The sequence below is a fragment of the Motacilla alba genome, chromosome Z (assembly GCF_015832195.1).
Source record: "Motacilla alba alba isolate MOTALB_02 chromosome Z, Motacilla_alba_V1.0_pri, whole genome shotgun sequence".
NCBI classification, from domain to species: domain Eukaryota; kingdom Metazoa; phylum Chordata; class Aves; order Passeriformes; family Motacillidae; genus Motacilla; species Motacilla alba.
In genome coordinates this window covers 60,944,565-61,071,111 of record NC_052046.1, presented here as the reverse complement: position 1 = coordinate 61,071,111, position 126,547 = coordinate 60,944,565, and the positions used below count along the sequence as shown (strand labels likewise).

Here is a 126,547-nt window from a genome sequence, read left to right as displayed (position 1 = left end):
ACTATGAAGGTTAATTAATCAGTATTTGAGAAGTGCTCTTGGGCTTAAGTACTGTGTGGATTTTAAGCTGGCCTCACTCACTGTGTTTCCAGACATTTTGTAGTATGTGTGTCAGTAATCTGTGGACCCAAATGGATACTTGGGCTATCCTGTATGAAAGGAAGCAGATGTCCCCACCCTGAATGCATTCAAAGGATTGTGTGGTTGTACAAAGTGACGATCTCCTGCTACATAGAGAATGGTTCATCAGAGAATTGTTCGTCCTGAGCTTCTTTAGCCACAAAATGTACAGATGTGGTACATGTTGCTGAATCTCTGTTTGCACTAATGACCGAGAGGGTTCATCTGTAAAAATAACCTCTTGATTGTTCTGTGAGGGAATTTGATGTTACCCCTGTATGAAGGAGGAACAAGGCTGCCTGCATGTGCCATCAGGTGCATAGCGCACTTCTCACAGTCAGTGCTTCAGCACTCAGCAGGATTACTTACACCCAAAGCCAATTCCACAGCCTCTTAATTAACATCTAGTTCAAATAACAGAGATTTCTGGGCTGTCAAATTCATTCTTGCAGTGAAAGGTTGAATAAATACAGGTAAGGCAACACTGCATTTGTTTAGCACAGAAGAAGGTATCTACAGGTAGCTGATATACAGGAAAAACCCCAGCTAAGACTTGTAGAAATCTAGTGGATAAGCAGGAAAGTGACATGCAGATAGATTTTACCTCTCCTGGATGTGAGAACCTGATGACACACCAGTAATAAAATGGAGCAACAGGCAAGATGTTGCTCACAATGCTCTGAAAAAGACGGTGGGAAGGCTAGTTTGGAGGGGTAAGCTTTTTCACATGTACAAGGAGACAGAAGAGTATCTTTTTTTTACCAGGATCTTTATTGGATGACTACCTCACCTCAGTAGAAATGTGACACTGACCACCTAGTCCTTGGCAGCTTCTCATGAGCATGAGACAAAAACAGTGTCCCACAGAAGAGGCCAACTTCAGGCAATGGCTGTTGCTGCTTTTACTGCCTCAGCTTCAAATGGTGGCCTTGGTTCCAACTCCAGGCCCCACCACTAAACCACTAAACACTATATGCCTGTGGCTCCAGTGCACTAGTTTTTAGCTGCAAGTATGAGTATAAGGTAGCAAGCTTGCTTCTTGAACCAAATATACATGGTTTTGAGGAAGGAAGTGGGGATCGGGGACATACACTGGGCAAATTTGTTTTCTGAAGGCATAAACTGGTTTTAATTATCAAACCAAATAAGAGGACAATGTGTCTGATCCCCCCCCACCCCCACCCCCCCCGTATTCCTAAAAGTTTGAACAACAACATCTAGCATGAACTTGAAATACCAAAGACAGGAACTTTTGATCCTTCCTTTTAGCCTTTAATGCACATGTTGAATTGTTAGGTGAATCAGAAAAAAAAAAAACAACCACCAAAAAAACCCCACAAAACAAACAAACAAACAAACAAAACTCAAAAAGAGTAAACTCCAAGCAATGATCAATTTATATTCTGCCTTTGTGATGATTTTCCTATCCAGATTTCCATCAGTCTCTTTAAACTATGGTGCTATTCAAGAATGTGAGGAAATAACTACAAGGGTTATTGCTCAAATAAGTCACTGCCATATCCCTCATGCAGTGAATTCCATCAAAATTTGACTGTAAACACCCTGCAAGATGTTGCTCACCTGAAACTGCTACCATGTTGTGAATGCTTTCTTGCATGCGCACCATTTTGGTTTCAGAACTGATCTGTGGAAGTAATAGGAAAACAGTTTTTAATTCAGTTTTGTCGTTCATTGGCATGAACAAAGTCAGCAGTATCTGTAGTGTCAATGTTACCAATGAGCTCCTCACTAATTCTATAAACACTAGATTTTCAGCATCTCTTGCTAAATCAAATATTGTATACTTAAAACCAAATTCAAGTCTAGAGGTTCAACAATATGTTCTATTAAACATTATTGTTGAGCTGCTGCTTTGACATTGAAGGCTAAAACAGATCAACCAACACTTGTTCCACAGGCATACCTGTGGCCGCAGCTCTCTTCACAGAGAGCAGCAGGCACAACATTCCCAGGATTTTTCCTGGAGAAGGCAGTGAGAAAGCTCAGAGAGAGAAGAGAAAACAATTTTTATCTCTATTCGCTGTTCCTGTTTGGCACATGTGGAATGTGTTTTGGAGATTGTTTACTGAAGAGAGAGTTCTTAACTGGACACTAGTGATGGGTGTTTGGATTGATGGGCCAGTTAGGTCACAGCTGTGTTGTGACTGTCTGTAAGGGGTCATGGGTTTTTCTTTAGTTTAGTATAAACTAGTACAGTATAGTTTTAGGATAGTATAATATAATACAGTATAGCTCAATAAAGGAATTGTTCAGCCTTCTGAATCATGGATTTCCCTTTCTGGGGTTCGCCTGCTACTTTACAATACCCTGTGCTGTAACACAGATTTGGGTTTGAATGTTAGTCTTTCCCAGCTGGACTGTTGTCTCTGCAGAGCTCCACTGCTTTTAAAGTTGATAGCAACAGCAGGTACAATCCTGCTTGGTGGGGTTAAAGGTATCAGATCTGGTGGTGTTAAATGAGGCCAGTTCTTTCCCCATCAGGCATCACAACAGGATTTGTCTATAATGGATTTCCTATTTCACCACTTTTTTATCTTTAACAAAAAGTCCACCCACACTTTAAGGAAATTTAAATCAATTAAATTCTCTTTAATAGGAAAAGGACAAAAAAGCTTGATTGGGGTGCATTATTCAACATAGATATTGTTAGTTATTCTGGTCAGTTTGTCAGCAGAAAAATCCAAGGGTTTTTTTGTCTACTTGTTGGTGTAGTAGAGCATGGAACTGAATTTGCCCTAATAAGTGGATGGACGTAGAAGAATTATGCTTTGCAAAGACACACAAAATAGTCCACCAAGAAGTTCACAGGAAGGTAATGTGATCATTTATGTGGTGATGATTAGGGCTGTCCCATTTTCTTGCAATTTTAATTATTGCAACTTTTGATTTTGGCTGTTAGACTTTCTTGGGTGAAACCTGAAGGAAGAAGGGACATCTAAATTTTTCTTGGACATTGGAAACCATTGAAGACCAGGGAAATAAATTGATGAAGTGATTGCTACTGTTCTGAGTAACAGTCACCTTGTCACTCATATGGAACAGTAAATTCAATGCCTGTGTTGCAATGACAAAATCTGTGATCTTCACTTCAACATGTTGCTATTGCAGCTTTTTCAGCTGTTTCTGACTCACTCAGCTAGGACACCACTTACTGTGGGGAATGGTAACATCCAGCTGCAGAGCATTAAGACAGCCACAGGGTGTTACCAACTTTTAATCTCTCTTCCTTCTAGAGTTCTGAAAATATGTCTGTTTGACTAACAAGTAGGTTACTAGACAAGTACTGACCAGCTACAGCTGCCATGAACTCTGATCATAAAAGCAGCAGCAGATCTTGTGCACAGTGTGCCTATGGCAAATGCCTATACACAGAGTTACTCTCTACTAGAACCGTTCTGCTTATAAAACATTTAGAATAAAATGTCAGCAGTAGCATATTTCAGTCAAGAAGGCGTTGTTTTGGTTTCTGAACAGCAAAGTCTGACATGTTAGGTTAGTTAAGCTACTGGGGAAGTACATGTACAATGGAATTCAGCAACATTTTGAATGAGACCAGCAGAGCCAAGTCAGAATAAAAACTCTCTCTAGCATACTGTTAACAGTGCCAAAAATAGATCATGATTTCTTCTTCTTACTTCCCTTGGTCAGATGCTTTTGTGGAGAAATAACTGGCTTGTATTTCATGTGGTTTTGGCATAGACCTTGATACACAATTCAACTGATACACACTGGATTGCTGCAGGCTCTATGTGATTTTACATAATTAAAGTGAATGCTTAGGTAAGTCAAATAAATACACTTAAAATAACTCGATGTAGAATGTATTTTACTTATTTGACAATAACATTGTGCAGAACACTACCTTATAGAAGTAATAGAAATAATTTATTACCTTTCTTACACTTCTTTTTTCTTACAATACCCAGTATTTTCAAGTTTCTCCTACATTTTACCTGTACTTCACGCTTAGAGGTCTGGATCTGTAGATCTGTGTTACTATGAATGAACTTTCATAATAAAATCAGTTCAATTAATATGAACAGCAACAGAGGTTGAATTTTGCAGGGTCTTCCTGGTAGCACTGTCAGTAGAAAAGAGCTAAGCAATGTAGGCTGTTGGCTGTTTCAAGAGTTGGTTAATGTGTGATCCCTCTAGGGACAATGTCCCTCTACACATTTTTTTCCCATGTATGTGTCAGAGAAACCCTATTTAGTCTCAGAAGGCGCATGCTAGAACATGAAACCTCGACTCAATTAGCAAACCAATTAGGAGTATTCTGTAAACATAAAATAGCACTCTTGGGAGTGATTTGATTGTATTGAAATTGATGGCTATGATGAAGATGACAAGGTTGAGTGCCTATGGTAAGATGGGGAAGACCAGCAGGCATATGTCATGGTGGGAGAGTGTTACAGACCACCCAACCAGGATTAACAGTCCTTCCAGTGGCTGCCAGAAGTCTCGTGGTTGCCCTTTTATGTGTGTATGACTTCAGCTTGCCAAATGTCTGCTAGAAATAGAACACAGCAGAGACAAAGCAGACCAGGGGGTTCTTGGACTGTGGGGAAGGGAACTTCTTGACACAACTGGTGAAGGAGCCTACCAGAGGAGATGATCTGGTTTTGTTTTTTTTTTGGTGTATGCGCTCATTTTGACAGGGGTAGAGTTAACTTTCTTCACAGTGGCTGGCATGGGGCTGTGTTTTGAATTTGTGCTCAACACAGGGTTGATAACGCAGAGATAATTTTGTTATTGCTGAGCACGGCTTGCACAGAGCCAAAGCCTTTTCTGCTTTTGGCACTGCCACACTGGGGAGGAGACTGGAGGTGCTCAGGAGGTCAGGAGGAGACACAGCCAAAACACGTGACCCAAAGTGACCAAAGGGATATTCCAGACTCCGTGCCATCATGTTTAGAATGTAAATGGTTCTGCTTGGATTGTGTGCATGGCTTTTGCTTTCCCCATTAAACTGTCTTTATCTCAGCCCACAACTTTCCTGGCATTCATCCTTCTGATCCTCCCTCTGATCCCACTGGTGCGGGAATGAGCAAGTGGCTGCCTGGGGCTTGGCAGCTGGTGGGGCTTAAACCATGGCAATGAGCAAAGAAGGACTAGTGGGTGATGCGGTGGTTGGTGGCTGTCTTGGGCAGAGAGAACATGAAATATTAGAGTTTTTAGTATGGGGTGGAGTAAGAAGGGACAACAGCAGAACTTCCACCTTGGACTTCCATCTAGCAGACTTTGGCCTGTTTAGGACATTGACAGAGTCTCTTTGGAGTCAGTCCTGAAGGATGAAGGAGTCCAGGAAGGCTGGATGTGTTTTAAAAAGGAATTATTAAATATTCAGGATCAGGCTGTCCCCTTGTCTAGAAAGAGAAGTCATCAGGAAAAAAGACTGGTTAAAGAGAACCTGGGGGAAAAAAAGAGAATTTATCATCTCTGGAAGGAGGGTTAAATAACTTGGGAGGACTGTAAGGATGTTGCTAGATCACATAGGGAGAAGATTAGAGGGGCCAAAGTCCTACTAGAACTTGATTTGGCCACAGCCGCAGTTAAAGACAGCAAAAAAGGCTTGTATAAATACAGTGATAGCAAACAGTCAGTTTGCAGTGATAGCAGAAGGAGGGTCACGGAGTGTTTTCATCATTTGTGGAATGCAGAGGGCAGTGTAATGAGTGAGAAGGCATGAGGAAAAGGCAGAGGTATTAATTGCCTTCTTTGCCTTGGTCTTAATATCATTCCCACTTGTCCTTGGGATACCCAGCTTGAGAAATTACCAGAGCCGGAAATTGGTGATGGGCAGATGAGTGAAGCCCCCATAATGCAGGAGGAAATGGTTAATTACCTGCTGTGCCAATGAGACATTCACAAGTCTATAGGCGCTGGTGAGATCCCCCAAGAGTAATGAGAGAACTGGTAAAACAACTTGCCAAACCACTCTCAATCATCTACCAACAGTCCTGGTTACTGTAAAAGTTCCAGAAGAATGGAAATCAGCAATGTACTGCCCATCTGCAAGAACAGTTGGAAGGATGATCCTGGGAACTACAGGGCTGTAGTTGCCTCAGTTCTGGGCAAGGCTATGGAAGAGATGCATGAAGCCCGTTACACGGCACATGCAGGACAACCAGGGGATCAAGCCCAGCAAACATGGATTTACAAAGGGCCCGTCCTGTTTGACCAACCTGATCTCCTTCTATGACACAGCAACCTGCTTAGTAGATGAGGGGAAGGCTGTGGGTGTTGTCTACCTGTACTTGAGTAAATGCATGATCCCATCTCCCACAGGATGCCTCCTAGAAAAACCGCTTGTGGCTTGGATGAGTAGACTCTTTGATGGCTAAAACTCTACCAGGATGGCTGGGCCCAGAGAGTGGAGGCAAATGAAACTAAATCAAGTTGGTGGCCAGTCACCAATGGTGTTCCCCAGGGCTCTTTTTGTCAGGTTTAACATCTTTATCAATTATCTGGGTGTTGCAATTGAGTGCACCCTCAGTCAGTTTGCAGGTGACACCAAGCTGGGTGCGAGTGTTGATCTGCTGGAGGGCAGGAAGGCTCTGCAGAGGGATCTGGACAGGCTGGATCATGGGCTGAGGCCAGTGGTGCGAGGTTCAACAAGGCCCAGTGCTGGGTCCTGCCCTTGGGTCCCAACAAGCCCAGGCAGTGCCACAGGCTGGGGCAGAGTGGCTGCAAAGCTGCCCACAGGAGAAGGACGTGGGGGTGCTGCTGACAGCAGCTGAACATGAGCCAGGGTGTGCCCAGGTGGCCAAGAAGGCCAATGGCATCCTGGCCTGTGCCAGCAATAGTGTGGCCAGCGCTGGTGAGGCCGCACCTCACCTCACTGGCCCCCTCACTTTAAAACAGACACTGAATTCCTTGGACGTGTCACAGAGGAACACTTGTGAGAGCTGGGTTTATTTGGTCTTGAGGAGGCTCAGGGTGGACCTTATTGCTTTCTACAACTGCCTGAAGGGAGGTTACAGTGAGGTAAGGGTTGATCTCTTCTGCTGTGCTTGCAGTGAGAGGACAAGAGGAAATGACCTTAGGCTGAGACAGGGGAGATTCAGGTATTAGAAATTTTTTTTCACTGTTAGGGTGGTCAGAGATTGGAACAGTTTGCCCACAGGGGTGGTAGAGTGACTATTCCTGGAGGTGCTCAAGAGGCATCTGGGTCTGGTGATGTGGTTTGGTGGTTTATGGGTGACAAGGGTAGTGCTGAGCAGATGGTTGGACTGGGTGATCTTGAAGGTCTTTTCCAACCTTGACAATTTCCCGACTCTCTAGTTGCAGCTGGTCACTGGTGCAGTTGTAGTCTTGTAAGGTACAATGTAATGCAGGCACCAACACTGTACTATACTAAGCTTTTGGACTTCATTTGAAATTAAAGAATAGGCAATGAGTGGACCATCATTTACGGCCGAACATCCTGAGAAAAGTAAGCTTTAGGGTGCAACTCTTCTACCTTTACCACAGTTCTGTGTGAAATACCTGTTTTAATCCTGGTATCCGATAGTTACTTGATATATTCTAGCACCTATTACTTGGTGGGTCCTCCCCACTAAAATAAAATTCAGCATTTCTTTATATGAAATATAATATGAAATATATATGGTGCCTGCAACACGTACTTGAGACTGTAGACCCACAGACTGTATGAACAGTAAGATTAGGCTTTCAACTATGTTTTGTGAAATTGTCAAAACATCTAACACATTACCACACTGCAGAATATTTACAGCAAAAATTGCAGAAGTAGGTTCTGTTGGTACCAAACTGACACCACTGATTCCTGGAGGCCAGAGTCTGCATGCCTCTCACTGTTAGCTGTTAACTACACAAATCTGTAATGGGGCATTACTGTTAACATTGAAATGATTAAGTACATTACAGTCTCTATTTACTGGGAATATGACAGCAACTCAGTTGAACCGACACTACCTAGGTGATCCTGCCTTGCCAGGGTGGGCTGGATTAGATGATCTTCAGAGGCTCCTTCCAACCCCAGCAGTTCTGTGTTTCTGTGATTCAAATTACTTGGGTTTTTTGCGATGTGAGACACACTTGTTACTTAGTTCTGTTGTTGTTAAATAAGAAAAAAAGTGGTCTTATTTCAAAAGTGTAAGTGTGCAGTAATTTTTCTCTCAAAATCAACAGTACAACAGTCCAACACAGCTATACAAGAACTGAAGCCATTCAGATATGTTTGTAACAAGAAAACAAATTTATTGATTTTAAAAGACAAGACACAATTTTGTTTTGAAAAACACAAGAAAGCTAGCCTGAGTTCAAGTCTGAAATATTCAGAAAAATCCTACTGTCTTTAGTATGTTCCAGTCATTTTTTTATACAACACACTAAAAGTTAATATATATTTTTATAATTATAAAAGGTCCCCAGTTATTGTACAGTACACAATACAAATTGCCAACAAACTATTATTTAGCTCCTGCCAGTTTTGAGAGGACATTATATACTAAAAGATTTAGCATTTGTCACAAAAATCACATCAGGAAATACGTATTTACAAAATCAAATACATTATACAAAAAAAACCATCACGTTATTCTGTAAAGATGTCTTCTTTAAATAATTAAAAAGTATATTCAACTGTAGCCCAAAAACTGGAAAAGAACATTACATTATCTCACACATACAATCTACAAAAAGTTGCTTACCTCATTTACATAATATATTCAGTCAACTGGAAAATAAGAATTTGAATATGTCCTAGTGTTATGATGTTTCTGTGCTGTGGGACTGGATAATGTAATCTGCCACTTACTAAGTGAAATTTAAATGATGGCACTTAAAAAAAATACAGTATAAAATAAATGCAATAAGGGAAGTTTCCTAGAAGGTAAGAAAGCCCTGAGTGATGATAAAATTATTGATTGGTAGCTCTAGAATTAACCTAATTAAAGTTTACCACCTCAGGCACAATTTTCCAAGTTTTTGAAAGGCACTCGAAGTTTCTTTAACAGCCTCATTGGTTATTAACTGTAAATCCAAATTTTCAGTGGGTATGAGCGGAAATGGGCAACTTGCTTTGGTACAAAAGTAATATTTTCCCAACATATTTTGAGTTCCTTAACTGGGTTACTTTAAGATGGGTATTTAATGTTTAAATACAAGGCAGTCACTTTAATATTGTATGGAAGGAAACTTTACTTGGGGAACCCATTAAATATTCTTTGTGTAAAAAGCTTTTGCTGGTATTAGTGAGTCAAAAGTAATTGAACTGAGTTCCTGTTAAAACCCAATCCATTCAAGGTTGCTCCTCTGAAGTCTAAATTCCTCCTAAAAAGACATTTATTATTTCAGAGTAAAATTAATCTAGAACTGAAAATTCCTGTAAGATGTTTGCACCATAACCAAGAAAGTGCTTAAGAACATACAAAGAACATCTTCCTGAATTAGTGTTAAGCGAGGCTCATTTGATGCCCATAGGCTTTTTCTGGGCCTTGTTTTCTACAGTGAATTTCAGCCTTAATGAGCAATCTCCAAGAACAATTCTTACCAAATATTTAACTACTCAGGGCTTCCAATCCCAAAATGCCAATTTTTTTTTCAACAGGAAAAGGAGAAGAAACTCAGAATAAAACAAGAGTTAAAATGATAGTTTTCAAACTAAGGCATATTTTACTTCAAACAAACACTAGGCAGTCACTTTGTAAGTGGCTTTTACTATTTCTTAGTTAAACTGGTAAATTAAACTCAGGTCTACTGGCACATAAAATCACTAGCAGCAATGATCAAGGCATGCAAACTCAGAAGCATTTACAGTAAATTATGAATAAAAAAAGTTGTTAAATTAAAACCCTTTGAGTATTGCATTTATTTTAATTAATTATGCATTAATTTGCATTAACTGACTAAAAATGTTTACAACTTACTTGCACTACACTACTGACGTAATTCCCTTAAATAACTTTAAATGATACCCCTTTTCTTTGCCCTCAGCTAGACTTAAATAAGTACAGCTGCTTTAGTGTTTGCTGACTGATATTGCAAGGAACCAGTAGAAAACGTACTATATTCTCACTTAGTAAGGTGGCATCAGTATCTCTAAGTTTACAGGATCTTTACGTGCTGCTACACTCGTTCCCTTGTTCCTGTAAGCAGTAATTTTAAGAACAAAGGGGCTTTTAAAATTATTTGCTCGTGCAATTTCTAGGTTGCTTTTAAAGTTCTGACATTCAATAAGGGCCATCCAAACTGTACCCTTGTTATGTGAAATTTAATAAAATACCTTCATCTTCTAGCTAGTCATTATTGCAGTGACTGAGTTTTAAAAGGAATATTAACATAATTGTGCACTTTTTGTTCCTGTTTCTCACAAACACTGCCAAAAATTTCAATGCAAACACATCAATATTCTGCAAAATTTATTATTACTAAACCTTCTTTTAATCCTAAAGATTTCTCTTTTACAGTACCAGAGTATTCCAATACTAATCTATCTCAGGAAATTTTCAAAATAGCTGAATATATTTTCTAAACCTTTATCTTCTAAAGGAATCTTAAAGTAGACAACTTCCTATCTTAGAATCATGTTTGATTTTCTTTGTATATATATATGCAGTTATGAAAACCAGGGAGCTGAAGTACTGTTTTATATTACACAGTACATATAAATGGCAATGAATATTTTGCCTACATCTACTGAGGCCCCTATTAATAAAAAAACATCCCCATATTGTATGCAAGTATTTACTTTAGACATAAGTAAAAAAAGATTTACAACACTCTAAGCTATTTCAAAGTATATACTCAGTGAACTAGTTAAATTATCTAAAAATCTTTGTTGCCATCATGTTACTTACAATGCTCAAAGGGTTAATGCAAGGCATTATATCAAATTAATTTCCTAGTACTAGAACTAAGCACTGTGTGTTTATGCTTCTATTCCAGTTTTTATTGTCAGTGTTAAATCACCAAACAAATTAGCAGAGATACTAGAATTCCATGTACCAATTTGCTTTAAACTGTATACAAAGAGCATGTCCTGTTAGTGTGACAAGGGCCCAATTTTCAGAAATTCATCTTGCTCTCTCAGATTTGTATTTTAAACTCTGAAATTATTGTTGTATAATTATATTACTAATAAATCTGGGGGTTTTGTCAGCACATTTATGGCTCTCAGTGGTTGTTTTTGTTTTGTAAAAGCATTCTGGATTAAATTGGATTGCAGTGCATCTCTAACATGGATTTTTTTCTAAACAGTGCAGATGTCAATTGGTGAGAATGATAAAGATATCAGATCCCTTTCTCCTAGGGAAACCAAGATAAAAGAAAGAGTGTTTCAGATACATAAAAATACCTTGCTCTAAATGAAATTTATATATAGACCTATGCATTCCTGAATGACAGAACTTCATTTTCCTATTTTTTTGAACTAAAGGCAGTAATGCCTTTAAAATCATAATTTTATAGGCAAATAATGTAACATCTATTTTTCAAATTTTTATGGAAATTTAAAAAATGAAGGTGCTTTGAACATACTACAATACAAGCAAAAAAAAAAAAAAAAAAAAAACCACCTGAAAAAAATGTTTTAAAACTGATTTACCACAAGGAAGATGAAAATGTAACAAAACACTTAAACATATATAAAACTTTTGAAAATTGGGCCCTGTGCTTTGAAAAGGTAGTTCAACAAGACCTCTTCCCCCACACTGTTCACGGTGCTATTTTGTGCCAATGGGGGAAATGCCTCTAAAATAATTATTCTGGATTCCATTTCAAGATTAGATAAAACACATAAATCATGTCAACTCTCATAATGTCTACCCTGTGGACACATGCTACACCTCTCCATAGCATTGACAACAGACTTCAGAGCTGGTGTGGCAATGCAGCCGCACGCTACACATTACAGAATACACACTGAGGTATTCGTATCTCTCTACTTCAACAAGTACTAAAACCCAGCTATTAAACAGCAAGAGTGTGCAAAATGTTTTATCTAAGCGTTTGATTGAAATTTCAGTAAGAGCAAAGCAAAAGACTCCCAAATTTGTAAGTTTACAACGCAGAAAGATAGTTGCTCTAAAAAAACCTGGTAAAATCTTTAGAATTTAAGAGTAAGAACACAGACTCCAGTCAGTTTTCTGAACCTGTGAAAGTTCTAATTTGTCTTGATAATTCATTGTTTTTAGAAGCTATGAAATACATTCCATTTTTTGTATTCAGATTTTTGTTCAGTTTTGTTTTTCACTTTATGACATTTAACAACTGAGTGGAGTGGAAAGCTAAACAATAAAAAATACTCAACTCCCACAATATTTAGCAATCTAGATTTACCTTTTACAATTGTACTCTTTTCTCAGCAACAACAAATTCAACATTAAACCAAGAAAGAATAAGAAAACACAAATGAACACAAAAATTAAAACAACTACTACAGTATTAAAAAAAAGCTGAAAATGAAAAAAAAAGTTGAATTATTTCACTTTATTTTACTTGTAAACATCTTATAATGCACAATGAAGGGGAGTAAATATTTATCACAGCTTAGTTTTAGCATTTTTGGTGAAGGGTACAGATGTGCTGATTTCTAAGGAAAAATCAGGACACACTGAGCGATATATGTGACAACAAAATCTATAATGAGATTCAGTGCATTTATGAGTTTAGAAAAAATGAATATAAATGTCACTTTTACTTTTTACTGAGGCAAAAGCCATCTACTGATATTAGTAGGAATTATGCCTACACAGAATGAGCTGGATGGGTTCACAATTCTGCAAAGGAATTAAAACTGTTTTGTGCACCAATAATGTTAGGACATTTTAGTTTATGTGCAGCTGTATTTGGAGCATATGTAAACTCTAGCAACAAACTTGTTTGCTATAAATACACTTCCATTTTACATGCTCTTCTCCCATTTGGTATATATGACTTTAAAGTCATTTCCAGACACACTAGATAAACCGGAATAAAAGAATCCTATTTTTTTTCACAGTCTTTCCTGTAAAGTTGATCTTTTTGTGTTCTCATTCACTTTTTGGACTTTTTTTTCTTATTTAAATTCCACTACTTTAGTGTAGCAAATTCATGTGTCTGCATAATGAAATGTTTGTGAAGAAAAACTTGTGTTCTTTAATGTCAATTAATATGGTCTCTATAAACTGATATTATTTAACCATTAAAATGTAATATCTGGCTGATACACCACAAAATATAGAAATTGAAAACATGCACTGCATTATGTACCTGCTCATTTATTTCTTTTTAGTTTTTAAAATTAAATGTAGGCAAGGGTTTAGAAAATATATGCTTGGGACTATGGTCAATCTATTTTGACATTTGAAGTTGGTATTAAAGCTAGTTTTGCTTTCCAAATTCCCAAGCAAATTTTATTTCTATTAAAGTGAAATCCAGCTAGAAACGAGAAAAAATAGGTCTATTGTCATTCTAAGAGGGATATTAAAATTATTTAATAATAAAAAAATCCTTTTATTCTTTTGAAGGCTGTGTAACCTGTCCTTACTTCTTAGGGAATTTGAAAATGACAGGCACACCTTGTTGAATTAATTTAAGAGTTAAGAATAACAAAAAGTACTAAGTCTTAGCTTCAGTTCTGTTTAAGGCACCATGTAATAGCCGAGGTACAATGATCCCTGATGTACATTCTTAAATGGCAATGGTCCATCTAGCCACCTATTCAAATTCTACACAATTGGGAATAGGTACAAGTGAGGTGTGCCAGTTACACTGCCTTGTCTAATTTTTGTAAAAATTTAAATCCACTTTAACAACAAGGAAATGTTTTGAAAGGAAAATTATGCAGGTTGCTACATTCCTTGCATTCTATAAATCATCTTTTCTAAGAGCAGCAGATTGAACCACTAGTAGGAAAAGACCTGGAATAGAAGAAAGTCATCCAAATGGAATGTTTTCCTGTATGTCCAGTTCAGCATAAGTAGCACATACACTTAAAATTAACAATAATCAAGTCACTTCTTTTTTAGCTTCAGTTTCTAACAACTACAGTGCCACTGAACAATCAAAAGCATCTGTTCAGTGGCCTCACATATAGAATCAGTAGTCTTCAAAACAGAGGAACTGGTATGCAAATAATATCTGAAACTATTGATTTTAAATGAAGCTTGCATTGTTTACATCATGTTCAGATAATTAGGTACATTTATGCCATACAGATTACCACATTCTGATACAATTCTGTCTTTTAAACAGCTTCTTCCTCACAGGAAGAAATGAGGAGATCTTCTCAACCCTCCAGCATTATTACAAAAAATCCCCCTGAATACTCACAATTTTATCAAAATAGTGTCTTCTCGTAGTACGATGAAAAGCACCTTTTATAACAAATTTGATACATCTGCTGTCGAATAAGTATGCCTCCAGTGTAAATCAAAGGAAACAGTTCTTTTGATATTTCACAGAAGTGCATCTAATTAAAAACCTATCTATATGAAATCAGCATAATAACTAATAATTAACATTAAAATATTTTTTAAACTATGAAAAAATTTAAATTATTATAAGAGGACAAAACATTAACATTAAACTTTGCAAAAATTTTCCTTGCATTTGATACAAAGAAACCTCTTCATATTGAGTGGCCAAAGTAAAATGATTTTGTTTACAAAAATTTGTTTCTAAACAGACCTGGCAAAATACGTACACCCATTCCATTTAACAACTCCAACAAAATAATGATCAGAACAGTTACATTTGACAACAGTCAACCTTCGGACTTACTCTCTTTTTTTTTCTTTTTCATATTAAACCTACTAATGCAATGGGGCGAGAGTCGGAGGCCAGGGGAAGTTTCACATTAGACTGCAGTATATGTATTTCCAGTAGCACTGCATTGTCTGATAGTCTGAGTAGTTGCAACAATGTGCTCATTATGAATTGGGTTCAGGAGGTTCTGCTGTACTCCACTCTCAAGCACTGGCTGCATGCAGCCCACCTGGAATGCCTGGTTTAGCTCAGTTTTCTCCCTCTTAGCTTGTGGCTCTCCACTTTCATCCACCTCTTCATCTATTTCACTTTCAACTTCGCTGCCCTCATCTGCACAAACAAACCAGCATGTAACTACCACAGAGCGAGGAGTTTCTAATACAAGGCTCTTTATTTTGTAAATAATAGTTGAAATACAGGGGAGCAATCTGATAAAGCATAAACTTAAAATTAAAATTTTAATGGAAAATAAGTCAACTGTTATCTCAAACAGATAAACAGGTTCAGGTTTCATCACTTGAGCTACACGCTTTTGATGTGGAAAAAAAGCCTGCAATCTCAAAAGGTCTAACGAACAATGTTAACTTCATATTAGAAAATTTCCCATTTCCTAAACATGATGAACAAGAGCTGTTACTTTAGGCAGAGATAGGGAAACTGAGGCAAGGAGAGTTGTGGTCTCTTGACCCCAAATTTTGACAAACATTCTTATAATTTCTAGTTTGAGTTCTGAGGTCAAATCACCCCAAATCACTCGAGTAGTCAGTATAAGAATGCATGTCAAAATAGGGCAGGAAGAGAATTTAAGGAACTAATTTCTCCCTGACTACGTGCATACAATTCTGCTTCTTGACGTAGCAAAATGTTCACTACAGTTAAATATCCATAAGCATACTCTTGTCTTTGTTTCCACAGCTGTTACCCTCCTCCATCCTATTAGATATAACAAAATTTGCATAAAAATTGGAGTATTTCTTTGTGACAATAATAAACATCTTCAAAATATTCTTACTGTAAAACAAACCTACAATATTCCAGTCATTATTACATGTAGCACATTACATACATAGCTATTGTATTATATCAATGTATCCATACAGCATATACATGCACTTTATAGGATAATACCGCTCTAAATTCTGTTTGACTGTGTTTTTAAAACATAAGGATTTATTTTGCTCACAGACACATTAGCTCTAAAGAGAATTATACCTTGGATATACTAAAATGCTTACCTTTATCCATATTTCCAGGGGACACAGCATTTAAATCACCAAACTGCAAAATAAACAATTAAAAATGGACACAGTCTTAAGCAAATGTGGACTTAGAATATCTATGATGTAGGAAATCTGTGCTCCACTGGTTTGATGCATTCATTCAAATGCATGATCTTAGCTGCAGCCATATCCACAACAGAACAATTTCCCATTCCATTTCAGTCTTGTGCTTATTAAGACAATTATCACTAAGTAAACCCTCAAAAATTAGAAAGGAGATGTACAACCTGTTTTAAAGATTGCCTTCTCAGGGCCTTTGTTGTTTGAAGTGAGCTATTTCTGTGTCTTATAAAGCCATAAATTATAATGGATATTCATTCTGAAGTGCCAATATTAAAACAAACAACTGTCTAATTTAAAATTTCCCAGGCACCATTTTAATTGTGCTGGAGCAAAATGAAGTATGTCACAGTGTTGTTAATCTACCTGGAAGGCAGATGAAAGGCACTGCTGAGAACGGGTTTATAACCTGTTAACTGATTTATAGCAAAATCCAGAGCTTTTAAAAGAAGCTGCATGTAAGTTGGAAACCTTCTTCCCTTTCTTTCCTCCGTTTCTCTTGTGTGAAATTTGGAAGAGTAAAATGCCACCAGTGGATATCAAATGAAAAGCACATTGTTTAGACAGATACATTTCATAAATTATGATACCAGTCTTTTCCAGAAGAATTTTGCCAATACCTGTGTCCACGGGTGGAAGAAGAGGAAGGGAGAAGTATGAGAATGCTTTTCTCAGCTGCAAGCAGTTAATACTATTTTACAGTGCTTGTTGGACTGTAATTTTCCTCATTTTATTTCAGACATTGAATACATAGAAACAGAAGAAGACATGCATTTCATGTATTTCTTCTATTCTGCCCCTCACCTCCAAAAAATTTTCAATACTTCAATACTTCAAATTTTCAATACTCCCTCACAGTATTTCCATATTCAGTCTTGTAAACTTTTTAGACTTCCCTATGCTACATTTATGTCTTTTATCATATAAAGTCTGCTGAGACAACAAGAATGTAGTAACTGTGTAGTACTTTCTGCATACTTTTCTACACATACTTGTGTACTTTCTGCAAGTATAAGGCAAGAAATGTAAGAGCATTCATAGTGATGGTGGGTCTTTCTACTAAGCAGAAAAATTATTTAATTTTTCTAAAACATGTCATGACACAGGATTTAAAACAATTTGACAAAGCATGCTGAGACACTTTCCAACATCTCTTGAAAGTATATTATCTCTTTATAATATTTAATAAGCCTATCAATATATCTCGTAGGAAGAATGACAACTCAACAAGCAAAATTACCTGCAATTTATAGGTAACATAGAACATGATAGAGTGACTCGCAAGTGTAAAAATGTAACAAATCGGTCCTATTAATGATTTAGCATATTTTCAAATATATTCATTTTTCAGCACCTTTGAAGCGTTATTCTTTGGGGACAGTTCATGCTTTCCTTACTGTCTCACTCAAAATAAAAAGTCAGATGAACTACTGAAAAGAAGAGAGATAACAGAAACTTTGCCTTGCAGATGCCATAGCTGAGTATAAAAAAATAGCTGTGCTTTGAGACTCTAGATCTTCTTTTATAACCCAATAGTCTTTGAAACAACTGTATGAAAATCAAATGTGTTGCAAACATCTATGTATGCCTGCACTAGTATGTGAACAGGTCTGTACAAGCCAAAATTCTGCGTATAAACCAGCCTTCTTATGTCAAAGAGGATATACATTTTGTGTGGGAATTATGTGTTCAAATGCATGTAAACAGATCCACAGAAGTAACATTTTCCTATTACTATGCTCTTTTTTATTTTCACATAAAATATTCAGGTCTCAAAAAGTGGGAAATGGTTGCAGGTTGACCAACATTTTCCAAACTATGGATATGAATCTCTGTGCAGATTTGTAAAAGAGTAAGTTCATTTAGAAATAACTGATTTTAAGAATTCAATGTTATTTTAATGCTCTTACAATGAACCAGTGAAACAAGTTTGAAACCACTGTATATATTTGTAACTCAGTCTATTGTAATACTGCAGAACATCCGACCATTCTACATACATGCTTAGAAATGTGCAAAAAAACTTTCTCCAATTCATCACTAAATCTATCAGTCTAGTCTCTTACATATTATCTTACCTCTCCCATAACTGCAATAGGTGTCTCTCCTGTTGCCTGAGCAACACGGTGCTCTACTAAGTAAAACATGTATTCATCATAAAGCAAGCGGATCAGATGAAAAGAGCCAAAGCTAGCAGCACTGCGCAAGGTTAAATCCCGAATCACCATTGAGCTATTCGAAAATAAAAAATATATATATGTTTATGTATTGTATGTCACAGCCATTTTAACATTTATCCATGTAGACAGACATTTCACCTCAAAACCAATATTCTCAAAAGTAACATTATCCTCAAATGTCTAATTTAAAGGGATGACCAGGAAAGGGCAATCATTTGCTTCTCTCCTTTCTCAGAATGTACTGTTGAACACCACACAGGAAATAACCAGACTAGTTTGGTTTTGGTATTGACTTATGCATAACTACCACTGTTTGAACAAGTGTAAAACTTAACTTGAAAGAAACTTTGTTGAAAACATAAACAACTAAATGGCAAGAAAACTATTTGTTTTTAAAGAAACTATTGCTAAATAGTGTCTGTTGTGTTAATCTTTCTATGGCAACGCTTTTAATTGCCAGAATTGAAAAAGTTTTGAAACTTAAAATTCAAAAACAATAGTCTTATTGTGTGTTATATTATGTCTTCATATCTTCAGCAAGCAGTCACTACAGTCAGGTTCAAAGAACAAGGTTTACTCTGATAACTGTTTCAATAAGCAGCTAACATGAAATGCTTGTCTTGATGTTCTTTTCATACAGCTTTTGTCTTTCTTATCTAATAAAAATTGATGCCACAATGTTTTAGTAAGTAATACTAAAAACAGTGACTTAATAACTGCATAGTTTTTTAACCAAAACAATTCATTATATGTTTCTAACTCTCAACAAAATTACACCTGCATTCACTTTCAGATGGCCTTTAAAACAATAAACTAGGGCCATTTAGGTCTCTGTTCAATTGCTGATAGCCCTGAGTTCAAGGTTAATAACAGAAGTCCTCTGAAAAAACCCCCATGCTTTTCATGATGTACTAAGCCACTGTTTGATATTAGATTTGACAACTTCATTACAATGCACAATTCAGCAATTAATAGAATAGTTAGAATGTTTTAAAATCTACTAAATACTACCTGTAGAAAGACCATTTTAACAGAAATTGCCGTGCAGCTTTAGGAAAGCTGGGTCTTCCTTCATACGGTTTCAATGCTTGCATCATTACATTATCAAGCCAGGCAGCCCACTGCTCCAGAGTGCTCTGCTGTTGAAGAGTCATCTTGAAATCTGTTTCAAGTCTCTGAACCATGTTGTCATCACACTGGCACACCCAGGAAGCCTGCTCCTGTTATAGCACATGGCAGCTCTTGAATTGACAATACATAAGCCAAAGCACACAACGTAATTTTATCTCAAAGGTTAAGCTGTTCAGTGGATGAAAGAGACCGGACCTACTTACTAGACAGACTAAGAAGTGTTTTTTATTTTATATCTATTGTAATTTTTTTGAAAGCAAGTAGGCGGGCAAAGCATAACATGAAAGGACAGACATCAAACAAAGAAATTAGAACAAACAACGTAAACAAAAAAGTTTCCTGTTTCTCACGTTCATTTGTGAAAAAAAGACTTCTACTTTTGCAATTTTTCTATTGAAATACTTATATCTTGTAATTTTTTTTCCTGGGATTTCAGGCAGGACAAGCAGGAAGAAGAGTAAAATGCAAGGGACTAAAGTAATAAAAGAAATAGTGAGAAATCAAGTGCAACATTCCTTTTGTTCTGAAGAAGTTAAGCTTAAAGAAAAATCCTGTTACATTGTCTTATCAAAGAAACTTTGTATGCAAACAAGGACTGTTTGCTGACTCTACACATAGATTACATAGATCACTTAAAGACAACATAAGCTGCACACCAGCAGAGAAACACACTATGCAGCAATCAGCAATTTAGTCAGAGTTACCAAGTTTAAATAAAGTCAGCTGTTAAATTCAGAAAATGGGGAAAAAATGACAGCTCACTAACTGCAAGCCTCTTCCATTTAAACTCTAGTTGTCATGTGCCAAGTTAACATCTCATTCACAGACTCTGTATCCATGTCAACATATTACTGTACTTAATGTATTGTACCTTTGGTCAAGAACTCTTGACGACAAGATTTCTGTTAAGTGTGTTAACAAGTACATTAAAACACTCTTTTACAACTAAGAGAAACAGAGAACTACCAGGAATCCAAAACCTTTCACTTTGCTGGTCGAAAGGACAAAAGTATTTTTCCTCAGACAAGCAGAAACATGCAGAGAAATTAAGCTTAGTAAAACCATGAATTTATACTTTATAGGTTCTAACCATACTAATCTAATCCATTATTCAGGAGATCTTGTAAACTTAGGCAGAGGCACGTAGAAAAAAATACTAATGTATGGAGTTTTAATACTATTGTATGGAGACATTTCTCTACTGAAAATGCTATGCCTTTAATGACTTCAAGAGACATTCAGAAGATATGCCATCGAGTTCTAATCCTAAAATATCATTTTTGCTATTAGTAAGACATGATTCATGGTACCCATTCTAAGAAGGTATTTGCTCTACATTTGCATAGAAGTTGGAAGAATATGTGCATTTCAAGAGAGTAAACAGAAACAGGTAATGGTTCTGAGCTCTTACTTTCCTAAAGCATAAGCTGTCACATTTGGACTGAGTTACAATGTATATGAATAAGCAAAATATTAGCACTTGTCTTTCTTGATAGAATGATGCCTGACAATAATGTTCAAAATCATAGAAGAAATAAAACTTTAAAAACTCCTGCTATTCAAAACTAAATTTTACCTGAACATTGGCAAAATCAACACGGTTGAGATCATTGAGCATCTGGTTGATTTGAGAAGTATTTTGAAGCACAGCACGAGCTGCTTGAGCCAGGTGATTAAGAGATGTGTATCTTCGCAGAGTCTGGGCAAAGGCACTTACAGCGGCAACCTATGAAGAAATTTATTACTTTTAAATATTGTGCTCCATAGATTTATTCTACAGATTGAGTCTTGACTTTCATTTTAGTGATGTATATTAATGAGTCCTCATATTTGAATTATACCATGTAGCAGATCAAATAATATTATTTCCTCTGCCATTATTTTATGCTTGATGCTAAACATGAAATTTAGCATTAATGTTAAAATGCTTCTCCTTTTAGATGCTACTGCCCACTTGGTTTGCCACTACAAGAATAGTACTTCAAGTTTCATCTACCTTGGTTTGTATCATCCTCTGTGGAATATTGTTCATGGCATTTGAAAGCCAACCTTCAAGGCTTTTTGCAAAATTGCGAATGGCTTGGGTCAAGGCACCTGCGCATTGGAGAATAAAGACAGAATGAAAAGAAAGCAGTGCACCTGTCTTGAAATGTTTTGCATCCTTAGAACTCTTGTACCCAACTTTCAGGTCTGCTGCATTTACTTACTAGACGAATCTAGTCTAGGTTCAAAGTGCCTCACTGAGATAAAGATTACACAATAATGTGTTAATAATATAATGTAATAATTATTTTTACTTTTGGTTTAATAAGCAGTCCTTACTTCTTCCCCAGACAATCTTCCAAAGAAGTTTGTGACTTAGCAGTATTGTTTGGAGCACTCCTATACAAGAACAACACTAATTGCAGCAGTTGTGGTGGAATTTTCCATCACAAATTTTCAGCTTTTGATTTTACCTAGACACCTCTTTCAAAAAGCAGAAGTCTGGGGGAAAATCCACTTACAGGAGTACTGCTTAATTTGGACTCAAATAAGTCCAAATTAATCTTAAACTATGTCATAGTGCTGCTTAATTCAGTTTTAAAGAATTGATTCCGTTCACATGCAGTCCTTAAGGATATCATCAATAAGCAAGATATAAGAGTGTGTTTCACTGACAGAAAGTGAAATTATTCAAATGACTGTGAAATCTGTGTGCATTTTGTTTCTTTTCTACAGCATCCACAGAAATGCTGAATGGCTGACAGATTTGGAGAGACAGTGAAGAAGCCCCTATAGTACTCTGCATTACTAAAACCACAAATTTTAATTTTTCAAAAGAGGAGGACAGGAAGTATTGTCCCAAGGAACAGTATCTGGAAAAAAAAATTGTATCTTCTGAGTGATAGAAACCCAGCTTTCCCATGCCAAAACTTTGCACATTGACATAATAGCACTACACTCAAACTACTGCAAAAAGTGGGTGAAAGAAAGAAAAAACTAAAGGTTTCTGAAGACTACTAGAGAATGAATGCAACTACAAAAGTGAAGAGGAAAAAACCTAAGAAAGTAATACTCTTTTTTAATAATACCTTTTAAAAGAGTTTATTTTTATTTACCAGAAATGTAAATTTACTAAAATTTTGAAACTGTATTTTTGTGATATCTTTTTCAAATCATGCAGTCATAAGCAGTAGAATCCATATTGGCAATTCTTACAACTCACCACTTTGGATGCTTAGTTGACCACAATTTGATCTTACAAAGTATCTGTGTTAGCTGAGCACTCTTAGGGTATAAGTTTTTTTTCTCCTTTAAGGTTTACATGTGAAGAACAAGCTTTTTTCTTCAGCCCTGTCAATCCCCTAGTTCACTTGTGTTGCTTTGTAAATTATTTCTGTGCACTTACTAAGTGACTATGTATTCACTCACATTTTCTTACCTACCAGACAAGATGGAAGTAACAATGTAAATACTGTATGAATAGTACTTAGACATTTAAGAAAAATATTACCACTTTTTCACTTTGAGTGTTCTCATGACTCTTTTTTACCCAAGTATACATATATATTTGTTACAAAATTATTTCCATAACTGTAATACTGATCTACATTAAAAATAAATATGGAAAAGCAGCTCAGGCCTTAAGAAAGGCCTTTAACTAGAACGAAAAAGGAACCAAGAAACGGAATTCTAAGTTCTCAAGAAATAAAATATAAAATAGCTAAAGTGGCTAATCAGGCATCAGTACTATGTAGAACCATCATGAATTTCTAATGACTGTTGGAGATACATTACATACAGAATTTTTCTCATATCCCTAAGTACACATGTAACCATTACCAAAACCGTAAGTACCTACATCCTTGAACTTTTAAGTTTATCTGAACCCTTTCAAAGAATCTTTGTATGGTAAGCCTGGTGCAAAGTAAATGGTCTAAATCACTAAGTGTTCCTAGTCACACACTAAAGGATGTGGCAATGGCAGTTATGGAAAGTTTGATTTGCATAAGCACATAAAAAGCTAGACTTCTAAACCAAAACCCCTCTGACTTGTACAAAACTGAGCTTTATAGTCTTTCCAGTACTTCAATTTTTTGTCTGCCTGGAATTGTGTAATATGGCGTGGAAGTGTATTTTGCATAAATTCTCCACCTATCATGGAAACTAACTCACAAGCAAATTTGTTACTGTCCATTCTGCCATGTGTGAAGATGCAAGATGTCCACTCTAAAACATAACAGGATACCAGATAATTATGGTCTTTATTCCTTACGCCAATGGACAGCATTTCACTTTCTTAGGAAACAGAATTTTGTTGTTTTATACCCAGCAATTCTTCACTCATGCTGTGGGTGCGAAATATTTCAGCTGATAAATTTAATACAGAGGTTAAAAATAAACCCATTTTTTCCCTCAACAAAGTATTTTTTTTCCTAGTCCAGTAATATGTATCAATATGTAACAATAGGACCTGTCTGAAAGAAAAAACACTAAAGAACTAAACAAAAAAAGCCAAAAAACCCCCCAAAAACTTGAAAAAATTATGCTTTCTTCAAGCCCCTTTCAAATTAATATTTTCCCCTATTTTGAGCAGCAGCTGCTGCTATCTTCCCATTTATTAAAAAAAAAATCATAAACATGCCTTTAATGAAGCATTTTTAGTCCCAGCATCTCTACAGAGTCCGAACTTTCTTACAAACAGCTATTTTCCCACAGAGGATGATGAATTTGTCTGCTTCACCCAGCTGTATTTTTGTTATATTCAACCTTAACCCATTATTGTAGTCTCTTGTAATGAGTGGAGATGCTTTTATTCACAAGCAGGAGTTTAAAAAAATCGTAAGATTTTAATCATTTAACAGTGAAGAAGAAACTTGGATGGCCCACCATTTAAAGGAAAGGTGCTAAAAAAAGGCATTTAGTTAGCTGGTCATAAAGGATAAAGTAAGAAAATACGTTAGCTGTCTTCCAAAGGTAGCTCAGTGAGTGCAATTCTGAGCAGAAAACCACTGGATTGTTCACAAAAAGTCTCTTGGGATGAATTTGTCCTGGGATCAGATGATGTGTTTGAATCCAACAGTCTGATAACCATCCCCAAAAGAGGAATGTCAAACACAGTAAGTATCAATTATTCAAATATGACTGGAAATTCTAGAAAGAAAGAAATAGCATGAAAAGGACACAATGCATTTAGTTATTAATATTAATTGATTTTGCCCATTTTCTTGAAATCCTGTACTGGCAATGCCCAATGCATCTTACGAAGCAAGGCAGGAGGACAGCATGTTGTCATTTAAACATCTCTCTAGAGACTGCCAGGCTTTACAGGAAAAGCAACTGAAAACAAGATGATCAAGTTTGATGAAAAACTGTCTGCACTAAACTTTTATTCAGAAATTAACTTGCTTTTGCAAGTGAGAGTTTTCATTCAACGTATTAAATGTTCTAATTAAATTTGCGTGAGTTTTTATTATTAACTAATTGCTTGTGATACACTGTATTACTCTAAAATCCTACCTAACGGTATTGTCATTAGAGAAGTAAAACCTTAAATATAACCAATGCAAAATAATTTACACAAGTAATAGTTGTCAATAATTGCATGTATTTGCAAAAAAATTTTCCTTTATTCTGTTATACAGATGCACAAATTATGTCAGTTGCTACCAAGAACTTACTTGTTCCTTAAACAAAAGGTAAAATGTGTGTTGTAAATGGCAAGCCTTCATATTTTATACATTTCCAGTTTCAATTTTTTTGGTATTATACATAATTTGCTAAAACTTGATTTTATTCCACTGGCAAGCAAGAAGTCAATAAAACTTATTTGCAAAGCACTACCACCAAATATTCTTACTGAATGCTTATTACTGCTGGACTCACTATAGCAGAGGAGGTGTTCACAGCATGACAATATAGCTTTGTTACCTGCAAAACTACTTACAGCCCTAATTAAAAAAAAAATCAATCCAATTTTTTCAAGTAAATACTGGGGGTTTTTCCATTGGAAGAAAATAATACATAGGAATTATGAGGGATTTAGTAAGTTGCTGACATGATTTCAGTGTAACATTAGGACAGTATATGTAAGACAATAAATACTTAATGAAGGAGTTCAACTTTCTTCACATAAATTTGTTTTCTACCAAAGATAGCCATAAAAGTACATTGCTAGAGCAAGGACAGATTCTAGTAAAATTAAATTTGAAAAGAAAGCTCTACTCCTGGTAATGGTGATATGACTGGACAATCACTCACTATTTAATGCAGGATGTATGACAGGAAAACAGTAGAGTAATAAATTGGAGTAGGATTTTTTCATTGCCTTAACAGATATTAGGAATGATTTCAACAATTAGGGATAAAGGACCACATCTCCAAACATGGAATCACAAACATCACAGTTCTCTTCCAGACTAATCAAAGATTAATATGTGATGTAGGCATTTCCCAGCACAACTCCTTACATAACAAAACTAAGGATAAATTATACAGTATTTTCTAACTTTCAAACTTTTTTCTTAAGCTGCCCTGTGAGGCACAAGTACACTTCCATCTTATACATGCTTGCAGAAAAATATTAACAAAATGTTTCAGGTGTTGAACTTACTAGGAATAGGTCTAAGGACGTCAGGAATGAGAATCTCCACCAAAGCCTGGTACATCACATGGTCACAGTTACACATCCATTTCAGAATAGACTCATTCTTGCACAGAGTAATCAGCTTTGCTTTAGGAAGTCGACTTTCTATTTCACTCAGATTGCTGGTGTTAAAAAAAAAAAGTAGCAACTTAATAAATGATAATGCATTTATGGCACCTAGGGGCATGGTTTAGCAGTTAACATGGCAGTGCTAGGTTAACAGTTGAATTTGACTTTTCTGACCTAAAGTTTCTATGATTCCATGATTTACAGCAGATAAAAACCTGGGTGTTAAAATATACTTTTTTATATAGGTGTCATAGACATCTCAGTTGCACCCAATATAACTTATTTACATGTTGTAAATGTTTCCATTTCACATGGAAATGGATTTTAAAAATGTCTCCATAATTCTCCTACAGCTCATAAATAGTGCAGACATATGAATGATCTTTTTAGCTTAGAAGAAGTGGATTGAATACTGGGAAGAGACAACTTCACTGCAGTTGTCCATGCAAAATACCCCCATGGATGACACAACTGTTTCAGGACCGACGTTTGGCATACACCAGGCTATACAAAACTGCCAGACAACATAAAATTTAATTTGGAAAATAATCATAGCAGAAAAAATTACTATGTTAAAACTAATATGATTTTTTTTTAAATTTCACACTTACATTGTCATGAGGCACATTAAACAAAGAGAAACATTTACTGACCTTGGTTCATTGACAGGAGTGCCATCAGGTGGAGCAGAAGGAGAATAGCGCCAGAAAGTTTGCCACAATTTTTCTATCAGGCTGAATTGAAGATTAACAACCACATCCAGTATTGCCTAAAAAAATGAAACATGAGATCATATTGTCTTTTACCCAGAATCCTTCCACTCCCAAGCCCAACTAGATTTACCGCTCTTTTCCTTCATCATAGAGTGGAACCAAGGCAAACTGTATATTTCTCAAGTTATAAATCGTACCTGTTTTATTATCTTTGATACCCATAAATTATCTGTTGTGCACAGAGACTTGGATAAGGCTTGCATGGAAGCCTCCGGGAACTAGTATGGCCTATGTAAACATATCAGAGGAGTTCAGGCACAGAAAATATTTACTGCTACTGCAAATAGAAAAGGAAACCTGATATGTTACTCCTTTTCATAATGCCTTATAAGTTGGAAGCACCTTCAAAAATAGTTTTAAAAGACATACTGTTCATTATCAAATGTGGTTTAAATGTCTTAATGTTTCTTTGATACAAGAAAAATATTACTGCTTTTAATGTAAAAGAAAATAAAATTATAATCTAACCTGATTTACATCTGCTATTGACTAAACCAAATATCTCCATACACAATCTAAAGTCTAACATTCTGAAAAACATACATGTAACAATATTTCATTCTCAGTATTTATAACATATTACTCTTCCCCCTCTAAAGGGAATCATTTAAGAAACCCTTTTTGCTTTCCTTTTCATTGAGATAAGTAAAATATTGTGGGGAAAGTTACATGCCACTATCATGGCTGCAATATATTTGGCACTATTCTCCTGTACTGGCCTTCAGTAAAAGTCTTGAACTTTTGAAAATAACTGGTTTATAGGAAATACCTCACAGTGCTCTCGATAAAGACTCTGTAGTGATTTGATGTCCTCAAAGGTGGTACCATCTGGCAGAGACGATATTTCAACTTCTCCAAACTCAGGCAGTACTCGAGATGCATCTGTTGTCATGACAACATAATGAAAGAGGTGCCAGTAACAGTATAGTTAAAAAAAAAATTAAGGATTATGCAAAGAAATAAATTCCAAAAGGTCACAATATTCAAAGGGAAATTATTTAGTACCTGTTGTATGCCAAAATACTAAATACATTAATATTTTTTAGTAAAAAATAAATACAAAATCATACACTAATAGATTAAAATGCTGTTGTACCTACACGTATACTCCATAGTATACCTACATGGAGAACTTAATGCTTTTTCAGACTACAAAGAAAATATGTAGAGTCAGTGCAGGAGAGACTAATCCTTGAATAATTTTTTTGTTGCTCAGCTGAAGAGCTCCCATGCAGCCAGGTGTGATGGGGCTTAAAAAACTCAATATACATTTTTACTTGACATTTACTAGACTTTCAGTAGAGCCAATGTGTGCTTTTACTATTTGTCACAAATGTTTCTGAGAGACAAGCTGGTAAGATAAAAATACTGGACTGAAAGGTACGTGGAAAAGAAGATTCAAAACATTTCAATGGTACCCTTATGCTCCAAACGGTTTAAGTAATAGTAAAATCAAGCCAAAGGATTTGATGGTTAAAAATCCCAACCAAATAAGCCTACACTAATAGCATACTCTATCAGCACAGCCAAGGATTCTTTTTACATAAACAATTAACTAAATTATGATTTGTTTCTATGACTGGAATACATGCTTAACTGGTCAACAAATCCACAATGTGGGTATTTTCGAACATGACCTTTAGATTTTCAGTTGAAAGTATTTGTTGATTTCCACTCACAACACTAGAACACCCTTTCAAAACAGCCAGGAGAGGATCTGCACAGTAGTGCAATGCCATCCCCCTATGCCAACTTTCATGAAATAAAATTAACCGTAATGCACATGAAGGAAACAACTTTCATAGCAGGAATTTCAATATGCACATTTAATATAATTATGCAAAACAACTTCATATTTATGTAATATGAAGTATATCTCACACTGTTTTCCTAATTTTCCTTTTATACTTACATGATGCATATTAAATATTATATAAAACTTAAATTACATAAAGTGTAATTTAAGTGCCTTTCAGTTCTGTTGAGAGTAAGGGCTTTAGAGAGGGCATGATAACTTCAGACGCAACTATTTTACTTGTCTGGCTTGATATTCACTGTGAAAACAAAGTTCATCTTACTTATTTATATAGCAGTCTAAAACCTGCTTTCGTACCTAGAAACTGTTGATGATGTTGACTTTGGGCAATTACAGTTTGTTCAACAGATGTGCCTGTCTGTTGACCACTTCCTGTGAAGCCATCTGCAACTCCATCCACTTTCTGCATAGGCTTATACCTGCAAAAATATCAAGTACAAAATTATCCTTTCTGTTTACTTCTTCATAAATGAAACATGAGTTTGATTTTTCCATCTCAAAATAAAATTTTCAGGACAAGTGTCAAAAGAATTTAGAGATTCTTACTTCGTAAAAAACAGAAGAAAAAAAACCACTAAGGGAAGCCAGAGTGTTAACAATGCATTACAGAATTCTCAAAGGTGATATTCCAGCAGTAGTCCCAATTTCTGGTAGAATTTAGCATATTGTAACACCAGCAAATTTATTCCAAAAAGAATCAAATCCTTCCCTTTCCACATAGATTGACATAATTTTGTAATACAAAGGTAATGTTTCCTTACTTCTAAGAAGAAACAACAATGCTGTCTGATGATAACAAAGACTTCAAAATGAGCATTTTGGGATATTGAAGTTATGCAAATCCAAAAGATTCATGATTCCCAAATCAAGAAAAGGAATGAAGAAAAATGAGGTGTACATTCAGTCTACAGCCTTTGCTGAAGTGAACTAGAAGCATTTATTCAATTAGATGTGTCTGATAGAGATGGTAGAATTGGTGTAACTACACAGAAAAAAAAGTATATTGACTGTAATTTAGCATTAATTTAAAAGACAAAAGAACCACTAGAAATATTAATAAGCTGACAAAAGAGAAATATTACCATAATAATGAAAATTACAATATTCAGTTTTTTGGTCCCCTCTTAATAAATCCTGCTAGAATTTTTCAATATACTTGGATAACAATGATAAGAACATATACCCTCATATATGAAACACTGAAGTTAAATACTAAGCCTTCTATAGCACAGTATTTTTCATGTAACAGCTACCTATTGTGCATAATGGTACTTTGCAATTCCCACCTATCATCAACACCTTTACAGATTCTCATAGCAGAGCTCAAGATTGGTTTCAATTGAGCCTGAATTGGGTACATGTTGGTGCAGGTACATGTGTGCAAGTGCAAAATATGGGACACAGAAGTGTGCACTAACTGCACACACTGCCATATGTGTGATTTTGTTCAGATATAATCAAGGAACATACTGACTTAAAGTTAAGAAAATGATGCCAAACATACTTAGGTAAGGAAAATAAGGGAACTATGTAAGACATACAGTGGCGTTAAATAAAATAATCAAGCAAATAACACAAAAACAAATATCCAGTCCTAAGAGCTACATAACAATCACAAAAAAAACAAGAGATGTGATAATGTTTAGCTGACTGGCATCATTTTTTCCAGAAATAATTCTAGTTATATGTTTTTCCAGAAATAAATCTAGTTATATGTCTATATCTAATTCTAGACCATATGTTTTGGTGCACATATGTAATTTTGAATGCAAGTGAATGAAATGTCTAAGTGGATGAGATTGAGTGAGTAAAATAAGCTTGCTGGGATTGCTTTATAATTTTGTAAATATCTATCATCATTCCTTACTATATAATCCTGCCATGGTTTTTGTAACAAGCATTTTCTACATGGTGTTATTATGAGACATCTCATGGTCCTGTATTATGCTCAGGAAAAGATAGTTAAGACCATATATCTTACCATGAGCTTCCATTTAGTGTTGTAAATAATCTGTACTGCCTGGAAATGACAGTAAAATAATTTCAGATCAAAATGATCTTTGTGTTTGAAGTTAAAGTTTGAAGTTGTGTTTTCCATATCTCAGCTGTGTACAAGGACACAAAATATGCTTGGAACACTATACCAAACTGTTCATTTAAACTGAATGTTTTTGGAGAAGTAAGTGTTCTAAAAGTAACTTGCTTGATGTGGTGCTCTTCTATCTAGGAGTGTCATGAAATTATGCATTTAATGTATTTTACTTTAGGGTAATATGACTGGCTAGTAACACCAGTCAAATCAAAATTAATTTCAAAGAAATTTACTAATTTCCAATTTTTCCTCTAAAATTTTCTGTTTAACATAGTTTTTAATATACATATTCACACATTCTTTCACCGCTAGAACAGCCCTGTGCCACAGTTTTCAACTACTTCTGAGCCTTCACAGGTTCCTCAGGAACAACAGATACTAAGGGGACATACTTACATGTACTTGGGAGGCAAACCATTGTGTTCATATTAATTCTTCACAGGAACATGAAATAAATTCCAAGCAACTTAATAGTAAGTTATCTGATAAGAAGTGTGAATATAAAATGATAAAGCAATGAAAAGAAACAGGAATGCTTGAAATTAAAGCTCTTACAGCTTTTATACAGCTTGTGGGACAAGAATTCAATATAGTTAAGAAGAATCTGTTCATATTATAGGTAATTTTATTATTATTTATTTTCTGCAAATTTATGACAATTTCTAGGTAAATATTTTTTCACATTGACTGGTGCCTGATGTGATTGACACCAACTGGGTATTCAGCACACTTTTGTTTTCAGAGCAAAAAGCTGAACAGGAATTCAAACTTGTCCATGTAAAGAAAAGTAAGACTATTTCACTAGAAATAGTGTGAATAGTTGTGTTTCACACTTTACCTCTGTTTCTGCTGCATGGGCTGTTGTCTCATGGCCATATATTGCATGTCCTCTTGTAGTCGATTAAGAGGAGAGTCTGGCTTGACACGAATCCCATAGTAATGATATTTGGAGTTCCCCCTTTAGGAAAGAGCAAGAATTAAAAGAGCAGTAATACTAGTTTTACATATTTACATTACATTTACTTTACAATTTACATTGACTGGAAAACAACACACATAAATCAGGTCTGGCTCTCCTGTCATACCTGTTTTACATGAGTGTCATTTTACTACCTTTGGGAAATTAATCCACTCTCTTGAACAAATATTATCAGCACACTAACTTGCACTCCACTTGAGTAAGAAAAATAAAATGCAAATAAATACAATTTATCTAGTTATGGGCAAATAGTATTCTTAGTGATTTCCAAATGGAAAGTTATATTTTATTTGTAATGATAAAAATCTGAAGTCTAGTTACCAAAATATAAACATATAAACTGTCAAAAGCAGAAGAACTAAAACTAGAATAGCATCTTAAAAAACCAGAACTATTCAACATGAAGAAATAGAACTAACAGAAAAACACTAATATTTTAATGCAGGTCTTATGCATCCTTTTTCCTATCAGACTAGTTTCTTATTCATAATTATTACCTTTATTTTTTATTATAATTCAGGATTTCAATTGCACAAACCTGGTTCCAAGTCTTCTGGTCCGTAGTCCCATGAAGATTGACCGTATGAGTTTTCCAAAGGAGGCAGCATTGACTGGATCCAACTTGTGCTCCTGACAGTGTCGTAAGTAATGGTTGTAAAGGGTACTTCTTGGAAGGCTCACTCCTTCTGCAGTTTCATAGTTGTCTAAAAGCCATTGAAGCTATATCACATACAAAACAGAAAAAACCCTATTATATACCTTAATAAAAATATTGTAGCCATACATCATTAACTTCTGACAGTTGGAACCACTCTTCAGGTCTATTAAAAATTTACTTTCTTCCTCAGAGTGTCTTTAAATGTTAGTTAAACAATATCTTCAGAATTACCAGGGAATAGCAGAATTCATTGCACTTGTGACCTCAGGAAAGTGCCCTTTTCTTAAAATATTTTTGTTTCAGTACCACACATCAGTATGTAATAAAGGTATCTATGCTTTGGAGACAAATTGTTAGTACCACAAAGAAATAAAGGAATCATGAATGTAATAATACACCTAAATCACAGAAAACAAACTCCTTCGGCACAATAGGTAATTAAGGTATTGGTAAATCTGGAATACCATACTGTTTCTCTTTGTCTGTTATTAAAAAACATTAGGATACAGACAAGCAAAAAGCTACTGCATAAAAGTCAGAGAGCTACCTAGGTAACATTGAAAATAATTGGTATGTCTAGGAATCGTTAGGGATACAAACCCTTTCAGCTGTAGCCTGCTTGCCTTTGACTTCCAAAAGGAACAGAATGAGTTTCTTGGAAAAACAATAATCTTTTTCATGTGATTGTGGTAGATAATTAGAAACATGTAAGAAGAGACATTATGTAACATCACTGCGTGTTCTAAGTACAGCACACTTATGAAACACCTCTAGCTGTTGCTAATATACAAAAAAAGTTAAAAGGACAATTTAATACTCTTTGATTTAATATTAAAGAAAAATGACAAAATATATCAAAACCAATATAGTCTGAGAATACATTAAATTGCATTGTTTTAGTTTTGTGATAAGTCAACATTTTCCTTATTTTTCCCAGCACTTGTCATGCATCCCTAGAATTTTCTAACCTCTAGAAAAATACTGAAGGAAGATGCAAATGCTTCCAAGACATAAAATTTTTAGTTTGGTTTGCAGGCAATTTTGCATTTCAAATGAAGAAAAAATGAAGAAGTACAGTTAATCATCACTTATTGTTTTGTAAGTACTAACATTCACAAGTGCTTCCAAACTGAGCATCTGTCATTTTGAAATATAGCTAAGAAAACGTATAATTGTTAATATTTGAGTTTTGTGTATTAAACTTATTTCACTAGTGATCTGACGTAAGTCTGTCTTGGCTTACAAACAAAGGTAATTATGACTTTCAGTAACTGACTAACAGTTACAATCTATCCATATTGAAAATCTGTTATTACATCTCTATTTTTATTAATACATTTATATAATATTCGTAATATATTATTACATCTGGAATTTAATCAGAATGATACAGAATGTGAAGTACTTCTGCTTTCCCCAAGGGGAAAAACTCTGTCAATCCCAAAAGACTGACAAACAAAAATTAATTATTTTGTAATTAAGTTCTGTATGTAGCATTAAAAAATATTTTCCTCCAGATGGTTTCTAATCTATTATTAATCACTTTGAGTGCACTTCATTAATTATATGAATTTCTAACAGATGTTATTTCAAACATAACTTGCATTATTCAACACACAACAAGCCAAATCAAAAGTTAAGCGCAATACAAGAATTACTGCTCTTGGAAGAAGTTACTTATTAGCAAGGGCTTGAAATCCTTACTTGATAGATTATAGCCTGGAAGAAAAAGTGCAGTTAATTCATGTTTTTAAGAGAAAATTGAATCAAAACATTATTGTAAACAACTTTTTAAAGAACCCAAACATTTTTCTATCAAGCTGAAATACAATTCTAAAACTGTTCAGGTTTGAGTCATGGCTTACAAATTTGTAGTACTGACCATAATGTAGTAGTAAGATGGGGAAAAGTATGAAATATTTACAGAGCCAGACCTGTTAAACTGAGTATAATTTCAATTAATCTGCAACATTTATAAAACACTCAACTATCAATTAGCTGAATAAGTTGATCCCATGCAGAAATACATCAAGAAACAGAAGAAAACAGAGAAGAAATGACAAACTCCTTAAAATGAGGGGAATGTATTTAGGAAAAAAAAATCCTACAAAACCTCATTGAGGTATCAAAGGGTGAAAGTTTAAATCCCAAACTAAAATATTTTAACAAATTAATTTATCACCTGCTAAGTGTATAAGTTAATTAAAAACACAATTTAGAATTCTATTTTAAAATCTGTTAAGCCAATTATTTTAATCAATGTCAAACCAAACAATTACAAGGCAAATTCAAGAAAAGTTTAAAGAGACAAAGAATACATCTACACTTAAACTTCCTTTACACTGTCCTTGAGTTTAAAGACAATAAGCATTGCTTTAAAAGCAGCCGAAGCATCCTGTAGGCTTGATCTAGATTTTAAATTTCTTTCAAAATGACCAAAAGCAGGAAAGACTTTTTGCCATAAAAATGTGTACAAGGATTGTTTTAAATTTTTCTTTCCCCACAGAGTCAAAGATACATCCCTATCACAGTATTTTTCACAAAGCCTTCACAGTCAAGAAATACCACGGTAAGTCTTCACAGCTGGAAAGACTGATCTTCTGTGCAAATCTTGTTATTGGGAAGATACTGTGAATAGTGCCTAGAACTAGGAATGAGTGAAACACAGCTTACAGAGGCACTGCAGCTTATCTTGTAATCTTTCCTGGTTTTATACAAAGACTATGGACTTCCTAACAGGTTTAAGCACAAACTTAGAATAGTTCTAGTGTTTTAAGTCTTTCTAGATAGTTCTAAAACATTCCTGAAAAAGTTACGGTCTGTTAAAAATGACGTTTAAACAATTATTTTGATATTATTAGTCAAATAATATCGATTATTATTTAAATAATAATTTTGATACCACCTTATCTTTAAAATAATTATTTTGTAAGCACACAAGGTGGAATCTGAATGTCTTTCTGTACATAATTTCCTGTAACTTTTTATAATACAGTTTTCCACTTTAAATTTTAGATTAAACAAAAAAAGGTTTGCCTAAATTCTCCACAAAACATCTTAAATTTTAACTTCAACAAAACCAGACCCCTACAGAAAAAAAAAAAAAAATTCAAATCCAAACCCAAACCTTCTAAAGCATACATTTTTAGTTTGATTTCCAAAGGACAGTCTCTACCATCATATTCTACATTCAGACTGCAAACTAAATTTCAATTTCTTCTGTAAAGCAATAACGGTATTTGAATTTATATAATAAGTAAAGCTGAGAAGGAAAAAAAAAGTAATATGAATACAAACCAATCAACATGGCAAAAATACAAAATTCAAAACTATAAGAACCAACAGAAAAAAAATTTCAGAAAGACTAACAACTTACAAAGTAATAATATTATAATATTTTATATAATAAGTTTAAAATTAACTTGGTCTTTTTCCTTTATTTTAAAGTTATATATAATGAACTAATCACTATATTTGGAGATCATGTTTTCCCCAAATATCTTTTAGCTTTGACTATGAAAAGCTCTTAACTGTAAGACTTGCAGGGTAAGAACAAAATAAAAGGCAGATGAATAACACATTTCTGTGTACTTCAAATTAAGGCACTGGTTTCAGTTTTTACCAGGTCGTCAGGAGGATCCTTAGGATTCGTAAGTAATTTCAAAATAAACTCACTAGTCAGAATAAATGAAGAAGCACCTAGGAATAACCTAAATATATTATTTAGGTATGCTGATTGTTTCTTCTCTTTCTCTTCACATACCACAAAATCAGTATATGGTACACAGTTCTTATGATGTAGACAATTGTATTTAAAATGACAAAAGCCAGCTAATTTAGAATTAATTGAACCTTAGCTTGATATTTACACCGTAACCCGCAAAACAGTCAAATGTGTTAACTCATCCTAACACAGGTGTACAGCATAGGAAACAGGTAACACTCTGCAATATACCATAAAGACATTTAATCTGACAAAATAAAGCCATGGGAGGTGTAGTAGAAGATTACAAGCAACTAAGATGGGAAGATTAAGAGCAAAAAGTAATAATAAAATAAAACAAACATTTAGAGGCAGGCTAAGCATGCAGAACAAGCAAGAGAGAGTGTATGTGAAGAAGAGACAACTTACATGGCTGTTGAGAAGAGAGCTTCTGTGAGTGGACAGACCATCAGACTTTTGCAGTGTCTCAATCGCCATTTCAATCTGATAATAGATGTCATTAAAAAAAGGACTCAAGATGGGATAGTAAAAAAGCCTGATCAGAGAAGTTTTGACAGATTCCTTACAGATCAACAGAAATGCCTGCTTTATTCCTGGCTAGGGCGTATCTTTTATTAAAAGGCCTCATTCTAGAGTCCCAGTGAACACAAGCCTCCTCAATGAGGTCAGAAAGTCCTTGCACATATCCAATTTTGCTAGCATATATACTGCAGGATCACAGCCTCAAAATTCATTTTACCTTCCAAGCTGCTCAGAATGAGCTCAAAGAGGTAGAATTACTAGTGAGCTGCATTGAAATAAAAAGAACCTAGATAAAACAAAAACATAATCACTAAAGTAAAAAAAAAAAAAATTAAATAAAAAAATCCCTAAATGATTTTCTGGGAAACCTCCAGATGTTTTCCCTTCAACTATACCAGGAAGAAACATGCAGAGCTTGCAATAAGAACTGAATTAGAAACAAAACTTTAACTATCTGAAATCACAGAATCAAATCCCAAACCAAAGTAATCAATAGGCTTTACACCATTAGCTTCACTGGGACAGGATATCAACCCTCACTCCTGCCAGCATCCTTTGAAGATCCCCAGCTGTCAAAGTAAATGGAAAGTCAGAAGTTACACAGACTGCAGGATCCAGCCTTTGGAAAAGCAGATTTGTTCACAATAATTTTGATTTAAAAAGGAAAAGAAAACACAGCATAACTAAAATACAAAGTAGATTTTTTTCAAATGCAAATGTGTGGTTACTCTCATGTCCATTTTCTTTCTTTTCCTTTTAAATAACAATGGATATTTTGATTTTGAACAGTTTGGCAACAACATTAAAAAACAAAACCCAAAACCTAAGTGTAATTTTTCTGGGGGCCAGAAGAGCAAAAACCAACAATGAAAATGACAGAGACAATGGAATGCACAGTAAGAAAAGGCACACAATTATTAGCTACAATAAATGGCCGAAATGAAAGCAATGGAACCACCACTTAAACCTTTTAAAAAAATACTTATAATTATCTCTGTAAACATTTTTCGTGAGTCCTCTCTATCATACTTCAAATACCACAGTACTAATTATCATTTTAATGACATAATTTATCAATATTGGCTGAATTTACTCTGTGTATAGTAGAAATGGAAAACTACTATATGGCTGATATTTGAATTTACCTGTAAAACTAGTTTCTCCTTTTTTTCCCAGGACAATTGACAAGTATTTTAATATATTAGCTGTGAGGAGTAATTTCTTTTAATTGTGTAATATTAGCTTTGCAAGTCTTTAAAAAAAGGTACATTATTAAATATATACAATTACTATGTAAGAAAACATTCTTGCTTGGCAATAATGCTGTTTCTTTCAGCAGTCTGACTTCTTCCCTGACTTGCTTCAGTGGAAAATACCATGAGGTCAAAGTATTCAATCACACAGAAAGATCGAATTTTAAAAGCATGCTTCAAGAAAAAAAACTACAAGCTCAAAAAATCATCATAAGATCAGTTTGCTATATATTGTAGACAGAGAGTTTCCCTTCCTAAAAAAATACTACAATCAAACAATTGAGAGTGTTCAGACATTTAAATCCTAAATCTGAATGTTAGGTCACATGTACCACAGTGCTTAATCCACAGCAGTACTGTACTCCAGGGTTACACTGCCTGCTGCTCATTCCCACTACTGCCCTACCCTCATTTTGTTGCTGCAACTTGTGGTCTTCTTTGTTCAGAGAATCAATCTGCTAAAAAAATTGGCATCTCTAGTAATTTCACTTGAAAAGTGGCATTGCAGATGACACTGACTCCTCACTGCCATATTGATTCCATGGCTTTTGGGGGTAACTGTTGGGCTTTTCATAATTTGGGATGGAATTTCTTGTACTAGATTTCATTACTATGGCCACTGAAGGCACAGAATTTTGTTCACTTTTAGTGCATCACGTAAGCCAAGCAACACTGGTTACCACTAAAACATGTTAATTACTTTATCAAGCTCAGAAATGGGATCTAAATCAAAAATGAGTCTCCACATATTCTACTAGGACAGGCTTAAAGAGAAATTGTTTTCACTACTAGTTATTTTGTTCACCATTTTTAGATGATATTTTGATAAAATGAACTTTCACCTTTATCTGACAGATGTCTCTACAATCCCAGAAACCCTCTTTGCATATAGGTTGTAAAATTACTTCTTTAACTATTTTTGAGCATAAAATATGATTGATTTGAAGACAAATTTTTTAGACACTAAGTGATTCACTTGTCCTTTCTGAAAACTTCGGCTGCTTCTTGTTTTACTCTATTGGTGCCCTACAGGGCTCAGTTCTAGGGCCAGTTCTGTTCATTCTTAACAGAATCTTAATGATCTGGATACAGAAGTTGAATGCACCATTAGTAAGTTTGCTGATGTTATCAAACTGGGAGATGCTGTTGACTGTCCTAAGGGACAAAAGACCTTACAGAGAGAGGGATCTGGATAGAGTGGAGCACTGGGCAATCACCAGTGACATGAAAATGACAAGTCAAAATGCCAGATTCTGCACCTGGGATAGAGAAATGCCAGACACAAGTCTAAACTGGGAGAGGGGCAGCTCTGGGGTTGCAGAGAGGGCTCTGGGGGTGCTGGTTGGCAGCAGGCTCTGTGGCAGCCAGCAGTGTGCCCTGGCAGCCAGGAGGGCAGCAAACCCTATCCTGGCTGCAGCAAACCCCATCCTGAGTGAAGCAAATCCCATCTGAGTGCAGCAAACTCCATCCTGAGCACAGCAAACCCCATCCTGGCTGCAGCAAATGCTATCCTGCGTACAGCTAACCCCATCCTGAGTGCAGCAAACCCCATCTGGGTGCAGCTAAACCCATCCTGGCTGCAGCAAACCCCATCTGAGTGTAGCAAACCCCATCTGGGTGCACCAACCTTGGCACTCTAAGGAGGGGACAGTCCCTCTGTGTCCAGCATTAGGGCAGGGCCTCCCCTCGAGTGCTGGGTTCCAGCACTGGGCTCCACCATCTCAGAACCATGGGAAGGTCATCAAAGGTGTCTGGAGAAGGGCAAGACAGCTGGTGGAAGGACTGGACACCATGGCCTGTGAGGAGCTGCTAAGGGCTATGGGCTTGTCTAGTTTGGAGAAGAGCAGGCTGAGGGGCAACCTCCTTGCTCTCTGCAGCTTCCTGAGGAGGGGAAGTGGAGAGGGAGGTGCTGATCTCTTCTCCCTGGGATCCAGTGACAGGATGTGTGGGAATGGTTCAAAGCTGCACCAGGGGAGGTTCAGACTCGCCACTAGGAAGCATTTCTTTATAGAGAGGGTGGTCAAGCCTGAGGATGCCCTGGGCCTATCACTGTGTAAGGGGCATTTAGACAGACCCCTTAAGAGCCTGCTTTACCTTTGGGTCGGCCCTGAAGTGGAGCAGTTGGGCTAAATGATTCTTGTAGGTCCCTCACAGCTGAAATATTTTATTTTCTTCTACTCTGCTATTCCAAGGGTTTGGGTATTCAGGAGGCTCTATGTGACATCTGTGTACAGGAAATAGAAGCTACCTGAGTAAAAAGTTCCTTAAGTGAAGGATCTGTTCCTTAAGTGAAGGATCTATTCCTTCAAGATTTTAGGTTCTAAGTTCTGGCCAGGGACTTTTATTTGGGCTCTAAAAAACTGAACATTATATCTCTATTAAAATAGCACTTAAACACAAACACAGAATAACTACACAGGTAATACAGTGTGTACTGTTATAATATTTTGTGTACAGATGAAAGTAATTTCAACATTTAAAATTATATTCTGTATAAATACAAAAGGAAGACTGATACCCTTCCATTTTTAACAATAAGCTGTGAGAGATTCCAGGCACAACTACCTACATATTTATCTGACATGTTAAATAAGAAGAATTTCACTTATTTGAATATGTGATCAGTCATACATTGCCCCTTTTCTTGTCTTAATAAGACTAAAAGCATTTATTTAAATTTTTGATAACTGAAATGTACACTATCACTCCTACTGCAATTCCAACTAAACCATGTTAAATGTTACACTACATGTAGGAACACTAATCAGTATGTACTGTTATAAACATAGGTAGTCACTAAATTAAGAGCATGATAGATGAGAGAACTATGATTGTGAATTTCTTCAATTTATTTTGTTAGCAAGCTAAAATACTGCCTTATACTCTGACACAATCTTTAAGGAATAAGGATATTCTCCTAGGGTTAAAAACTTCAGCAGTTTGATCCCAGTATGTGCATCTATAATGTAATCCTTACATGATCTACTGATTAGGAAGTTATTGACTGTTTTTGCTAGGTTATGTCTCAGTATTTATTAACATATAACTAGATCAACAAATGACACATAATAGTCTAAAATGCATATAGCACAGACATAGCAAACATCCCAAACCCACTTTGCAAACACTCCCTTCTTCATAGGAAGAAGAAAGAAATAGTGCTTTTCTATATGATTCAACTAACAATTTCCATGATCAACTAACAATTTAACAATTAGTACAAAATATTTATTGTACGTTGCTCTGAGGAGTTAAAAAAAAGAAAAAATGTGCAGAAATTGAAGTCCTGAGGTTTAGTGATCAATCTGGGTAGCCTACAATTATTTTTTCTTTATCTGTTTGCATTTGAAAACCACACTCCACCAGCAGCAGGGCAGGCAGGTGGTATCTTAGTATTCAATATATTATTGCAACATCTTGAAAAAAGATAGCTACTGTCTCTTTTTCCACAGGCACCTCTCATTCACAATGCCCTTTATCCACTTCCAAAGGTTCACCCTTTCAGGCTTTAAAGGAAGTGAAATTCTAAAGCAGCTATCATCACAATGCTCCATTATGAAGGAATTACTAATTCATCATATGTGTACAAGAAAGACTGATTTGGTGGTACAGCTAGCTAAGTCCTGGGTACTTGTGGCAATTGTGCCTACCTAAATAAGGCAGAACAAATCTGAAAATACAGGATAAATGGATACAGACCTTTTTGAAAATGTGACAATTTCAGCCTTTTAGGATGCCACAAACATGCATGGTTCATGTTGGCTTTCAGTATTATTTCAGGACAGAGTATTCATGTATGTCCTATTGTTTTCTGAAATCTGTGCTAGAGGGTTGTGTTAGGCAGACAAGCTTGCCCACAAGAAACAAGCTTGAAAATGAAATTATATTGACCATGTGAGGAGAACTCCAATCTAGCCTGTACAGCTGGGAAACTTAAATCTAAATGATCTGCATTCCTGTCAATAGAAAAAGCTGTAGCAACATCTGCAAACAGAATCTGCAAAATTTTGCTCAAAATATTGACACAATACTATGAAGACAGACAGAAAGATACTTCTTTAAATCTGCAGAATGAAAGAAATGTAAATATGCAGAAAGAGAAGAAGAAAAAAGTAAAATTAGTGCAATATTTTACATAAAGCTGACCTTAAAAGAATGCTGATAAACCTTAAAAACTTAGAAACTAAAAACTCCCCTGATTAAATTGTAAATATGAAAGTTTAATATAGTAATGGATACGGGTCAAAACACCTGCTGCAAATGCACACTACCAGTAGTCTACAGGTACATAAGGCATGAATCCTGACTAATGAATACAGCATGTTTTCTAGTGATTATAAAAGAACATACGGAGTTGTTTGGGAGAAAAAGCACACCTCGCAGTCACAGACAGACTGGAAAAATAAAAAATGCTTGGAGTTAAATCAGATTACCTTTTCCTTCCCAAATTTTCAAATGTAATGTTATTGCCAAAGTCCCAAGGGACCTTGACAATTCAGCGGGCTGATGCAAATCTCATGAAATTCAATAATGTGAAGTGTGAAGTCCTACACCTGGGCCATGGCAATCCCAGGCTACAGGTTGGGTGGAGAAGTGTGAGAGCAGCCCTGCAGAGAAAGATTTGGGGGTCATGGTTGAGGAAAATCTCAACAACAGCTGGCAATGTGCATTCACAGCCCAGAAGGCCAAAAGTGTCCTGGGCTGCATCCTAAGCAGTGCTACCAGCAGGGCCAGGAGGGGATTCTGCCCTTCTGCTCTGGTGAGACCCCACCTGCAGTGCTGCATCAGCTCTGGGGTCACAGCACAGGAGGAACATGGACCTGTTGGAGCAAGTCCACACAGGGGCATGAAGATGATAAGAGAACTGGAGCATTTCCTTATGAGGACAGACTGAGGAAGTTGTGTCTGTTGTGCCTGGAGAATAGAAAGTTATGTGGAGACCTCACAGCAACTTCCAGGATCTGAAGGGGGCCTACAGCAAAGGTGGGGAGGGACTCTTCCTAAGGAACTGCAGTGATAGGACAAGGAGTAATGGCTACAAACTAAAAGGGGAGAAACAAAGGTTGGATATTTGGAAGAAATTCTTTACTGTGAGGGTAGTGAGAAACTGGAACAGACTGCCCAGAGAGGCTGTGGAATTGCCATCCCGGGGCTGTTAAAGGCCAGGCTGGATAGCGTCTTGAGCAACCCTGTCTAGAGGGAGGTGTCCCTGTCCATGGCAGAGGACACTGGACTAGATGATCTTTAATATCCCTTCCAACCCTTAAAAATCTATGACTCTGTGTTTATCTTCTCTGCTAGAAGTTCTCCAACACAGGGTCAAACTAACTAACTTACCATCTTTTCCTCAGATCATCCAGTTATTTGTATACCTAATGTCTCTTATATACATCTTTAAACATATTCTAAACCTTTTTCTCTGTGGTCATTTTCCCCACATTTGTAAAACAAACCAAAAAATCCCATGTAAAAATCTGTTGTCAAGCATGTCACAAAGAGTTTTAAAATATATACATTCCACCTAACACCGAAAACCACGTGTAAATACATCAGAGTTATTCACACCAGAGAACCAAAATAGAGAAACTAAAAAGAAAATTCAATTCAGATTACTATTAAAATCAAATCAGAAAACATTTATGGCATGACAGCCTTAGACAGAGAGGTTGGCCATATTAGGACAAGTGTCTATTTATTCAAAACCAAAGAAAACCTGTAGTCCTTGAGAAAGGCGATGCATCTATGCCATTGATAACCAGACTGTTTTGAGAACATCATCATGGTAAGTCTCCTGGCATCCAGTTTACTATGCATTTTCAAATAAAAAGAATTAACACAAATTCTTCCCATAGATTGAAAGATACATATTTTTGATATCTTATGATGAAAAAATTGTGTTTCTTACAATCTTTTAAAATCAGAAACTGGAATACTACATTGGAATAAACCGAGTTTCCAACAATTCGTTTTTTTGATAAACAAATACCAGAAATAAACATTAAACTGCCAAAACTTGAAACACTATAATTGCTACAGGGCTTTTATGGAGAAAACACACTAAAAGCCAATGAGGCCAGCCTGTATCAGAGAAGAAGCAAGGAGCATAGACAGATGAAGCCAGAATCTAGTCGGGGTAGGTGTGGCTGACCTTAGTAGCAATCATTCTCCCTTTCCCCCCACATTCCTTGTCTTGTGAAGATCACATAGTCTCAATGCAAGACTTTACAGTGTAGCAGCAAGGTATTCAAAGGGACAGAGAAATACATAAATTATTTTGGTGACATTGCTCCACTGAAACCTCTGGAAGAGAGGGGGAGAAGCCATGATGCTCCATAGCCTGAAGCAGAAACCAAAGCAGGAGATTTATCAAGGCACAAGATCCACCTGATACCTTTTTTCACAAAAGAAGTCACTGTACTCAGTTGCAGAAATGATAAGTAAATATCTTGCCTGTATATGATGTCAGACAAAATGATCTAATAATCCTTTTTGCATAAAAGTCTGCGCATCTTTGATTTGATCAGAAATGTTTTATTTTATGCTAAAATGTATTTAGCTACATCAAAATTACCACAAAAGTTAAGAAATGGAGGAGGAAATAGCTCCTGTACCAAGAAGGAAATTAATAAATGAAATCTCACCTCACACTCAAATCCAAATTGTAACCTTTCTGCCCTTATGTAAGATGTGCTAGTTTTTTTGAAATACTTATAATACTTCCACTAGAACTGTATTATCAGGATACGGTATTTGCATTGGACCTTCTTACTTCTTGTTGTTTTCTCTCCAATAATTACAACATATTTTCAGCAGGTATTATCCTTCCTTTAAAGTTATTCCTTTGCATGCTGTGTTTACTAGCAGAACTAATAGTGTGGGGGGATACATCATATACATATAAATTTTGACTTTATTTTCATGCAGATTTAGATTTGCACTGAAATAGGATGAATTTCTGTGACAGCATGAGTGGAGACCTCCCATGGTTAGTGATGACTGCTGAATGACAACTGTAAATTGAGGATCAGTCATAAAGCTTGTTATAAAACAAGACTAATAGATGGGAGCCTCTCACTGACTGACAAGCATAACAACACTTTTATTACTAGAAACTGTATGAATTTTTTAACCTTGTGATATTATGAAATATGGTGACTAGATTACCTTTTTTCAACACAAGAACAATCCTTAGGTGTTTACATATGGGGAAAAAATGGACAGTGATTTATATTTCATTAACATTGCAATCAATCCAATTTTTTGGAGAGCCCCTTAAATGTAGTGGTTCCTTATTTAATGAGAGCTGCCAGTAAACCAAATAGATGACTCTTTCATAAAGGTTTCAACATGCAAATTCGTTTCAAACACCCAGCTAGGCTAAATCAGTTCTTCTTCAATGCAATCACATACCTTCTTGACCAATCCACAAACACACTCACATGAAAATGATAATTTTGGAAATCTGCTTATCTACTGAGCACCTTATGTAGAAGTTCTTATAATCTGAATGTCTTTCTGGTTTTGTGAAAAAAAAACCAAAAAACCCCTTTTCAGCATGTAGAGAAAGTAGTTTAATAGGCCAGCAATTGATACACTGGCAAGAAGCAGTGAAATCAATGGAAGAGAAAAAAGTAAAGAAAAATATAACAAAAGTTATTCATGTATACCAACTTAAGCCTTTACTGTACATATGTTGAAATGGTTTTGAGTGAGCGTAAGTCTTGATATTTTGGCTATAAAAGCAGTGCTACTGCATGCTGTAGCTTAATAAGGACTGCTTTCTTGCATGAATGTTTGACAGAAAATTAAGACAAATGAAATATTACAACCAAAATATCAGCTCTTTATTTAAATTCTGAAGCAGAACTCAGAATTACATTAAACCATAAAGAAAAAAGTGAAAATAAAATTAAGTTTAAAAGTCTATCTCTTATTGAATTCCACATAAAAAAATAGCTTACCTGCTGAACAGTAAATTAGATTTTTTATAAAATTTATCTAAAATATGGTTAATTAAATTTACCTATTTTATATATTTGACTTTTAACCTGAAACTCTTGTTTCTTTCTTTCTTTTAACTTAAACTAAATGCATCAGAAAGAGTTTACATCATTTATACAATAATTTGCTTATTACATAATGTAATGATTTGATCAGTGAGGGTGATAAATGACAAAACAAGTGAAGTTATTAGCTGAAAAGAGTAAACAGAACTAGTACCTCTATGGCAAAATAAAGAGAACTTGTGATGACAACATATATTAATAAATAGATTCTTATTAATTTCTATATCCTTTTTCTCTATATGAAAATTCTCCAAACTAATTCAAAACTGGGAAAATTTTTCAGCATATTATTCTAGCAAAACAGTCTGGGTATAGGTTATTTTGATCACTCCAATACATTCTCTATACAAGAATGAAAAAAGATATGACGGTAAAGATCAAATGAGGATCACAACTGAAACAAGCTCTACCTTTCAAAGATGCAATCCAATTAAAGTATTACATTGCTCTACTTAACTCAGTTTAGTTATGCCACCTAGTAAAATTAAAACAGACACAGTGCTTTCAAGTGAGCTTAAACTCAACCTTTAGTGTTTCAATTAATTCTTGTATGTTTCAGCTGAAACACACCTAGCCTAAAGTTATTATCTAAAATCATATTATGTCCCACTTCCTCAGCAAGAAATGTACTTCTGATGTACAATAATGTATCATTCTTATAGAACTATATTATACAGATGAAATAACACACTAAGAAACAGAGAAAATTATTTTAGTGCCAAATTGCAATTTAGTAATTGTTGTTTAACTAGCAGTATTTTCTCCTATTCTTAACAGTGAGTTGATATAGCAGTATAGAATTTATTTTGAGCAATTAAAACAGGCTATTTTTACTGAAACACAGAAAGAGAAAAATGCTGCTGAAACCATTAACTTTAGCTTCCATTCAAGGTCGGCAAATCTACTTTGATTTTTGAAAAAAAAAATCAAACCAGTTTTTAATTTGCAAAATATAGTGTGGAGTTATGACATTAAAATAATTCTAGGATTTTCAACTTCAAAGTTAACTCTTCTAGTCTTCACTTGTGTTTACTGATATATTTAAGCCTCAATTGTTTTTAGTCAGTTAAGCACCCTAAATCTGAAACAGGAATGACACTTTTTTCAGAAACTCTGTTCTTCTATTAAGTTATGCAAAATACAGACAAATGTTAATATACAATCTTTTTTATAACTCAAGTATAAAATTCTCTGTTGCTATAAAAGCTCCCACTATGTTCAGGTGGGATAGTTATACTGTTCATGAATTATGACACTTCACAATTTTTGTCTTCCAGAAATAATTTCTTGTATGGGTTTTTTGGATAAAGAAATAATTTCTTGCATGGTACCAAAAATTATTAATTACCAATCACCTTAAGATTCAAATTGGAGAGAATTTTCAGATCATCTAAATTATCCAATGCTTTTACATTAGATCCTAAAAAATTAAGTCCCTTAACTTTATTGCCTTTTTCAATACTGATGAATCTGTATTACTACTGATGTTTTATCTCCTTTCTATATTTTTAAACTGTTGCTACCCTATGTTTCACAATTCTCTTCCCCATTACTTCCAAATCTCTACGTGCAGACCAGAATACTCAGAAGTATGAGGTAAAAGTACTCCTAAGGGCAGCAAAGGTAGGAGTAGTATAAACCCATTTTCCTAATTGAAATATAGGCTAATTGAGTAAGTTCTCAGGTAAAGATCTCCATGCTCATATTTACGTATCCACAATATTCCATACCATAGTTGTAACAGAATGCATGCTCTCATAGCACTGTCAGACATTCCCACAGGAGCTTTTTATCTGAGCACAATTTAGACACATACCACAGATAAGTAAGAATGAAGTGTTAAAACATATTACCTCAGTATTTAGAACAATTGAACATACATAGTGCTTCTTTTACAAAAAGTACCATGCAGTCCTTATTCTGACAAAATACCGCAATGCATTCTGTCACAAAAACTGTGTCAGTCTGCAAGAACATCTGAGAGACTAAGAGACTAGTCTCAAAGGTTTTGCATCAGTCTGAAATACTTACTGTCGCTGGGGAGGCCCGCGTTGTGTGAGTCACTGTATGACCAGAATTTTCCATTGAATTGCCAATCAGATAGGTCCCTCCTGAGCTGCTAATGAGTTGTCCTCCTGTTACGCCCATCTGAATCCCTCCAGTGCCCACCATGCTATGAGACGAGACCACTGTTGTCACCTGTGCAGAACTTCCTTGAGTATCGAAATAATTTCCCCCAGTGTTTTGACTGTACATCTGGGTTTCTGTGTAAGGATAAGTTGTTGATCGGCTTCAAGAAAAGAAAATAAAAGAAAAGGAAAATACATTATTTGTATTTCATTTAGCTGAGAATAATGTTGTAACTCTAGAAACTGATTTACAAAAACTAAAAAAAAATTAAGATTGGCAAACAATCCCTGTCTCCTCAGACAATAACAGTTAATCAAGCCAAAGATTTAAATAACTAACTCAGAGTCAATGGCAAGCCAAGTATCCACTGAACATTACAGAAAAACTGTCAGTCTTACACAAAGAGGAAGAGAGAAACGAACAACAAAAACTGAAGGCAGGCACATAGAGCTAATCGAATTATTACTATATTGCAAAGTAATCTACAAAGCTCCATCTGCATCAACTTTTTTTTTTAATTTGACAATAGAATTTCAATTTCAAGTTGGACGCTTTATGTTTTGCAGAATGTGTAGCTTGCAAGGTTACAAACAATTCATACAAATATCAGCTAACAGAGTCCAATGTTCTAGAATCCTCTGTTGTCTATTGTTTTTAAATTCACTGAAGCTCTTGACTAAAGCTTGAAAATCTGAGTCTGCGGGCATTGTGGGAAATACAGTTATTTTTACAGGGCAAATTCAAAATCAGACATGAATTAATGTAATGATAAAAAACAGCCTTTAAGAAATAAAACCAAACAGAACTATAGCTTGTAAAAACATTACAAATATTAGAGAAGTTAAAGGAATGCAACAGTAATATTTTAAAAATAATTATCATGTACGAAACATTTACATGTCATTAAACATTTTACCCTAACAAACTACTCAGCTACTGAAATCTTCTATCATGTCTTTCATGTTCTTATTTACTTATTTTGAATCACTATTCCTCATGTGTTATAATCTACTTATAATTTTTGAATTTGTATTTGTTCCCACAAACTAAATTTGATATGTAACACCATATATTTCGAAATTATAAAGTAAATATAATTAATTATTTCGGAGACTGGATCTTTGTATGTTGACAAGCATGATAACAAGTAAAAATCAGTCAGCTTACCCAGCCATTAATTTTCTTATTTAAGCATAAAAATCTGTAACATTTCTTGTAATCCACAGGCAATATAAATTTAAACGGCATGTAACTAAACAAGTCAAAAAAACCACAACAAGTAAACAACAAAATCCCAGACACTTTTGTACAGAAACACAAGAGGTGGATACAGCACTCATATTTTATGCAATAAACTGATGATCAGGACACGTATGCAAGAACCTGAAGTCAGGCTTTTCTTCCCCTTTATCTATACAATACTTATTTTTTAATTATTATAGAGAAAAATTCAAGGCAATTTACTGGTTTTTTTATTTATGAAAACTTATGTAAGATTACTTAATTAGTAAACAGACCCAGAAATCATAATTTCTTGTTTACCTTCAGAAAAGCATTACTTCTAAATAACTGAGGGACATAAGTATCTCATCAACAACAAAAGTCAGAAATTTTGCTTTGTTAACTATGACTACAACAGTTTCTCCCTTCTCCTGCTGAGACTTCCAGAATCTCCAAACTTAAGTTTCAAAATCTGAAATGCTTCATAAGCCTCATACGACCTTATTCCCTCTTACCCCTCGTTAAGCTACTTAAACACTTTCCATTTTATTTTGAGTATTTCAAAAGCCTCAAGATCAACTGCAAAAAACCTTGAAGCTAATCTGAAAGAAATGCCTTGCCATCTGCTGAAAACAAAGCAAAATAGTTCCTTCAGGGACTAATGCTCAAACAGACATTTAATCTATTAACATTTCTTCTGAAAGTTAAAATCAGTTGATCTTTGTGTTGCAATAACCTATGAAGTAGTGTGCAGGTCCTGCTTAATCTGTTCTCTCAAGCCAAGGTATCATGGTGATACCTTGTGATACCTTAAGGATACTGTTTATCTTAGAAGCATCGGAAAGCTCTACTGAGTTTTTAAGGTGAAAAAAAAAAAAATCACTGAATGCTGCCATCTTCATCCCTGAACAACCTCCCCATGTGCCACATCCAGATGTTTTGTGAACAATTCCGGAAATGGTGGCTCCATCACTTCCTCACACTGCCTGTTCCACCTCTTGATCACTCTTTGCAGTGAAGAAATTTTTTCTTAATGTCTAACAGAAGTATCCCTTGGTGCACCTTGAGGTCATTCATCTTGTGATGAGCACAACAACCACTAGCAGACTGGATATTGCCTCCATCTTTACGTCTGTGAACAGTGCTATGCAGCAGAGGACAAATGTAGGGAAATGTTGTGATGTACGCTCAGGGGAAACAGTTCATGGAAATAATCACCAAATGACTGACACTGTAATTTCTCTCAAAAGAGGAAAGAAAAATCTTGGTATCAGCTGTCAGTAAGGAAAGTAATGAAAGGATAAGATCATTGTTGAGAGCAAAAATAGACATGGCTAGAGGAAATACACTGTACAAAAGACGCAAGGAGAACAACTCTCACTTGCAAAAGTGGAATTGAATATTGGAAGCAATGCAAATCCTAGAGAAAGCCTCAAATTTTGAAGAAAATTTAGTCACAGATTTGCTGTAGAATAGGAGATGAAATATTTGTTTGCTTTTACCTTGTTAAGGTAAATCTGTATATCATGTGTATCATCTGTAGACCTCTATATCACACAGAGGCTCTAAATAAGGACTGATTAACAGTAACAGAGCACCTATTTCTGCTTATAACAGCACTCTGTATCAGTGTATCAATGGGACACACATCAATGTGTCTGACTCCAAAATAAACACACTCTTCCGTTTGGTCCAACAACCAACCAGGTTTTCTAGAACACCCAGTCATTGGAGGTGATTTAGTAAACCTTTCACAACAGAGATCAACAGTGTACTTAAAAGGAGATGAAACTATTATTATTACCTGCAATAATAATTGCAACTTAGCAAAGAGACATTTAATTTATTCAAAATTATTCAATCTGGAAATTAAAAATGCAGCTGAATAAGATGATGTTTTAGAAAGCAGTTTTGAGAAATGATGCTTTCAGAAAGCAGACTTAAATGTTTTAAGGTCATTGCACATGGTAATATGATGTGCAAAATAAAATAAAATAAAGTTGCACCAAAGAGGAAAATAAATTCAGATAAGGGAGTGATCTTCTATTTCTCCACAGCACTTGTAGCACAAATACATTATACTTTCTTAAATAGCCTGACAAATATCATAGTCAGTTCTTTCCCACTGCAAAGGTTGTAAAAGTATTCCTAGTTCTTCTCTGCTTTAACAGCTGCATATAAAATCATGCAGGGAGTAATCTCAAAGTTTTCTTGCTCTTTACAAGAACACATTGATGATTAACTCTTGCTTGAGATAGCAGGAAGGCAACAGAACCTGACAGTTCCTACCATTGAAACACTGTGAAGTTCAGTACTTACTAGAATGTGGCATTGGAAGAAAGCTTACCAGTTACAAGTAAATTTAAAGTCTAAGTAGTTAGGCTGCAGTATCCTAGTTTCCAGAAGACTGTGCAAATTACATCATGTTTACCCTGAGAGCAAGCAACAAAAAGTCAGGCACTGTGTGAATTCAATTCAGATTAAGCAAGCCAGAGCAGGTGCCTGATGTTAAGATCCCACACTAGAAAGTAACAATACCAGCAAGAGTCAGACTAGCTTTGCAAGTAATCCAAGGCATTTCCTATTATGCCTCATTGCTTGCTTACATACATTTTATTATGATTTACAAAATATAACGTTAGAGATAAAAGAGACAGAGTTGTGGGATAAAGGTGTTTTAAATGCTATTTTTTTGCACATGAAACCAGAAAATAATTAATTTCAGTAAGCCCCAGCATTGCCACACAAATCAATTGCCACGTCTTACCCTACATTACAGACTAATATAATGTTACTGAGCCCAACTTTTACAGACACTTCTGTCTCTTCAAAGATACTGACATTCTGAAAAAAAAGCGAAAAATAAAAACAATGGCACAGAAAGAATAAACTTGTTCTTGTCCTCCCTTAGTGCACACATGCACACATTGGAAATAATTTATTCCCATCTGCACCTGTGATCAGATTCTATGTAAACATCCAATCCATTTGACCACTATGTATGAGTCTTCAACCTTAGAAAACCTCCAAACCAAGAAATTCTTTCATGCCAGAACAATATCCTCAAACTCCTTTAAGTTTTTAGGATAACTCTGTGGTCCTTAAGCTAATAGAGAGCTTCACAGAAACTAGAGAGAACAGAATCCTTTGTCTAATACTGAGGGAAGGCCTTACCATAGCCAGATTCTGGAGGTGATGTATCCTAAGTAAAGGGAAGAAAAGGAAGTGGCAACCTGAGACTGTCATAACAGAACATGATGCAACCATTTAATTATAAATGAGAGGCATTTATTAGCTATAAAGAAGAACTGAGATCTTACACACTCAGTCCAAGACCATTTTCTACATGGAAACAAAGCAATAAAAGCACACACAATGCACAGCTACAGAAAACTCTGCAAGCTGGGGAATACAGTATAGGAAAACAAAGGTGCAATTCTATAAATTTTATTCTCAGGATCTGTAATTTAGACAGTTAAGGAAACATTAATTACAAATTTCTAAAATTCTGATTAAGGACAGCAGACCTATAGTCCAAGAAATACGGTATTGCCACTGTTGGGAACATGTCAAAGGGTACATACTAAATCTGCAAGATCTTAGGAGTTGGGCTTGTCAGGCTCTCTTTGTCTAGGCTTCTCTGTCTTAGTCTAGAGTTTTGCTCTAGCAGCGATTACTGAGCAATTAGATATATGTTACTGAATCTGTTTCCATTTTATCTTAGCTTTCTAATATTGGGTGGTATGAAACCTATAAAATGCTGAGACATTGCTCTAACAGATGTTAATATCAAATAGCTACTCAGTACAGAAGAAACAATCCATGACCCTAGATCAAAACTGTAGCAAAGAGAACTGTGAGCTGGCATAACAGGATGAAGAACTACTCATACTGGCAAAAGCAGACCACATAAAACAAATTCAGATAAACTGGAAATGGAAACCAGTGAATACACTGATATGGATAAGGTATAGACTATGCTAGAACACAAAAATAGCTGCAAGTGGATACACTGTGCCACCGTCACCACCCATCATACATTGTCCACACATAACACCTCACATTATATCCTGACATTATTCTTGAATACAAGTGTTAGTGGTAAATTGCTGTAACTCTCTAACTCAGACAGGAGCCATTCACCTTAATATGCATAAGAGTAGTAAAAGGAAGAGGATAATGTCAGAGAAAAAGGGATAGATACTAGGAACTAGTAGGTAGATAAAAATTTAAACTATATTGACAATAATTATTTTATTTAACCATTAAGATTTCAATTAAGGGTTTCAATTGGGTTTGCATAAATGGTGCATTTTGCCAACATAAACACCACAAATCATTGTACAACAAGTTGGTGAAGAATGTGGTTTGGATCCAAAGCAAATCAATCCTTGCACAATGCCAGCAATTAAAACCCTGTTTGCCCCATCAGAACTACCAGGTAAATGGCTACATTTTATTCATCTGTTACAGTCTGTAAGAAGAAAGTTCATGTCTAGTATGCAGAACCAATTGACTTCTTAACATAGGTGCAGCAATAATAGTCTTAATATATTCTGAACAGCCAGGTAAGCCTGTACATGCCATTGCAACAACAATGCACTTTTGTTTCAGGATAGAGTGACATGCTTGACAAGCAAAACTCTTGTTAACTAGAGACAAAAGTAGATAACATAATTCAAATATTCTCATATCATACAATGTATGTGACAAGTTGTGGGCTACACCCCTTGTATAATTATATTGCCTCCAATTATAATACAACCAAATAACTATTAAGTATAGACAAATCATGATATAAAATGTGTGGGAAGAATTGTATTATAGGAACACAACAATTACACTTGACAAAAAATGTGAAACCTGACAAGCTTCTTAGTTTTATAATGCAAATAATTAGGTACCTTTTTCCTGATATATATTGTAACTGCATCCTTGGTTGCTACTGTATAGGGATTTAAATCAGTGCTAGTTTGCAAGTGCTGTATTTTAAAATAAAGGATAATTCTTTCACGAAATTGTAGAATGGCTTAGGTTAGAAGGGATCTTAATGATCTTCTAGTCCAACTTCCCCTGCCATGGGCAGTGAAATTCCATTAGTCCAGGTTACTCAAAGCTCCATCCAACCCGGTCCTGAACACTGCCAAGGATGCAGCATCCACAACTTCTCTGGACAATCTTCTTTGCCACCCTCTGAGCCAAGAATTTCTTCATAATATCTGTCTCATCTCATCTATCTCTCTCCTCTTTTAGTTTAAAACCATTGCCCCTTTAGCCTATCATTATTTGCCTGTAAAAGAAGTCACGGTCCCACTTTTTTGTAAGCCTTCTTTAAGCAATGGAAGATTACAATAAAGTCTCTCAATCTGTCCACATAAAAAAGGTGCTCCAGCCTCCTGGTTATCTTCGTGGCCCTCTTCTGGACCTGCTCTAACAGGTCCATCCATGTCCTTCTAATTACTGAGGACCCCAGAACTGACACAGCACTCCAAGCGAGGTCTCATGAGAGCAGAGTGGAAGGCAATGTCTTTCATCAGGCATGCTGTGAGAATTTATTACAGATTCCTGTATGAACTAATGTCTTCGCCCTAACTGTGATTTGCAGACTTCTTATTCTATTACCAGAGCAGTACTGTTGCTTGAGACATTACAGAACAATCCTATATCTGATTTTCAGTTAGAATTAAGATTTTGATTTACCATAAAATATATAAAACATACATAAATCATAGGAAAACTACCTAAAATCTGTTGTATAAAAGTATATGGGAAATGTGCTTCACTATATAGAATCTTTGAAAAGTCTGACTAGAAGAGTAGAAACACAGACTGGGTCTATTCTCCATCAATAAAATTGCAATCTTTAGTAAGGCTAATCTTCCTCTAAGGATTGAACAACAAACTGCTTGCCCACTACATTGCTGCTCACTACAACATAGATAAGATAGGAGAGAAAAACAATCTAGACTTGGCTCACATGCTTAGAAGAGCTTTCTTCTTTTATATCCTATTGACTGATTTTGCAGCAACTGACAGAGGGATTCAGACACAGAAATACAATAAAATAATGGAAACCTGAAGGCTCATATCAAGCAGCCAGTCACATCTGCTTCTGTTTTCCCTCGGATTGTAATAAGTAGTGTAGTACACTTTTTAGTGTAGTACACTTTTTAAAGTCCCAACAGCACACATAAGAATTTAAAAGTCTCGAAAAGAGAAACTTGAAAAATAGCATATAAATAGCATATTTAAGAATGACCTCTTTTGGAGGCTAATAGGTTCTGTCATGGGCACAATGAGGTTATGCTGCTGTGCATGTGTGCTGACTTTGGCTGGGGTAGAGTTACTTTCTTCACAGTAGACAGTATCAATGCCATTTGTAGCACAAGTCTGAAACACAGCTGTGTACGAGCTACTAGGAAGAAAATTAATCTATCCCAGACAAAATCAATATAACAGAGAAGTCAAACACATATTTAAAATACATTGTTTAGGATTTACAAGTGATAAAAAAAACCAGAGAAGACAGTACATGAAAAATTAATAAATCAAAATATGCTTGTAGAAATGACCAAAGAATGCTGTCAGTGTCAGCACCCTAAGTCTCCGAATCCAAATAATATTACTCTTTTGAACTGCTTTTGGATTGCCATCAATAAATATTATCAGACAATTAATAAGCTTTCTAAATTGTACTTCTTCAAAGGCCAGTAAGAAAGCAAAAATGGTAAATGAAAAAATTACATTGAGAGCTCCTTTCCAAGCAACACACTCTACCTTGATGTTTGAGCCAATTTCAAAGGTGGTGTTGCTCCAAGCCTCTTGTTAGTTTAGGTAATGTCCAGAGGTCAGATCAAATCTAGATTTTTTTTTTTGTCTTTCTTAGCTTGCATATTGAAGAAAGAAACTTGATGATTAAAAAGCTTGTTCAGGAAAGCAGGAAATGCACAATCATGTGAAAACAAGATGTTAAAGAAGCAGCAAATGAGACTGTTAATTTCCTTCCTCTGCTTTTCCTCATTCCTTTGGAAAAAAAACAACCAACTGATCTCATTTTAAGAAACACACGAATGAAATTACATTACTACATAGTAACTACAGCTGCTGCACCTTTGTTTCATTTGCCACTAGGATTGCAGCCAGAAAGACAGAAAGCCCTGCCTTTTGTCCTGAGGACAGAAGTTACACAATATGTGTTTCAGACAGAACGTACCCATGAACTAGTAAAATACTTTTTCAAACAACTATGCCATACAGGGTGCAACTAAAACAATCACAAGAATTCTACTTACACAAAACTTCTGCCTTAATAAAAGCAAATAATGTGAATTCACATTTTAATCCAAAAAACTATTTTGACACTGGAAGAACTGTAAAATTTTTCTTTCTAATTTAATATTCAGCAGTTGATAGAATCTAACTGAAAATATTTAACTGAAAGTATTTAACTTCACATTTTAATGAACATTAAAATTCTGACCATTTTCCAACTTACATAGCTCCATTAGTGTAGACTGTGTCACTTCCCTCCACGTACTGAACCTGGGCTGGGTAGACATGCTGTACTTGTTGCACAGTCTGTACTTGCTGTACCTGGAAACAAGAAAACCAGAAGTTTGGGATATCATAAAGTAACAATGCTCCAGGGCACCTAGTGGCTTCTAAACAATTTGGGATTTCTCTGTTCTCAAAATTACCAAAGGTATCTCACAGCACTAGCAAAAAAAATCACTGTTCTTACACAATATTTGTGCTGTAAGTTTGGTGAACAGAGCCCTAACACTGAAGATGCACACTCACACACATCTTCAGTGCCAAAGGCAAAACTGGAGAGCACAAAGACGAGATGAAGTGCAACTTTGCTTTGCACCAAGCTGAAGAATTACATTTATTACAGAAGAAAGTATAATTTTGTTACATTTATTCTTTTTCTTATTCTGTTTAAGTAGTAAATAGTATAAGCCTTGAAATCATAGCTCAAATACATTGCAGTAAGTTTAGAAATAAATGTTCTCACTAAGATGCTTTATCTCTTGTTTAACTGGAGTTAAATTACAGTGAAACAATATTCTTTTTGTGGTGTGCAGTTATGGGCCAAACCCCCCAGTTTGAGTAACCCCTTTCCCAGAATATTATCAGCTATAAAAAACTCCAACACAACCTGGTTTTACTTCAATGAACTAAACAAGAAGCAGTAAAGGATGGATTATCTTCACATGTATTGCTAAGGACAGTTACTTATCAACTCCTTTGACTCATATACTATTGTAGGAATGTTTCAAGTCATGCAAATTTTCTCTCCAATCCTATTTTTTTTGTCTTCTTCCACGGTAAAGATGAAGAACTTCATCTTTTACACCTTCCAGCTTTCAGAGAAGCTATATTTTGGTTCAACAGCAGTCCGGAATCTAAAACATTCTAAAGGACTTACAGAGACTTCACAGATTGACACAAATTTATCCAAGGAATTGAATCAAGAAAGTATCAATGCACTTATTTAGCAAATACATTTAACACTAGGTGACAATAATTTTTCTCATATTTATTATTAAAAGGCTACTTCAGTCTAAACCATTTGGTTCTAATGACTGTAAACACAATAATCCCAGATCAGTCTGGGTTTCATGTACTTGATGAACCCCCTCCAAGAGCTCTTGAAAAATATCCTAATCTAATACTTTCACCTGTGTTGTGTTTTAAAAAGTTCTGCAAATAAGCACATTTCCTACTTTTCAATAATATTAACTCTGACTTTGAAACAAAAATAGAGACTTCTACAGAAATTTTCCCTTAGGTTGACAGTAAAACCCAAAGTCTGAAAAAGAGAAAACAGCCAAAGTTTAGAATGCAGCTATATTACCATGATGAAAAATTAGATGCTTCTGTCCACTAACAGAAATAAGACAGAACATGATGGCTAAGACACCTATTAAAATCCAAACTTTTATGATTTCCCATTATGAATCATTACATAAATTGAGAAATATACCTGAAATACAATTTCTCAACTTCAAAAAGTATTCTTTGAAGATGTCTGCTTAATTATTAAGGCAAGGTAACTGTGTACATTTCTTCCCCTAACAATATTTAGTTATTTAACAGAAAGGTTCAGTTCTCAAAGTAATCACAAAAAACTCTAATCAAAATTGTGCACATTACTAAGACCTTAGAAAATTCTCAGAATTAAAAAATAGAAATAGCTCTACTGTGCAAACATCTTCCAAAATTAAATTATTTCTATTTCCATCACTTTTGACTTCATAACTTAAATTAATTCAAATAATCATTTTGTGGAATGGGCTTGATCCAAATCCACTGTAAGAAAGACCTGTAACATTGTTATTAATCTGTACCTCTCAAAATTCAGATCTACCAAACTCTGACAAAACAACCCACTCATGCAATAATTGGCCAAAACACCTATGTGCTTTTTTGTGAAACACATATGCAACTTACTGTTGTGATATTATTAAAGTTTAAGTCTAGGCATATTTATTCCTTTTGAGTGAGTCAATGCTATTACCTTCAATCAATGGGAGAAGGGGAGTCATTGTTGATCAGTCTATTACAGAACACCCAACTGATCTACTTGACCTATGCTGTGAGAAAACATCTTGAAAACGGGCTTTGTTCTTAAAACCAGTAGCTTGTCACCTGGCATGCAATGGATATGCCCCATTTTCTCTCTCAGTAGCACAGATGGGGAAACACTGTGGAAATGATGCTGTTGTCAGTATCAATTCCATGTTCCCACCCAACTACTCCCAAAATGCACTTTGTTCCCAATTCACACGCACTGAATATGGCTTAGTCCCTATTAAAAATAACCCACACTATTTTGCTGTTAATAAAGGACACATGGTTTTCTCCCTATAACCTGCATACACTGGTAAAATGGAACTCTACATTGTGTACAAACACAGCACTAAAACAGAGAGGTAATGTTCCCCTTCTATATAAGGCATTATTATATCCTCACATTATTCTTGAATACAAGCTGCTACCCATTTCAAAAGCATCAGATTCAGCACAGTGCAAGACCTTTCTGTCAGAACTGAGACAATACTGCAGGGACGAAGTGTGTACACAGGGCAGCAATGTTTGCTGTCTATTGGACAGGAAACTGAAAAATTCCAAAATGTGTTTCTCTTCTAATATGGAGTAAGAACAACAAAAATTTAATTTACCATGAAACAAAATAACAAAATCTGTTAAAATTAAAATTTTCATTGCTTCATTTCAATTTTCCAGCAGTTTTAATGTAAGTTCTTTAATAGCCTAACATGTAGTACTCCTAGAAACATCAGAACTTCTTATGCATAGAAAGTAAACCAACATTTAAGAATGGATATGCTACAGTGCTATTAAAACATTTTACCTACTTTTGAAAATCAAAATGTTTTTACTTTAACACTGAAGTTCAATACAAAGTGGACCACTGAATTATTTTTTCAATACAGTATTTTTAAAAGTTTACAAAAAAACTTATTTTGCTTCAGCTTCTCTGAAACTCAGTGCTGCTACAGTTAAATTCATTATCCTGCCAAAGGAAGCTGTAGTCACTACATGGTATTGCAATGTACTAAGAACTTTAGGGTGGGGAAGGTTAGAGGCAAATATTTTTCCTGTCAAGCTATGACAAATAAAATAAGTAAGGAAGCTTTAGGATGGCTTTGTATATGAAACCTCTACCATGGTGAAAGTCTTTGTTGTATGACAGTTCCAATACTAATTTTATTTCCTATTTTATTTAATTTTTAATTTTTTAATGAGAATTAAATCTAGTGCCTCTGAATCTTCTTTTTCGTATTCAACAGAAATTAGATGTGTATATTTACTCTCTATGAACACAAAATTATTTGAGAGAAATTGGTTATAAGGAAACAAAACACCATGAAATATTGCGGAAAATATGAAAAAGGTGGATTTTTTCTTCACATCTGTATTTATCATTATCTTTTCACCTTTTATTAAGCTGTTAAAGCAGTGGTATCAGCTAAGTCTCGTAGTTTTTGGGGCAGAGCAGAAATTGTTGACTATTCTTGCAGTGTTTTCCAGAGGCTTAAAACTAAATGGCCTTCTTGTATTAAAAAATACTCCAATAATTAATTGAAATGGGGTCAAAATAGAAAACAAAATAATGTTGTTATGAAATAACAACAGTATGTAAGTTCATAAATTTTATTCTAGGGTCAACTGGTGAATTAGCCATGGTAATTTTCATTATTTTCTGGCAGGAAAACAGAAAATTAACAAACTTGTATAGCAATTTTTGACTTAAATAAGGTCAGATAGTAGAGCTTTCATCCTCTTGCTTCAATGACTCTATCCTGAAATAAAAAAAAAACAACTGGAATAGGAATAGAAGCAAGCAGCTGCAATGTTGCAGGACAACAAGAGGTGAATGAAAACTTATTTCAATGTCCATGTGTAGTTGTATTTACTAGCTGAAGAAAAAAAAGGCAAAAATAAATTGTATTCTTAATTATATTACCTTGGAGGAACAAGTGAGGGACTAAGTTATATTTTATCTATGAAAATTTGTCAACAAAATAAAGCACATAAAAGCATACTGAAATGCTGAAATTACACTGAAGCATGAATCAAAATGTAAGAGTGTACTTTGATTTCCAATAGAAAATGCTTCTGTTCAAAGTACTACTAAGCAACGACTAGAACAACAGAGCAATATATAAGGGTTTTTAAATTCCATTTAAAAAAGAACACATAATTATCCACTGTGTCTTTGCAAACAGCTTGGATGTGCAACATTTCTGTCCTTGGAGATAAAAATAATTTTTCCTTCATTAGTATGGATTACTTTTGGCAAGTAACATATAAATAGCACATGCTGTAATATTCTAAGCACATTCATATTTATATAATGGCTAATGTCAGATCATGATTATGTGTTTCATATGCTAAACATGATTTTGCATTAGGAGCAATTTTGATTAGGAGAAGTCTGCATCTCCAGTTAATGAATGACAGAATGCCTTGTGAATGCGATGGCCACCGAATTCAGTGAATGTAAAGAAATGCTTTGCCCAACTTCAGATGCATGGATATATTTTTACGAAATAGCTTAATTTTAGTTTTATTTCCCCAATTCTTCCATATCACATGGCATAAACTCAAAAGTGAGTTTAATTTTGAATCCTTAGAAGCTTAGTGCACTCAGCTGAAGACTGCCTATGAAAAAGCAACTATATATTAATGAAAAATCCCAGTATTCAAGGAAACAGAAGACAAAGAGAACTTCTTTGGCTATTTAAACAGAATTTAATCATACTCCCACATTTTTGGTCTTACTGTTGTTGCTTTTTGCTTCTTATTTCCCTCTATCCCATCTCAACAGTGACTTCTGCTGTGTTGCATGAAACCAGTTGCCATTAGAGCCACTTCTCCAAGAGGAAAAATCCAGGTCTTCATAAATTGTACTTTTATTGTTCCTATTCTTGGAGCATTACAGCCGGCTTTTATGAGCTGCATATTAATGCCAGCTATATGGAAATTAGGGATTTGTTTTAGCTGGAAATATTAAAAGTTACTAATTACTTGATTGTTTTTTTCAAAAGATAGGATGCCTAAGTACTAAGACAGCTGAAGAGAAAAGGCTCTTAGTCTGCCCTTCCACTTATTCAGCTTGCTCTTCCTTCAAGGCAAAAAAATCTCATTTTGAAAAAATGTAAATTTTTTTGTGCATATAAGAAATATGATGTCATGAAATCCATCCCAAATTAATGCATTTAGGCAATGTCATTTAAATATGGCATACATACAGGAATAGAAACTTCAGAAACAGAAACCTCCCTAGAAAAATGAAATACTATACATTTAATGTTAATTAAAAACAAATTCATCTAAAATTGCATTATTCACTAGAAAGTACTAATAAATTACTGCAAATCATGATATGGAAGTTTCAGCTTATACCAAATTGTTCTATATACATAGAAACTCATGTTGCAGTATCCTTGAATTTAACAAAATCCCAGAAGTGTCCCATTGTTTGTAGCAATGTATATTCACAAGAAAATACAATCAAAATTTGAATATTGACACATAATTTGGATACAGCTGAAATCATTAAGCCTGCCCATTATAAATCATAGAAAAAAAGAAACCATATTTTATATACTCTTGTCTAAAACCTTCTCTCCAGCTTTCAACATTGGTAACTTTGAATGTGCAGAAATAGTAAGTCCTCCCTCTGCCATCAAAAAAATTTCTTTATTAAAATAGCCATTATAATGGCTCTTTCTCCTCATTTTCTTTAGGAAAATTGACTTATTCCTTCTAAACGTACAAAGAGGCGATATTTACGCCAATGAAATTTATACAAAGGTAATTCCTCAGGACAGATCATACCTGCAATTTCCTCAACACAGTGATTGTTTTTATATTTGCTACTCCTTTTTTTTTTTCAACTCTGCAATTCAAATTACCTATTCCACCTACATTCTTCATCACATTTCCTGCTGGCATACCATAGTCACATCTTCACTCTTCCCTTCCTCCTCACTACTTCCACAATCTAATCATCTCTCTCTACACATATCTCCCATACATAAGCGTTTCAATCACTGCAATACTGTCTGCATTGGACTTCTGAACATTCTTGTTGGATCTTCAATCCCTGTTCCTTCATATTTCTTTTCTCAAACATTATGCTGATTATACAGTCAGTGTTAAGAGTCAGTCAGAAAAGTATAATTTACTATGTCCATAGGGAAAAACAATCCAATATGATGATGGTGCATTGCAGTACAAGGTGATACTCAGAAGTAGCAGTACTAAAGGAGATGTACGTAAAGGTGATCAGGAACAGTTTTACACACACAGATAGGGCAATAAAAATACTGTTTGCTGTTCTTATTAAGGTATAATCAAAGAAGGAAAACCCAATCTCATCCTTGGCTTCTTTTTGACACCTGTGTAACATTATTAATGGACAACTAGCATTACTTTAGAAAATATATAGACAGTTGGTAACAAAGATTAATGCATTATTTATGTGAGAAAAATATGTTAAGGAAAACTCCCAGTATCTCCATTCATGAGACTCTCTGGCAGTCACACTCCCAATGCAGAGATTTCAATGGCTGGGCCTGAGGTCATTTCAGTAGGCAGCTCCACACAACAAACAAGGAGCCAATTCTATTCCAAAAGTTTTCAAAAAAGTAGAAACTTTGCACAAAGTTTACAAATACCAAAGTCCTGCTCATTCTCCATTTTTCTGTAAGAGTAAAACACAAATGCATAGAATCTGACCTTACAGTTCAACCAATACAAATACTAGAATTGCTATTAAGTATCCTATATGGCGCTAAGTTTTTTTTACCAGTTTTTACTGGTAAAACCTTTTTTTTACCAGTTTACCAGTTTTCAGTCCTTCCCACTGTCCAGTACTTCACAAATTCAGTACATAATATTAGAGCATTGTATGTACATCTGATATGCTGAAAACTAGCAACCATGTAGCACTACCCAACTGCCATCTTGTATCTGAAAAAGTGAAATACAGAAATTGCAAGGGACAAGTCACATAAACAACACGTATTAACATCTGTCATCATGAAAGAAGATATAAATCAAACAATTATCCAGATTGTATTTCACAACGGAAAATAGTCTTTCACTCAGAAATCTTACAAAAGAGTTATAGACAAATCTCCTACAAAGTTTAGCTAAGTTCAATCATTGTGATGGCACTACAAGGCACTACAAACTGAGTCTACACAACAGGAAAAAATGTAAGTGAAATGTATGAGACTGTGAAACACATATACAAAAATGTACTGGAATTTAAGAACTTAACAAATGCTGAAGAGTTTAATTTAGGGAGAAGTGCTTCGCCAGCACAAAAATTAATGGCACTGTTTAATAAAATATGTCTAGTTCTCATATTACTGATTTGGAAAAAGGGAAGTCAGATTTTGATAAAAAACATCAAATGTCATCCAGAACACCCATCACACAGACAGCTAATTTCTGTGTTTTCTGGAAAAGTCCTGCACAGTCACCATGGCTTTCACACTGAATCCCCCTTTTCTACCTCCATATTTTTCCTTTTTAGCTCCCCATTTTCTGCTGCCTCCATTTCTTCTAAAGCTCATGGGGGCTGCATAGGAGTATCCACCTCATGTAACAGAACAGTGCACTGCGCTGGCTGCTACACAAATCATCTTCCTTCCCTGGCAAATTTAAATTATGAGTTATTGATTGTCATATCACAAAAACTTTCATGACATTGTGCATATATCTGCATGCATTCAAGCCTAGAGGTGCAAAGAACAGTGCTTTTCATATTTACATTTGTATTTTACTTCCTTGGACATCCAAACAGATGAAGAAATGATATAGTTAATAATTTCAGAAACATATGCATTATTTAAAGGAAAAACGTAAATATTCAGTAACATAAAGCAAACTTCTGTGAGCTACTGCATGAATTATATAATAAATTAACAGCTAGAATCTTGCAGGAGTACTACCAGAGCTTGTCAGATGCTCTAGTTAACTAATAGATCCTGAAAATCGGTTGTTTTTCTCTGGTTATTTTAATTCCAGCAAACTAAAATTGATAAAAGCAGAGCAAAAGTTCCTTTAGCAGTCCTGCACAAAACCAGGTTCTTCATTATATTGTAAAGAACTATTATTAGGCTTTTTTTTTTCAATCATCTCAAAATTAACAGCCACATACCTGTTGCTGAACTGGTACTTGCTGTACTACCTGTGTGGGAACTGCTGCCTGGCCAGCCACAGATGTCTGTAAAGTCACAGTTGAACCTGTATCCGCCCCAGTCTCTGATGTCTGCATTGTGATCTCTGAATAAAATTAAAATATAAAATCCAAAAGTTAGTGCATAAATGTTTTTATTTTGCCACTTGCATTAGCACAATAATTTGTCCCTTACTTCTATTAATATTTTAAAATTAGCTAATACCAATCTTGTTATGAGCCCAAAGATTTTTCCCCACACTAGCACAAGAGTTTGTATAAATAGAGTTTTATAATATTTTTATCTTACTTATATTTGAAATATCTTTTGCTTACATATGAAGAAATGCATCACTTATCTGAGCTTTGTCCCTTTAGGAAAAACTCAGAAAAATCAGCAGCAGATCTTCTCTCAGCTTGTAAATAACTAGTCAGCATTCCAAACCATTCTTTCTCTGTCTTACTGAATTACACTAAAGTCTCTGTACCTTCAAATTCAAAGTTGAACTTGAAACAGGCCACAGAATGAAGGCTTCTACTCTGGAAAGTAACCTCTGAAAAGCATTTAATGACTCACAGTGAAAAAGCCACTCAAATAACCTTCTTCAGTAGAAAGCATGAAAGCAATTATTAAGAAATTTTTTTACTCTAAAATGATTTAGAAATACATAAATGGTAGACAAGTGCCTATGATCATGACCCTGATGTTTAAAGGGAACAACAAAATTTGGTAGAATAAAGAAATGGTTCAAGAATCAAGGAAAATGCCTGACAAAGAAAACTTATCAGAAAGACAACTAAGAATGACATGCCTTCATATGAAACATAGATTGTGAGCTGCATATTCCTCAAACTTGCACAGCCAAAATTACAATACAATTGAATGGCGACAAACCAAAATGAATTCAAAATTGTGAATCAGCTTTTTATTTCTCTTTCTTCATAAATTTCTTTAAAGCAGTGGATGATTAACCAGTGAAAATAATAAACAGATGAGACAGGTTCTTTTTCACCTGGTAACTTCAAAACAGAAGACTGTATGTGTCTGTGACAAATCACAGTGAACAAACACAAATTACTAGTCTGTAATCCAAATGCTCTGTGAAAAAATTTTTACTGCCCTCAGTCTCTACTAATCTACATTACCTACAAAATACTTTGGCAATCTGAGAACCACTGTCACTAAAAATTAGTAGCTTTATCATGCATAAAAAAGAGATATATATGAAAAAAAAAATATAGATACTTACTTGACCTATGCAAGTGATTTTTTTAGTTTAACTCATGAGACTCAGATGGCTGACAGTGAAGAAACTTTAATCCCTACCACCACCACCAAATAACAAGCTCCCCCAAAAAATCAACTATTTTTTTTGAGGCAAAACCATAATACAAATATTGAGGGACATACCACTAGATAACAGGAGGAATTAATTACTGTATGAAAAAAATTTCAGTGCTCTCCTTGCAGAACCAGCTGTCAACATCAAACTGTCCTCTCAAGGCTGGGTTCCACAGCAGTTTAAGCTGATTTAAGACTGGGTTTCGGCAGTTCCTCCCTCCAACTGTCTCTAGTTCACTTTGCATTCAATTGTGTAGCCACTACAAAGCAGGAAACAGGTATATAAATTTGGTATGAGGTCAGGAGATAGGAGATAGGGCAAGGACTTTGCCAGTTGGGACCATTCTTGGTTTAAACTCCAGGAAACCATGCCTATGGAACACCTGATTTATTTAAATTCCTCTTCTGAAATATTCAAAAAGATTTAAAAATTCTTGATCAAACTAATTTCAGATTAATCAACAGACTCTCAGAGTCTCATGTTAACTGAACCCTCTACTTTTAAGCAGTGGATGCACTTCAGGACCCAGCACACCTGACAAAAATCAGTATATGAAGAATAAAGAAGTAGAACTTCAGATTACACTTATATGTTAAAATCTTAACAACCAAAATGGATGTCCACACAATAAATATGGAGGAGTTGGAAGCCTCCATGCTGCTAGAAAGTTACAACCTAGTTGTGATTACTCAAAGTTGGTGAGATGAACCCCATGGCTGTAGTGCAGGCTGTTCAGAAAGAACAGGTGAGGAAGGAGAGATGGGTATATTGTGTTTGTCTGGCAAGGCTTGGGTAGCAAGCAAGCAAGGGGGACTACATGGGTGGATTCTCTGAGAAGCTGCCAGAAGCTTCCCCTGTGTCTGATGAAGACAGTGCCAACTGGATCCAAGATGGAACGAACCACTGCTGACCAAAGCTGAGCCCTGAGCCCATCTGTGACAGTGGTAGTGCCTCAGAGATAACATATCAAAGAAGGGGGGAAAATGTTATTGGGCAGAAGCAAATTGCAGTCACGGAAGAAAGGAAAGACAGTATGTGAGAGAACCTGCAAAGATGTCAGTGGAAGAGCAGGCTTCAGAAGGTCCCTGAGCTGAGATAGGAGCAGGTTTGCTGGCAGGACTTGTGACCCCAGGGGAAAGCCATGCTGGAGCAGCCTGGTCCCGAAGGGCTGCACTCCATGTGAGGGACCCAGGCTGAAGCAGTTTGTGAAGAACTGTAGCCCACAGGAATGACTCACAGAGAAATGCATGGAGGACTATCACCTATGGGAGGGTCCCTACACAGAAGCTGTGGAAGAGTATGAGGAATTCTCCTCCTAAGAAGGAAACAGCCACAGAAACAATGTGTGAAGAACTGATGGTAATCCCCGTTCTGAATTCTCCTGTGCTGCTGGAAGGGAGGAGGTAGCGAATCAAGAACAACGTTAAGCCTGGGAGGAAGTGGAGAGTGAGGGGAAAGTTTTTGAAGATTTAGGTTTATTTCTTACTATTCTATGCTAATCTGACTGGCAATAAATTAAAATAATTTTCCTCAAGTCAAATCTGTATTCCCTGTCATGGTAATTGGTGAGTGATCCTTCCCAGTTGTTATTTTCCTCAATTAACTTTTAGTTACATTTTCTCTCACTTGTCCAGCTGAGGACTGGAGGAGTTACAGAGTGGTTTTGGTGAACACCGGGCATTCAGCCAGGACAGCTTCCATTGTTCTGGTTTAAATCTCTATCCTAAACACAAAATTTTATTATAGTTCAGTACACTGTACAGATTTTTCCCTCTTGGTGCCAGATGATATGGTCTGACAGTCAACCTTAAGTATCTTCCTATTTACTGGAAGTTTTTCTACCATCACATCAATGATGCAGTCAGTGTAATTCCTTTACATTGCATCAGTATGGAGAACACACTGCTGGTTTTGGCTAGGATAAAATTAACCCTCTTCACAGTGCCTGGCACTGGGCTGTGCTGAACACACAGGGTTGATAATACAGAGATAATTTTGTTATTGCTGAGCACGGCTTGCACAGAGCCAAAGCCTTTTCTGCTTTTGGCACTGCCACACTGGGGAGGAGACTGGAGGTGCTCAGGAGGTCAGGAGGAGACACAGCCAGGACAGGTGACCCAAACTGACCAAAGGGATATTCCAGACCATGTGACATCATGCTCAGTGTACAAAGTGAGAGGAATAAGGAGAAGGGGCGGGGGGTGCATTTGGAGCAATGGTGTTTTTCTTCCCAAGTCACTGTTATGTGTGATGGGGCCCTGCTCTCCTGGAGCTGGCTGAACACCTGCCTGTCCATGGGAAGCACTGAATTAACCCCACGTTTTACTTTCCTTGTGGGTGTGGCTTCCACTCTCCCTTTTAAACTGTTCTTATCTCAACCCCTGAGCTCTTCAGCTTTTACCCTTCTGATTCTCTTCCCAACCCCAACAGTGGGAGAGTAAGTGAGAGGCTGCAGGGGCTTGGCTGTTGGCTAGGATTAAAGCCAAAACAATAATCTAAACACAGACTCTCCCATTTTCTCACTGATACTCAATGTAAGTAAAGGAAGTGAATATTACAGCAGAAAAGACGTCATCCTTGCCTAATTGGACCGTCAGGTGTATGACAAACAACAGATGAATGTTTGGCAAGGTCCTTTTTATTCTGCCTAATTAAGCAGTTGGACACACCTTTCTGTTGATGGTATTGCTTTGTATAGCCAGTGCTTGCTGCATGATGTGAATGTAAGCTAAACAGGCTGCATTCTGAAAGAAGACTAATTAACCCCTCCAAGTGGGAAAAGATACTGTCGGGACCCAGCTGCTGAATGCAACAAGGTTAGTATTTCCTCAGTATAATAGGCAGAACTCAGGCAAAGCTGAAAATTATTCCTTTCCTATATATTCTGCGCAGTTTCATGTTGTACGTTGAATTCCCTAAAGATTTTTTAATATACCCAAATTCTCAGTTGGAATCCTTCTGTCCTTGAGACTTGAAATGTGAAGACAGAATGATTTTAGAGTATAGCTTGTTCTAATACTTATCAAAAGGGATTGTTTAAATGTGTCAGACTACGGTTTATCTTTTTCTTGGACTACTTCACACTGAACTAATTTACTTTTTTAAGCTACCAGAGCTTGCAAAGTTTTGTTCAGTTATATATGCTTTATTGTCTAGATCAAATAATGTAGCAGGCTTTAATTCAATGCAGAAAACGAAAGCCTGTAATTTACTTTCAAGTGCAGCAGGAAATTTCTTTTTTCTCCTCTAGAAGCCTAAACAAAACATCACAGAAGATAAAATTAACTAGATCTCGTAATCACATGCAGTAATGGCAGGCTTTTAATAGTCAGAATAAAAGGCTAATCTTAAAATCTTATCTATTTATAATGATGAATAGCCAATATACTAATTAAGAATTTGCAACAACATAATGTGTTTCAGAATAAAGGAAAACTCAAAACAATGTTTCAACAATTAATACGGAATGCTTGGTTCCTGAACAAGAGTATAAATGGAAACAGTTTTCAGTAATAGACCAGCTTCACATAAGCATTCCTTTTCAATTTTTGTATAAACAAAAATTTTATGAATAATTGACTTCATAATTGTGTTGTGTTACCCCAGAGTAGAAGACAGATTACACAAGCTATTCACAGAGGAAGAACAGAGTATTACGATAGTTTCCAGATACTAAATGCATTCTCATGTTAGAACCCCAGTGCCTTACTAAACACTTTTTGATTGTTTGTCTTCTCCCAAGGTTCTTGTGAATACCAAAGTAGGCAGCTGGACTCTGCCTGGTATTGGTACTAGTTGCTAAATATTGCAGTTAGTAATACAAATTTCCTTACTCTTTTTTCAGCTTTTCACAGATTTATGGAGGAGTAACAATTAACTGAATGGCACAGAATGAAGTTTAGAAGCTGCCTCTCTGGACTTACATATATACTTTTGAGTAGTAAAACACTGTAAAAGAGTAACAAACAGAAGGGTGAGATACAGAGATACACACTGGAAGGGACCTGTGAAAGTAGAAATGCCTGGTAACTCCTTCAAAGAAAGCTCATAATATAAAAAAACATTGTCTTGATCAGTTCACTGAGTCACTAAGAACAGTACAGTACTAGTCAACAACAGTCAATGAAATCCCATAATGCCAGGAGATCACAGCACATGGGTGCTTAGACTGAATGACTATTTCATGACACTCTCACTTTGATCTACTTACTAATTTTACCTTCAAAATCATCAAAATTGTATCTTCTCTTGCTGGAAAATTAATCAGTATTACATGGCAGCCTTACCCATTAGTACCCACCAGCACCAAGATTACATTCACTTACAGGTTAAAGGTTCTCCAAATTTTTGTTATGAGAAAACTAGCAAACCATCAAACAATTACATTTATGCTATTCTAAAGCATTAGTTTGTCCACTAGAGAGTCTGTGAGTAGAAAAGTCCAAGAGGTGTTTTCCTTCATCCTGGGTGAAAGAGTGTGAGGAAGAGGGCACTGATATTGCATGTCAACATTCGATTGTAGAGCCAGCACTGGCAACAGGGCTTTGGTTTTTATGACCATAAGGCCTTCTCTGAGGTTAACAACTTAGGAGAGCTGGGATGCGCCTCGTTAAATGGAGCGGAGCTATTTCTGCCAGCATGATAGCTGACCTGGTAGGAAGAGACTGGAGCAAGGACTATGGGTAGGGAAAGGTATGGGGAGGGAAATATTTTCCGGCAGCCCAGTGAAGGAGTGCAGACAAGCTCGACAAGCAAAGGCCTGGGGTGACATGAATGAAAGGCAACACACAGTCAAAAAATGAGGCTTAAGAAGGGTCACCTCAAGCATGGGCATATGAGCAAGGAAGTGGCTATAAGGCATGTCTATGAGGAAGCCACACAGATCTTCTTTCAGAAACCAGCATGCTGAAGTGCCTGTCTGAAGAGCTCATATGTGAAGGCGTATACAATGGCATGACACTCAGCATGCTGAATAAACGTAAGGAATAGAGACCTCTGTGCAGGACTATCGCCTTGTTGAGATGACAGTAATGTGCTGCAACAGCAAACATGACTGAATGGCAGCAATGCAGGGATATAAGCTGTCTAACCTTACAATTTGTTTTTTTCAGAAGTAAAAATGTCTTCAGGAAACAATCTAGGATGAAGTTCATGGGAACTTCCTTGTTGGGATGGTATTTTGTAGTGTTTAACCAGAAAAAAGTTTTGATAAAGAATTTTATTACAAAACATTTCTACAAGTTTAGTGTGCTTTCTAAGTTGCTATTTACACTGCTAAGTCTAGTATATTATGGCTTTTAATTTACACTTAGTCAAGCATTATCCATCTTTAATAGTACTCAGTTACTTATCAGATACTGAGGCATCTGTCTTTATTATATTACCATAACTGTCATGGGCTGGAATGAACATGTTCACAATCTCTCAAAAATATCTCTATGCAGAATGATAGTTACAATATCAAATGAAATTTCTAGCTTGAACCAAGATCTTATTCTAGGGCACTAATGATAACAGCAGAAATTAATTATAACATCTAGCAGGTATAATGCTACTTCTTCACACTTTTCAAAATTATTGATAACAAAATGTATTTTGATTACTTTCTGATGAAGAACATGAAAGCAGGAGAACCACCTGAACAACACAGCTTTTTCTGCTTCTGCATTATTTATACAATTATGAAAGGAGATGTCTAGGTTGTTTCAGAAGTGAGTTATGGGTGTTTGGGTGAGTTTTTTTTCTTCTAGTATGATACTGTACTGCAGTCCTTTCATCAAAAGACTGAGCATGTCCCTGATAATAATGAAATAAAGGGAGAAAAAGTGATGTCAAAATGGAGACTATATTTATTTTGACCACTCAGTAGATCAAAATATAAAATGAAAAAGTAAAAACATTATAGCTGGAAAAATCTACTTTATTAACAAAATCTACTTTATTAGCAGTATTAGAGGAAATAGCTTATGTTCTCCACGTATCACCTCTGTGTTACAAATTTTCTGTTTGTGATTCTTACTATTGGACTTTTACCAAATGACTCCACAGTCCCAGAGACTGGAAGGGACGGGCTCAAGCAATGGTACCTACCTACCTTCTGCCCAGGACCAGGTGACTTTTGAATACCGGCAAGAATAGGAACTCCACAGCCTCTATGGACAACCTGTGCCCATCCTTGGTCAGCCTCACAGAAAAAGCTTTGGTTCAGGTTGAGAGAGGACCACCTCTTGTACCTACACTGGGCACCACTGAAAAGAGTCAGATCTGCCTTAACCTATGACATAGCTAAACACTTAAAAGGTATGGTATTATTAATACACATTTCTGAAGCATCTTTCAAATGCTTCAGAGTTAGCCATTTCCTCACCAGGTACAAGGAGAAGGAAAAAATTCATGCCAGAATTACTTTTCCTTCACCCATCACCTTAGCAGTAGTTAAACAGATGGTGAGACAGGTGACACCCACAGTTCCCCTATTAATGGGGACAGGGGAAGCCAATTTAAAAAAAAAAAAAAAGGAAAATAAAAGGAGAGGAAAAAAAAGAGAATGTAGAGGGAGAGACACAGGTTTCACCCAATAACAGCCTACCACATCATATTCAGGTTATCATCAATATCGTTTGCCAAACCAGAATTTACAGTCACTGGATAGGAAAGAAGGCTTAGGAGAAAAACTGATGAAAGTTCTTAAAGGGCTATTTAGAGCAGTCTAGAAACTAAAAGTGGTTCAATATTAAAATATCATTAAATTATGGAAAATGTGCAGAATAAAAGGTTAAACAGCATGATCCTGTCTTGCTACATCATATTAGAGAACAATAATCCTAATGCAAGATTGTGCATCTAAGGGAAAAGAAAATGAAGAGAGACATCTTTTCCCTTATTCTGAACTACAGCAAAGTTTGCTTCAAAATCCATACATCACAGAATTATCAGATTCCAAACGGCTAAAGTTTTGGTTGTTTTAGTTAGGATGCATAAATTTTAATATTTCAGTTTTTGAGAAGCTGAAGCAGTTCAAAGCATTGGAAACAGTGCTACAGGCTCACGCATACTTGAAATTATTTTCACGCAGACAGCATTGATACCAGTATATAATCCTAATCCCCTCAATATCTAACTTGAGCATCTAGTATACATACTAGAGTAAGCAGATAACTATGTGATGGCACCCTGTGTATACAATACCTTTGAGTTAGGTAAAATTCTGTATTTTTGCTGGAAGTATTGCATTACAGTACAATTAAATTTTTTTATTCTTTTAACAGAAAGTGTTTTGATAGTAGCACACAACAAAACTAAATTCACGCTATAAAAATTTACTAATATGTGTATGTTAAGTAGATGTTTAAATTAAAAAAGGTATCACATTGTCTGGCAGTATTATACCAAGTTTTGGACATTTACTCTCTGCAGCTCCTGCTTCTACTACGTGATACTCTTGACTAAGATATAGAATACTGCTCTGAGATTTGAGAATCCTAGTGAAAAATACTGTTTACACACTGAAAGTTATTTGGAGATGTATATTCTAAACATCTCAGGTTTAGGCTCTGAAAAATTATGATAAATTAACATAGAATTACAGAATCACTAATACTAGAAAATATCTCCAAAATCAAATCTGACCTTTGATTGAACACTGCCATGGCCACTAAACCATAGCACAAAGTGCCAAGTCTGCTCATTGAACATTCCCAGGGATAGTGACCCTACCAGTTCCCTGCGCAGCCCATTCCAATGTTTAAACCACAGTCAAAAATGTTTACTAATATCAAACCTGAACCTCTCTAGGCAACTTGAGGCCATTTTCCCTTGTCCAGTCACTGGCTGCCTGGGAGAAGATGCTACCCCCCATCTTGCATTGTCTCGTTTCAGGCAGTTATAGACAGTGGTAAGGTTCCCCTGAGCCTCCTTTTCTCCAGGCTGAACATTCCCAGCACCCTCAGCTGCTCTTCATAGGACCTATACTCCAGACTTTTTCCCAGGCTCCACTGCCCTTCTCTGGACATGTTCCAGCACCTCAGTGTTCTTGTACTGAGGGGCCCAAAACTGAACACAGGATTTGAGGTGTGGCCTCATCAGTTCCGAGTATGAGGGGACAATCCCCGCCCTGGTCCTGCTGGCCACACTGTTGCTGATTCAAGTCACAATGGCTTTCTTGGCAAGATGTGAAATCCATTTGGTTACTAAATACAGAAGCTACAGCTGTCTTTTATCTACGAAAGTACAAGGAACACGACTTCAACAAGAATATTATAACTCTGCCACCAGTAAGGACTAGATTGCCTTAAAACAAAGAAGCAAGCTAAGACAAATCCTTTCTATGTTGACTAGGGAAACATGCAAATAGTCTTACAGCTGGGGCATCTGCAGGATTACTTCAGGGATAACTATATGTAATCTACTTAAACAATTAATGGAATGGATAAAATCTCAACAGTTTCTCCCATTCCTGTCCTCTTCAACCTGCAATTTTATTTTGTAAGAAAAGGATGTATATCATGCATGTCAAGACACAAGTTAGAGACTATTTTACTTTGCTAATGACTGAGACATCATCTGAGGCATATCTTTCCTTGGAGCTTTCCTTCCCTGTACCAAGAAGGTCTATTTGTGAAACATACCATTTTATTCTTGCTCTGGGACATTACACTGCTTGACTAAAACAGAAAAATGAAATAAATTCTTATTCACCTTATCCCTAAACATGTAAAAAGAATGAATTAGAAACCAGAAGTACAGTATTTTATCATATTGGCTAATTTGTCACAGTCTGCAACTATTTGTAGGAAACAGATGAATAGAAAGATGTCTGAAAATAGGTATCAACCCTCAGAAGAAACCCAAAGACCAGTGTATTTGATTAGTGCATGATTCTTAACTTGTAACAGACTAGAAGTACAGCATAAAAAATGTGTGCCTGAAATTTGAGGTTTGATCAGTGTTTCTCAAAATATTACAACAGTCCCAATTATCCAGTAATAATAGCTGCAATAATTCACACCTCAGCTGCAACTGGCTCTCTGCTAGGTATGATGTCAACTCACATAAAATGGAGAAGAAAGTGCTGGGAATGCAAGATAATTCTGAAATACAATGCAATTAGAAAACAATTAAGACGTCAACAGGCAGGGAATGTAGAAGATGATAAGGACACAAAGTGTCCAGATGAACTTCATCATACTCATTTACATCTGTCATTCTGCACCTAGCAGCTGTGTAGCCAAACAAGCCTTGCTTATCCTTATACCTTTCTCCCAAATTACCCTCCTATCCTAAATTATTCTTACTCATGCCTATGCTCCTATTGAAAAAGGATTAAAGAAAAAAGAAAGAAAGAAAAAAAAAAAGTCTATAGTCATCATGTAATTTTGGCTGGAATAGAGTTAATTTTCCTCACGGTTGTTTGAGTGGGACTACGTGTTGGATTTGTGCTGAACACACGGTTGACAAAATAGAGCTGCTTTTATTATTGCTGAGCACGGCTGCTTTCAAAAAGAGCCAAGGCCTTTTTTGCTTTTGACACTACCATGCTGGTGAGGAGACTGGGGGTTGCACAGGAAGCTGGGAGAAGACATGGCTGCAACATCAGCATATAAAGGGGGGGAAGAAGGAGCAAGAGAGGGACATTTGGAACAATGGCATTTGCCTTCCCACATCACCATTATGTGTGATGAGGCCCTGTTCTTCTGGAGATGGCTGAACACCTACCTGCCCATGGGATGCACTGAATTAATTCCTATTCTGCTTATGTGTGTGGCTTTTGCTTTCCCTATTAAACTGTTTTTATCTCAACTCAAGAATCTCCTCACTTTTCCAATTTTCTTCCCAATCCCAGTGGCAGGGAAGTGAGTTAATAGCTGCATGGGGCTTAGCTGGCAGCTGGGGTTAATTCATAAGAGTTTTTTTTGGTGGGCAGTGTGAAACACAAAGGGTTCAAGATAACCGATTTGACTCAAATGTACTAGATCAAATTTACAGCTAATGCCATTTAGCTAGTAAAGAGCAGGCTCCTATATTTGCCATGGGGCTTGCTTGCCTGACTGAATATTAGAGTCTAGTGCTCATTAGTGGCCACTTGTTGCCTTTGCTGCTCGCTGCAGTGCTGTGCTGCTGATCACCTCACTGTGTTGTGCCCGAGGTCATTTTGAAAACAAAATGGCAAAGTGCCTGGGCTGGCAGGTGGCCAGGGCGTCATGGCAGTTTTCTGTGCTGCTGTACTGGACAGGCTGCAACACCAGTGTGAACTTTGAGTAGAAGGATGAGTCCATGAAGGAGGAGACATCCATCTTCAGTCCATGGAGGAGCCCATGGTGGAGTAGTTGGAAAACTTAAAGCAGCTGAGACCTCACAATAGGCTCATGCTGGAGCAGGTTCCTGGCAGGACCTGTGAATGCATGGGGACAGGAGCCCACCCTGGAAAAGGTTTGCTGGTAGGACTTGTGACCCTGTGAGGGACCCATGTTGGAGCATGCTGTTTCTGAAGGACTGCACCTTGTGGAAGGGACTCAGGCTGGAGCAGGTCCTGAAGAGCTGCAACCCATGACAAGGACCCATGCTGAAAATGTTTGTAGAGAACTGTCTCCTGTGGGTGGTACCCCATGATGGAAGAAGGGAAGAAAGATATCCCCCAGCAGCCTGTTTTGCTGAAGACCATGGTGAGACACGTTGTCTCTGCAGCACACGGAGGTTAGTGGTGGACCACAGCAGAAAATCCTTGCTTGAAGGCAGGGCAGAAACAAGTGAAGGAGTTCGCTGCAATGTTAAACGACAAAACCTGGCCCAAAATGATGAGGGACAGAGCTCATTATGGATATCCCTTTAAACTGTTGCTATAAGCCATGACTCATAAATTGCATCTTATAGGAATTACCACGACACTAATAACCCAAACCAATGGAGGAGAAGACTTACAAGAAGCAGCTCCAGTGCAGCAGGGACCTGACCTGGGCTGGCTTTGGTGCTCAGTTACTCCATGAAACATACCACCTTCCCTGTCCCAGATGACCACCAGAACAGATGGAGCCCAAAGTCATGGACCTTCTGCAGACATTTTATGAACATTTTGCCGAGGTGGTTCTCAGACTAAGGGAATGCTATCTGTGTATTATATCAAATGGAAAATTATTACATCAAATGGAAAGTGGGTTGTGGTTAATGAGGTCATACCTCATAATGAGTAGTATGGCACCTGGCATGATGTAAATGCCAGGAAAGAAGGGTTGGAATGTGCTGGGTTTAGCTGGGGTGGAGTTAATTTTCTTCATAGTGACTGGTATCAGGCTGGGTTTTGAATTTGTGCTGAATACAGGATTAATGATACAGAGATATTCTTCTTACTGCTGAACAGAGCTTGCACAGAACCAAGGCCTTTTACGCTTCTTGTACCACACCACCAGTGAGTAAGCTGGGGTGTGCAAGAAGCTGAGAGGGGACACACTCAGGACAGCTGACCCCAACCGACCACAGGGACAACCCTTCTGATTCTCTCCCCCATCCTGTTCATGAGGAAGTGACTGAGCACCTGCATGGGATTTAGGTGCCAGATGGATTTAAACCATCCTTAAACCTAAAAATATTCCAAAGAATAAAACGCAGTGCTTCTGCATTCTGTCAGAAGCACTGACAATGAAGCCATGAAGAAAGAGCTGAGTTTTGTGAACGCTTCAGTGCAAAGCTTCTTTACTGAACACATTCAGCCATGAATTATGCAGAATGCTCTGGGCAGGGCATGCAAACTCTTCCATAGCATCAGAGTAATTAACTCTGCCTTGAAGCCTCAGTCAGCCCTGACATTGGCATAGCTTGCTCATCATGGTCTGCACAACACCAGGCAATTTATCCTCTGAACTCCCTAAACTCAAAAATATTTCTTAAGTTAGTTCAAGGACATTAAACTTTCAGACCTAGGAACTGATCAAATAATTTACATGAAGGTGTGGAACCTGAAAATATGGAACTTACCATGGAAGAAAAAATTTTAAATGCAGTATTTTTAATAGCTACAGATCCCAGATTAACCACAAATTGGTGGCTTAGTAATTCTGACTTACCAGAAGGCTTGTAGGCTCTTAAACCATAATCTGATGTATTTTGTGTATCAGGGGACAGCATTCCTGTCTCTTCCTAAGACTACTTGAATGTTCCTGTCTTGACAGCATTTGCTATATTAGAACATTCATCTTTCAAGATACTTTGAAAACTTTACTTTATACTGCAAAAATAATCTGCAAGGACTAAATTGTTAAAGGACAGTGGAATGTATTTTAATTTATATCTGTGATTTCTGAAAGGTAAAAATCCCAGATATTATGTGCTCTCTATTTTAATAATAGTAGTAGAAAAAATATTCTCATATATTTTATTTGTGCTGGTAGCTTTAATTATGTATGACTTTAACTTGTTTCAGACCAGTCTTTCTGATCTCCCTAAACAACAACACACTGTAATACATATTAAGTGTTGACATGATAAAAATTACTAAGTATTTAGACACAACTGAAGTAAAGAAAATGGGAACTGTAGATTGATATATCCTTGCAGTAAAGACAACCAATAGCAGATTTGACTGTAACAGCAAGTGCCTCTGTTGCAGACTTTAGATTGGAGGTAATGCTCTGTGGAAAGAGAAATATTCTATCCATCTGAAATGCTCTATCTTTCTATCCATCTTTGGATTCCACAGAAGGGGGTAAAAAGAAAAAAGGAAAAAGAAAAAAAAAAGAAAAAAAGAAAAAAGAAAAAAGCAATTATATTTGATGTGGAAGGAAAGGCAGACTAGAAGATCAGAAGGGATTTGTTCAGCCTTAATAAAAGAAGTTTATTAAGTTCAGATACATTTAATTTCCTGAAGACGGACTCACAGGTAAATTGACTCCTTAATTTCATTACACACCTTTATCACTTCAGAAACATCCAAATATTTTTAGTGGTAAATATGATCATCAGTGTTCCTCTGAGATAGCTTATCCATGGACTGAATCTTAGAAGTGACCAATTTCCAGATGACTTGTGTTCTAAATGCTAAAGATGATGCTTATACTGCAGTACGGTGACTATAATTCTCAAATAAATCAGTAGTCCAGTAGTTTTTCTAAGACAACCTAAACCTTCATTAAAAAAAACAACCAAAACAACAGAGACTTAAGCAGAGTCCTTAGATTTCTTAATTCAATCTAAAGAAAAACTAACAACTTTCTTACCATAACTCATTTATCTATACTTAGAGACATAACATGTAACATCTTGGGAAAAAAATCAAATAAATCAGTAATTACCAAATTATTAACCTATATTCAGCTTAACTAGACATTCTTATTTACCTATTGCTATCTTCCACGCATCAAAAGAGCAAAGATTTTTACAGGAAAATTGGAATGTTTTAGTTTCTTACAGATAGGTTCACTTACATTTAAGACGTCTGTACATAGAAAAGTGAAAAAAACATACAGACTGGCTGCAGCAACTGACAAATTGACTACAAGAAAGAATGGACTCAAATCAAACTAAGACAAGGTATTGACAGTATGGTTCCACGTTCAACAGTCTGCATCTGATCCACTGCGGTTGCACACAAAGAATAGTGCAACCCAAAAACAATGCAAGCAGACTGGAAGGTGAAGTTTAAAACATTATACGTAAGAAAAACGATGTAGGTTTTTGAGGTAAGAAAATTTCCTATTAAGAATGAGCTTGAATCTGTACATCATCTTCACAAAGAAGAGATTAAAAGACAGCTCTCAAATAAGCACAGAACTAAGAAACAAATTTTTCCACCATTTGACAGATGGAAATAGTAAGATTTAATTCAAATGGTTGGTCAGATGTAAGAAACAACTTAGCATACTTCCTAGTTCACATAACTTTGCCTTACTAAGAATGAACTTCACCATACACAACATTATAATTTACCTGGCTTGGATAACAGCATGATACCTCCCTGTCTCCAGCTAAGAGACACCAAAATTATTTGTTCTTTCACTGCTCACATCCTTTGTAGCATTACAGAAGTAGGCTTGTTATCCTTACTGAAAAAAAATGTTTAATTCCTACTGCAGCTTTTCTTACAGCTTTTGTTCCTTAAGGCCTCATCCTATAGTATGAGTCTTTCTCACTTTGTAAAAATTACACTGGTGCTACTACGCTGCTTTCTTTTCACATGGAAAGACAGGACCCTGATGCCAACATTTGGAACTTGCACTGTATAAGCAAACGTGTACTGCCCTTAAGTATAAAGAACTTTTACTGTTATAGAGCTAATATTCCAATTCTATCTACAATTTCAGAGCAAATAGTTCTGGTATGCCCACAAGTGATTCTCCATTTTGGTGAATCAAGATAATGACAAAACTACCTCAATCCCTTTGAGAATGCAGGACAAAAACTGTAGTTCAACTCACACCAAATACAAAATAAGATCGGTGGCAATACTTACAGGAGTTGAAAAATGGACAGATTTTGTTCTGGTTCTTGCTGTATCCACTACATTTTCACAATATATTTGCAAATAAGCACAATCTAAATGGTCTACTCACATTTGAAATGTCAAGGCTACTCACTAATCAATGAAGCAGCCAGTCATATTGGCTAATTTTTTCAATTACAGTGTTTAAACACTTCAGGCAAGACAGAAATTTCCTTATGAAGTACAAATTACACAAATCTAGAACATCAGGGCAAGCTGCTAAGTTACCACACACTGCACCTAACAAAATACTAATGAAATATTCTTCCCTTCTTTTTTTTACTAGAAGAGAGATGGTGTATCTCCTAGAATAAGAGGAAGCCACAACAGTATCCTTAACTGAGTTTTGTGATATTTACAAGAATTGCTGTTTTTCTCTTCTTTCCTTTCCCATCTCTCCTCACACATCCCCACAATCCTCAAGCTCCTGGACAAAAGTTCTCTTACACTGCAGAAGACTACCTGCATGTTACTGCTACCTAACACAAACCTTTAAAAATGCATTAGTTTTGCACTTTGAAATGTGCCATATTTTATACAGAAAGAATTCGGCATTTGCATGGTTTTCACTTAAGAGACAGTGCACACAAAAAAAACTATTATACAACTACCACCTAACAAGACACAGCACAATATAAGGAAAGGTGTATATGACAGTTAAAATCTTTCTGTTAAGACTTTGCTCCAGGACCAGAAATTTGCTTTAAAATATCAACATATTTCATGTATTTTACATGCCATGAATATAATGAGCCGCTACACAGAATGCTAAAATATTAAAAGAAAAACCCAGGAAGTTCTGTGCAGACATAACAGAATTAAGTTCCTGACCTGATCTAGTTATTAGAAGAAATATCTAGCAACCCTTACATACATGTATACATGTATACTTGCCTAACCTAAAAACAACACAAAAAGGTTATTATAAGTGTATTTTTACAGTTACTGTCTCTAACTAATTCTAAGATAGTCCAAATATGCTCAACAGAACCATCTTCAAAACACGAAATATTTAAACTTAACCTTGCTACAGCTGGATGCCACGTAACCTGAGCAATTCACGTGCCAAGGAAACACTTTAATGTTTAAACTATTGATATGCACACATATATGCACAACAGGTTCCATCCTGAATTTTCCTCTTTGAAAGAAGCTAGATTTTATTTTGCTACAAAAATCCCCAGCTGCATTACACAAAGTATTGAAGACAAGAAAAGGGAGGTCATCGCTGGCCTCTGCTCAGCACTGGTGAGGCCACACTTGTAGTGCTGTGTCCAGTTCTGGGCTCCTGTATCAGCTGGGCAGCAGCGGGGCTACAGGCTTGGCTTTGGCAAGCTTTCAGAAATTCCCGCCATGTCAGAGAGAGCCACTTTCACTTGGTTCCAAGACAGACTCACTGCTGACCAAAGCTGAGCTGAACACCAATGGTGCCAATGCCCCTGTGATAACATAATCAAGAGAGGGTAAAAAAAGCTATTCAACAGCACCTGAGAAATACAAGCAACTCTGCAGAGATCAAGGTTAGAAGAAGGAGGAGGAGAAGGTGATTCAGGTGCTGGAACAGAGATTCTTGAATCCTGAGGAAAAAAACATGGTGACACAGTTTGCACCCCTGCAACCCAGAGAGGTCCACATTGGAGCAGATATTCATTCTGCAGCCTGTGAGTGAAATACACTAGAGTCCTTATTGAATATCAGGAAAAACTTCTTTTTCCAAGAGGTTGAAAAACCACTAGAATGGCTTGCACTATCTCCATCCTGAAGATTTTCAAAAGCCATCTGCATATAGTCCTGAGCAACTGTCTCTTAAGTGGCCCAGTTTGAGCATGGGGTTTAGAAGAGATGGCCTCCAGAGTTTACTTTCCACTGCTGAAATTTTCTTACCACAAGCAAGGGGTCCTTCTCCCGTGACAGATTTTTGAGGTGCCAAGACAAGAGTGCTTCACAGACACAGTTCCCTGCCTGCTTTGCTGCACTGCCTGTTGCCGAGTCCTCACACTAAGGGAAACAGTCAGTCATTACACGATCTGAGGAGACTGAGGCTTATCTCAGCTCAAAAAGCCACCACAACATGATAAACACCCTGCGATTCAAAGGTTTTCACCCTTCTGGGGTGTTTGCTGCCCCCCCTCAGGTGCTGGCTGTGATGCAGGCCCAGAGACATGTGTTACCACTGAGGGGCTAACAGACATAAACTCATAGCACTTCAGTATCCAGTGCATTTGGTCCTGGCTCCTGAGAGTGCTCTGGGGCGCTCGGCACCACTGAGGGATCCCAGCCCTCCTTCCCGGGCCGCCTCCTGCAGATGCCAGCTAAGTCCCACTGGCCGGGTGGGAGCAGTGTGGAAGGGAGATTTCCCCTGGAATGGGGGGAAGCGTGCCTGGGGGAAGAGAGCGGGAGGCAGGCGTCGAAGGCAGCTGAGGGGCTGCTCGGTCACTTTCCAGAAAAGTCTCCTTTTCCTGCAAGGAGACCCTTCGGGAGGCGCCTGTCTCCCCTCTCTGCTCCACACGGAGACCCTTCGGGAGGCCCCTGTCTCCCCACGCTCTGGGCCTTCTCCGCTGCCCGGTTCCCGGCGCCAGAGAAGCTCCGGCACTCGGCCCGTCTCTCGGCAGCCCATGTTGCGCCGTGCCGCGGAGGCTCCGCAGGAGGGCGGCTCCGCCGCTCCGGCCGCCACGAGCGGGGGACAGCGGGAGGCAGCGGCAGCCGGGCCGTGCCCCATCTGCCTGGGCGACGTGGACAACGCGGCGCACGTGGACGCCTGCCTGCACACCTTCTGCTTCGCCTGCATCCGGCAGTGGGCTGCCGTGCGCGCCGCCTGCCCGCTCTGCAGGCAGCGCTTCGGCCGCATCCTGCACAGCGTCAGGGCGGACGACGACTACCAGGAGTACGTGCTCGGCCCGCCCGGCTGCCAGCAGAGCGCCGCGGCCGGGCAGAGCGTGCCCGGCCCATCCCCGCACTGGCGCTACCGGCTGCGCCCGCGGCCCCGCCGCCGTCCCGCTGCCAGGAGAAGGGGGCGGCCGCCAGGGGACGGAGGCAGAGCTCCAAGAAGCTCTGACACCTCTGCCCGATAGGCTGCAGGGCAGCGCTCGACCCGCCCCGCCGCTGCAGCTGCCATCCTCTGGCACATGGTGAGGGCGCGGCTCACGGCCCTCACGCTCCTGGAGTCGAGATCCAGAGGCTTCTTCCCGGAGCGCGCCTCTCTCACAACCCCTCGCTATACTGCACGCTCTCTTTCGTTACTACTAGTAGTAAATTATATTTTGTTTAAATTAATAAAGTGCTTTTTCTTTATCCGATGAAGTTTAACTTTTCTCCCTTGCAGTGGATGGGTGCGGAGAGGCCAGGAGCTGAGTGAGTGAGAGGCTTTATAGTGCTTAGTTCGCAGCTGGGGTCTAACTATGATATTGTGCACCTTTTAAAATGAGTCATGATGGCTCCCAGGGGCAAAGGAGGAGCAAGCTAAAGCTGTGATAGTTTTTGGGGGGCATATTAATATTTTCAAGAATTTAAGTCTCTTCCTAAGAGAACTTCCTATGTGCTGCAGATCCTGAAACGAATTGCATTCCAAAAGTACAGTCCATTTTTCCCTTTTTTTTTTTTTTTTTACATCAATGCTTCTTGACATGTATTAGATTGTCTTATACAGATAAGCTGCACAGGTTAACAAGAAGCTGGATTTTGTTGTTTTTTTGTTTTTATGAACTTTGAAACAAATGCCAGTCAGTTTCTAGATATATCTAAGCAAGTAAAAGGAAAAATAAACCCAACAACAAACAAACAAACAAGAAAACCCCTAGATATATATATCACCAAAGAATAGGGCGATTTTAACAGAAAGTATGTACACAAGTAGTATACAAAGTGCAAAAGCTAAATATGACCTCAAGCAAATAAAGGTAAACTTCCTTTATCAAGCTGTCATAAATTAAACTGTTACTGTTAGCATACTCTGCAATAAATGTCAGATAAGAATACATTCAGGAGTTAATATATTACATCAAAGTCACAATATATTAGCCCTTCATCATTTCAGTCTTAAAAGTGATTGTCTAACTTTTGCCTGAAGATTGATGTATCTTCATGATAAGCAAATTATTAGAAAAATCTGTTGTGTCTTAGTTTAGGATAAGCAGCACATTATTTGAAGCCCTATTTTATTAGAGCCAGAAACCAGTCTGACAAAATGGAAGAAGGTAATAACCAGTAACAAACACAGACTCTGAAACAAGACAAATAGCAACTGTACCATCTGCAACATGTCTCATGAACTAGAGAACATGAAGTGGTCTTCACAAAAGCACAATAAAACCTCAATAAAATAGAATAACTTAAGAGCTGATTCTGTCTGTCATCAAGATTATATGATACTGGCTCACTACCAGCAATATATTGAGATTAATTGTTTTCAAAGTTAAAACACATGCAGATTTGCAATTTATTGCCACATGCTGTAGAGAGAGCTTTAAAATAAGAAATAAGGGAAGCTGAGCAGGATTTATGTAATTTCACACATTATTTTAAGTAAATTAGAAAATTAGCTAATGAATTAATAATACAATATAAAAGCAAAGGGAAGAATACTACTACTGATGAAAGCACAAGGCAAGGAAAATGAAAGCTAATGAAAAGATTGTGTCTAATCTGTTTAAAAAAATAGATTTGGATCATTACAATCTCATGTGTCAAAAAACCCCAAAGATTTAGTATCCTCCCCTCTTTTCCTGCTCAAAACCACCCTACAGTTACTTTGGGATACACCTGAAACCTGGTACTATAGTGTCATCTGGAACATAACCATCATTACAAGCAAATAAAAAAATCGCTGAAATATGCGATTTGCAAAAAAAACAGGAATTAAGATTATAATCAGCCTAACACATGTAGTAAAAATTTCACAGCAATGCCTGTAATGCAACCCTTATGAACTAGTCAGTGAACCAGGGCCCACACAACTCTGAGTATGTCCTATGAGACTTTTTATATAAGCATAGAAGTGCAACATTAAGGCCCAAGAGAGACCCTGCCCTACTTGTGACTTCTTAGGACTACAAAGCATGCATACTAAAGTCTTTGAAGTTCTGAAACATGTATTTGCTGATACCCACATTTCAAAAGAGTTCTGAATAGAATTTAACAAGAGAGGGTAGTGACCAGTGGCATGAAGTTCAGCAGGTGGCCAATCCACTTGCAAGGATCAGTACTGGATACAGTACAGTTTAATGGCTTCATTAATGACCTACAGGATGGAACACAGTGCACCTCAGCAAGCTTGTGGGTGATACACAACTGCAAGGACTAGTTTGTATATAGTGGTTGGTAATGACTAAAAGCCATCAGGAAATCAATCTCCTTTTAAATTACTTTAGCAATTTACATTCTTGCATTGACAAATGGTAAGGATCAATCTTTGTAAAATAAATGGGTAAGATAAAAGAAAAAAACCCTTGAGTGCCAAAATATTTTTCTGGAGACCAATAGATGGTAAACAATTTTAGCCCTCAATTCAGCCTCATTTCTTCTCTGATGATTAGGATATTGTCAATTTTATACCACTATATTATTATCCTCAGATGAAAGCTCTTCAGTCTGATTGAAAAATACTCCATATAAAAAGTACTAAAAAAATAAAAAAGATAAGTCAAGACTGCTATCTCTTAAATCCTAGACATTTCCTTCTAAATTCCACAACAGATTCAAGGTGCTAAACCTCACTATGTTAAAAAATCTCATACTTTTGAGGAAAAATATCACAACCAAAAAAACCCTAATACTTAAAAACTCTGACTGAGGATCCACGAACACCTTCAGGTATGTAGGCCGAAACAATTAATTCTGGACCACACACACAGAATTTGCAACACAGGGAAGAGACTGCAAGTTTCCACATTAACACCCTTATTTCTGGATCTTCTTTCCTCTTCAACAGACATGACAGATACGAGAGGTAAGCCTTCAATTTAGAAAAACACATTTTTGTAGTTCATAACCATCTCTCACTAAGTATAACCACAAGTCCTACAGTATGTTTTTAGCATATTAATTTCTTTTCCACTTTACCTATTTGGATTTAACAGTTTAAGATAAATTTTCTTTTCTCTGTAATTTCTATTACTGATACTGCTGTCAAAAATTAAAAAAAAAAACCAAAAAAACCAAAATCAACAAAACAAAACACTGTTTTCAAAGTAATATTTAAACAATTGTTTCCATACTAAAAGCAATCCAAAGTAGCAATCGTTTTTCAAAGCTAACTTCTGAAACCTGAAGTGTTAAGGTTTATATATTTAGGACATTCTATAGGCTCCATCACACACTCGCTTTTTTTTTTTTCTGTAGAGAGGAATGTAGCTGTCAATCATGTTTTCTCTTGCAACACATATGTTTTGCAACTTTTACTTATCACTTCCATTACATCTAATGTAGGAAGGCTAGCACTAAAAACAACTGAAGAACCTGAATAAGTTAAATACATAAATTATTATCAAGAGTGACAGAAAAGTTAACAAGTGTCTTGTGACTCCATTTGCTTTGTTTGTTAAGGAAGAGAAAGCTAATTAACTGCAAGCTCCAGCCATAAAGACCTAGACCTGTTTATGTCAACATAAGCTTTGGAGAAGTTAAAATATATTTTACATTCAAACTTCCTTCCCCCCTGCCCTTTCTCTTTTCTGGAAACCAATATGTTATTACAGAACAATAAGTATCTACAAAAGAGTGAATACATCAGACATAAAAACTATAGTAATTTATGTTTATTAAACAATTCCCTGTATTATTTTAAATATGCATATGCTATATAAAATAAGTATATTTTCTTTTTTGGATTATCATATCTAGAATTTTGTTGTAAAGAATCACTGTGTATAAAAATTCAATCTAAAAATCACAGCAAGAATAGTGGTTGCAAATTTAAGCTTTATGTGGCATTATTCAACCTTTAGACTAGAAAGGCTGGATATTTCACAAAAAAAAAACCCTGGAAAATACTGCAATTTTTATTTAATTTCGTATTTCAAAGAGAAACCTGAAGTCTTTTTAATGTATGTATTTTAAGGACACACGAAGTGACGCTTTAAAACTCTTCTTTCACTGTGTTCTATCACAGTTTCTTGTCTGGCAAAGTATAAGAAACAGAAAAAAACAGAAAAGGCAAGAAAGCAAGGGCAAACAAAGGGTGGTGGACAGAGAGGAAGAATGAAAAGTGTATTTTCTGTCCTTGTTTTTTCTAACTGTTTAAGGTATAGAAGTCACTGCCTCTAGAGCTTTCATGAAATCTTACTTAGTTTTTACTATATATTTTTCAAAAACTAAAAATTACTATCTTTTATAGAAACCTATCTGTGCTGCAATAGTTCTCAAACTTTTCCTTCCCTATTCTTGCAGTGAATGTCTTGATCCTTTTCCATCTCCATCTACAGCACATGCTTACTACAACATGTTTTCTCAATCCTCTATGCTATAGTCAAGGTCTCACCAGTTGGCTTCACCTTCCTTCATGTCTGCTATCACAAACACAATGATTCCCCTGCACAAAATTTGATTTTCCAAAACCATCTTCCATTTATAAACTGCTGTAACAGTCAACTGTCCATAAAGAAAAGTGTCCAAGTAGAGGAAGAGACCACATTGTCAATCTGAAAATTGAAACTCCTGGCCATTTTTAACATCTTTGTTCTTAAATTGACACCATGTGCTATGAAGTGAGCTGAAGAAAAAACATGTGGCTAGAATCTTTAGAAATTCCAGTCATTGATAGTAGAAACTGAAGCGATCAGGTTCCTAGGGGAGTTAATGCTGAATTTAAAACACTAGGAGGAGTTTTGTTCAACTTCAGCTCAGAAAACAAAAATTAGTAGAAAACAACGGCATAAAAATCCATTAAAGAAAAAATATAACTGTTCCTCCTCAGGAAACAAAGGAAGAACTCATTCTAGAAAAAAATAAATTGGCCCACAGGGTGACAGACACCACACACACACACACACACACGAGGTGTAAAAATGAGGTAAGGTACCAATTTATTCACATGGCTTTCTTACACATTCTTTATAGTGTGGAAAGCTAGGTAAATACTATATTATAATGTTATAACTGCACACTTTAAAAAATACTTCCTATACATTTTCTACAAGAGCTAGTATCTAGAGATGCAGTTTAGTAAGCATAGCTCTTTCCTAAAATGTGTTCCGTCTTACCCTTAAGTTAAAAAAACTTGTTAATGTACTCCAGAGTTTCTGATAAATCTTTATTACAGTGAATGTTGTCTAGTTCTTGTTCCAGTTTGGCATTGGTATTCCAGTTCAGCCTAAAAAATAATCAGGACAGGGGTCTGCATGTTTTCAAGCAAGGTCAAAGAAAACCCCAGACATAAGAAATTAAAGTTTCCTAACTAAAATGCCCATCACCACTACTGCCATAGTATCTAAATTATATAACTATAGAAGCAGTACAAAGAAAGCAAAACAGTTATTTACATAATCATACTTAAACAGTTAATGGCATGGAAGTTGAAGTCTTTAAACTCCCTGAAACCTTAAACACCAAGTGCATAAAAATAAAATTAGCTACTGTAAAGATATTTGAAAACAGGCTGAGACACCAGCCTATGAACAATAGACAAAATATGACAAGCACCTACTAGAAATACTGCACACACCTGATAGTTTTTAACTCCAAATGCATGCCTGAGAGAAACCCATTACCTATTTTTTCCCACCTTCTCATGATTACTGATAGAGACTGACTGATACCTATAGAGAACTTGAAGCCATATGATATTTATTTAATTTTGCTTTTTCTTTATCTTTCTTGTTGTAATATGCAGAAATTTCTTTAAAACATGAAACATCTGAAATTAATGAAATGTAATGGAAGATTAAATAATCACTGGCATGATCTTTCTTACCCACATGAGTAGTTGTCTCTCTCATACTAGATCATATATATTTATCTGACCATCAAGTTAATGTACTACATTAAGAATTCCCCTACAGTGACTGAGCTTATGAAACTTACTTTTTAAAATTCAGTTAATGAAGATGTTATTAGGTAAACTCCAATAGTATAATTGAAGATAAACTGATAAACCAATGTAGCTCTATTACGTTACAGTCATGAATACACATAAACTTCAAAAATTACCTAAATTACATTAGCTTCTGAAATACTGTTATGAACGTGTGAATTACACAGACCGTAATACACTAACAATGTTGCTAACCCGCAGCTAATCCTAGAAGTTCTAGTCCATGGAAACTCTACTTTGGCTGCTTACTAACTTCATTTTAGTACAAATTGTGGTGGCTTATTATGCCGCTTGAGTAGATTTACTGATTTGGAAAAGTGCAAAATCATTACAGAAGGTGTGTGCTGTACAATGTTATAAATAAATCTCAGGTGGTATTAACCAGTTTCTTCAAAATGCAACTAACGTACTGTTTTTCTCATCCCTTTTCAGAATGTTTAGAATTCAACCCTATAATAAGTGATGCATGAGTGATTATATTGATCTTATTAGAGGACTAAATTCAGAGCTAGCAGCAGAACTGAGTCTCTTCAGCTCTAGACTCATAATATACACAAAATTAACATCTATCTCCATATAGCCATTTACTGTTTTGCATGTCCTAAGTATTTCATAGAACTGCTGACTTAAGCATAGAAAAATAATTCTCAATATATCCAATAGGTGTTTCATTCCCTATATAATCTCTAGGTTAGAAAAACCAAAACAACTCTCAGGCATCCTGGCCCATGCAGTGAAGATCCTTGTCTAAGAGCTGAGAATCTTTAAATTCAGTACCGTTTTCCCACACTCTTTTTCATGATCTTTGATATGTCTCTGCCTTTTCAACCATTTAATCCTCTTCATCAACCTTCCTATTTCCGAAGTAGTAATTTCCAGTAGTAAAGAAATAGCAATATATAGCACAAAATGAATTATTCACACATTTGTAGGACTGAAACTGTTGACTGTAACAACTGAGTCCTGAGGTATTTCCTACAGAAATAAGATCTGGCTAATGTTTATGACCAATAAATCAATTCCCAAATATCTAATAATTTTAATTCAAATATTCCCAGATGAACAACAGACACTGACAGAAATGGTATAATTTGCAAAAATTAGATTTCCCATTTAAAAGCAAGTAATGAGGAATAAGCTCATTGCTGAACAGCAGGTCACATAGTAAGTTATGCAGTGACAAAGCCACGGGAAGGCTGACATGGCATCTTTTTAATCACAGCATTAATGAAAAGCAAGGAACAGTTCTATGCAACTTACTTTAGTATCTAGACTATCACTATGCTCTGGCATTTAATTCAAATTTAGCTCAATAGTTTTTTTTTAATTAATTAAGGTATTTAACTGACTAAATTAATGAAATTTAACTCACCATGAACAATTCTATTCTTTAATTACTTCCTTATATTAGTCTTTTACTAGTAGAGGCTATACTATCCTAAAGCATCTTTAATAATCCAGATAGCAAAACAGCATCGAAAGAATTTTAACTAAATCATATAATGTTGCATTCAGAATAAATTGTCTGAAAGTGGTAGCTGAATAGCTTAATTATCTAATGCTAGTATCTGTTTTTAGTCAGTATTCTACCAAAAAAGAAAATACAATCCTAAGCAAAAGTGAACACTACATAGATGTCTATTAATTTGAAAAACAAAAAAAGGTTTAATAAAATGGAGTAATGCATGTGGAAGAATGTGTAGTTATTTTTTAGTAAGAATATATATAAAACAACTGCATTTCTATGGTAATTGTCTACAGACAGAAGCATGGATCAAAAATGTAGCAAAACCACATATCCCCAGCCCCAGGTCTGGAACATCCCCTGACCGCCATGACCTTCCAAACAATCTAGAGTCATCATCTGGTGGCATTGGTGAGCTCCCTCAGCATTCTTGTGTGCATTTTCTCTGAATCAATAGAATTTTGTATGTCATGTTTGTTTAAATCATGTTTGTTTAAAACCTGACACTCCTCCACAGAGGGAAAACTTTCCATGATCCACAAGTTTTCCACTGGTACCTGCAACACCTGAAGGCAGATCTTACCAATAACGACCAAGGTGAAGAATGTACCTTGGGTACCTTGCCTTTTACTATTGTCCTTTTCTACCAAATCTCCCTCAAATTGCATCTAGAGAACTCATTTTCAATTACTATCTGGACATTTCAATTCCCTATTTTCCCTTCTACGCATTTCTATTTTTAAATAATCCCCAGAGAGAGCCTTGATAGCAACTTATTTTTCACAGTGATCAGCTGCTCCCTTGTGATCAAACTCACTGCAGGGTATGCAAGACTGTGACATCACAATGGTTTTAGTCATACAGCTACAGTTTGATATTTTGTTGATTCATCTCAAAATTAAACTACTTGCTTTTCTCATTACCCATTTGTCTCACATACTGAAGAAGAAATACTGAATGGAAGTAAAAAGTGCAGGAAAGAACTGTAGTGTGCAGCCAGAAGTGACTAACAGTACAAGCCAGGAGTAAAACTCTCCACATTTAAGGCATCATTACTTGGTAAAAGATATTTTTTTCAATACTACAATGGTTTTGTTTCTGATATTAAAAACAACAATATCAAAGAAAGCTGAATAGTACTAGAATTCATTTGGGAATATCCCCTTCCGCCCTTCCCCTGAACTCAAATACATGACACAACTGACATGTTAATAAATGTTGATAAAATTACCTAGTCAAACACATTAAGGAACTGATACTTCTTAAAAGAACTGATGTATGTCTGAACCTATAACACTATGTTTTTACAGTGAGCATTACTGCAGTTATAAATTAATATAATTTTGAAAAAACAACACAGATAGATACATCCTACATTTGCCACTTTTATAAGAGCACTGGACACCAATTAATTATTCAAAGGAACTATACTGATTTTAATGTCACATTTGTTATGTCAAAACACCTTCCAAGTTCAAAAGACACTGTCTTCTAAAGTACAGAAAAGGAAAAAACAGGCCTAGCTATTGAGATTTCAAGTAATTGCAATATTATTTATCTAATGATTTGAGACTTAATGTGTTTTATTTCAATGAGGTAAATGACTGTAAGGTGGTATCACCACTATTCTCATATTCATTTAAAAACTGAATGGAGGCATGAATAACTTGATGTTACTGACTGATTTTGGCTTGGTAGTTATATTCCATGATCAAGTAATAGAAAATTAAAGTAAGTTTTGCTTTATAGGTCAGCACCTTCAATGACTGCAATAGAAAATTTCTATGCTTCTAGAATGACCTAGAAATTACCCAAGTTCCTAACACTGGACTTTTTGTTCTAGTATGCTTCAAAAATTAAATCATGAGAGACAGCAATTCACACACTATCTCTGTAAATTTCTTAAAAGAGAAGTCCTTAATGACAGCTTTCTCATCAATAACTAATAGGAAATAGGTAGCCCCAAGGGCTACATTTAAGATTGTATGATCAGTCAGCACTTTTAGTCAAAAATTCTATTAAAAATATGAGACAAATGAAACACAAATAACTAGTACATGACAGTATAAATGTAAAGCTGTATGTAATATTTAGCAGTACTATTTAGATGCTTTCCTATTTACTACAACATAAAATGCATTTGGAAGAAAAATGGCAAAAGAGTATTTTTTTCTCAGAATACCACAGAAATCTTAGATTCTTAATTGTCAGAAACATAGGGAAAAAACCTAAAAAAATCTGTAAACCTTAGGCACCTTGGAATTTTCCAATAATGAAACCCTTGCAAGAAAAAAAAGTAAAACATAAGTATTCTGAAGAATTACTTTCCAGAAATATAAAAATACATAAATCTCATATATACAGGCATAAATCTCATAACCTCAAAATTCCATCTCTCTCTTCAAAAGGTCACCATCAAAGATTATTTTTGTCCATCTTTGTCCTCTCTAGATAAAAGCAGGTCTGATTCCCAGGAATTCTGCACAGTAGCTTCCTACACCTATCTTTCCAAAACAAGTAACTTTAAAATCTTCAAGGGTGTATCAAAAAGAGAGATACTGAACACACAAGTTCAGGTCCAATGCACAAACAGGATTCTGTACTTATATCTGATTAACAGCTATGTTTACGTGATGTAGACCTATTAAGTTGGGTATTATGTATTTATTAAAATAATGTATATTAATTTAATATGTATTTAATAAGCAGAAGAACATCTCATTGACATTCTTCAATCTTCTTGGCAGATAAATGTGGCATAAGTAACAGTATACCATCAAAGAGCAAATATTGTACATGGGTAAATTTATGAAAGAATACAATACATGCTCCAGTAGCATATAAATAGCAGTTAAGTCCAAAAAGTTAGTTAGATCTTGTAGTCCTCCACACAAGAATTACATTTAATGTTAATATAGCTTTTTTGCTTGGAAGCATTCACTACTTCAGCCTGTTTCTTTACCCATTGAAAAAACTCTGCATGCATTTTTAAACATCTTGTAATTTTACACAGCATTTCATTAACACTACATAAACGCACATTATTGCTTGTATTTGTTATTTTAGTCATAGTTAGTGTATTGAGAAAAGAAAGACATCACTACAAAAAATAAACAGAAAGCATATGAGATGTTTGCTTCAGAATTGGTATCTGGTCAATTACTCCAAACTACAGTTTTCAACTTATAGATGTTAAACAAAAACAAAACAAAACAAAACAAAACAAAACAAAACAAAAAAAAAAAAAAGTTTTGACTTCTTACACTAAATTGTAGTGTAGTTGTTCTTACAATAAATCAATATAAGAATAGAATATGTTTAAATTAAATGGAAAATTCTGAAAATAAATTTGCATATCAACAGCACTAATTAAAACAAAATAGGATTAAACACTCAATGCCAAGCCATGCCACAACGCATTACATTTCATGGTAATTCAGTAGGAGGATAAAAGTACAGCCCAATGGACTACACAGATTTTTTGCTAAACTTCTTGTTCTCTATTGTCCTTTTCTTCAATATTGTACAGCCCCCAGAGTTGCCCCTGTTATCAGTAACTAAAGATGAATGTTTTATACTCTCAGAGCAGTTTTCATCTATTCAGAAAACAAAGAGTGCCATATTAATGGGATATAGCATATTACAAATAACTAATTTGTCCTTTTTTTTAAAGTAACTGGCCTTTACTACAGTGACACTTCAACACCATCCCAAAACCAGATATAGGAACTGAAAAGTGGTGTTAATCTAGTGTCAATCTATGTCTTTACTTAACAACCAGTGTTACAATTTTCAACTGTTAGCCAGGTCAAAACATTAAAACTGAAATGTAATCATCCAGAATTGCAACTATTACTATTTAATGAGATGATTTCTGTCTCATTCAAAGTCATTTGCTTATCCATATATTTCTACCTTTCACACATAACAGGTCCTGAAATACTGACAGATTAGTGCCATGAAACAAATCTGTTACTCAGTTTTATTTATTACCTTTTAACAGTATACTGACAAGGTATTTCCTAACTTTTCTAAACAATATGTATATCAGTACAGCCAGGGGTTTTTATGAAGATCCAGCACAGGTCAATCTATAAAAGAAGTTGGGATTTAAAAGTGATGTAAAGTGCTTACTAAATACTCCTTTTTGTTAACAACTAATTCAATGTTTCTTTGTTTCCCCCAATGTTCTGAACTACTAGACATCAAAGTCACTTATTTTAAGCACCTTGTCAGGGTTTTGGTGCCTCAATTTTCAAAATTACTTTCATTTTCCAAAGAGGTTCACCACTCTGAGAAACAGAATCTCCCTAAATTCAACACTAGTTTACTGTGAAAAGAAAACCATGACAACTGTTTGTACTCTTGCTTTATTATTACATCCGGCCTGGTCACTATTGGAAATTCAATCTATTATTGTTGCTAGGAGCCTGTTGCTATGCAACCTAAAAGGGTTATGCGGCACTTTCAGGCTGAGAAGCCTTGAAAACACCACAGGCCCTCTCCTATGGCTCTAACCAATTTATTTAAATAGATTAACACTCTCCTTAGTCAGCCCCAATTCCAGGCATACCCTGAAAAAAAAGTTACAATGACAGATTTGAATACAGTATACAAACTCCAAAAAATTACACAGAAGCAATATATCTGACCTACACCGCATACTACAACAAAACAGACAGCAGTATTTCCTCTAATCCATCATTTAAATTAGCACAGCTGAAATCTGTTAACTCCAAACCTCGTCAAATCTAACCTTCACAAACTAACCAGCTAGTATAATGGAGTTGCCAAGATATTTTATAATAAACTTCTGACAGAACAATACATTTTCATACAATTTTCATACTCTAGATCATAAAAGTGGAACTTTGAGGGGAAAAAAAGAACTTAATTAACTCTGAAATGGAAGAATATTTCTTATTTATACATTTATATCAAAAGATGTCCAACAAACCTCTAAGCAGATTCCAAGTGAGTTCTAGTTTTGTGTGTCTTTGTCATTTTTACACATTCTACATATTAGACATCTATGTAAATCTCTACAGATTAATTTCTTTCAACAATATTTCTGTAAATCTGCTGAAGAATGGCAAAGAAATGACATGAAAAAGAGCTGATTATTATGGCTTTTCTTTCTAACAATCTGAGGCAGTTCCAGTCCGCATCAAAGAACAAGTTGTTTCATGGCACCAGAATTAAGAAAGCAGCATTTCCTCCAGCTTGGTCCTTTAAATGGATCCATACAACACTGTAGGATGGGTTGTGAGTATTTGCTGCGTGACTATCCAGAATGTTGGGAGTGAAAAGTAAGTTGCAAATGTCCTTGTTCAATGGTAGCACCTATTGTTTCTTACCTTTTCAAGCTAATTATTTTGTTAGTATGTTTTTCTGAAACTTCTAATCATCTTTTGAGTAAAACAGACAGGCATATCAGAAAAAAAAAACAAAACAAAAACAAAAACAACAAAACAAACTTATTTTCTTATGAGTACAAATTTAAGAAATTAATGCAGTGTCCCAGTAGTTATTGGAAATGTTAAGATCAGTTGTATACACAACAGATGTAAAAGACAGTGCCACAAAATTTATTCCAGTAGTGATATAAGGAAGTGCTAGGGTTTATCCTTTCCAAAATGCTTTGTACTACTTAGTGGCTGATGTTTGTTAGGGGAAACCATGAAAACAATAACAAATATGAAGCGTGTTTTGAAGACAAAAATCTCAGATGATTGGGGATAAAACAGCAAATATCAGCAGAATGCATTCATTAATTCAAATTTTTCCAACTACAACTTTTTTACTTTTCCAGGATTTTTAAGTTTGCAAAATCTGTTTCAAAGGTTTCACCTGTGTCAGGGTAACATGCAAACAACAAAAAACCTGCATTAGCACTTGTATTTGAGGGATTTAGCCTGGACCAGTTGACAGCCACAAATCTAGTAGAGTCTACAACAAAATGCCAGAATGAAACACATTCAAACCAAATCCATAAATCTAAAGAATTGCTGTGTATAACCACCATTGCTAGTTCACTTTTTATGATTTTAAAAAAAAAGGATCACTGTAATATGTTACCCTAGACATCATGACCTAAAAGATGACAGGTTGCTTGGACAACAATAACTAGATACAGCTAGAGGAGTAACAGAAGCATGTCATGCTGTAAAACTACCTACTGTTTTTAATTAAAAAGTAGGTACTGATTATCTGAATTAAGTTCTGCAGTCGACGTTTTGTTAGAGCTTGTAACATACTTTTGTGTTGCCCAAGAATTTATTAGAGAAAAGGAAGACTTTGACAAAGAGAACAGATGCAAAGCTACGTCCATCCACCATTTTTCCTTAAATGTTAAATGTTCTTCTGTCAGTATATTTACTTTAATGTTACTGAAGGAAATTAAATTTGTAGATATTGGTGGTTTTTTCACACAAAACATGCCTTGATGCCTTCAGTCTGGTGAGACATTCTGGTTGTCTTCACTGACACTTTAGTAAAAGAAACTTGACCAGAATCTCACTATAATTAGCTTAAGGATGAGCCTAAGATTCCTTCATCCTTTATTACAGAAGATAACTCGCTTGTAAACTGGCCATTCAAATAAGTTGTACAAGCTGAACGTTCCCTTGGCTCTAGGAGACAATTCCACATTAGTAAGATTACTTATGAAGGTAATGTTTCTCCCATAATTCTAGAATCCTATTCTTAGGATAGAATTCACCACCACCACAATTAGACCGGATCAAATGCATAGTCCACAGAATTGCTCCCGTGATTTTCCTGAAACAACAACAACAAATATACCCACCCCCCCCAAAAGATTCAAGATCTTATTTTAAGATATTCTTCAAGCATTCCAGTCCTCAAAACCTGGGGTTATTTTCTTCAGAGTCTGGAGATTTACCTGTTCTCATGTAGCCACTAAAAGAAACAGATTCTGAATTTCTCAATTCATTTCCAATTATATCAAACTGACTAAAAGAATGTTCTTCCAAATATATTTTTAAGTATCAATTCTGTATACATTGCCATGAAGCAGGCTAAAGCACCCCAAGAGAAAGCTAGAGATTAGCAAACATGAAAGCAAAGTGGCTGTTGGCAAGTAAAACATCAGGCAGTCCCTGAAAGCCAATCTCGGCACTTGTAGGCAATCCCTACAACCATGTCAGCACTGTGTGATGCTTAGCAGACTAGTCACACCCCACTATCTCAGGTGAATTGTTAAATATTAAACCACATTCAACCAGGCATCCAACAACAACAGGGGAAAAAAACAAACAGCCAAACTCTGGATACTGAACTACAGAGCTTAATAACTAAAGGTGAGTGCCACAAAAGTACTGAAAAAATAATTGTAATTGCAAAATATAAGTAAGCAGATATCACTGTCACCAATGATGATATAATAAAGCAGCAAAAAAAAACTACATTATAAACGCAAAGAAAGGAAAAAAAGCTGCCATAAAAAAAACCCCTCAAGACTGGCATATACTTTAATTTGAAAGAAAGAGAGAGAAAGGAACATTTACAAACTTAGAAATTTAGAAACCCATTTAAAGAAGGTTGTCTCGTTATAAAATACTGCTTTATGTCCTAAAGATATCCTTTACCCTGCCTTATCATCTGAATTTTTAGTATCTCTTTCGAAATCTACTTAGCTTTGTAACCATGTATTTCAAATACTGCAACTGTAACAAGGCAACTAATATGTGTTTACCATGTTCTTTCTATTTTTATTTAAGAAATTTACACTCAATTTAAGAGCAAATTCAGCAGCAGCAATTCTACAGGAAATATACAAGAAATGCATTATGTTGAAAGCAATGACAAAAAAACCTCACACTACAAAAATACTACTTTACCAAACATGCTTGAAATTTACTATCACACTTGACAACATTATTTAAGATATTAATTTGTTTGCCTTCCTGTGTGGCCTTTCCCAACACATTAGCTTTCACAAGCAGATATTTATTCATAAGACACTGTTACTACTGGTGTTGATTTTGATGTCACATGAAATGAAATCTATTTTAACATTTAAAATCCATACAAATCATACAAAAGAAAAAAAAAAAAAGAAAACAACAAAAAATTCTGTACACCAAATATACAAAAAACTCTCCCAACATGGCTTTTTGTTGACCTCACTGTAAAAGACACTCAGTTCCACAGCACATTCTGTTCTGCTTTTCCAACCTAACAGTACTGAGCACCTGAAAAGATAGTGATTTAACAAGCCACAGCTTGTATTTCCTGGATAGATACCAATATTTTATTTTTATTCCATGTGTGACTTAGAACAAACCATTTCAACTTGTATTTTCAGCCTACAGGCATTTATTTATAAACAAGATCCTAAAATTATTAAATCCTCTTTACTCACCACTACTTTTCTCCCAAAGAAACAGTTCTCTAAGCTCTGAGCTAAGATGACTGTAGAAAGCATTTGAAAACATCAAATTGTAAAATGAAAACATGCATAAGGATTCTTATTAGCTAGGTTTACCTATCTGGCTTTTTTGCCCTCAAATCAAAAACACTTAAAAAAAAATTCAGTACAATGTAAAACCAAAGTGAAGTAAAGAATAATGAAAAGCATACCAGCACACAGAAATTCAAATAAAAAATAATAAAAAATTAAAAATTTAAGGGAAATTAATTATTAAAAAAAGAGGAAAGAATGTCATTAATCAATGACAATGACAATGGCAATGACAGGTAACGTACAACAGTGAGTATTTAACGAAGCTCTATGTTTACAGTAATTGTACTTATAATTCAAATCCAATATTGAGAATTGCACTATTGGATCCAAAGCATATTTGTTCGTTTATTTGTTTTCTGGCTTCTAATGTTACAAAACATTCCTAATGAAAATTTTCATATAATCTGACAAAAACCTTGATGCTCAGGAAGTTGAATTAATATTACTGTCAAAAGATGGTTTGACAAAAGGTAATGGTAACTGATTTTTATAATTATTTCTTAACGTTTTTTATTTGGCTCCAGCCTACTACACCTATAGAGAATAAAAAACCAACTCAAATATAAAGAACATTCAGCCACAATATTTATACAAGATTTATGTCATGAACAGTAGAAACTGAATTTGATTTCTAAGTCTTAAGATGAAGACATATGACTATATAACATACCATTTCATTGTTCTTCCATAATTGCCAAGTAACAGTAAAAATAATATCAGATATCGTTAGCTATCTCATTTATAATATGGAAATATAGAAATCTAAACTATGACATGTACAACACCAACACTGAACACTAGTTTGAGATATGTTTCAGTTTATTTCATTTGTTTTCCTTACTGCAGCTCTTTGTTTTGCACACGAGGATTTCTACTGCTTGAATTTCTTGATATTGATTTTAATCACTGACTTTGAAAAGTCAGGCAGGACTTGACAGGAACATTCTAAAATGCTAGTACATTAGAATACAGGTACTCGAAAAAGGTACTGACTATGTCATGGTGTTAGATCGTTTAGGGCACTTTGAGTTTCACTGTGCATTCATGTACTTTATTCAACAGAAAAATGATTTTTCCTTGGAAAAAAATTCACTGGAAAGACTTTATGGAAATCCTACACCCCTCTTTAACTTAAATTCTTAAATTTGACAGAGGTAAGTTTAACAAATTATGAATAAAATAAAAACACATAGTAAATAATGTATTTGCTTATCCAGGCCTTAATCATTCCATTCAACTCAGCTTATTAGCTGATATGTTACATCTCTATTTAAATAAAGGGATTACTTTCTAATACTGCCATGATTATCAAGATTGCATTTATCATAATTAGTAATGTATACATAAGTTTTTGCTTATCCCTCAAGCAGTGCTAAATAAGAGTAAGAGAAATCAAAGTACATTAATTATGCTATGGATCTGAATGTCCCATCATCATAAACTCCAGCCAAAACAACCAAAAGACCCCCAAAGAGAACCACTTCAGTCAACAGAAGCATTGATTATCAACCTATTTTTTCTGATTTCACCAGTAACAGTTACTGCAATACATACTTCCTTAGATCCTTGGTCTTGATCTCTATCATTGCTATTAATTTTTTATCTGTAGCTATATGATAAAGCAAACACTTTTTTTAAAACAAACATCTCTTTACATACACTCTAAAATGATCATGCTTGCTTCTGAAATCCTTTTTTTTTTTTTTTTGGACACAGTCCAGTTCTTATCAAAGTGAACAGAGATATAGTCAAGTTACAGGAAAATATTTTAGATACCCTCATTTCAAAAAAGATTGATACCCTCTTCAGATTGCTGGCTGTTATGTACATTGAACACCACTTATAAATGACCAGGCAGTAAGCCAAATACAGAATGTTTCATCAACACCCCTGAACTTGTTTCAACAAAGAAAGGAAATTATTCAGTTTATTTTAAAATTCTGAATAATTTCCAATAAAAATATCATTTGCAGTTCTTCCTCTTTTATTCTTCTCTTTTGCTGCAACAAAAGAATTAACTGCAAATTAAGACTTTGATAAATACACACAAATAAATGTCCACAGAAATCAGCAACTGGGGTTTGGTTTTGCCAGTTGTTAAACCAAGGTCCCTCCTTCCTTCATAAAACCCTTTGTTCATCATCGTCTTTTCCTCGAGAGACCTAAAAAATTTTGGTTACCTGCTGCTGCTTTTATTTTTTTGCCTCTGCAGGACTCCAGTGAAAAGTCTCAATGTTTCATTCTAAAATATTGTATAAATAAATGTGAGGAATCCAGTCTATATCCAGACCTAAGTTGGCAAAATCCATAGAATGAAGTGCTGGACCAAAATAACAGAAAGGAACTCAAGAAAAAAAGAAGGAAGAAATAAGGAACCCAAGAGTTGTGTTGTTAGGGAGATCATCTCCTGGGCACCCAATCCAGGTTTCTGTGACTTATGTCAAGAGGACAACTTTGTGAGTCTAGCTCTATCCCTCCACTTTTACTTCCAGATGTGAGGATTTAAATGCAGTCCTAGGAAACTGAACTGGCCAACAAGACTAGAAGGCAAACTAGATCACATCTAGGAACTTCTGCTGTAGAACAAGAATCCCAAGTAAAATTATAGTATAGCTTGGGATGCCGTGGATTTCAGGAGCTGCCAAGCCCAACTTCCCTCCCAAAGCCAGGTTCAGATTTGGCATTAGACCAGCTCCCCAGGGCTTTATCCAGTCAGAGGCTGAAAATCTCTGAAGATGGAAATGGCAAAACCTCACTTGCTCTAAGGTGCATTGTTGGGCTGTCCTCATGGAAAAAGGGTCTCCTTGTGTCCAGTCTAAACCTCTTTGATTGTCTGTCATCCTTTCACCACACACTTCCATAGGAAGTACACTTCAGGGAAGGCTGCTGTTGGGACCCCTGTAACTCTCTCTTGTCTAGATTGAACAAGTCCATGTCCTTCAGTGCCTATTCACAGACATGCAGTCTAGTTCCTGACCGTCTTAGTGGCCCTTTGCTGAACTTACTCCAACCAACATCTTTCCCACAACTGCAGAAGAGTGATGGTAAAAGCACAAATGCATGTGAACATTGTATAATAAATATAGAAGAGACTTGGATAAACATTTCTCTCAATATCCTGTCTATACCTGTGTCCATACAGCCCAAGAGACATTTTTGATCTTCCCTACAGCAAAGGCACACTGCTTGCACATGTTCAGCTACCTGACAACCATGGACCCTGGGGTCTCATCCAGCCTGTAGTCTCAGCCACTCTGTCCCCAGCCTGCAGTCTGCAGCTACAGGTCTGTAAAGCCCTAGAGAGCTTCATGGGACTGGCATTTCTCTCCCTTTTGGCCAGAAGATTCTTGTAGAAGTAGGTTAAAAGAGTATTTTTTTCAGTGACCGTTTTTGTTCTAGATTTCACTAAGACAACTGTGTTTATAATAGGTAATTTGTATGTTTGCTGTAAGAAAAGACAAGCTTTCTAACACCCTGTGCAGGACAGCTAGCAGATTATTTGAGACAATATGCTCAATACAGAAATTACATACCAGTCAGTGATGTGAAAACCACCAGTTTTATCCTTTGCCCTAACACAAGTAACTCCATTTGACAAGCTGAACCACTTAGATTAAAATAAAATGTCTTGCTAGATGATTCTTATTCCTATGAAAGTATCTCCCACATTTCTTTCACTATTCAAACAAACAACCAAATACAAAACCCCAAACAATCAACCAAACCAACCACAAACTGCACACCATACTACACTGAGTACCCTAAGCATCTCCTGTTCCATTGCTTTTATTGATGCCTTAAAGATCTAGAAATGAGCAATACACTTTCGAGAAGTATTAGTATAAGAGGTAATATAAAGGCTGGTCTTTATCAGAGGCCTGCAAGGGGCAGGTATGTAAAAATGCCCATCCCGCACAGGGTGAATACAGTTTTATAAGTTTAGCAAATTAGCATAATTGAAAAGAATCCCTAATTAGAAGCACAAGCGATGAGGTAATCCCCCCTGGTTCTATGCTTTCCTGAATTCCCCACCAGCTTAGATAGGAACTAAACTTTATTTATGAAAATGTGTCTCCGAGAGCTGTTTTGAACCTTGGCTCCCAAAGAGAACCAAGACAAGATATGTGCCTTGGACCCCTGGGGCTTGGAACTTCTGGAATGTGTTTTGTCTTTCTGCCTATCAGGGTAGAGAAAAGTACTGGAGCTAGCTAGGAACTATATAACTATACAATTGTCTAAATATAGTCAAATATAAATATGAGGAGGAAACAAGAAAGCAAAAATAATTCTGGCATCATTACGGTAAACTTAAACATTTCCATACTGGCAAGTTAAATCCTGTCATTAGAGCACATAAAATGCTTTTGAATCAATCTATGGAAGACAGAAATACTTCATGTGGAATGAACATATTTTAAAAAATTAAATGTAAATATTAGTCAAAGAGAACAGATCAGCTGGAGGTCAGAAGCATAGCTATAAAACAAAGTTATACTTGTGACCATGTAGTTTGTTTTATGGAGATGACACATGTAATTTTATTAGAGGAAGTAACATATTATGAATCAACATCTTAATTCCCACTATTAACACACAATTACATTTTTCAAGCTGTTTTTAATGGCCAGAGCCTGTTACTTTCCCATTCTCACACTGCAAACTCTGGGACAAGTACTAAAGCATTTCTGACTGAAACTTACACAGCTTTCTTTATCACAGATGACAAAAAACATAAGTTCCATTTTCCTATCAGCCAGATCCACCTGTTTTTCTGACTTGGACATTATATCTTTTCCCATTTTATAAAATATGGGAAGACAATGCTTGTAGTTTTTCAAAATATTCATTATTTTCAAGTACAAGAAAAAAAATTAACTACTGGCTCCAGTTTAACCCTTTTTTCAGTAGGCTATAGATAGCCAGTCTGTTGATGTTGAACTCTCAAGAAATTCAGCTGTGTCTGAAGAGTTACCATCCTTGGATCATAGCATGTAACAGAAAATACAACTATGCTGACACAAGAACTTTTGAATATCTCAAACTTACATCTGTGTTGAGAACACAAGCCATTAAAAGCTTCTGAGATTTACAGCAGAGTTGTTACAAGTCTTAGCCAAATAATCAAGTATTTCATCCTGAAATCAAGCAGTGGATGCCCTTACATGGCAATCTTTCACATGAAAAGTAATCTTAAAACTTCTCTTCATCTCAGTTGCCTGAAATCTGTTTGTGACAAACAAACTTGTAACCGGTGATTTGAGACTGCATGAAGAATCCATCTTCATCAGGTAATGAAGGTTGGTCACTGCACTGAAATCATAATCCTGTGTCCAGCTCCTCCCTGAATTCAAGAAATGTCAGTTTCTTCAGAATCCAATAAGGAGAAATAAATACTAATGTAAGCCAAGGAGTGAAGATACTGAAGACCTTCAAGCCCTATTAAGAACACGAAATTTGACTCAGTGGCCCATATCAAGATCATGGCAGGAAATTTTAATATCTGAAATTTAAATCTGCCTCCACAGGAAGTATAGATATAAAATAGTAACATAAAATCTGGATATCCCAGACCACACAAGTTCATAAGGTTATAGTGTTTGACAACTGACCATCTGAATGACCTGAAACAACAGCAGTAAAAAAACACTACACCAAACAGATAAAACTGAATCAGTGTAAACCCACAACTTTTAAAACACTGGAAGGTCTGTTTCATAAGACAGAATCATTACTTACACGATAAATTATGCTATTGCTTTGTAGGACCATCTCTAATTCTGAGTTTACTTTAAATAAACCTTTCCTCAGTGCAACACAAGTTTGCTAGCAAAGGGTACTTCGGACACAAAACCTAAATGCTATGAACTAGCCTGAGGTTTGCAAAACCCTAAGCCTTTCTCATCTCCACACCACTACAGACCCAGCATACTGAAATCTCTATACATTTACTTGCTCACTACTGTTCCGTGCAATACCCTCTCAGGACTGTGCTCCTTACCAGAAAGGAGTTTCAAAGTTGGAGAAAGCCAGATCAACTCAGGACAACCTTCCATCAGAAAGCACTTGGAAAGAGACAATGAAGAGCTGCATTTTCATCTTAATTGCCCCACTTCACTCTTGCCTCATCTCAAAATCCAGACTTGCAGCTCAAAAATATTTCCACAAAATAAGGGAATGAAGCTATATTTCTGTCCTACTTACCTCCACTTCTTATTAAATAATAATTATATTAAATTACATTAAATCTATTGTTTAACACTAAGCATGTTCTACTCTTTAAAACAACTGTAAGGGTGATATAACTCACAGAAGAGTTTCCATGCTTTTCAGGAAGTCTAATGAATAAACTTCCTGGAAGTTACAGGGAATTGCTATTAATACTACCCAGTTTCAAATCTGAGTAATTAGAAACACCCTGGATTCCACACTTTTCCATGACAGGAAAACAATACAATGAATATGGAAGAGTTATTTATCAACTCTCCTCTGCAAATTGCAACTCAGTTGAATTGATTTAACACAGAGTGGACAAAACAAAATAGGAATGCACTAAATGCTAAAGACAAATGCAAATGTTGGTAAGATCTTAGCTGCCACAGTGTGTCAACTCAACTCATGGCTAACAGTCAATTTGATAAATCAGCTACTACAGAGGTAGCTCAACTGCTCCTCACTATCCAAGGCTAATGTAACTTTAAAAACAGCTAGGCTTTCCTATAGAAGTAATCTAAATAGTTTTCATAAGTTGTGCATTTAAATGACTGCAATAGTCTCTTGAATGATATATATTTAAACAACACCTTTCTATAACTTAACTGTAAAAGGCTTATCAGATAATCATTAAATTATTCCAGATTTTTCAATCAGAAATTTTGGGAAAAATTAGTTTTTAAATGGAAATTATAGAACAACTATTTTTCTTAAAAACACTGAAAAGGAAGAATGGGATTTTAATTAAAGAAAGTAGTTCTAAAGGAAGGTAAATTCTTTATTGTATCTTCTAAATTCTCTGAGATACAAAGTAATTAACACTGACTTCCAATAATAAACACAATATATAAAATATTAACTAGAAAGACAAATCAACAATCCTTTGTGTATAGCCACATGTCCTTCCTAATGGAAGAACTACAATGTGCATCTCATCAGCAAAAACCGGAGTAGGAAATATTCTGCCTTCATTAAATCTGTAACTCTATTGTATCTAATCTCAAGCCACAGAACAATAAAGAGGTAAGAATATAGCAGGTATCTTACTGGGAAAACAAAACAGTTAGGACTCTAAATGGAGAATTTTGAATACTTTTTGCAGCAGTTAAATAGAACAAAAGTCTTTAAATTTATGAGACATTTAATGCAAGACAGAAATCCTGACATTGACCACTGCTTCCAATGGCTTGAGAATTACACCTATTTTGTTTTTTTTTCTTTTTGCTTTCACCCTACCAATAATGAATAGATTAAGTCCCCTTTAGATAATGCTAGTTAGTTTTTACCATTCAACTCTGTTAGGTTTCACTGCTAATTTCACTCCCAGCTCTTTGCAGTGCAGAATGCTACCATGATGCAAGGAAGAAAAAGCTCAGGTGATAAGACTAATTTTGTTAAGATGATGCCACACATCAGCAACATTTCAAAATGCTTTGTGGATAATCTGCAAGAGATCACACCAAAAGACAACAGTACAAATTGACAGTCCTAGTCATCTAATCCACTAGAAAGAAACTTCAGAAATTCAATAAACATCCAAAACTATTGTCAGATTAAGAGAGATACATAAGCAAGACTGCTCTCCCTTCTTCCTGCCCCAGATTTAGGAGTTTTTGGGGAGGGTGGAAGAAAATCAGACCAAAGGTATTAAGAGAATCACCTGAAAATTCAGCAGACGTAAACTGGCTCACTGGAGCTAAAAATGTATTTTTAATAAATAAATAGCTATCTATAACCTTAATAACTGTCTTGTAAATAGTTCTGTCACAGAATCCTATTATGCTTTTAAAGTTGCTTGTAAAGGATGTATAGTTAACAAATATATTGTTTACTCACTGATGATCTAAGATGCTGAGATGTACTCAACATACTGGGTCGACGGGTGAATGAAAATGACCTTTAAAAATAGTGCTAAATTGCTCTTTCCTCTCTTTGATGAATGAATAAAGTTATAAATGCTACAAGTACACTCCAGTTCAGTTATTCATACACAATGTTTGGCATTCTCATAGCATTGCTATGAATGTCATGCAAGAACTTAAAGAAGACAGGTTAGAAATAACTTAGATATTCAAAGAGGAAGTCTAAATTGCTAGAAATTAACCTACCAAGTCTCACTAAAATTTCTATTGTAAAACAGGAAATTTCTTTATCAAACAGAATTTACAATATATTCCATCCACTCCCTCTTGATTTTAGGACACCAAAACTGAAGTTCCTAACTAACCAAACAACTTACAATAGTGGAACAGGTAGAACAACTCAATTGTTTGCAACAGTGCCCAAAATGAAGCAATTTAAGATGTACTACCCTAGATACACTCTGCGTCTTTTTGCATGTTTCCAAAGGGAAATTACACTAAACTTGACACTGTTAACCACCTACATATAGGAAAAAAATTGCCTTATTAATTTTATGAGGTATGATAAAAATAGATATTACTGAACTACAGAAGTTACTACAATTAATTTCTAATATCACAGGTTCATATATCCATAGAGAATTTATTTTAAATGAAACTTAGTGGTATTGAAAAAAATATGTAGAGGCAGGGGCTGGTTTGGGCTTTTTTGGGGTTTTTTTTGTTTGTTTGGGGATTTTTTTGTTGGGGAGGAGGGTGTGAGGGGGAGGTGGGTTGGTGGCTTTCTTTCCCAGAACTACTGATTGATGGAGAAAAATATCCTGTCCTTTTCGCAATTCATAAGTACATAACCCCCATGCCAACCTCAGCTTCATCTAGGAAGAGCTTCAGTGAGAAAGGAAAAAAAATGCATATAAAGCAATACATTTTTTAAAAACTGTTCACATATGAGCACATTAGCTATATAAAATGTGAACATAGACTTATAAATGAAAAATATAACATACAGTAAAGGTCACTCCAAAATGCATGTGTGTCTCACATGAGTTCATGTAGTATTTCAGTAAGTATACAGCTTATATAGTTTTAGCTATATGTGAAACAGACATAATTTACATATAAATATTTGTTTTCTTTTGATGAACAGAAATTGCATTTTAAGTGTGAATCTACATACACAGACATAATCTCATCCAGAACAGCCAACTTCCTCTATGATTTTTAACATAGTACTGTCACAACACTAAGTTTGCTATATTGCACTGCACAGAAAAGAAAAGTGTGAAAATTTCAGTAATGTTTATTCAAGTCTCATATGCATTATCAATGCATTTCAATGAACAAACTTTTGGGATTTTCTCTCATTTTTGTATTTCAAATAGCACAGCACCCTCTGGTGCATCTGCTAGAAAAAGAAAACAACGAACAATAAACACCAGTCATTTCAATAAAAAAGTCAACATAAAAACAAGAAAAAAGGAATCATTAGAAACAAAAATATCAAAAAATATTAGAAAACTAACTTCAGTTTCATTCTTCCCCATTAAAATCTTTTGTAGTCGAAGAAATTATAACTACTGAATAAAAAATTTTAGAAGAAAAGAAACCTGCAGATATGCTAATACAGCAAGGTGCCAGAGGAAAAATTAAACATACATTTGTTTGATACTAATCTTGTGTTCTTAATAGTAATTCATTTCTATTAATAAATATTCAAAAAAAGAAACAATCTTTAAATAGAAAAGATAAGGTAGTGAAACAAAATGTTACACCAAGCAATATATCTGCTCATGGTCTTCCAAGAGTAACAATTAGTAGGTCTACAGCTATCCACGCACTCCAACTGCTAAATTTCACATCAAAATACTCACATCTCCTTTAAAAGTCCAATGAAAAAAGAAATTTTACAATTATTGTATTATATGAAACATTTCCAACTCTGCTGACATTTTAACTATTAAAGCATAAACTCTAATATGACACATCAAATTATTAAAATACACCTAGTTACTAGGAAAATAATTTACTATAAAAGTACATTTTTCTAATCACAGAAGTGGAGATCACCATCTGCTTTAGGAAGCTCTTTTGTAAACCTCTGGAAGTTTCAACACAAGGCACAAGAAATGAAAATGACACCTGTTTAAATCAGCCATCTGTCCCTAACAAACTAGATTTAGCCAAATCTAAAAATCAAAATCTTAGCTGGGAAGAAAGAGAAGTATTGTTTTAATTGACAACCAACTGTAGGCAAAATACATAGACAATAAACTTGTGGCTAATTGAAATAAAAGGTCTTAAACTTTAGTTATTCATTTTAAAAGCCTCATTAAGTTTTCAGCCCTAATTCTTGCAAAAAAAAACCCAAAAAACAACAAAACAAAAACAGAGCATTTTCATTGATAATTTCAAAACATTCTTCTTTTTGTATTCTAGTACATAAATTTGACAAGGAGCTCAATTTTGAAATGGAACTCCAACTACAAGGGCACTACATTGCCACTGAAAGCTTATTTTTTATTCTGTATCATAGACCATTTCTATGTCTTTCCAACTGACAATGATTTTTAAAAACCATTTTAATAGTCATATATATATTTTTAAAGCCTATTCATTTTTTAAGCATTCTGCATGACACATACCTGCAGATGGTAAGCTGTTGAAGACTGCAGGTAAAAATATAACTAATCTAGAATATTTTCAAAGGGAAGAAAGCCTTTCAAAGTAAAGCCTGAAAATGAGAAACACTAGCTACAACACTAAAAGGAACTACAATGATAAAGTACTATTGCATTTTAGACACTGGCTTACGCTTCAAGTAAGAGAAGCAAACAAAAGCAGCCGGACTTCTCCAAAGTTTAGTAAATGGAAATAAAGTGCAACACCTATTTCTCTAGGCAGTTTTTGATTAACAATACCCTGTCAGGAGGGAACAAAAAATTGGATAGTGCTAACAAAGCTGAACATAACTATCTAATAAAGCACCATGACTTTAAAATCTTCAACAGCTTTTAGCAGTGTATCTTGGATGCCAACTTCATTTACCTACACTACCTTACTGAAAGGATTTCTCCAAAGTAGCATAATGTAGGTTAGCTTACTAGTAGCACAATAGAGCAGCTGATCCTTACTGTTTTGTTTGGATACATTGAAACAAAATTAGATAGTCACACTCTGTAAGTCATGAAAGCCTATGCATTTTAAATAAATAAATAAATATTACAAGCCACGTAATTTTTAAACACTGGTTAGCATCACAAACACCAACTATTTTGTTAGCTGTGGGCATTAGGGAAACAGAATGCATAATGCAGATCTTGTCTGTGGTCACTGCAGTACCTCAGAAAGAATAAAGAGTCAATACTTTTCTCAGTGAAGTCCATAATATCAAAAGCAGTGATTACACCTGCTTTATTATTTTCCAAATTGTAGTCACTGGTTAAGGAAGAAGCAGCCAAATAGTACTACGAAGGTCTTTGGTTTTAGACAAAAACATGTGCTTTTAATATGATTTTTCAGAAACACCTGTACACATCACCCAGCAGAATTAGAACAGAAACTTTGTCTCACACACAGGCACACACTTTCCTTTGCTACCCAGCGGCCTGGATACATGTTCTGCAAAGATGGATTTCAATACCCAGGAATGATCCCATCCTGAGCAGCATTCTGTCCTGCTCTAAGAGAGCTACTCAAGAAAGGTATGGTGCAGAACTGACATCTCTTCAACAACAGTAGATGCCAGGAATTATTTCAAAGCCAATGAATCACAGAAACCAAAACAAATTCATAAAGACTTAGATGCGCCATATAACTGATACCCTACTGGAACTCACACTGAAAATTCTTAGTGTTTTTAGAACTTATTTACACCAGGGCCTACAAAATTAGCACACAGTGGTTTCATCTTGGAGTAAAAAAATTAAAAGATGGTGACGTAGAGGCTTTGGTCATTATCTAAAATAATTTATTTTCTAAGTTCTTGTGAACTATGAAATATTAAAACACATTTAAAAAAAGATCCCATATGTCTTGCCTTAAGGAATATCAGCATCAAACAATGCACTAACCACTTAGCAGATTTTGTAGTTAATACCTGCTTGAAAAAATTGCCCCAGTCACACTTATTTGTAGTTCCAATGTGAGACAAATCCCGTATCTTACACTGGATATCTCAGGATATAAAAATGGAAAAGGTGTATGCACAATTAAATGTAGGGTTTAGATTAAAAACAAGACCATTATTTTTCTCCTAATTATATTACTAAATAAATAAGGAAATAAATAAGTCACGACTTCAGAAAGAATAAAGTCTACAAAAACAACACATGATTTGACAAGTCAAAGGAAAGAGTGCAAGTGGGTATGGAAATGTTAAGATGTTAAATGTTTCATTGCCATAAAAGATGCCAAAAATTCACTTCATCCAAAGAATTCAAAAAGTATATGAAGTATGATTTGACATCAATGACAACACAGATCTTTAGATCTTAATAGGCAATCACAAAATTGATGAAGAAAGCAAGCATTGTGGATTAAAAATAAGAAGGAAACCATACTCATTAATAACATGAGTCCTCCTACTCTTTGAGGGGTAAACAGCTGCCCCTTCCCTCTTTCACAAAAGTACTCTTGAAAAGCAGTACCACTAACAAAATCACACGGACTTCTTTTTCATACTGTTTTTTTTCTCCTTTCTTTGCTGCTTAGCGCTGAAACCCACAGTCAGTCTCTTGAATTTCCTTCATCGTGGAGAGTTTAAAGAAACAAATGGATTCTCTCAACGTGAACGTAACTCACTGTGCAATAAACTAGACCTACACATGCAATGTTCCATGCTACACTGTCACTATGAAAGCATAATTTAAAAACAATTCCCTGCAGAAGGAGTGCACTAAGAAAGAAAACCAACCTGCTACTCTATGTACGTATTGGTGGGGATATTGAATAAACAAAACCCCACTTCACAATACAAAGAAAATACAGCTTGTATGAAAACAAACTGCAACATTAATTATGAATAAAAGAAAAAACTACACAGAGAAAGCACAAAAAAAAAAGAGGGTTAATACGATCGATAGCACGAGAGTATCATTGAAAGATACAGCAAGTTCACGAAAACCTGCAACATTTAGTCATTTAGTAGTAAAATTAAATCAGAACAAGGCCCCAGTAAGTGAAAGGGGCAATCAACCCCTACTCTTGCTGTCCTACACGATCCGTCTCCGGCTGCATCTTTCCTCCCAACCCTACGGCTTTTTTCAGGTTTAAAGCCATTAACCTTTCACTGCGGCCACAGCGCGGTCCCCGATTTCTCCATCTCCCGACCCGTACAAACGAGACCCAACTCAGACGCACACCCACCGCATCCCAGCGATTGTCCTGGAGGTCCCGCAGCGTGCCTGCGTCCCCGGCATCGCCCAGCCTTTCCTCCTCCTCGGCCCGCACGGCGGCCGGCCCCGCTCCCCGCCCGACACCCCCGTCTATGCCCGCCGCCCCTCTCCCCCCGACCGTACAGCGCTCCCGGGAGGGCCGCGGGGGGTCGGCGGGGAGCCCCGGCTCCCCTCGCCGCCCCGCGAGCACGGGCGCAGCCCGAGGGCGCAGCCCGGGCCCGGATGCCTCGCGGAGGAGGAGGAGGAGGGAGGGCCGGGGTGCGCCCGCCGAGCGCATTCACCTGTGCCGGGGCGGGCTGCGGCGGCGCTCCCGCTGTCGCTGCTGCTGCTGGCGGCGGCTGCGGTTGTTGTTGTTGTTGTTGTGGTGGGTGACGGTGAGGCAGGGGGTGCGGAGCAGCGGCAGGAGGAGGAGGAGCAGGAGCGGGAGCGGAGCGGCTGTTGTTGATGGGTAACAGTCGCCAGGACTACGGTGACTATGGCGCTCGACTCACAAGGCAACGGTTGCTATAACTCACAAAAGGAGAGCGGGAGCGGGAGGGAGGGACCGACGGGCGGACGGAGGGAGGCGGGGGCGGCGGCGCGGCCGAGCGCCCCGGAAGGGGCGGGGCCTGCGGTAACGGCTGGCGCGCGGCGGCTTCCCCGGCGCCCCGGCCCGGGGCGCGCGCCCGCCCGGTTCTCCGCGCGCGCGGGGGGAGGCGCACACGGCGGGCCCGGCACAGTGCGGGGCGCGCGGCGACCGCGCGAGCCCGGCGGGGGGTGTGGCCTCGTGGGGGCCGCCTGACGCCACTTCCGGCAGGAGGCCGGGCACGAGGGGCTCGGCGGCCGCCGTCCCTCCCGCCTCAAGATGGCGGCGGACGGGCCGCTCCCCCACCGCCGCGGCCCGCGCTGCCATTTTCGAGGGGGGGAGGAAGAGGAGGAGTGGGTCGCCGGCGACAAGTGGAAAATGGAAGGGGAAGCGCCGCCGTCACCATGCCTGTCGTCTTTCCTCTCCCGCTGACTCCCCGGTGGCCTCACGTCTGCCCTGCAGCCACTGGACTTGTGCGGCGGGCCGAGCCGAGGCCCCGGAGTGCCCGGTGGCTGCTCTCAGCCCACGTGGCCTGGCGCGCGTTGGGCCGTTGTCCCAGCTGGCACACCGACTCACAGAATCCATTGGGTTGGAAAAGACCTCTGAGATCGCTGATTGTAGTCTGTGACCAAACACCCTATGTCATCTAGACACGGCACTGAGTGCCACGTCCAGTCTTACCTTAAACACTTCAAGGGAGGTTACCACTAAGGGTGATAACCGGATGCTCTTCTGACAGGCTGTGTCTGCTCCTTCCAGGTGTATACAGAGTCACAGGGTTGGAAGGGACCTCTGAAGATCATCTAGTCCAGCCCCCCGCGCCAAGGCAGGGTCACCCAGAGCAGGTTACACAGGAACATGACAGGTGGGTTTTGAATGTCTTCCGAAAGGGGATATCCAGGACCTCGGTGGGCAGCCTGTCCCAGTGGTCTGCCAAACTCAAGATATTCCTCCAGTGGGTATGTGTTTGTTGAGGCTATGTCTAGTGCCCCTGCATCTGCTGGCTGCTCCTGTGTCTCCCGGTAGTCCCCGTGCATCCCCATCTGCACCCCCTTACTAACCAGAAAAGTATTTCTGAAGCTTTATACACAGTTGCAGCAGTCTGCGTTGCCAGTAATACTTGCCTATAATCTGTGTAAACCGTGGAGTTCCCTCTTGACCTATGTACTGGTCTGTGTCCTCACATGTTCTACCAGCCTATGGATTACCAGTCACATATTTCTAAAAGCTCCTAACACTTGTGTGGAATGGTCTACAACCAATGCTACTCCACCTGTCCCTCTAGAAAAAAATTGAAATTCCTCTTATGTTAGTAAATTTACTCTGATTTTCAGGGCCCTGTGTAACCATCTTAAGCTGTGGCAACTATTTATTAAAAAATACTGTGAAGTAGGGCTAAGTATAAACAAACAAGATCTTGATTGACAGAGATTTAAGTCTACAGCAGAACAATCTTGAACTAATAAAACTGTTTAAAGCCCTTCTACAGCTGAGGCTATGTCTTGGTATTTCTGCTGTGGAACCTGATTTTTGTGAAATGTTAAACTAGTAATTTCAGCTGAGATCTTCAACCTCATTGGATGTCTGGGTGTTTTAAGAGCTCACACTCACATGACTAAGCTTTTCAAAAACATGAGACACAACTATAAGCAATCTAATTTAATAAAAATATATAGCATTGCATTCAATTAAAGGTAAAAGATATTTTGATAACTGTCTTTCATTCTGTCTAGCAAGTACGGGTACTTTAGCTTGTACTTGGAAAAGTTTTATGATTTGTGTTTCATACAATTTCAAATTTCATATGAACAAGGTTCATACTATTTGGTTTGGTAGAAAACCCAACAGAGCTGTCAGATAACTGAGTAGTTTTACCAAAAAATTGTTGCCAGAGTGATGTGACCTAATTCCATGGTTAAGCTTTAGCAACATTTGTGCCATCTATGTTGCTAAAGAAAGCATTGATCTTAAGTATTTTGATTCTGGATATTTTCTGTTGTGTCAATTGTCACTTGCATTATTATGTGCTTCACCACCTTAGCAGGGTGAGCTGTGGTGAATGTGGTAAAGTTGGAGGATAAAAGCACTGGGCTATTGATTTTCATCCTGAAATCATGAAACTTTATGTGTCCATCTGTGTGGAAAGAACAAATCGAGGCCCTGGCAGAAATTTGAAATACACTTATAAATATCACTAATATACTTATAAATATCAAGTCTACATCTTCCCTGAGCCAGTATATTTGCGAATATTTGAATCTATAGCAACATTTCAGTCTATAGGAAAATGATAAATTTCTTTGTTAAAGGGAAGTGGCTAGTTTTGTTACAGGAAGATTATTTAATCACTTCAATATTTTTATGCTTCTATGTCTATGAAGTTAATTTGCAGAGGTGCCCACTGGAATCTGTTTCAAATAATTTCAAATAAATTTCTGCAAATTTGTATCCCAGCATTTTATCAATTTGATCTTTACCAAAGAATGCATGTTTCATCTTTATTTTTGATGAAGTCTTTTTTAAAACTTACTCAATGGTTATTCAATGCAAGACAATCACTAAAACATTCAGTCCCTTCATAGAATTTTTGTAACTAATGACATTAAACAATCTGCCAAATTTAAATATGAAAGCAGTGTTGATTAAAAGTGGTTGTGTTGCTAAAAGCCTTGTGTTTTGTGCTTAGATGCAGAATATGCTACATATCTCAAAGTAATTTTATACCTTACTATGTGGATAAGGAAAAATCAGAATGTAATCAATGTTTTTTACTAAAAGATGGTTGGACAGAAGTTGCTCGTGTACCTTGAAAATTATCACTTTTTGTTGCCAGATTCAAAACTTCAACACCTCTGAAAAAATAACTGGTGTCATGTGCAGGAATTTCTACTGCAATTTTGTATATTGAGAATGGTAATGGAAGACTATTCCTATTAATTACTTTTTTCATACTAGATTTATAATATTTTAAGTTTTTTATTTTCAACAGAGCTACATTGCTATCCCTCAGAACTTTTCCAAAATACAGAATCTTACACAGTTTGGATATTTCCTATAAAGTCGTAATTAGCCTGTCTAGTGATTTCACATAACATTGCCCATTTCTTATTTAAGTCCATTTCATAGGTTGTTTGCGTTTCCAGATGGTTTTCAGATACGTTCTGCCAGTTGTTGCATATCTGAAACGTACCATAAGTCATTCCTGTCTGCCATGTTGTGCAGAACACAGTTGCTATCTATCTTATGAAGCAGTACGAAGACAATCCAAAATACTAAAGTAAAGTATGTAAGAGCAATCAAACTGATTCAGACCATGGGTACACTTACTGGTCCAGACAGCATAAGTTAATGCCTCAACAAGTGCAATAAGAAGCATAAGCGCATTCTTCTTGTTTAACTTTGCCAACCTATGGCCATTTTCAGTGATTTTCTGAACTCTGCACGATTAATCTTTTTATCTACATCAGAGAATCTTTTCCAAGAACTTTGCTAGTCACCTCTTAAACTCATGTATAAACTTTGCATTTGCAAAATCTTTCGTCAAGAAAAGGCAACTGTCTGGAAGCTGTTATATGAGGAAACAAGCCCTTTTGCTTTCTTGGAAGTCTAATCCCATTGATTTTTGTGATTTTAATTCTCAAGAGTGCTCATGACATGGGGAAAAAGGCAAAGGAGGTATGTATAAATGCTGATGTTAAAGGATAGGCAGCTTAGGCAGATCCAGACCCTGCAGTGTCCAGTTGCTTGCCAGGCATGATTCTTTTGGATACTCCTGTAAATATACAGGAGACTAAACAATTCTACCTAAATCATTAGTTAGTTATTACTTACCTTTCGGGTCAACAGTAGGACATATAACAATCTTCTGTTATCTTATAGCCATAACAAGTCATTCACTTGTCTCTTGAGTATTTTCTGTTTATCCCCTTTATGGAGTGAATATATTCCCTCTTACTTGGTCATCTGCATACCTTTACTCCAGCTGTATGTGGTACATGTTCTCCAAATGCCAACTAATATTTTGGGATTTGTATAGCATTAGGTGAAGTTGTCTTGGTCCATAGGGTCAGTCCCTTGGAGTTTGCGGGAACAGTATATGGGGTTTTTTATGTTGACTTTTCTTCTTCAGTTAGCATCCTGGAATGTCACAGAATCACAGTCCTAAAAATATTTTGGGTTGGAATGGACTTTTGTAAAGGTCATCCAGTCCACGCCCCTGCAGTGAGCAGGGACATTTCCTGTTAGATCAGGTTGCTCGTATCCATATCCAATATGACCTTAAATGGTTCCAGGGGCATCTATCAGCTCTCTGGGAAACCTTTGGCAGTATTTACCACCCTCATTCTAAAATATTTCTTCCAAATATCTAGTCTGTATACCCTTCTTAAGCTTAAAACCATTACCCCTGTCCTATCGCTACAGTCCCTACTAAAAGGTCTGTGTTAATCTTTCTTGTAAATCCTTGTTATAAGTACTAAAAGGGCACAATAAGGTTTCCCAAGAGCCTTCTCTTCTGTAGGCTGTTCAACCCCAAATCTCTCAGTCTTTAATTATAGCAGAGGTGCTCCAACCCTAAGTCATGTGGCCATCCTCTGAACCTCCTCCAATAGGTCTGTGTCTTTCCTGTACCAAGGTTTCCAGAGCTGGATGCAGTACTTCAGGTGGAGTCTCACTAGAGCAGAGTAAAGGGGACAGTCACCTCCCTTGTTAATCATTCAGGTACATCAGCATTTCTCTATCAATCTGTACCACATAGTTGAGGAACTGAGACTCCTTTTCTCTTACTGACTCAAATGCCTGTGCAGTCTGCATGTTTGACCTTGGGGATGGGAACAGATGGCCTCACTGCTTTGCTGGGCAGGAGACTCAGTACACTTTAGGGTTGCCTAGGCACTCTGTTATACTGCTGTGCTGCTGTGCACGTCCTGGGTTTTGATGAGGATAAGTTGATACCTTTTCCACATAGAGAATATTTATTTTCTTAAATTATATTTTGTCCTTGCTGCTGGTCCTCTCATCAGTGGCTGATGAGACATCACTGGTAAACCATCAGTTTGTACTATCAACTCTCTGTCTGCAGTTTTACAAGAAGTGCACTCTCCTGGATTCTGTGTAGGTTTCTGTGTGGCCCACTGTTGATAATTCCGAGACACAAGTCATGGGCAATACCATAATTTGCAGGAATGAGGAAGGGGCAAGATTGCAAGAACTGATCATAAAGGTTGATCATAAAGAGCATGTGTAAAACTGGTGACACCTAGCCTTTTACATGCATGAAAAGCATTGCAAAGTATGGCATAAGCTGTGCATACTGAGAGCTTTCTGCTCCTACCTCTGTGCTTGCTATACAGTGGTAGACTTAAGTGGGTGCAGCCTAATCACTGAGTTGAGGGTCTTGCATCTGCCTTAGCAAATAAAACATGTTATGTGAATACGTGGAATGCAGCTTCCATGGGTTACATTGGAAAGTGTTTTGAAAAGCTATATGAAGTTTGTATGTATGAAAATGGCATCATGAAGGGAATCAAAGCATGACAACTGAGTGTAATAGATTTGCCTTGACAGTGTATGAAATTTAGTATGAACTAAAATGCTGTAGTACCACATCCATGGATAATTCAGAAGCTTGACTTGTTAATCAGTATTTTCAGTGTAATTAGTAACCTAGAGATAAAAAGGGAGGGTATATGACCTTTGGAAAAAGAAGTAGGTAACTCAGGAAGAGTACAAAGATGTCATTAGCACATGTAGAGAGAAAATTAGAAAGGCAAAAGCTCAACTAGAACTCAATCTGGCCACTGCTGTGAAAGTTAATAAAAAGTGGTTTTATAAATACCTCAACAAAAGGAAGGACAAGGAAAATCTCCATCCTTTATTGCGCACAGAAAACATTATCGCCAAGGATGAGGAAAAGGCTGAGGTCCTCAATGTCTTCTTTGCCTCAGTCTTCAACAGTAAGACTCATCCTCAGGGCAACCAGCCCCCTAGGTGGGGTACAGAGCAGCATAGATCTTCTTCAATACACGATGAAGTACTGAGCCATTTAGGCATTCAGAATTCTATGGGATTGGATGGAATTCATTCAGGGGTACTGAGGGAGCTGGCAGAAGCACTCACCAAGAAAATCTCCACCATTAGTCCTGGCTGAGTGGGAAGGTCTCAGACCTGGAGGCTGCCAACATGATGCTTATCCACAAAAAAGGTCATAAGGAGGATCTGGGGAACTACAGGCTGGTGAGTCTGACCTCACTGCTGGAGAGGGTTATGGAACAGATTGTCTTGATTGTAATCACTCAGCACATACAGGACAACCAGGGGATCAGGCCCAGCCAGCAGGGATGTAGGAAAGGTGGGTCCTACTTGGTCAACGCAATCTCCTTTTAAGACCAGGTGACCTGCCTAATGGATGACAGAAGAGCTGTGGATATTGTCTGCCTGAACTTCAGCTAAGCTTTCAATATTGTCACCCATGGCATTCTTCTGTAAAAGCTGGCAGCCGATATCTTGGACTGGTACACTGTTTACTCAGTTGAAATCTGTCCGGGTGGCCAGGCCGAGAGTGTGGTGGTGCAAGGAGTTACATCCAGCTAGTGGCCAGTCACCAGTTGTCCCCCAGGGCTCAGTACTGCGACCAGTCCTGTGTGGTATCTTCATCAGTGACCTGTACAAGGGTGTCAAGTGTACCCTTGCTAAGTTTGTGGACAACACTAAGTTGGGTGGGAGTGTTGATCTGCTGAAGAGTAGGAAGATTTTTCAGAGGGATCTGGACAGGCTAGATCATGGGCCAAGGTTTCCAGGTCCTTCCCTGGGGTCACAACAAGCCCAGGCAGTGCCACAGGCTGGGGCAGAGTGGCTGCAAAGCTGCCCACAGGAAAAGAAACTGGGGGTGCTGCTGACAGCAGCTGAACATGAGCCAGGGTATGCCCAGGTGGCCAAGAAGGCCAATGGCATCCTGGCCTGTGCCAGCAATAGTGTGGCCAGCAGGAGCAGGACAGGGAAGTCTGCAAGTACTCAGCACTGGTGAGGCCATAGTACAAATCCTGTGTTCTGTTTTGAGCCCCTCACTCCAAGGAAGACACAGGTTTTGAAGCATGTCCAGCGAAGGGCAGTGGAGCTGGGGAAGGGTCTGGAGCACAAGTCCTCTGAGGAGTAGCTGATGGAGCTGGGTTTAGGCTGGAGAAAAGCGGGCTCAAGGGAGACCTGATCACGCTCCACAACTGCCTGAAAGGAGGGTATAGCTAGGTGGGAGTTGGCGTATTCCCCCAGGCAACAAGTGACTGGACAAGAGGAAATTGCCTCAAACTGTGCCAGGGGAGGTTCAGGTTGGACATGGAGGACTTCCTTCACTGAAAGGGTTGTTAAGCATTGAACTGGGCTGCCCAGGGACTTGGTGTTAGTAATTATTTTTGACATTATATTGAGATATGTTCCTAGAGCACTTCTACCTGTTATTATGAGTGAAAATAACCCAGTTGCAGCATAAGACACTTGTTCTTCAGTGTCTGATATTAAAAATGTGAAATACTTTTAGTAGGCATATATCATGCCCCATTGTATCTGAAATAAAGAAATACAGATTAGTTTGGTTGCCATGCAAAATCTGAGATTATAGAAGCCACTGAGAATCTGTATTTCTTTTCAAAAAATTACAAAAATTTTCAGCCCTAATCCTGAAAGAAATTCCTTTGATTATAGAATTCAAGGGATTTTTAGTTATTTAACCAGAGTTGGCATAGTCATTTAAACAATTGCTGCAAAAGTAATCTTGCTTCAAATTTTTAATGTCAGGGAATGGTGCCAAATTGATGACTTTTTTAGGTGTGGTGATGTCTGACACAGGACCTGAGTCTAAGTAGTGGTGTTTGTACAGACACTAGAGAAGTGTTCAGCTGTCTGGCTGGCTATAGATGAGGCTTTAAAATTTCTTCTTTATGCTCAAATACAATGGCAGAAAAGCCTTTAGATGGGTAGATGGAATTATGCTCTTGATCTGTTCTGATTAAATCAATCCACTACAGACAGTGAAAAAGGATAAAGTAATTAATTGCCACTTTCTGCACACTGGTGTCCAGCAGAGTTAGTACAAGTCCTTGCCTTCATCACAGTGTGGCTGGACTTCATTTATGCTGTGAACACCAAGTGAACATTGTCCTTTCCAGAAAAACAACTTTCAGACTTCAGACTACCTGAAGTAGTAAATGAATGCAGCACACAGTACTGTTTGTGAGAGCTCTATGCCTACTCCATGAGTGGGTGATACTGCAGATGAAATTTAAGAATCTAGTAGAGACCTTCTCTAATACAAATATCCACCCGAAAGAACATACGCCTAGAAGATCTTAATTTAAATTCAGCATACAATTATAAACCAAATCATCCACTTATTTACATAGATTTGACTTCTTTGCTGAAGTCAAATGGGGATACTTCCTCACTGGCTGGGCTAGAGTAGACCAGTCTACGGTTTTCTAGTAGGCTTGGCATCTGTAAACAACAGCCCTTGTTTGTGATATAAGGCTTTGTATGTTGAATCAGTGAACCAAACACATACAATGTTATGAAAATGCAGTGGGAGTTATGATATACAGTCAAGGGCATTATAGCCTTCTTTTGGTATAAATATATACAGTTTTCCACTACAGCTTTTTACTCATTGCAGTGAGCCTGGAGAAAACATTTATTCAAGGCTATTCTGTATATTTTCATCTCTTTCCTAATTTGTACAATCGAATCTGTCAAATTCAAAATCTGTTACATACTAAAGCTTAAAATCTGTTGCTATTTTGGGATTTAATTATTTTCTTTTTGGTAGCATCTAAAATTAAAATAATGTAAAAAGACTCAAAAAATATATGTCCCGTTTACTTGACTGCAGCTCTGTGGGGTTCTCCAGCTCATTTTCAGAGTCTGTGATACTTCTCCTGGAAGCTGATCTTAGAACAGAACAAGGCAGTCTGTGTGCATGAGTGGTGGCTGTAGGGCTGTGAAATGGAGGCAGACAGGTCTGTCACAGCAGCGGTGGTCGAGCAGCATGGGCTGCAAATTCCCTAAAGGCCTGCCCCAGGAGGCTGATGGGGGACTTGGGCTGTGCAACCATGACAAGCCTCGTGCTTGTTTAAAGTGGCGGGAGGCAGGAAGAGCAGAAGTGTTATTTGCGAGAGCTTGATAATCAGGGCAGGTGTAACTGCTGCCAGCAAGCCTGCTCCATAGCCTTGGCTCCTAACTCAAGGGGTGAAACAAGCTCTAGGTCTTTGAAGAACATGGGCGTAAAATTCTTCCTTGCTTAGAGCATCACATGAGTTTCCTCAGCAAGCTACCCTGGGCTGTGCAGGACCATCTTATGGGCAACTGTGGGCCAGGGTAAGCAGGGGCATCCTGTGAGTGCAGAGCTTCCTCACCAGGCTGCTGGTCACAGGATTGCCAGGCAGGAGCATGGCATGGCAGCACAGCAGATAAGTCAACACAGGAGAGCCCAGGATATCATATGCCCTGCAACAGCAAATAGGAATGGCAAAGGCCAAGATTCAAGGCACAAGGGGAATGGTCAAAAAAAGGGGCATAGACTGCCATTAGAAGACGGGCAGAAACAAATTTTGGTTTTCATCCCTCTTAAGGCTAAACCCTCTTTTTTTTATTTTCTCAGGTGCTGTCTTGTTTTCTTAATGCATTTTCTTAATGCATATTTAGAATGAAAGACTACAGATCTACTCCATGTGCCCTTGCGCTTTCTAAATATAAATTCAGATCCTGTTCTTGTTGAGAGAATATTGACATTAGCACAGTGTGTCAGGTCTTTGTTCTTGTTATATGCTACCATTGGGTCTAAATGAGGTTCTGGCTCCAGAACTGTAGAAGCATCAAAGCTAGTTGGCACCTCTGAGGCACACACGGTCCCACCCCTGCCCAGAACAAATCAGCCACAGCAGGTTGCCTAGGACTGTGTGTCCAACTAAGTTTGAGTATTTCTAGGCATGGAGACTTCACAACTTCTCTGAGCAGCCTGTTCACAACCACCCTCATTCAGCCTTCAATCAGGCACCCTCACTGTAAAAAAAACCAAACTTTCCTCTTATTTTTGAAAGGAATTTTGAGTATTTTGATTTTTGTTGTTTCTGCTGTCATTGGGGACCACTGAGAGGAGCCCAGTTCTGTCTTTACTTATCAGGTATTTACATATAGTCATCTCCCTGAGATTTCTCCACACACAGCTCTCTCAGCCTTCAGTGAGAAATGCTTCAATCTCTTTATCATTGTGACCCTTTGTTGGACTCACTCCAATATGTTCATGTCTCACTTGTGCTGGAGAACTCAGGACTGTGCACGGCACTCCAGGTGTCTCTCATCAGAGAGCAGAGAATAAGGATGAAATCTCCCTGGCTGCTGGCAACACTCTTCCTGATGCACACAAGGAGGCTGTTGGCCTCTGCTGTAAATGCACGATGCTGGCTCATCGTCTACTCATCCTCCAGGCCCTCCAGATGTTTTTTGGTCAAAGCTTTCCAGCTTATCAGTCCTCAGCCTGTGGTGATGTGGAAGGTTATTTTCCTCCAAGTGCAGGTCTTGGCATTTTCCCTGTTGACCCATTTATCCAGCCTGCCCAGATCTATCCGAATAGCAATGGTCATCTCAGTTTTGTATCATCTGCAAATTTTCTAAGGTTGCACTCTTGTCCCACTTCTAGGCCCTTAATGAAATTGTTAAACAATAGTGGACTCAGTCCCTGTAGCATACCAGTAGTGACCACCTCACACTAGATGGTGTTTGTGCAAGTTACTATAACCCTTTGAGCCTGGGATTGAAGTGAGCATGATACATCTGTAGTTTTATGAATCCTCCTTTGTGCCCTTCTTGAAGATGGGGATGGCATTTGTTGTTTTCCAGTCTTCAGGAACTTCTTCCAGTTGCAGTGACCTTTCAAAGATACTCAAGAGTGGCCTCACAAAGACAAGGGCCAATTCCCTCAGCACTCATGTGTACAACCTGTCAGGTCCTGTGGATGCATGAATATCCAGTCTATTTAAATGTTCTCTCACCTGCTCTTCCTCTACCAAGGATAAGTATTCCTTGCCCCAGTCTTTCTCTGTGGTCTTAGTGAACTGGAATAGCTTAATCTCTTAAGAGTGAGGTGAAGAAGATTTTGACTACTTGGCCTTTACCATGTCCTTTACTTCTTGATCCCTGACCATTCAGCAATGAGCCCACATTTTCCCTTCTTTTTTTCCCAACAACGAACCTGTAGAAAGCTTTGTTTTTCTCCCCATATCCCTTATCAGAGTCAACTTTCCTAACCCTTCATAAACACCTCTCTTCACATTAGGATTTGCTTTGTAATCCTTACCCACCAGGACCCAGCCACCCCATCACCCATCCTGAGGCAGAGAGCCAGCCCATGCATCCTGACTGCTCTCACATAAAAGATGATGTCCCCTTCTCACTTTCCTAGTTTGTCCTTCCTGCAGACCCTGAATCTGCCCATTTCACTTCTCCCATTCTGTGAGCTGTCCCAGCCATTTTCTCTGATCATGATGTCTTGTTGCAGGCCTTATAGCTACTGTATATTGGTGCTTTTAAGCACTAAGTAACTGTCACTGTCATGATGACTAACATATTTTCATAATCTTTGCGAATCACAGAAATCCTCTTGTACTTCAGTATTTGGACCGCATTTCCCAAGAATCTAAATACAATATATGTGATAAAAGTGCACTCTTACTTTACATCACTCTTAAGAAAAGTCAAGAGTATGTTTTCTGAATTTAACCATCCCTTATACAGAATTTCATGTAAGATTTTAGATTTAATGCATTTTTAAATGACCGTGATTAAATGGATGTATCACAAATTAGAAGTTATTTCAAGTAACGGTAGCATGTTTTATCTTTTATTTTTGGCAAGGTGTAGGGGGAACAGCAAGATCTAGATTGTGCAAGTTGCTTACTGCCAAATTCAGTGTCTATTCAAATACAATATACCATCCAAGATAATACAAAGACAGTTTTTGAGGACAGGAGAACAGAAACATGACAAGTGTGAAGATTTTTGCAGGATCACACACTGAAGCAACAGATCAAAAAATTTGCATCCTCATATTCTGCATCTTGGTAAGAATATTTTACTTCTCTGATACAACTATTACACAAGTCCATAAGGTACAATTTAAATCCAGGAATTTCATGACATGTATTATATGTCTCATACATCTATGTCCATTCAGAGAGTACAATCTGTACAATCAGAGACACAAGAAGCAGTTTTGGCATGCAGTCCAAAAGGTATATGTTCATAGTGTCACTATGGACAAGACTGGAAGGAATTTGGTTAAAATTAGTGCAGATCTTGTCCAGGCAATGGAAAGGGAGTTGTGGTGGAAGGGTAGGTATTTTCAGCTCGATACCCAGAAACATTTGTTGCAAAAGTGAGTATACAGTATCTATCAAAAACAGAAGCTAGGGTCCTGGCTGCCCATGAAGATCACAGTAAGATTAGTTGCCAGATTAGTAGGAGGGATTCACTGTCCCTTATGAAGGCCAAAACCATTTAGCTTTCAGGCTATCTGCTGTTCACAGTGTTGTG

The 126,547-nt window shown here is 36.7% G+C and overlaps 1 protein-coding gene across 4 annotated transcripts; it reads right to left on the bottom strand.

The window, feature by feature from the left end:
• Positions 1 to 8,343: 8,343 nt before the first annotated feature.
• Positions 8,344 to 113,818, bottom strand: RFX3 (regulatory factor X3). Of its 4 annotated transcripts, none has more exons than XM_038123611.1 (17): positions 113,691 to 113,818; positions 65,139 to 65,263; positions 56,928 to 57,025; positions 48,113 to 48,371; positions 36,649 to 36,723; positions 32,397 to 32,578; positions 31,718 to 31,837; positions 29,085 to 29,206; positions 27,741 to 27,853; positions 26,852 to 26,967; positions 26,097 to 26,251; positions 21,501 to 21,598; positions 21,081 to 21,230; positions 19,385 to 19,593; positions 18,272 to 18,425; positions 16,089 to 16,131; positions 8,344 to 15,183 (listed from the first exon to the last, which is right to left on the bottom strand). In XM_038123611.1, the coding sequence occupies exons 2-17, from the start codon at positions 65,253 to 65,255 to the stop codon at positions 14,945 to 14,947; spliced, it is 2,250 nt and encodes a 749-aa protein (XP_037979539.1). In that variant the 5' UTR covers positions 65,256 to 65,263; positions 113,691 to 113,818; the 3' UTR covers positions 8,344 to 14,944. The 4 variants fall into 4 exon arrangements, with proteins under 4 accessions (XP_037979539.1, XP_037979540.1, XP_037979542.1 ...); XM_038123612.1 differs by lacking the exon at positions 113,691 to 113,818 and adding an exon at positions 113,381 to 113,450; XM_038123614.1 differs by lacking the exon at positions 18,272 to 18,425.
• Between the last annotated feature and the right edge of the window lie 12,729 nt (positions 113,819 to 126,547).

Coding starts and splice junctions, on each gene's coding strand:
- RFX3 (XM_038123611.1), bottom strand. CDS start 65,255: ATGCAGACATCAGAGACTGGGGCGGATACAGGTTCAACTGTGACTTTA. Junction 29,207..31,717: donor CCCATGCAGCAGAAACAGAG/GTAAAGTGTGAA, acceptor ATATTTTTGCAG/GTATAAGCCTATGCAGAAAG. Junction 15,184..16,088: donor CCCTGGAAATATGGATAAAG/GTAAGCATTTTA, acceptor TTGTTTGTGCAG/ATGAGGGCAGCGAAGTTGAA.